Source organism: Leiobunum rupestre, chromosome 1 (genome assembly GCF_980474605.1).
Source record: "Leiobunum rupestre chromosome 1, qqLeiRupe1.1.hap1, whole genome shotgun sequence".
Lineage (NCBI taxonomy): Eukaryota > Metazoa > Arthropoda > Arachnida > Opiliones > Sclerosomatidae > Leiobunum > Leiobunum rupestre.
This window is the reverse complement of record NC_143384.1, coordinates 28,076,488-28,220,163: the sequence shown is the minus strand read 5'-3', so window position 1 is coordinate 28,220,163 and position 143,676 is coordinate 28,076,488. Positions and strand designations below refer to the sequence as shown.

Below are 143,676 nucleotides of genomic sequence, written 5' to 3'. Positions count from 1 at the left end.
CAACGTTTTAGAGTTGTGGCAGAAGCTGGACCTTTCCTCTTAGGGTTACACTCTTTTTAATATAGTGATCTATTGATATAGCTTTGCCGTCGAGTTCTTATATATAATGTGATAGATATTGTAATACTTAAACTATGCTATCAAAGTAATGCATTGACTTAATTGCCACAAGGGGGATAAGATGAAATGAAATTTCGGTCGTTAAGGCTTGATACGGTTCTTTTGTGTTTTACAATACTATAAAATTTTTAAATTAGCAAAATACTCCATAAAGACAAACCTTGTTTATTTTCTAATTGAGATATTGATTCAAGTTTATGAATCAAAGACAAAACAGTTTTTTTTATTTATTCTACCAAATTAACGTTTCAAATTCCTTGTTTCGGCTAACCATGGAACGTAGGAACAAGGGTAAACAGAGGGCAACGATCCTCCCAAATAGTTGACTTAGGGAATAATCACTTATATAAAACCACAAATTAACGGGATAAAGGTATTAAAGCTTAACGAAAAAAATTATTCCATAATGTAAAACCAAAGATAATAATTTATTGATCTTACGTACATGTACGTCTTTGGTTTGAAATTATTTTATTATTCAAATATGCTTCAAAATTATTAAATTGTATCCAATACTTTGGATATAGTTAATTTAAATATTTCCTACATAGCAAAAAATACTTAACCTTAACATTGTTAGTTTTTGTTAAAAAGGTTTCTAGAGTGATATCTAGTGTGGATTGTTGTTAGAACGTTTGTTCTATCGTACGAGAAAGTCTGTATAATTTATTACGAAAAGGTTCGGTTTAACACTTATTTAGGTCGGGCAACTCTAATACAATATTTTAATTAAATTAAGCATAAAAAGCTAAAATCTTGTTATATTTTTAATTAATACCGATACCGATTAATAACAGTACCGATATCTAACCGATAATTACCGATACTGATATCAAATCTAACAGAGTATTACCGAGGAATAATAGCGAACCTGCAGCCGAATCAACAAAGCAAAGGTCGATGCTAGCTCAGCCATCTGCCTTGTTTTCAGAAAAAAAAAGGTTTGAAAACATCGGGCAAAAATCGGTTAGTATGGCGCGATCGGATTAATCGGTTTAATCACGATATCGGTAACCGAAACCGATCTCATATCGTTTTGAGCCCCTCGCTAGTTCTACGTTTCGCGCTTTTTAAATATTCCCATTACAGGGATTTGGCGTAGAATGTAGAGGTCAATCCTTTTTATCCTAGGTGTCTCTTCCGTTTTAATGGCCCATGCCCATTGAGGGAATAATCGTAAGATAATTGCGTTTTTTATATACTTATATTATTTAGAGATAATTATCATAATAACTATTTTGGAAAATATGAATTAACATTACATTCGTTATACGTACTTAAATGATTTTACTACATTTATTTTTCCGGGCTAACTTAACACGCTTAAATTAAACGTACAAGTTAATTACGTGCCGAATGTCATTAGTTGTAGCAATAGCGGATAAAAATATAGAAATTTGCGAGTTTTTTCCTTTCGATCAAGTTAAAAGCTTTATTGTTTATTTTAATTAAAAAATGTTAACTCGGCAGACTTCATAAATATTTTGATTTTTTAAATTATTAAAAATAAATGAAAATGTCCAATTTTGGTCTAAGTATAGCCCTGCTAGGTAACGTCGAAATATCGAAGATGTACGTCTTCTGTTCTATATTTACTAAAATTTCAAATATCCTTTGCATATAATATCTAAATTTTATATTCAATAGAAACAAATACCTTAGGGATTGTATGTAAAAAACAATTAAGTTCCAGTGAAAACCAATTACCCCCGCATTTCTTTGGCGCAGAATTTAGTTGATATTGTAATTGGAGCGTTTGGTTTGCAAGCCCGCATACGAACGCGACACTTAATAGGACACTGCCTACACGTCACTTTGTATAGAGTTCAAAATGTACCTTCGTAAGGTTTCATATCCCCTTTTCCCCAAGGAAATAAGAGGTGTTTGTACTCCGAATAACAGCGGGTGGTCGTCCGCCACATCCTCAGCTCGACGGTGACCGTTGACGCCATCTTCATTGTTCACTCTTGTTTAGGTTCATCTCTCCATATGGGTAAATGTAAAAAACGTTGAAACCAGACATTTCAATTTTGTGGGCAACCTGCTAGACTTAACGTATTAGAATCGGAAAAACATATTGAATTAGGCTTTAAATAATTGTAAACGCCTTAAAATAAGTTATATTCTTTATTTCCAGAGGCGCCCCTTAGGGGAGGAGGGGGGGCTCCCCCTCAAAGTAAGATAAAATGAATCGATGAGTGTTGGGTTAAAACTCTGTATTATTAATAAAATATTTTTCTGAATTTAATAATAATAGGAATAATAATATTAAGTTCGCAAAACCAACTTTGCATAGCCTGTACATTTCGGTTGCCAGGACGAAACAAAGCTAATTAAATTGATCAATATAATTAAACAAATGAAATCTAAAAACAAAAATAAATTTGGTAAACTATGTGAAACTATAAAGTTAAGTAGTCTTGCCCAACCTATTAAAATACGAAATAAAAACCATGTGAGATTGCTAGGGTACGCGCATTTTTGCAGTCGTTCCCAGAATGAACAAGGACGAAAAGGAATTTTAGTGGTATGACTAGTGTAGCGTTGTGCATCAAGCAAAACGGGCCATTTAGTGCAAATTTCCCTTGTAGGAAAATATTTATAAATACTTAAGGCGAAAGCAGAAACTCACAACACTTTTATATTATTTATTAAAATGATCTCATACTAAGCCACTAACTTATGAAACCACACGCAGCGGCATACTAATGTTTTCGTTTATGCGAAGATATTATGCTTAAGTGGAGTTCACACGCAAAATGTATTCATAAACATTCAGTATACAACTGCACAAGCATGGTAATTGGGATCACAAATACACGCAAGTATTTCTTGTTAAGTTAACTTCATAAAATATTAGGAACCGTTAAATGACGCCACCTATAGAGCAAAATCGAAAGTGTTAATAAAGCAAAAAGGGGAAGGTTAAAATTATTAATTATGGATTTATTGATATAATGAATAATAAAAGACGCGGCTGATACTTAAAATTTAAAAATCAAATTTTCTAGCTTACGAGTCCAAGACGTTTTCTTCTGGTGCTTAGATGGCGCTACAGTCAGCGTAAAAAAATTCTTAATCTCTCAGCCGTTTCCTTTCCCCATTATCTTGCTATGCCGTATGCGCCGGTTAATTGGGGCACGCAGACTGACGGGAACACGAAAATACTGCACCTTTAGCCGTCCCCGGACAGACACGCACACACACACCCAGACCGACAGACACATTGATTGTATAAAACCTCCTAGGGAACATAGTCCCCTCAGAGAGGTTAAAACGGTTTAACCGGCTGTATATTTGGCAAGACCTTTTGTATATTGCTCGTAGGTTCAGTTTTAAATACATTCCGAAATAAAATAAAATATTTAGAAACAATTGAAATTTATGTCAATCTGGATAAAATATTCGACCTCTATTGTTACCACTTCTACTCCCTGAAAATACTTCTTTAGACACTTACTACATAATCCACAAACACACTTTATTCGTCCCCTAATTAAATTAAATAAAAAATGCTTTAATCAAAGCAGTTGAAAGGTTGATTTAAGGGGTCGTTGGGATCTATGAAGGCACAGATATTGGAAATGTTTTAGAATAGTTGATTTTATAAAATGTCTTTACGCTTGCCCAACTTGTTGAAATGTTGCCCTGGAATAGTTCAGCCAATGCCTAAGAATGAGTTCATAAGCTCTTTAGTGGGAGAGAAAACGGATTCACAGCTGAAGCGGGGAGGCAACATTTCAACAAGATGGCCAAGGTTATTTTATAAAAAGAACTATTAAAGAGTTATTTTTGGAATTATTTTAAAAAGCAAAATATATTTCTAAAATAATTTCCATCGATTTTCTTCACCTTTTATAGATTTTAAAACCCTTTCCTTAAATTTGAGCCTTGAAACTGTAACAGTAAACTGAGAAAATTTTAAATTGTAAAGGAGTACGCGTTTTTTGTTCAGAATTAAGTATATAAGTGGTCGGGATACTTCCGCCATGGGTGTCCCCACCCCTATCCCGCCGTTGGCGTGGCCGTTACACATATCTCACCCTGATTAATCACATATTGTGTGTGTGCTGGTGTGTAAGGCCTAGGGTCGACACCGATGTGTGCGAGTCTCAAACAAAAGATAAAGCCCTGTACAGACGTCTGCTATGCTGTCGTAACTGGATTCTGCAGTTTTGTGTTTCAACTTTCAAACTACTACTCGGAAAATATTATAACCTTAATTAACATGCTGTTTTATATGTTAAATTAAATTTTGGTATAAATACATAAGAAATTAAACGGTTAAAGGAGTTTGCAACTTTCTATGCAAGCTAATTCTCTTAATTAATTTATAAAACAGACATGTACTAAATTCTATCTATCCAAGTCTGCACTTATTATTTTAAACTTCTGGTTTAAAGTAGAATTATACATCAGTATTTAAATTTGGCAGGGGTAATGATCCTCACAAGTCAAGTAACCGCTGGTAGTAAAAAAGGGTAACATTTAGAGTTACATTAAAATTACCACATTTCTTTCTAGAAAGGCCTGATGAAATGTGTGCAGTTACACCTTGGAGTAGAGAAGACTGGAGGGGAAAAGACGGTGGGAAGTCTGTAAGCTCAACGTTACCCAGAATCCTTTGCTTCGCGGTAGGGGCGCCTTAGTGTCGCCCTCAATCGGGTTTTTATTGAAATAAAATTGTAAAATATTCGCCATGCTTTAGTTTTGAAGCTTGGAGTAGTTTAGATGATTTTTTTATTTCCGATGGTATTAGTTCTTTTTATTATGTCCTCTTTTAGTTTAAAGTTTGAATATCAACATCAGAAATACATGTATTTCTGTCAACATGATCACACTTATAGCAAATTTTCAAAAATTATTCAAAAAAATGAAGGTAAATTTTGTTCTATTATCTAATATTATAACTATAAATCAAGGCCTAACAAGTGGTTTTTCTCTTTTACAAATAAAATTATTAATAGCTGACAAGGCTGAGAAAAAGTCAACTGCTACAAAAAGGAAATCATCCAACACAACAGTCCCCATTGCTAAAAAATATTTAAAGGGAGCTTTTTTTCGGGAGCACATGGATTATTTATTGACTACCAGCGCAAAACAAATGGAATCTATAGGATCTGAGTATTTAGGAGAATCATTCAAAGTAAGTGTACAGTTTTAAACTTTGAAGTGTATTTTGTATATTAAAATTTCTTTCTTTATAGGAGTGCATTAGGGAAATTATTTTGGAACCCCAGAAAGTACGCTTCACGGAGGAAGTGTTTGACCATCTTGATGTATTCAAAGAAGCTTCGGAACAATCAAGCTTCATCTCGTGTATACATAAGTTAATGACTAATGAAAAATATACGGATGCGATGGAAAAAGTGTTCATTTCTCTTGAGAAATTTGCAACGTTAAACAATGAAGAGAAGTATCAGTTTGTGCAATGTTTTAATAGGCGATTCTTAAATGAAGCCTTAGTTAAGAGAGTACAGATTGAATGTTCAACAGTTACGAAAATGAATCAAAGTGTTAATTGCCCCTACCCATTAATGTCAATCCAACAGTCTTTAAAAAAAGAGGATAATGTTATTCATCACATTGGTGGATACATTGTTTACGAGTTAATCTTGATGTATGGATATGAATGCCGTACCCTAGTGAAGAATTCAGTAAACTTAGCCAGTGAAGAAAGTGAAGAATATGCAAGATGGACAGAAGAACTAAGTAATGGGGCCTTGATAATTTTGAAACCAAAGGCATTTGCATTTATAAAAAAGATGTACGCGCTTTCAAAACCATATTTTCAAAAAGGGAACTTGACCATAAAAAACAGGGTACAATCAGCTAAAAACAATTTGGAAACTAACGAAGATTTGATGAAGATTTGGTCAGATATTTGGGGTAACAGTGAAGATGATATAATTTGCAATGCTCCCTTTAGAAAAGCTTGCCAGATTTTGTTAAATTGTATGGGCAAAGGTTACTCTGGTAAAATGCAAACTGAAATTCAAGTCCTAAAGAGGGAAACTTTAAAATCAAACAGTTTACGAAAACAAATGAAAAGTCAGAAGTCATGTACAAAATGTAAAGAAAATAAATGTGAGCCAAAAGTTAAAGTTCCTAGGAAGGCTAGAAAAAGTAAACTTAACAAATTTCTATGTTGAAATATAAAAGGTTCCTGTTTTAATATTTTAATTAATGTGTCAAAACATTTTAGTCATGTTAAACGTTCCTATTTTTTTTAAGCAAATATTTTGATATTTTTAAAGCGCAAAGGTGATAAAAAATAAAAACCAATTCAATGTTCTTATTTAGCTTGGTTATTCACTACAATTTTCTAATAAAATTCGTCGTAGCCTTTTCACTTTCTTAGGTTTTGTTGAAATAATATTGCTTCTTTCCGCATCCGGAAAACATTTTTTCATGCTCTTTATGTTAGGAATACTTAGTTGAAAACTCATCATATTAGGGTTGTCATTGCTTCCGGTTGCTGCTCGGTGCTTGCCAAAGTATCTTTCCAAAGGGTCTTGGTTGAAATGTTCTGTTAGAACAAACGAAGCTCCATTTTTAAGTAGAAACTGCGTAGCTTCGATGATGGAATTCACAGTTATTTTTAGTCCTTCCCGTGTGTCTCTACTGAATAGCATTTTACTTTTGTCAAAGTCTTTAGGGACTTGCATCTTTTCTACTTCATATTCCCACTCCTCAAAATATCCAAGGAACGTTTCTTTAAGCCACTAAAGTGAATTACATACTGTAGCGTAAAATTTAATATAATAATCATAACAGAAAAACTTACTTTAAAACGCCAATCATTTGCACAACGGTACGGATCTTGAAAAGAATCTCTTTGATGTTTACCAGTTGTTAGATTTCTAACATTAACAGCATCGAAGAAATGATTTACTAGCTCAATGAACTTCACTGTTTCCGAAGCTTCTGGACCAACAAGCTGTTCAATTGTTTTCGCCATGGTTTTACTCAGTACCTGAACAGCGTAGTTCACTTTCATTCTTGAAAATTGGGTCAAATGGATGTGGTCATATTTTACTTTTGGAGCTAGTTTTAATCCAGTTTCTAATTCACTATCTTTCTCATAGGCTTCTTCAACGTGTCTCCACAGTAAATGCTTTCCATTTTTCTTCAAAAGTCTAGTGTTTTTTAAGCTCCCACTGCTTTCTAAACCATTGCGCAATGTTTTCAGCAGGTGCGGGACATCTGAAATAAAATAAATGTAGTCCCCTTTTGAAAAAAGGTTCTTGGTTTTATATCCAACAGTTTTCTCTTTATCGGAGTTTTGGTCATCAGTTGGTTCGCAGCACATTTTGATAAGTTTTTGGTTAATTCCTGCTTTGTCACAAACAACGGTCAAAACTTTAAACCCTCCTAACTGTAAATTTTCTACGGCTTCCCACAAAATACTGTAGAGTTCTTCGGCTCTCATTTTATCGCAAGGGAAATAAGCATAGGGAAATTTAAAATTTCCCGTTAAGCTCCTCACCATAATTTGCATAACGTGTGTAGCAAGTTCTGGAGGACTGTCAGTATTTTCCTTTACTTCTTTAATTAGGTTTTTAATTTTATTTTGACTTTCTATTGAGTTTGTCAGACCAACAATTTCTCCAGTGCTGACCCTATAAATTAGATCCATTTTGATACTCATTTCGTCAACATAATAGCTACATATTTTTGATGGTTTTTAAGTGTTTCAAATTGGCAATCTTCTTTCATTTCTTGTATAGTTTCTTTATGAAACCCATTCTCCGCTCTTAAATGTTTAGAATAATTATATAAGGTTCTTTTAGTTGGCAAGGTAAGCACTTGTCTGACAGCTTCAAAAGTAGTCGCAGATTTACTTTTAAGGTAAATACACCAGTGCAAAATTGCAGGATGCCACTTTTTCGGGCGTTTGCTCTTCGAGTTTGCTATCCTAATCTGCTCTTTCAGAAGAAAGCGTTGAAATTTGCTGGGTGTTTCAAAGGGATTTTCTTCAATAGTTTTTATTATGTCATTGCTCTCTTCCAATGTTAGTTCTACACCATCTTTTACAATAAGACTCCGTAATTTCTTCTGTAGATCTTTGTTTTGTCGTCTAAGGGCTTTGTTTTCTTTTTTTCGTGCAGTTAGTCTGATTTTAATATCATCAAGAGTTAAATTTCTAAGAGTTGTTTTCTTAGGGAAAATAACTGAATTTTTTTTACGATTAACTCGTTGAATTAAATTCTTACGGAGGAGTGTACACGTCCTGCAACAAATTTGGGATTTGGTTTTGATGTACGAACATTTATTGGAACGAAGGCTATTTGACTGAGGGCAGTAGCGGGCACTTTGATGTGCCATATGGTAGTATGGCTCAAATAAAAATCCTGAAACACCAAAGCATACTCCCCACTTGGTGTCAAAACTGCATAGTAACTGGACCAGTTGTTCAAAAGATTTTAACGTACATCCTGATTCAGAAAGTAGTGAGCACTGACTATCAATTTCTTTTCCAAAAATTCTGAAGTTCAAATACATTGAAGAGGAAATTTCAAATGTAGTAGTCAGTACATTTTGACTACGTTTAGAAAGAATCAATTTATCCCTTTCAATGGTTAAAGACCATGCAAATGTGGTTTTGTTTAACTTTTGATGGTTTAATACTTGTTCCTTAAGCTTCTCAAAATTAAAAACAGCAATATCTTTCCTTAGGACAGGTCTCTCTTCTAAAACTGCACTTTCTGAAGCTGAGTAGTTAGGCTGAATATCTGAGATGCCTTGAGTATTCATTATTGTAAAATCATTCTCATTATTTTGAACTTCATCTAGTATCACCTGCAGTAATTAAAAGTTATGTAACTATACTATCAGTCACCGTATGTAGTTTATCTTACCATAGTCTTCTCAAGTTCCAGTTGCTTTATTTCAATAACACTTTGTACATCATGTGCTACATTGGTTTTATCCTACAGGAAGCGCACGATTATTTACTTGGTATGTCATACGCCGGTTACAATTTAACTCTTACCATTGGTAAAATTGAATTCTTGGGTTGGACTTGAATAATTTCATTGAAACCATATGGCTGGTCTGGTTTATCCTGTAGTAAAGCTTCATGTTAGTTTATAAAAATATTAGTTATGGTATGTAATTTAAAATCTTACCATTGACGGCTCTGTTTCAACCGGATTTTTGGAATAATTTCTACAAGATTTGTTTACTCGAAGTTCAAATAGGGCTTCTCTAACAATGTTTTGGTGTAAATCCTCTGAGCTATCAGGAATCGGGTAAGGATTTTCTTTAGAAGGTCCTCGGTTGTCAACAAAATGCAGGCTGCATACGTAGTGGTGTTTTTTTAAAGTAGAAACACTGATTGTTTCTCGATTAATTGCAGTAATCCATTTACAACATTTTTCCAAAGTTTCATGGTTTTTACCAGGTTTTGGAACTGGGTGGAATGTTATATTTACATGGTATCTTGAATCACTTTTGCAATTTTTATAACAGCAGTACTTTTTCATTATGAACAATTCTAACTATGTCAATGGTTAAACTATATAGTACCGTTTTTAAAACATAATTTTGACGGTTACAAATTTGCTATTCTAACCTCTAAGTTCAAACCTTTAACGGTTTGTTCGGCCTTGGTTCTATAAAATCAACATCAAATATTCACAACACCCTTGGAAATAGCTCTCTTTTTCGCCGCAAGAGTAAGGTAAAACGTAGGCCCCTACCAAAAACGCAGTGCATGCTGGGAGGGCTTAGGCCGAATTGATGGGGGAAGAGACTCAATGCTACAGATATGGAAATTTCCCCTCCAGTCTTCTCTACTCCAAGGTTACACAGCAGTACCCTGTTTGAATTGTTAAAGGGACTTTCAAGAAAGACTTAGTCGAATTGAAATAAGTCATTCAGTCGTAACTTTGGGTTCACAATGTACGGAAACTGAATTACGTATTTTAAATTGACTAGAGGGTCTCTTGGAAGTCTATTTAATAAAAGAAAATTCATGACTTATCTTTTCTAAGCTAAAGGACAAGACACATGGCTCTCCTTGCACTTGCAGGCTCTCTCTATAGGAAGAGAATATCATCTGTTGCGCGTGAAAATAGAAGCTATAATTACATCCAAATTTCCTCTGTTAACTTGAACAGTCTTGATTAAATTTATTACAAATCTCTTTTATTGATGACTTTTTTACTAGTTTAGTTTCTATAATGAGTTTCAGCAATTTAAATGCTGTAATTTTACACGTAATCCTTTACAATTTAAAATTTTCTCAGTTTACTGTTACAGTTTCAAGGCTCAAATTTAAGGAAAGGGTTTTAAAATCTATAAAAGGTGAGGAAAATCGATGGAAATTATTTTAGAAATATATTTTGCTTTTTAAAATAATTCCAAAAAATAACTCTTTAATTCTAAAACCTTTCCAATATCTGTGCCTTCATAGATCCCAACTACCCCTTAAATCAACATTTCAACTGCTTTGATTAAAGCATTTTTTATTTAGTAGCTGTCCCTTTGCTCTGCCTGACAGGGCATATTATTCCTAAAATTAATAATTTAAAATAAAAGCCATAAGTTAGAACATAAATAGGTTTAATTTTAAATATATTTTGAACATAAATTGAGTTTTAATTTCCCATTAAGACTTAGATAACAAGATAATAGGTGTATAACTGGTTCTAGTAAGCAAGTCAAATATGCTAATTTTGGTAAAACTTTCATTAAAAAACAGACCTTTGATGAGATAGTGTTTATGGGTAGCATAGCAGGATTTGTGAAGAGCTTTTAATCGTTTACTTTTATCTCAATCATGTATCAATAGTTTCCAACTCTGCCTAGCTTTCAAATTAAAAACCAACCATGTGTAATTTATATTCACCGAGGCAAAGTGTAATTTATATTCACCGAGGCAAAGTGTAATTTATATTCACCGAGGCAAAGTGTAATTTATATTCACCGAGGCAAAGTGTAATTTATATTCACTAACTCTGCTAACGCAAACGTGTAATTTATATTCACTAACTCTGCTAACGCAAACGTGTAATTTATATTCACTAACTCTGCTAACGCAAACGTGTAATTTATATTCACTAACTCTGCTAACGCAAACGTGTAATTTATATTCACTAACTCTGCTAACGCAAACGTGTAATTTATATTCACTAACTCTGCTAACGCAAACGTGTAATTTATAGCCACAAAGGCAAACATTTATCAACAGTACTTGAATGGTGGGTCTCCAGCCGTGTTCAGGCTGTACTACCTTACAAGTTTTACAACGGCTCGTACACTACTGATGATAACTGATCCTCAAATAACAATAATTTCAGTCTACTCACTCGTTAAGCTTTTGAATAATTAAGACGCCTTTACATAGAGGATTAAGTGCCCAGAATGTTTATTGTTATGAAAAATTATTCAAATATTTTCCATACTTCATTATTGTAATTAAAATTCCCAAAATTATTTACACAATGCTAGATGGATACACCTAAATTAAAATTTAATGATTCATTTTTTTAATCAGCTTGTTAAAAAAACTTATGGAAGAGATAAAACAAAATTAACTTTAAACTAAATTTCACTTTCCACAAAATTCTTTCTGGTACTACTAAATTATCTAAATACTTTATTTTTTACCTATAATATATGATCGGGTAATTCGGGTTCTACGTGCTAATTTTCCCTACGAAGCAAAGGCTTAACGATTAAATGTTAATTACTATTACACTGCAATTAAATTAATTACGATATTGATAATTTTTAGTTAAAAAATACTTAATTAAGTATAAATAATGAGATTTAAATAAAGTTCCCATAAGAAATGGTTTATTATTCCTTGAGTAAATTGCGAAAAACAACGTTAACTCGAAGACGGACAAAATTTGATTTTTGCATTTTTCCGGGAAACTGGATTCGAGCTGATCAGTTGGCCTTCCATCATTTCCATGTCAAAAATGATACACTAACTCATTACAGTACGAAGGTTCTTATCTACAGTCGACTAACTTCCGTTAAATGACGGGATTAATTGTAGTACTGCCAGACAATAATTGTTGACAGTAAGTATAATCCCGCTAGGGATCCACAATACTGAATCTTGGGCATGAAAATCGCTTAAAATAAAGTTTTAAAATTTTTAGCGACCAGACTATTGATTCTCCTGCGCTTGGCTGTATTAATTTTAGCCATAGGAAATCGCGCTGACCCCTTAAATAAGAATGGCCTACCGGCCATTCTTAATTAGACCTGCAGTCTCTAAAAATAAATTAATTTTTATTTCACAAATGCACTGAACCAATAAGGCTTTCTTAGCCTTTGGTGGTCGTCCACTTTTGCGTTTTTAACAGAAATGCAGTGGCGTAAATAGCGCCCCCGCAGACCCCGTGGTGCTGGGGCCCCCCGAGGCCCCGAGGACCATTTTTTTGCATATATACTTCTACAGAATTAAGGCAATATGAACCAGATTTTTACGAATACACGTCTTTAAAAATACTGGGCTTGTGCATGTCCCCTCCTCCCAGTTGTCCGGAAGCATAGCTTAAGTATGTCATTGAAGCTACTTGAGAGTTGTTTGTACCGAATAAGAAATTAAACACAACGCTTTCTTAATAAACACCAAATGTAACAACTTAAAAGAGGTATGCGGCTCCAAGCTTTGACTTTCTATGGAACAAATAGTTAAAATACGCAGTAAACGCCAATAATAGCAAAATGACGTTAGAGATATAAGATTGATAAATCACGAAATTTGAGCTGTCCTGGATCGCAAAAATATTGCAGCAGCTTTTGCTAGACATTCCCGAACGATTGATGTAAAATTAACTGTTACAAAGTTATCGGTTGATGAGTTATTTGCAATATCACGATATACAAAAGCCATGGGGTCAAAACAAAAAGGAAACCGCACACGGCCTATGGAAAAAAAACTTTCGGCCAATTTTGTTGAAATTTAAAAATTATGTACTACCAACCACGGTGAACTAATATACGTTTGGATCATAGAACAAAAATTATTTGTTTTGCCGCTAGTTACCTTCGAAAAAACCGATTTTGCCATTGAAAAACATACTGTTAAGTTTCCACGATTAGTATCATCTTGTTTAAAAAATTATTTCGTCGCGAGTCTGACGTTACAATATATTGATTAAAACGTTACACAGCCTATGATATTAACTATTTTTCAAACAACTTTTGAATAACACATCCAAAATGAATTTTAAGGCTAAAGCTGGATACGTGACAATTGTGTAAATGAATAGACGTTAGTAAACAGTCTAACTGTAGTATTTCTTCTCGTTATTATATTAAATGATTTATAGCTAGAGAAATATTTAGAATGTTACCTTTGAAAAAGGGGTCCGCAAACTACATTACATTGGCGGAGCATTAATTAAAATTATCTAAGCGATAGCTATGACCATGGTTTATCTACGCAACTTAGAATTCAAAAGCGATGTATGGGGACCGTTACGAACTGCAAGCCCGCGACCCAAGATAATTATGGCGCTCGACGCGATATTTATCTATGAATTGTTGAATTTTTTTCTTAAAAATTCGCACTATTTGCGCCTTGGTAATAGATCCCATTAGTAGCGCCATCTGCATTCTAATTTTAAGTATTGATAATTAATATATAATTTTTAGTACGAAAATATTTTATAACAGCTTTAGTGATGATTAAATTATATTTACATTTAAAATAACAATAATAATTATTATAAATTAGTTATTTTAAGACTTTGTAACATTTAATTGAAACAAAACACGCGACGATGAAACTCTGACTAGAGTGAAGCCAGAAATCTCTCAGGGGGTGAACTGAACTGAAGCCAATGATTAGGGGGAAGAAAAGGGGGATGGCAGCTACTATTAAGTAAAAGACTAGATCTAAATAGGAAAATAATAATTAAAAGAAATACTACAGTTAAACTATTTACAAACGTCTAATCACTTAAACAATTGTCACGTACCGAGCTTTAGCTTTAAAATTCATTTTGGATGTGATATTCAAAATGGTCTGAAAAATAGTCAATATCATAGGCTGTGTAACGTTTTAATCATTATATTGTAACGTCGGACTCGCGAAGAAAGTTTTTTTTAAATTGGATGATACTAACCGCATATTTCCAATGGCAAAATCGTTTTTTTCGAAGTTACCTAGCTGAAAAACAATTAATTTTTGTTCAATAATCGAAAGGTATATTAGTCAGTAGTACGTTATTTGTAAATTTCAACAAAATTGGCCGAAAGTGTTTTTCCATAGGCCGTGTGCGGGGTCCTTGGTACTGTTCATGTTTGGGGTCCCCAATCGGACCTTTAATTTAATGTAGAACAAAGGGGAATTTCCTATTGATTGATGGATCACGTACCCTTCTAACCATATCCGTTTGCGAGTTAAGTAGAATATGGAAAATCACATATATGGGCTCAGCCAAAGCTCCCCCCACGCCAAAGAAATTAATATTAGGCTATCGAGGATCGGAAACGCACTATCGATTGGTGTAGCATTTCCCCATAAGCCTAAATACAAATTCAAGCTTAAGGACGCTCCTTTCAAAATACTTAAGCTAATGTTCTGTTGGTAAACTGACTGTTTTAAATTATTTATATCCATTTTACAGTATCAAAATGCCATTTTGTTTGTGAAATACACTTTTAAAGTAGAACATTCATTAAAAAAATGTAAGTCGTGAATATGCAAATTTATCGCCTTGGACATGTGTATATTACATTCCTCGTAGACGAAAAAATACCGTTTTAAATAATCGAAGTAATTTTCACAGAAATAAAATGAGTAAGCATACCCTTAAAAAAATAAGAAGCTACAATTTAAGTTGGAATATTTTTGGCTACTGGTCTGAAATTTACCTACAACTTGGTTGCACTGAACTGCAATGGATTTCAGTCATATTTCAGTCTAAAACATGAAAACTTCAATTTCACTGCCTTGAATTAATGGACTGCAAAGTTGATGAAGTTTGAGTGTAATAGCAACCTACATAAAATTTGTAAAATGACTGTAATGTAGCTGGAAAAAATGTAATTTTGATAAATCTGCAACTACAATTGTAACCTTAAATATTAGCTGTAAAGGTTTGATGCTATTGCAGTCCATTTTATCCTGAATTTTATTAACATTCAAAAATAGAGTTACAATTGCAGTCTATTGACTGTCATTAATTATTTCTGTAATTTGTTGGCCAATTGGATAAATTTGCAACCATTTCCCGTAATAAACAAGTGGTTTTTTCCTATCTTTGCGAAACACTCTAAAATTTAAAAGGGTTTAATCAAATTTGATGTTTCGGGTTAACTGGGTTTCAAATAACGTGGCGATCATGTTATTATATACACAAATGTAAAATATTATCACCGATGTTACGATTTCAAAATACCTGTAACACTTCATGTGACGAAATCGATATTTTTTCCTGTAGAATAAGCGATATCCTCAATTTAAAGTAAATAACAAATTGTTTCTTTATGGAGTCGATCCCATTGCAACTCTGTGTATCTCCTTGTAGGTCCAATTGGACTGTTGTTTTGCACAATAAACAAATCATTTCATTTCATTTCATAAGTTAATATGTTACATTAAGCTTGTCAATTACCAAAAATGGTGCTTATGATTTTGAATAATAATTTTAAATTAACTGATAGTTTTAAAACATTTTATCCATTGCACCGCACATATTGAGCCATTCATTGTTATAATTTCTACAATAAGGGAACATTCAGTTAATATTTAGCAGATTTCTTAAGCTTGGTCTTGAATGCTTTTACGGGGGGGGGGGTGCTCTAAGTAGTCTATGGGGGGTTTGAACGTACGTTTGGAAATATCTTAAGAACTCTTTGAAAAGTTAAAAGTTTTGAAAGAAATTGCTTTGGAATATATTGGGAAACTATTTCTTAAAATTTCTGACGAAAAGGAAATGGAAATTTTGAGAGAAAACTTTTAGGGAAATATTGGGAAAATAGGTCGGTGGAAAACATAACAAAAATGAAGGTTATTTTAGAGAAAAATTTGGTTTTACATGGAAATCTTAAAAACTCTTAGCATAAATAAAGGGAAGTTTTGGAAGAATGAAATTAGATTATATTACTATTTTTCGAAAGACAGGGGCCAATATTAATCTTATTGAGACATAGGAAAAAATGACTTGCGAAAATATAGTTAGATCTTGTTATATAAATAATATAAAATTTTATTGGGTTTAGATATTTAATAATAACTTAAAAATTAATCAAAACCATATAATAGAAAAATCAATAACAAGTTGATTGATTTTTATTATTTAAAATTATTACTAAAATTAAAACATGTCAAATCGAAATTGATTGTCAAATAGTTTAACATTCTGCAAAAAAATCAAAAAATATAATCATTATTCAGTATTTTTAATTTATATCTTAAATTCTTTTTAAATGTTTAGGAAATTATTTGGGATTTTTTTTAGAGAATGTTGTGGTATTTTTTAGAATATATGTTTTTAGAAAAACACATTCTTTGGGGTTTCTTAAGAATTTATTTCAAACATTTCTTAAGAAACTCTTATGAAAGTTCTTTGGGAAAATGGGACAATTTTAACCATTTTTCCCATGGGAATTTCTTAAGACATTCCAAAGATTACCGTAAAAAATTTCTTAATATTTCTTGAGACATTTTTTATAAGGGATATATTATTATAAAACCTTTTTTTTAGTGTACTTCTACAAGTTCCCGTACACGTTTTCGAGAGGTGGCATAACCAGTCAAATAACGATCTAGACGTCAATGGTCTTTAGTAGTGTAGTGTTAAGTTGACAGTAATGAAACAATAACAGTAATATCGCAGTCACCCTAAACTCAATTGATACTCCAGATTACACAAATAGGAAATTTGTAAATTCATTTTTTCTTACTTCCACTGATGAAACTGAGATTAAATTAATTATTAAATCATTAAATATTAAATCAGCGGCAGGGCATGATGGCTTAAGTGCATCTCGGTTAATTTCGATTAGCGATTTTATAAGTTACCCCTACAATATTTGGTGAACCTTAGCTTTATAAAGGGAATATTTCCTGACTATTGTAAAGTGGCTATAATTGTTCCGGTATTTAAATCCGGAAATAAGTCTATCCCGGGAAATTATCGACCAATATCAATGTTATGCCAACTCTCACAAATATTTGAAAATGTATAAAAAGCAGAATGCTCTCGTATCTAACTAAAAATTCTATTATATATATGGGCTCCAGCAGGAATTAAGCACTGTTGATGCACTCTATGAGTTCCCTCGTAATATTACCACGAACATTGATAATGGGAATAAGGTTATTGCGATCTTCATGGATCTAGCTAAGGCTTTTGACTCAATAAGTCATCAGAAACTATTATTGAAACTTGAAAAATTGGGTATTAGAAGTGTTACTTTGTCATGGTTTCGTAGCTACATGAATATGAGAAAATCTCGATTGAGAATTAATAAAATGTTGAGTGATGACGTAATAATTAGTTACGGAGTTCCACAAGGAACAATACTAGGCCCAATTTTATTTTTGTTGTACATTAATCCGTTGTGTGAACAAAATTGGTCCTGCTCTATCACGTCTTTTGCTGACGATACGGTTTTAGTGTTTTCTGACCCAGATTGGAATTCTGTATTTATACAGCTGAAAACTGTATTAATAAGGTTAAATCCTGGTTAGATAGTAATTTGTTGAGTCTGGATGTGAAAAAGACTAATTACATAACTTTTTCTATTCGCTCGAGTAATATACCATTAGACAAAACTATAATAATTCCCTCTCCAAGTTGCGTGTTGAGAAATTCTTGCGATTGCCCTAAATTAACCAATGTTAAATTCCAAAAGCATTTGGGTGTTTACATTGATGATAAATTACAGTGGAATATACATATTGAACATATTGTTAAAAAACTAAGATACGTGTGCTATAGTTTATAAGTTTTGAGGAATATTCTGCCATACGCAACACTAAGGAATGTTTATTTTGGATTGTTATACTGTTATATAAAATATGGCATTATCTGTTGTGGTAGTGCTTTTAAAACCAATTAACAGCCATTAGTTTGAATACAAAATCGTATTATCAGAATTTGTTTAAAAAAACCCTTTGGTTCCCCTATTTTCTTTCTGTATAAAGATTTTAAATCTTTGTCTGTTGACCAGGTATATGAATTTGTAAGCTTAATTTATGTATTTAAAAACCTGAATAAGTATAAAAAAGTAGCCGTGATTATCTAACAAGATTTATATATGAAAAAAAAAATTTCCACCAAAAACTTCCAGTTGTATCGCTCATAATCACGCGTTCACGTATGGTGTATATTTATATAACAATCTTCCAGGAATTATAAGAAATGAACCTTCGATCATTATATATAAAACACTTATTCGTAAATGGGTAACGGATGCTGATCTGTAGTGTGTCCGTGAGGCTATCATACTTTGTGAAAAATCTCATTTATTTTTGATTTGATGAAATATTTAAATTCCAATTACTATAGAAGTAGGAATAATAACACCCCACAAACAAGTAATCTTTTGCGGGGATATCTAAATCAAAGTATTTTTAGTGTGACATAATAAAACTAATAAAAAAATTAATGGAGGGGCGAAATTAACTATAGTCAAAGCTAAACCCACGGTGGGATTGTGTAATGTACCCGCACTTGTCAACGCCAGTGGTCGTATTTAAAAAAACTAACCATAGTGGGGCTGCAAAGTTATTGTGGTGGTGCTTTAATGAAGCTCTTACGCGACTATTTGTATTTTTAGATAGAGTGTGAACCAAGAAAATAGTATGATCAGCGAGTAAAAGAAAGGAGCTCTGACTCTGGTAGCTTTTAAGGAAGTCGACCCATTTATTTAGGGTGTGTGAAAGTGCTCTGACAGAAGAACTTTCTCAAAAACGTTGAATCAATAATTTTTTAAGGAATATGTTTTCATGTTTATTTTCGAATAATTAAAAACCAGTTCACGGTTTTGCGAAATATAATTTTAATCCAGTTAATGATGAAAAAACTTTTAATGAAAATTTATTCGGTTGAAAAAGAAATTTTTTACTTGATAAAGACTACCTTGAATAAAAACCAATTCGCCCTTAGCAAATAGGAAAATTAGCCATTGACAGTAATAACATGTAAAATAGTGCTACACTTTAGCCTTTTCAACCCAACCTCCAAAATCTGGCGTTCTTTAGGTCATATTTTCAAATCAAATTATGGACTTTACACGAAGCACCCCGTGAAGCGGCTGAAATCGGATAACTTCGAAGGTTAAGTAAGCCATTGTTAATTTCGATGATTACTGGGACAACAACATCGCAACTCAGATGGTTAAATAAAGTGTCGGGTAGATTGCTAAATATCGGATACTTCGCACGATGGTACAAACCTATTTGTTCAGATAACGTATCTCAATTACTATTAGATTTAGATTTCCAAAGTAGGTCATCACGCTATTTGCCAATTTAAGAACGAATGATTCCTTTATAATTAAGGGTTAAAATTTAGTATATATATCGACTTTAGCGACCAAATATTCCAGAAAGAAATATATTGTTTCTACGAACCAACTTCAACAATGAATTATCTGTGCATCGTCGTTGTTCTTGCCTTGGCTGTCGCAGTCACCGTTAATGCCGGCGGTAAAAAATGCAGCGAAAACTCTTCAAAGAAATTCTGTGGTCCTGAAGGTACGGTATATTCTTTATCATTTGTAGATGGGAAAAATAAACGAAAGTTAGGAAAACAAATTATTTAAACTTTGTTTCGTATCAAAAAGTGGTCCTATTGCCCCTTACTAAATCCACCTATCACTTAGCCGCGATTGCGGTTAAAGATTTTGTCAAATGCACCACATGGTAGTGGGGCGGCGGCGTGGTTTGCACTTTCACCTCGCAACAAGATGATCTGGGTTCGATCCCAAATTGTGGTACTGGGTGAAAACTCGGAACAATTTATCTGCGTTGAGTTTTTAAGGGCACGGTACGATAGCGGCGAATTGTTTAAAAACATATCAGTTAGAAGGGCCCACGATGATTTAATTTTCCCCCGGGGCCTGTTCACGGCCCTACAATGTTTTAATGGGTTTCACCCCGAGGTTTTAGGTTACCCCTTTTCATAAAAAAACTGTAGATATTAACGGTAATGCTAAAAAGGAGACATCCCGAGGTGTTTCTCCCCAATTTTTTCAAACTCGGAGGTTAAGTAGATCTTCACGTATCTTGAAAGCTCCTAAAGGGAAGAGTTTCAATGACCATTCGTTTTTATATGGCAACCAAAAATTTAACTTAAGTTAAAACTTATCTAAGTAAAATAGAATGGGGAAATCACAGATTGTAATGTTTTCAAAAATTTAAAAACTAAAATTATATTATTAATATTATTTTATATTATTATTATTATTATATTATATTGTTATTATTTAAAACTTATCTCGCTCCGTAATAAACGAATTAATATGTTATGTAAGAACGGAAAATTGCAGTTACTTTAAATAGCATCTGACCCTTACAGCCGAAGAAAAAGCCAAGAAGATGATGGATAAATTAAGTGACGAGTGCAAAACCGTAAGCGTTTATTATTAAAAAAACACTAATAATTTAAAGTTAACACAAAAAAACGTTTGCAGAAAGCTAAAGAAATGAAAGGCCCCCACGATGAATTATGCAAGGTAAATGTGAACTCGCCAATTCAAAACTTTATTTAGACACAAACGAAACTAACACTAAATCATTTTTGCCATAGAACAAGGATGACACGGATGCTGTGAGTTCTCTACATTTTTACTTATATGTTTCGAGTAGCATAAAACCAAAAGGTTGATGAATTTTCCTTCGACAACCCTTAATGCTAAGAAAGATTAAGCCAAGCCTGATAGATTTTTAATTATTATTTTAAGAATACTCTAGCAATCCTTTCAATTTGACATGGCAATACGTCTACCTAGACGCTCCCGGTCAAAACGTTGCGTGTTTGAATTATCTATTTCAAGTCTCCGTTATTAACGTAATGTTTTATTGATTTTAGTTCTGTAAAGCTCTTCCAGGGGTAAGTATTATTTTATTAGTAACTTAAGTTCGTGACTATGAGATAACATAAAATCTAGTCCCGAAAAAAACCTTGAGCAATTTCACTTAAACACTTCTAGTCACGGACTTAGGCACACGATTAAATAACATTACTTAACGTGATTTAAATATCACAAATTTCTTGGCAATTGCAATAGTTCTTTGGAAAGATAAAAGATACTATGGGCGTAAGTAATTTATATTATTTATATTATTCATGATAATAGAATGTGATTTTGAATTTATGATTTTTTACTTGTTTTGTAGATGGATTGTTTGAAGTCCATGAAAGAAGCTATGACTAGTTAAATAATTTTCAACTAATTTAAAAATCTCAAAAAAGATGTCAAAAACCTCGTAGAAATAAATAATTTTATTGAAAAAAAGACCCAATATTTTCCAATAATTATTAATTTTTTTGGTGAAGGGTCGCGAAAACTTACATCGTGCAGAAGAGATAAATGATAAGATTCAAAATTTTGCTATAAAATTAACTTTAATAAACCAATTTTTTTATTTGTTAAGGCGAAAACCTGTGAATATGACGATTTATGCCATTTTTAAATCAGTTTTCCTCCCTTCAGTTTCGGTAGATTATGTTTTGTATGTAGAAACTAAAATATATAAATTATCGAATTATAACTCTCAAACAATGGCGTAGAAACGGGGTTCTAAAGTTATTTGTTTCGAGTGAAAATCGGTATATTACAACGAAAAGTAAAAATTTCTTAACGATTCGGATTTTATTCTACAAATTCTTCCCAATTTTCTTACTGTTTAGTTAAGCAGTTTGCGCACCGTTAAGTGAGTTGAGTTTTGAGAGTAAAATATTGCTATGCTGAATTTGCTAATTAGAGTTGGTGATTAAATGATACATCTAATTTTGGCTGCGTTTGTTAGGGTTAAGATAAGGTTAGTTTTGATTACTATTAGCTTAGGTTATGTTAAGGTTAAAGCTAGGTTTGGTTACTATTAGCTTAAGTTATGTTACATTTAAGTAATTTTCGTTGTATAAAATAATCCCAACAACGAGAGCTAATTACTTTTTAAACTCCTTAGGTGTAAAAACGATTAAAAATATTATACATTTCCTATACGGGAGTGAAACATTTTAATTAAATTTATCATTCAATTAAAGATATAACATCCATTCGGATTTTAAAACGTCCAATTAAAAAAAACAAGCTGTTGATTTCGAATATTGGAAAATATAACCACACACGATATATTTATTTATCGCGCCCTAAATTTTTCTGCGATTAATACACTACTTATTTAGATTTATTAGTATTGTTTGTTGTTCTTGTTGTTTCAATTAATTTTAATATAAATTCTAGTTCAACGTCCACTCCGATGGACTCTACATGAGAGTGCTACTGACTTCGCCCTCGACCTCCTATTGTAAAATCAAACCCTTATTGACAACCAAATAAATAAATTTGAATTTGACAACTAATTTAGGTTATGTTAAGGTTAAAGCTAGGTATAGTAACTATAACCCTTACGAAAATGGTGGATCAAAATTTGAACCAAATTTCATCAAAAATTGGACATATCAAACGGGGATCCAATCACAGACTTCTCTGGATTAAAATTTGGATCCAATTGTTATCTATATGGGATCCAAGGGTCTTGATCCAATGAGAGTTGGATCCGTTCGGGATCCAGTCGGCATACAATGAGATTTGGATCCGGTTGGGATCCTGATCAGCTTTTGATCCAATGAGATTTGGATCCAGTCGGGATCCAGATCAGCTCTTGATCCAATGAGATCTGGATCCCGTCGGGATCAAAAGAGATTTGGATTCGCTCGGGATCCAATTAGATTTGGATCTAGTTGGGATCAAAAGAGATTTGGATCCGGTCTGAAATTTAAAAATCTATTCATAAGCGACGTTTGGTTCAAAATTCAAAGGATTAAAACTGGTTTTCTGGGTCAAATACCACCAAACTACAAATGCGCAAGATTATTACAGAAACTAATAGCGTTCAATTAACTTTGATAATAAATGCTGATTTTCAATTCAAAGCCGCAGTTTTAAATCAGAGTTTTGAAAATCACAATCTCTTGATTCTGCCACAAATGATTTGTACCAAAACTGAGCTTTGTATTCTATTAGCTAACCTGCAGCGGAGTTGTTGAAGAACACCAAGACAAATTATTACGTTAAAGAGCCCGTGGCAAGTTCATCATCTCTTCTGGAGCGATGCATCACGAATTGTCTAATCAATTATTTAAAAAAATCTGTTGATTTTGTTTGAAATTATGACACAGTTCTTTGATTAGCAAGTTAGCTAATGCAAGGCAAAAAAAAATAAAAATATAAATCCTTATCAAAAGGGGATCTAGTTGTTATTTATCAAAGCTTCAAAATCAAGAGAAATGTTTTCCCGAGGAAAGGTAAAACATTTACAAAAGAAAGTTCTGAAATATATATCCAGTAAATGTGAAAGACTTGACGAAACTGATGATACATGCATGAATAGTTGATTTTATAAAATAAAAAGTGGTCTTGCCCAACTTGTTAAAATGTTGCTCTTACGTAACAAGACCCAGCTTTATTAGTGTATTCCTCGTACGAGCGATTTGCACGCGCTCTAGAAAAAGCTATATTCCTCGCGACTGTAGCGCGCGCTCGTAGGCTTGTCAAAGTAAGAGACTGTGACGTAAGAGCAACATTTCAACAAGAAGGCCACGTTACTTTATAAAAAGAACTATTCAGACAAGAAGATCACTTCTTTGCTGCTCTTTTCCTTAAAACACAATTAAAAGTTAATAAACAAACTGATAAACATGTTCGTAGATGGCACCAATATCACAAGTCGCGAAGTACTTACAGAAGTGTGTCTGATTTCAAAATTTTATAAATACGATAATGCAGTACTCTGTTTCACCATAGTTCAAAAGACAAACGAACTTTTGGTGATATTAAATAAAATGAAAGAAGAAATTAGGCCAGAAACTTTTAAATTCATTTTAGGTTTTCTTCATTTGTTTAAAAAAACGTTTTTTTTTTAAATATTCCTGATTTTTGAAAGTTTTCAAAACATGCTACCACTTTTTAAACTCGGGTAACGATTTAGCTCCTAGAAGTAACCAACTGGAAGAATCAAAGATTTTAATTATTTTTGTAATATTGTGAATTTTTCAAACTCTAAACTTAAACTTCCCTTTGCATCTAAACTTTTATTACAAAAAACTATATTTGACTTAAGCTAAATAAAAGCTCAAAAGAAACTAATTTTTCATATGATAAAATGTTCTTATTAAGAAAACTAGTTTTGTAATAAATTTATTTTCATAAAAATCAAGAAGATATAACAACACACGTCGAGGAGATTTATCAGACCTAATGTAGTGCAATGCCACCCAGGGCTTAGGAAACCTATTAACTTTAATCTACGTCATTGGATAACTATTCCAAATTAAGGCCAGGAAAACAATTTTGCCAACCTTTTCTTCGATAGATCAACCCAACCATTTTGGGGGGTATCCATCCGACTGAAGGCTCGACATAAAAATGACTTGTTAGATAATACTGTAGGCCAATTTCGAATGATTAGGTGGGAAAACGAACTTTTTTCTAGGCCAATTAAAGATCTACTGGTGGTTAATTTGTACATTGACAAAAGGCCAACTAAAAAATTACCAGCTGATCGACCCACAAATTATTAGTCGGAAAAGAGGTCAATATGCTGTCGGCCAGTTTGTGACTTTTATTAGTCGGCCAGCTATGGCGTGATTTGGATATCCCAACTAATCGCCTAGTATTAGAAAGACACCACGCCCGACTTAGTCCTTACCAGTCGTCCTTACGAAAATCGTAGCGTTCGGGCCGACTGCTTTGTATAGGGTACGATAGAGAGAGACTACGATGTCATCTAATAAATAATTATAATAAGAATAAGCTAGGCTTATACCCAAGGCACCACCTTAGGCCTAAGTCACAGGCGATTTTTAAAGCCATCAGTTAAGTTGGCCTGGTTACAATGCGTAGGAGGGTGGTAGCAAGCCCTTCATGCCAAGCGAGCCAAAGGTTCCCTACACTCTTTGTTACCGCTAATCTTAAGTTTTTATGTCTGGGGAAACCGAAGAATTCGAGGGAAAACTAACAGAATGACCCTTCTACAAATAAGCGGAAGAAAGCGACCGTACATTCTAGGTCAATTACTCAACTTATCGAACAGCACCCGCCGTCGGTCATGAACCCCACGTGCAGAACCACTTTCCCAACTACGAGATTTACGAGTAAATTGCATTTATTAAAAACTAAATAATCAGGTGCTATTTATTTTTACGGATAACAAAGAACTGTTAAGCTTGAAATATAAATTATATAGCTTATTATTTATTACACCCAATAGGTGGTTAAATAAACCCCTCTCTGACTGTCTTGCCCCCCTGTTGAAAAATGCTGCCAGATCTATGCATAGAAAATTCGTAGCTTTGGCAGTATAAAGATAAACCTGTTATATGTCCAGTCGCAGAAGCACAAACTCTATAATCAACTATGTATGATCTTTTATTTAAAGGACTATTTCTTCCAATTTATTATTTTTTAGCGATATTACCTAACATAAATAAACTTTACCTATAGTGCTTGACATTTCTCAATTTGTACTTAAATATAAATAATTAAACGTGAATATTTCCAAATTAAATGAGTTTACCAAATTTTCCCAAAGTATTATCGATATAACACAACTTTCCTTAATTTTACCAAAATGCTTGAAATATTCAGAATTTAATTTAATTAAATTAGAAATCAGCACAAATATATGCAAACATTAATGACATTGCCGGATATAGTTGCTGGTTGCGCAGTTTGTGAGGCTGATCTAATGCAAAGTCAAAAATTAAGTTTTGTTCAAACCGTCGCCTTAAATTAGTTTTGAATCTTTGCGCTGGAAATATATTTTAAGTTATAAAAATATTTGGTTGAATGACGTTTATTTAGTTTTAACTTAACTTGTAAAACAGGTTTATTTCCAGCGTAAATTTAGGGTGACAGTTCTTCACATTCTTAGACATTTAATTTTTACTAATTGCAATAGATCTGCCTTGCGAACTGCCATATGGAGGTGCGATATTTGAATCAACTTTTCACTGAGTATATATTGTTTGAAAAGTTGTTGAATATGAATAGGCACAATTATCCGAGTAGAAATCTTTAATATTTAAGTAAAAAAAGTCACATCTAAACAGTTAATAGGATGTTTACTCAGCCAGAAGTTATAGGAAATTCCAGCTTCAACCTGTATTTATGAAGTTTGCAGAAAGTACACGTTTTTGACAAAAGGGACGATGGGATCGGATATTACATTTCGGTAATTTTGAAATCTAAATGAATTAGAATTAGAAATTGTACACGCTGCGGATTTGTAAGAGCAAACCATGAAAAACCGATTGGACCTGGACCAAGAATGGGGTCAAAATAATCTCCTCGTGAAAATAATTTTCAAAAATAGTGATCAGAATCAATTTTTAAATAAATAATTCACTGTATGCAAGACAGATTTCAATATATTTAGAGTTGATGTACCGAGAAACCCTATCAATACTGTCCAATGGCACCTACCATTAAGAAGTTATCTTAAAAAATATTAGATAATTATCTATTTTTAACGATATTAACCGTCTAAAAAGTACTTTACGTGTCGATGCATATGTACCAGAATAGCTTGATGGCCATAAAAATAAATACTTTTTAATGATACAAAAATATTCTAATTTTCGGATTAGTTATTGTAATCATGGCAAATTATCAAAAATACACAGTGCTGGATTTAGACTACAAGACGCCCTGAGCTTAAAAAACGTATGGAGGCCTCCCCATTACGGTCCAAGTTATATAGATCATCAAACGCCGTTAAAGCAAGTCTCGGCTTTTGGAAGGTGTTTCAATATTATATGTTAGAAACTTGTAATTTTGAGGTAAAATGGCTTATTTTAAAGGAAAAGTCCAGGTTGGGTAAAACTTGGATCTATTTGAAAGATCATGATTAAATATACTCAAAAATATCAGCCGTAAAATTGTATATTTTTTTAATGACGATAAATTAATTTTTAAACTAGCGAAATTTGCCCACTAAGCGATCTGCCATTTTCTTTCGCGGTGACGTTTTAGGACATTAATCACGCGCTGTTTGCGCTATAACAGCGCTCTGTTCCCTGCGCGCGCTTGCTCCGCGTGCGGTCTGCGGAGGGAAGACGGAAGCAAATGGCAGCTCGCTTGGCGGGTAGATTTCAGTCGTTTAAAAATTAATTTCTCGTCATTAAAAAAAGATACAATTTTACGACTGATATTTTTGAGTATATGTAAACATGATCTTTCAAATAGATCCAAGTTTTACCGAACCTGGACTTTTCCTTTAAATTTAAACAATTACCAAGACCGGTACTATTTCCTCGTAGTTAAAATTCCTCGAAAATAGTCGCGTGTTGCTTTAAATATTTCATCGCGTGATTTTATGCACGTGTAACGATGTGTGTAGGATCTGAGTACTAGTTTATGGTAATAACATCGAAATACTCAATTATATACGCCTACATTAAAAGTTGGATAAAAATGTCGACCCACTCTGCTTAATTTATATGAAAACGAATTTCCCGCCTTGCGTACTTTCGTAATTTCGGTTTAAAATCTACTCCGTTTCAGACGTCCTGCAACGAAATAGCAGTTTCTTATCGGTCTTTCACATCAATTCAAATTTTGCCCACCTTTTAATATAAGCGTATAGAAAGGAAGATCAGGGCCGTAGCTATCAATAATTGCGCCCAGTGCGAGTGAAAATTTGACGCCCCCCAATAAGCATAATTCCCTTATAGAAAAAGGATATTTTGGCGCCACTAGACCCTAATGCCCAAGTGGCGCATGAGGCAGCCGCCCCTGCCTAGCTACGGCCCTGAGGTTGAGACAAGTGTTATAAAACTTGTCCACAGTACTACTGTGGTTACTTTCGCAACGCCAATTTATGAGAAAAGACGTCGTTGCTTAAAACTAAGCACCGATTATTTAAAATGTAATTATTTGTTTAAAAAAATAATTATAATTATTTAAAAAAATTGAGATTTTTTAGCTTGGGTATCAATTAAGCAGTTTCAGGGGAATCAGTTATTTATTATTTGAACACTTACATTACAGCTACAATGCGCTAAACCGGTAACCCCCGGGAATAAGTCGAATAATCTACACAATGTCATATGTTATAAAATTTAGTATCGTCCTCCTTCTAAATGTATGAACTTATTAGTTCTTCTTCACAACGCGAGGTAGAATTGAACAAAAATTTTTTTTTATAAAAATGTTTGATACGGAGAGACTAATGCATAGAAATCGGTTAACAAACTATCACGCTTAATCGAATGGCTGGCAGCCCACCGATTAGATTCTTGGCTAAAACGACAGTAACACCATCTACGCCGAAGTTTATTTTATCAAGGGCTCACGTCTACTTTGTAAATAACGATAGGCACTGATGCAAATAACCACTAACAAGTGTTTTTGATTCATTAGTGGTCTTTTCCACTTTCTTTAACGGTTTTAGCTGTAAGTACAAAGCTAGAGAAGGCCGCAACTATCCAGAATATGGTTTTCGGATTCATATTTTTCAAAAGGTAAATACAGCATTTCTTTGTTATTTTACGAGATTATATAGATTATCTTTTGAATAATTTCTATAACTTCTCTTTACTATTCAAAAAAATAGTTTACTGTATTTAGGGCTAGTTGGGAACGCTGAGCCTTAGCCTTTGCTATCTGATCTACGAGCATTGGGGTCGGAATATTCCTACAAAAAACGGTTCTATGAACATTTTACATACGAGCAACCCTTGTTGCGTATTTGTGGTGTTAACGTTGTACCCGAAACGCGTCTTAGAATTTTGCGCCTTTGTTGACTTAAAACGCGATCCCACTGGAGTCTGGGTGTCGCGTTTTTGTCAATCGTTTAATAGAATAATACACAATGCATATACTAATTTAAAGTATTAAATATAATTTATTATACCTTTGATTCGCTCGCGTTCTACATGCAAACAGTCTCGTCAGTGTCGTGTTTTCTTTTCAAAGCATTGATACTGGTCTTGTGGATTAATCCTTACGGCAGTCAATATGAAGTGACCCATTATTCCGACTTTCCCATCACTTTCTCTCACACAACCTACACAATAGCTTCATTTTCAAGTGATTTATTGCAGAAATAACAAGAGTTAGCTGGGTGGTAAATTTTAAACGTGGTTACGTGAAGAGCGGCGGACGCGTTTTAAGTCAACGAAGGCGCAAAATTGTAAGACGCGTTTCGGGTACAACGTTAAAACCGCGAATACGACACACCGATTTATCCTATGTAAAATGTTCACTAACCTATGAAAGATATGTTTTATTTTGTGTATTTACTCTTACACGATTTAATAACGCAATTTTGAGCCATTCTTCTTCTTCTTAATTAAACGTAAATCGCTTTAAAGATGTCAAAAAAACCGCGTTATCAGCGAGCTAAAGTCGGCCATTTAATCTTAGACGAAATAGAGTGTTAGTTAACCAGTGTGGCGCCGATGGCGTAACTTTTGTTGCCAGCCAAACGAAAAGCATAGGCAAAGGCAGGGTTCGTTAAAAGTTCTAATCGGACCACGCGACAAAATTTCAAAAATGGTTCTAGTTTGTTAACCGATTTCTATGGACTAATGGCGACTAAAATGTTTTAACAGACTAATTAAAACTATGATTTAAATTTTTTTTAAATTATTATTTTTATTTAAATAATTTTTTTAATCGTGGCCGTGCGGCGTGAATGGTTTTTAAAAGCACCGTCACCAGCCTTAAATTGTAGTTGGGGTCAAGGTGCGGCACACATTTTAACTACATATTTTTCAAGGTAAAACTGATGTTGTAAAAGTAAATTAAGTTGCCATTTAAAACAATTATTTAAACTGACAATCATAATATGAAATACTTTTATATTTATACAAATACAAATTCCTTTTTATTGCATTCATTTAAACATAAAAAAACTTGTTAAAGGCTTGTTTAAAATGTTATTGGCATTTTTATGCAGATTGTAGATTTATCTCTTTATTATTCATGATTGTTTCAATGGTAATAAAATCTTATAGTCAATAATCTATTTAAAAAATTAACTGAATTTTGAACTCTGCACTCCAAGGGAAAATGGGAAAAACCGGGAAAGCAGTTCTTCACTCAGTGACTATTTTATTTGTGGGGCCGCTACAACGAAGACCAATATCTACGAGCCAGTCTTTGAACTAACTTCACCAAGCAGTCCCGGAAAAATTCTTCAAATTGCTATAAACATTTTGTAGACTCTATTATTGAATGTTATACCTTTTGGAGGGGAGTGGCAACCTGGCCCCGGCGAGGCCCTGTGCTGCAGCACACTTAGCACATACGTTAATCCGGCACTGAAAATACATTTCACAAAATTTTGAAAAACAATTGTACGCTTTTATATAACGGATGACCCTAAGACGTATAGCTTAAATTTTATTTAATAATTTAACATTTAACAATATTAATGGATTTATACAAACACTACATTTTCACTGTCAGTGTGTATGACGAATAGATTTTGAGGACATTTTTAAGCCATTGAAGCTTTCGTTCAGTTCATTCAGACCGTTCATTTACATGCAATTCGTAAGGACCCATACGGGCAGAAATAAGGACATTATGCCACCAATTCCCCAAATGCGTATTGCGTATATTAATTATGAAAAAAAAAACCATAGAAACACTAGCGGTTCACTGTAAGTGTACGAGGATTGATTGATCAAAAAAATTTATGCTTCAGTGAAAGCACTTTAGATAATTTTTTGAACAAATTGTTCTAAGTGTGTTGACATTATTTTCAGATAATGAATGATTTGGCGAAATCCGAAAGTGCGAATTTGAACGGCGTAAATCATCACTTTTGACGCCAGATTTCACTAAATCAAAATCACGTTTTTGGCGATTATAACTTTTTCAATGTAGTCTGGTTTTGACTTAGTGAAAAACAAACAATGTAAAGGAATGTTTTCACACCAGACGAAAATTAATTTTCAGAAAGTTGTTCTTCATCGCAAAATTGAATAATTGTCCAGCTATTCCATAACCAATTTACGTCGAGTGTGAAATCAATCTAACGTTATCGAAATGACATTAGATCTTCTGTGATGAAAATGGGAAAAGAAAAAACCAGAAAAAGTCAAACCGTCTGACCGATTTACGGATATGCCTAATCTTTGCAACCTTTCATGAAAATATCGACATTTGCGAGGAAATCGTGGAAAGGTTTTGTAAACGAGTGAATCATTCCCAATCTGATGGTAGGGTTTTTAAGCTTTAACTTGATTGATTCCTTAGTCATCTTCTAACAAGTTCACCGAGTCACGAAAGCAATTACGACTCGCCCATTTTATAATTATTAAATAAAATAGTCAGTTGTTTTTTGGTTCAAATTGATCAAAATGGGAGTCGCGGTTCTATCGGTACTTTCTTAGTTTTATTGATGTCGGGGGTGTTATTTTTTGTTAATTTCGCTGTCGGAAGCATTCAGCTTTCTATTCGTGTCTATTTTGTCTTAATTGGTTCGTTAGTTTTTTAATTAGTTCCCCTTTTTAAGTATTATTGTACCTCGGGCCTCGGCTCGTTTCCTTATTTGTCCACCACTGTAACATTCAGGTTGTCGCTGAACTCGCGACGTTTCAAGTAGTGTTTTGGTCGGACTCCACTATGTTTTTTGAGTTCGACGCGTTCACAGCCTTTGTAAAATATGTATATTTATTTCGTGTTTATCTTATAATATCCCCCTTTGTACATAATGTGTAAACTTCGTATTTTCATTTTGGCTATTCTGTTAATTTTCCTAGTCATATTATATGGCCCTTTCGTTCAGCTGCTGTTGTTTGTTCTATTTTTTCCTCGTAACCCTACGTCAGTTCTCAACGCAGACTCTCTGGTAAACCTTTTATCCAATTTCAAGTCCCATCGTCACGTCCTTCGGCGTATTCCGAAAGGCGCCAGAAACGCTGCTGCTAGTTGCCTTTCGAACATCATTACTAAGGTAGTCCGCGATAATTCAATTGCTTCCTGGAACGTGTTCTTTTGCTTTCCGGCAGCCTGCTTGCAAATTCCCGCTACGGTCGAGGAAAAATCGGTGTCGCTCGCTACGCGTGTCAAAAACAACGTCGGTCATTTTCGGGATGGCCTTGTTCTTCCTTCAGCCTCGCGTCCCTCTAAGCCAACTAAAAAGAAGTCGACGGTGCGTAACATCGGGAAAATTTGTCGAATTGAAACTTTTGGACGGGGATATTACCGGCGCTGTCCGTGTGTTATGCTCCGACGATACCTTTGCCCCGAAAGATGACGCCACCCTCGAATATCTCCGTAAAAAGCATCCTTCCGGGTCCGGCCATAACGATTTCTCCTTCGAGTCGGGTGCTGAGTGGTCTTCTACGCCACATCTAACTGTCAACCATTCAGATGTCCGAAAGGCCTTGTCTTCCTTCCCGGCCGGTTCCGCTGGCGGGTTCGACTGCCTATCTCCCCAACATCTTAAGGACCTTACTGGTCCTGGTTCGGGAGATGCCGGAGAGTGCTGGCTAAGATCGCTTACGAGCCTATGTAACCTCACGCTCGGTGGGGTCGTTCCTCTCGACGTCTGCCCGGTACTTTATGGTGCCTCCCTCTGCGCGCTCAAGAAGAAAGACGGCGGCATTCGGCCAATTGCTGTCGGCAATACTATTCGCCGCCAGGTCGCTAAGTTAGCATGCACACACATCGCACCAACTCTTGGTCCGCTTCTTCGTCCCACGCAGTTGGGTTTTGGCATCCATGGTGGAGCCGAAGCCGCCGCCCATGCCGCTCGCCGCTACGTCAACCATCCCCACGGCCACGCCAAAGTTTTGCTAAAATCGATTTCCTCAACGCCTTTAACATGATCCGCCGTGATCGTCTGCTCGAATGTATTCACAAAGAACTGCCAAACTTCGGAAATATTGCTTTATCTTCACTTGACTCTATTGAGCAATCAATCCAGTGATTTGGGCCAAAAAGTGCCCAAACTTCGGAAATATTGCTTTATCTTAATTTTACTCTATTGGCCAATTAATCCAGTGATTGGGACCGAAAGTGTCCTAACTTCGGAAATATTGCCTTATCTTTATTTTACTCTATTGCCCAATTAATCCAGTGATTTGGACCAAAAAGTGCCCAAACTTCAAAAATATTGCTTTATCTTTATTTTACTCTATTGGTCAATTAATCCAGTGATTGGCACCAAAAAGTACCCAAACTTCGGAAATATTGCCTTATCTTTATTTTACTCTATTGCCCAATTAATCCAGTGATTTGGACCAAAAATTGCCCAAACTTCAGAAATATTGCTTTATCTTCAATTTACTCTATTGGCCAATTAATCCAGTGATTGGCACCAAAAAGTGCCCAAACTTCAGAAATATTGCTCTATCTTCAATTTACTCTATTGCCCAATTAATCCAGTGATTTGGACCAAAAATTGCCCAAACTTCAGAAATATTGCTTTATCTTCAATTTACTCTATTGGCCAATTAATCCAGTGATTGGCACCAAAAAGTGCCCAAACTTCAGAAATATTGCTTTATCTTCAATTTACTCTATTGGCCAATTAATCCAGTGATTGGCACCAAAAAGTACCCAAACTTCGGAAATATTGCTTATCTTTATTTTACTCTATTGCCCAATTAATCCAGTGATTTGGACCAAAAATTGCCCAAACTTCAGAAATATTGCTTTATCTTCAATTTACTCTATTGGCCAATTAATTCAGTGATTGGCACCAAAAAGTGCCCAAACGTCAGAAATATTGCTTTATCTTCAATTTACTCTATTGGCCAATTAATCCAGTGATTGGCACCAAAAAGTACCCAAACTTCGGAAATATTGCCTTATCTTTATTTTACTCTATTGCCCAATCAATTCAGTGATTTGGACCAAAAATTGCCCAAACTTCAGAAATATTGCTTTATCTTCAATTTACTCTATTGGCCAATTAATCCAGTGATTGGCACCAAAAAGTGCCCAAACTTCAGAAATATTGCTTTATCTTCAATTTACCCTATTGGCCAATTAATCCAGTGATTGGCACCAAAAAGTACAAAAACTTCGGAAATATTGCCTTATCTATATTTTACTCTATTGGTCAATTAATCCAGTGATTTGGTCCAAAAAATGCCTAAACTTCGGAAATATTGCTTTATCCTAATTTTACTCTATTGGAAAATTAATCCCTTGATTTGGACCGAAAAGTGCCCAAACTCAATAAATATTTCGTTTTCTTCACTTTACGCTATTGGCTAATTAGTCCAGTGATTTGGACCAAAAATTGCCCATACTTCAGAAATATTGCCTTATCTTCTATTTCCGCTAATTGTCAGTTAGTCAAGTAACTTTTGCCCAAACTTCGGAAATATTTCCAACGGGCTGAAGATTTGCTTGCAACTTTATTTTAGACCTATTTACACAAGCCAACGTTTGTACCCATCTTTGTTGATTAGCGTTATTTTCGATTTCTGTTCGCCATTTACATAGCGTTTTCGTACACACAAAGTTGTTGAGATTTAAATTACTCTTAATTCTTAAGAAATACTTCTGCTACAAAATATGTCAATTTATATTAATACAGTTATTTAATTTTAATATTATCATTTAGTTTTGTGAAATTAAAAGGATATATTGTAAAAGAATTTTATTTAAATGTTTGGAACTAATTAAGCCTCTGTCATTAAAAAGATCTTTCTTCAAAACTTGCCCAAAACGTTGTGGCACCAATTAAATGCGTGACTTGGGTATAACAATCAATCTGAGATTGCGCAATGTCTTAATAAATATTTCATAAGACCTTTGATGTAGGAAAACGCCTAATTTTCAATTGTTTTATAATTATTTTATCTCTAAATTCAATTCATAGATATTAGTGTTGGTCGTATAAAAAAACTGTTCGTACGACAAAATGATGGGAACCGTGAGCTCTGCGTAACAGATAAATTAACTGACAAAATTTCGATTAATCGTAAATATTTTGGTTAACTGTTTATTTATGGATATTATCCATGGATAAACAATGATTTAACATGCAAAAAATAATTTATATTTTCGAGTAATTGTAGGCTATGTATAAAAATAAAATAAGTGGTTAGTTTTTATCCAAAAGCTGAGCTCTATGGGAATCTTTGGCATATTACGTTTTAAGACTAAATAAAGGTGTATTGGAAAAATTCAGAGAAATTGCAATTTTTCCGAACCCTAAATTTACTGGACTTAAGGGCCATTAAAATGACCTACACCTACTACGAATCCTCAAAAGCAATTAAGAGTAAATTTGGATTTGATCGCCTGTAAAGTCAAAGCTATAGTCGTCTGCTTAAAAATCGATTGGTTCTATTTCAGTGTCAGACGAATAGTTTAATTTCGTTTAAATAGTTTACGCTCTCAAACTGGAACAGGTTAAAAATATTTAGTATTAACTTATTCGTTTTTAGAAATCTTTCTTTCAAAGGGACTTTCAAGAGAACCTCTAGTCATTTTAAAATTATTCGGTCACCGTTCGTTACGACCGAATGACGTATTTAAAATTGACTAGGTCTTTCTTGAAATAGGGACTTGGCAGTGCTACGTCACAGTTTTTTTTCAATAGTTTTTATCCTGGGGAGAAAAAGTATACCAGAATGGCGGCAATGGCCAAAGGTACGGTGTGACGTCATGCTGCCAAGTCCATATTCCCTTTATCTCGGTTATATTACACTAACCCGAACTATTCGCAGGCACACTCACTATTAACGTTAACCTCAATTATTTTCTATGGAAGGGGAAACTGAAGACCTCGGGGGAAAACCCCTAAAACCAGTTTGGAGAGTACTTGCAAACTCAACGCAACAGGAGTAGTTTCGAGATTCCACCCAGTGCTGGAATCGAACCCGGCTCCTCTTGCTGCGAGGCCACCCCACCTACATCGAAAGCCTTAAAAATGCATCAAAGAATATAAATAATTGAAATGGTAATTATAAGTTAACACAGGTTACGAAGTAAAAACTAAAGCGCACATTCTTTATTTAAAAGAAATACTACAAATAACCATACTAGAAAAGAAATGTCACCTGAGATGATAAGCTTTGGAATACTCGAATTGTTTGGCTTTGATTTTTGTTGGTTTTTTGGGAACAAATTCGAAATAGCACGTCGCGTCGTCGCGCCGAAGAAACTGCGGCAGCGGCGAACAATTGACCTTTCGTCGGCAGCGCGCTGAAAATGAGGCAAAAAGCCGGCGTGGAGGCGTGAACAACGGCGTCCTTGGAATCTACAACATGTTCAGTTTACTTGAAATATACATTTTCAGAAATCTTCATGGTGTATTAAAAGTTATACACACAAAGGTTTTGGATCTGTGGTATTTTGTGCTAACACAACATTCTTCGAGTTTTTAAAACCAATTTAAATAGCAAAATTTAGTAATTCATTAAAAATTATTAAATTCGTAATGAAGTATTTTAAATATTAAAAAGTTGCTAATTTGAGGAAATTATTCAATTTTAAACTTACAGCTGTAAGAAATTAGTGATTAACCACTATTAGAAATTCAGACATTTACAACGGTTAGAAAAATAGTCATTTACAACTTTTATAAAAAATAGTATTTAACAACTATTAGAAATTTAGTCATTTACAACTATTAGAAAAATAGTAATTAACAATTATTAGAAATTTAGTCATTAACAACTATTAGAAATTTAGTCATTTACAACTGTTAGAAAAATAGTAATTAACAAATATTAGAAATTGGGTCATTAACAACTATAAGAAATTTAGTCATTTACAACTGTTAGAAAAATAGTCATTTATAACTTTTATCAAAATAGTAATTAACTACTATTATAAGGATACCAAAAAATTAAAGAAATGTATTAAAATTTGAAATGTAGTAGAAATATCCTTATTTTAAACAGAAGTTTATTAAATGCTTAAAACATCAGGAAAATAAATTTATACCGAAAATTTTATCAATTTAATTTATTTATAGTTCTATGATAAACTTTATGACTATTATTTAGTTCTTTAACTGCTATATGTAACTTTTTCGAACGTTACAATATCGGGTATTTTAAGTTAAGATATAACCTTAAAAGTCACCTTTATACTAAAATATTAGTTGAACTAAATTCATCCGCTTTTGTTAAAAGAAAAATATAAAATTAAAATGGGCCAATTCTTGGTCTTACAAAATTTAGGGAAAATATCGAAAAGTGGTCAGGAAAAACTAAGAAGGTCAGGTAATATTAATCTGTTTTTTAAACCATCGCCTAAATTAAATTTCCCGATATTATTAATATCTGGGAAACATGTATTAAGTACGAAATACTTGTAGTCTAATGTTGAGGCTGAAAATTACTTGGAAATTATTTCGTTTTCCAATTTATTCAGATTCCTTTTCTGTTCCTACATTTCGCTGACCTTTTTAACAACCCAATTAGACAATTTATATTTTAATTTTTGTACCAGAAGAGAATTAATTAAGTCAACTAATTTATTTATTGGTATAAAGATTAGGCCTACTCTACAGATTATGTTTTAACTTAAAATTCAAGGTTCAAAAATTACAGAATATACCATTAAACAATAGAGAAATTACCCTGATAAAATGTTTGATATAAATATTAATTCCATGATTTTTTAAGAATTCTTCCTGACTTTTAGGCCTATTTTCAAATTCACTAAATTTTCTCTGACTCTCCTTGATATTCCCTGACTTTTCCTAGATTTCCCTGACATGTGACAAAAGTAAATATTGAGATAAAGTCTAATAGTGCCATCAGATTTTACCTTCCACCATGCTTGACATCCTTTTTAAAGAGCTATTGATCACGTGGTTTTTCCACCAATAGAAAAGCACATTACTAGACATATTTTCCCGCGAAAAGTAGTGCATTCCGAGGAATTTTGGGACACATTGTTTCGGTCCGCTTCTGTTTCAGAAACGGCAGCCTAGTATTTTACTTCGCGCTCGGTTTTGTTTAGACTTCGTTTAAAGATTTTAATTAATAAAGTCTTCCATCCATCAACAACTACTCGCCAATAGCTTTATAGGTTACATCCAGTTCGAAAAAATAATCTTCATAATTCTTCAACAATGCTTCAATACTTAACCCTTGGCTAGTCATTTTTTATGAAACCAATTAATATGTTCCTTTTCTGGCTATAAAATTGAATGTCAACTAATTAAAAACCACGAAAAAGTTTAATTTTAATGTCATTTAAAATTCTTACCTTTTTAAGTTTTAAATCCGTCTAAATATTCGTTTTCTTGTAATATACTCCACATGAAATAAATTTGTGGCTAGCGCGATATCACGTCATATTAGGCTTACTTAAAGCACCGATTTAAGTTACAAGTGTATCTATTTGAAAAGTCGTATTATTGTTTTTAAAATGTCGTGTTTTAGGTTCAATCACATATCTACCTTATATACTTTATTTAGTTTAATATCCGCGTATATTAAAGCGAACTATTTTTACCGCGGCGGAGTACATCGATACACTTAATGTTCCTATCTTCATCTATCGGATTTAAACAGAAGTATTTGGTAATTAGATAATTTATGTACCTTTTACAAATATTAAAGAACCAAATCTCAAATACGGCAAGTACAATTAAAAAACAACGGCAATAACATCTTCAGGCACTCGTACAAAATTTCATTATGAAGCAGAAACCTAAAAGAAATACAATATTGTTAGTACAATTTTTACGAGATATTATTATCCAAATTTCCCGCACAAATTTTTCTGACAATGTATAGAGATTGTAGGGATTGAGAGAGGTCGTGTTACTTAATTATGTAATTGTTACAAGACTTTTCAAACCACATTTTGGCACTTGTATATGTTTTTTTATATGTACTTTCACTTTTAAATTGAGTTGTATGAAATACGAAAAAAAGTAGAATTATTTGACGAAAAGTTTAAAAGGGTTGTTTATTTCCTTTTTTTTTAACAAATCAAAAAAATATTTAATTTAAATCGGATTTCTATTGATTTTTGAGGTTTTTTTTGATAAATTCTTTAATTATTTGAGAGCAGTGGTAATGTAAATGGAAATGAATCTCCTTTTATTATTATTGATTAAAAATTTAAGTTTATTAAATTATTAACGTTGCTACAAAATCTGCTATTTCGATAATAGCAATATCAAATGTTTCAAAGGTACCGATTAAGTTTTATTTCAAATACTTGTTTGGGTTATTGATTTCTGGTTGAATTGAAGTATTATCTTCTAAGTAAATTGTCCACCCAAAAATTCGTTGGCCCCAGTGGCGTAGCTAGGAGGTAGGCGGCCCACACCGGGTGCCACGCATGCTAGCTACGCCACTGGTTGGACCAGCAATAAGTGAACCAACATTCGATGTTAACAATTTACTTTATTTGTGATTGTAATATTTCCGATGCCCTTTGTACTGTTTTTTAAAAGTTACAGAGTTACTGCTGCCTTTCAGACTAGTTTACACGAACAAAGAAGGCTCTGGAAGTATTGATTTTATTTTAAATAATGCGTGATAAAAAAACATGAGCTCGTGGCGCCGAGAAAAACATTTTTAATTTTTATCATTTTAACCTAATATTCCCCCTATCTATCGGAAACCAGATGTTTCGACTTAGCGGAAGTCTCACATATTTTAGACACTAGGGGGCTCTGTGCTGAGAAAACATCTTGATTACGCAATAACTATGAATATCAGTTTGCTTTTAAATCTCGTTAATTGTCATACTTATTGTTATTATGTTACTTATGGCTAAGCCCTACACAAATTTTAAGAAATTAAAAAACTTACTAATAACTCGTACCAATAGGTCTTCGAACAAATATAAAAACGTGAATCTCGGATCAAATAGATCTTCGAGAGAAAACCTAAATAAAATAAAATAGCCAGAAATTCCAACGGTAGACCGGTTTCGTCCTATTTGGGACTCGTCAGTGCCGTGCGGGAAGGCTGGCTCGCGACTATTAAACCGAAAAGAGAAAATAAGCCTAAGCATTAAAAAGTTATTCATGCGTATAAGTAGAGAAGTCCATCATGAAAAGGGAAAGAAAAGCTAAACCCTAAACCAATTTGAAGCAAATACAAAAATTAGAAATAACTCGTACCACTAGGTATTCGAGTCAAATAGTTTGAGGCTCTGCCCCGTAGCCAGTAGACCGCGCATTTTCAGAAAGACGTTTCAGAGCTGTATCAAACCTCATAAAAGCCAACGTGTTTTAAGTGGTCAACAAAATTCTAATCGAAAAGTGACTTTCTTCGATAAGCAAAAGCAATAATTATCCCCCAAAATAATAACTCGGATAAATGCAAGGAGGTTCTATACTTGATTTGGACATGGTAATTCGTATACTAACAAATTATTTGTTACTGTATTGTCTTTCCCCGAAAAATATTTTTGCAGGGATGCCGTTTAAACAAAAATTCAAAATTATTTTAAATCAATTTACACAATTTGTTTATGTATTAATTTTTAAATCAATAATTTTAATGTTACAGTTAATGTTAATTATATATTTTATCTAGGGTTAATTAAATTTAAATATGAAATATATCAAGTTCTTAACATGACCCTTGGTGAAAGCTTGGAAGAACTCCTTCCGCGCTGGATTTGCAAATGGACACAATTTTGAACAGAGCAAGAGTCGGTTTTCGTTGAAATTGTTTCTCGTTTTTATTTCCACTTGGGAGAACATGAAGCCTAGATTTGTAAAACTGAAATAGTTTTATATTTATTTTAACGTTACGATTTTCAAAAACACTTATCAGAGAAATAGGCCTGGCCATAGATAAGCAAGATTATAGAGCGATTTTATAGATAAGCAAAATTATAGATAAGGTCCTTTATCCATAATACCATTTTTTATAGATACCAAAATTATGGAGCGATTTTTATAGAGCCACTGTACTTAACCTCGCCTTTTTTTGCCTCCGGCGTTTTTACAGAGCCTCGTTCACCACCCGTCCTTTTATGGATACTTACAATGGGTCCCCCTCTTTTTTTCCGACAATAGCAAGCCAAGAATGCCACTCGCTCTTTTTTGTAGGAATAAGTCGACGCGCCAGAGCCTCGTTCACCACCCGTCCTTTTATGGATACTTACAATGACCGTTAAAGCCGCTGACTTCTACGCGCCAGGGGTCCCCCTCTTTTTTTTCCGACAATAGCAAGCCAAGAATGTTGCTCTTTTTTGTAGGAATAAGTCGACGCGCATTCAATTGCCTAATATTAGTTGAATAACAAGACATATATTTTTTTTATTTTTTATTTTGATAATACACCAGGCTAGGTAACTGAGTAAAACACAAGAAGAACAAGTTATACGCTTGAAGAGCAGATGACAGGTTACGCCTCTCAATTAGATTAGTATAATCGCTTATAATATTGAACGGACTCGAATAACAACCAAATTTACGCATTACGTCTGGAAATATATCAGAATCTCCTTGACCGAAATGGATCTCTTCAAAATCTTCGCTGTCAGGGTAGCCGGCAACTCGTTGAACGTGAAGTTTGAGAACTTCGAACATCGCTTCAATACAGGGCCTCTCCTTCTCAATTGCAGTCAAATGTTTGTCGACGGCGTGGATACATAAATTTAAAGCTAGGATACCCGCTTCCCCAAGTTGGAATTCCTCTTTTTTCCCGAAACTTTTATAAGCCAAAAGAGTAACGTTTCCTTTACTAGCTAAAAGTTCAAAAGTACGACCCCCAATTTTGGCAAGCTCAAGACTAAATTTATTTTTCTCAACTTCTCTAGTATGTGATTCAATGAGATACCAATTTTGATACATCTTATTAAAAGCTACAGGCGGGAGGCATATCGAGGATTGGAAAGTAACGTCGTTGAAAAAGAATATTTCCAGGTCCTCACCTTTTAAGCCAATTGATAGACACGAATTTTTTCCTAAACGCCAGCGAAAATTGATTTTCCGCTGAAAGTTAGCATCTTGTTTCCTGCTACCCAAATCGTAAGACATCTTAACGCTTCGAAACCCGAATACGAAATCACGCAAACCCGGGAGCTCCCCCCGGTATTAATATCTCTCGGATGACTCATGCACCCCGGGGAAAAAAAATATATCGCGCCCGGGCAAGATTTTTTATTAAGTAAATTCCGAAATATACTGCTGAAATTTCAAAAAAGAAGTTAGTATAAGTACTAAAGGGGTTTCTAACTATATTAGGGGGCTTCTTTTTTACCCTTCCATCACTGATTGTATCAAAAAAATTATAGGTGGAATAAGAACGAGTATTTGATTTTTTAAAAAATTTACCTGGAAAAAAGAAATAGGTTTTAATAAAATTTCCGGAGCACCGATTAAAAAGTAAGACATACTCAAGACATTAATGCGCCCTCTCGGCCAGCGCCGCGGCTAGAATGGCCTGGACCGCGTCGAGGACGACGTCGGGTAACTCCGCGGTAGGCTAAAGAAATATCATTTTCATTATTAATATTATTATTTTAGATTAGTTAAATTTCTTCTTACGCAACGACGATATTGAAAGATTCCCCGCCCAATGGGGAGTTGACACCCGCTAGCGATAAAAATATATTTAAAAAAATAACCGAAATTTTAAAAGGATAGTAACTTACGGGTCGGGGATGACGGGGCGGGCACGCCCGTACCCCGGCACGGGGCGACCATGCCCGTACCCCGGGACGGGGCGGCCACGTCCGTACCCTGGAATTCGCGGGGGTGGTACCGCGTCCAGGACCACCGGGGGTGGTATCGTGTCCACGACCACATCAGGTAACGCGGCGGTAGGCTAAAGAAATATTATTATTTTTTTTTATTTAGATTAGTTAAATTTCTTCTTACGCAACGAGGACGTTGTAGCATCCCCCGCCCGTACCCCGGAATTTGCGGGGGTGGTCTTGGGCTAATGAAAATCATATTTTTTAAGAAATGTAGAAAAATTAGACCAAATGCGACTCACGCTTCTGCGACGGGGGCATTAAAATGGCCACGCGCCACCCAACCTCGAATAATTTCAAGGCGTCCTCGACCTCCAGCGGGGCTATGATATTTACATATTTTTTAAAGAATTGTAAAAGAAATTTGACCAATTTCAACTTACACTGCCGCCGGAATGGGGGGAGGGGGGGTGACATTCCCCGCGGATTGCGCTCGGGCTTCTCTGGGGCTAACGAAAATCATTTTTTAAGAAATGTAAAATAAAAAATAGGCCAAATTTTAGCTTACATTGACTCTTGCTGCTCGTCGTCGGATGACATTTTTGGAAATGAAGCCAGAGAATTCTAGCACTCGCGGTCAAAAAAAGATGACAATGAGCAAGTCGAGAGAAGGGGGGTGCCCGCAGGGGTTGAATCACCCACACCTGCAAGTAGAAACTGCCGCGGGCCAAACGGCGAGGGGACAATACCCGACTTTTTTTCCATAGAAAGGAGTAAAATGGTGGAAATAGATGTCAAAAAATAAGCTTACTAGGAATTATTTAAAAAGACACTTTTTTCGAAAAAACATTTTTTATTGAAAACAATTTACAAAGAAAATATAAAGTTTTTTAAATCCAGGGAGGCGAAACAGGCGGTGAATTGAGGAGGTCAGAGCTGTAAAAAAACATTTAGTTTTTTAAAAAAATATACTTTTTCTAAAAAACGAACTTACGAAGGTATAATTGGGGGAGAAGGAACGGCGACTTCGGGGTCGATGAGAAAATTAGGGATGGGCGGCGGCGCGATTAAACTGATTTCGAAAAAAATGTTAGAACCCTTAATTTATATCTGAAAATTAAAATCAAATACCCCAAATCAGCCGCGAACGCTGTCTCGGCGAAATCGCCCGCTACCACCGAGGTGACATGGGCAATCGCGGCGTTCTGGGCCGCCCAGGCAAGATCGACCACCACCTGGAAGTCCAGAGCGGTGGCTTGAAGGGAAGGCGAATCATGGTGATCAACCGAAAAAAGCCTAAGAGAGTCGCCCATGTTACGTGTCGCATTAAATGCACCGCGTAACACGGCGGCCAAGGAGATTAAAGACGCCACATAACGGTGGTCGCCCGGAATAACGGCGGGGAGAGCAAGGAGTGCCGGTGGTGGTGAAAGAGCCAGCGGAGGCGATGAGGGAGATGATGAAAGCGGGCTTTAGAAAAACAAAATGATTTAGGATATTTTTTTAAAAAAGGGGTTAAAGATTTTTTAAAAAACCTACTCGGGAGAAATTATCACCACATCAAGTGACGAAGGAAGGAGAATGTTGTCGTTCCATTGAGAAAAACCCGGAACGGGGCTTGCAGGTGAATAACTAGGTAAAAAAAATTATAAATTACAATAACGAAAATATATAAAATATCAAAAAACTCACGAAATAGAGGTAAGAGCCTCCAGCTCTTCCATAGAGGAGGAATTGGAGGATGATGAAGAGAGTGAACGACTAGATAAAATTTAAAAAGTTAGAATTAAAATAACCAAGTGAAATAAAATTTGAAAAAAACTTACCAGCGTTTTCGGGAATTCCCGGAGGCCATATTTTTTTACTGGACTTGTTCTGACTATCGGTAAATTCGCGAGGCTAGATATACCGGTCATTTTAAGGGGCGGGGTTGAAACCCGGATGACCTCTAGGGGTAACCCTCTAAGGAGTTTCATTGGACCCACGCTTAATTTACCGCTAGAGATTGTCACGAAATCTAGACAGTTTTCCTCACCAAATAAAATCGCCTCCGAGTTATTGAATACAACCGGAGAGTTTACGACTTAAGGTTAACTTTCAATAAAAGGAGGAATTTTTATAGCGGACGGGGAAAAATACAAAAGACAGGAATGTTATTTTTTTTACAATGTCACGATTATTATTTCTAAAGCGAGATTTTACGAATCAGAAAAGCTGTCGATGAATTTAGGGTCGTAATACGAGCGGTTCAAATTGTGAGTAATGGCCTTGTTTTTCAAAAAACCGTGGGAAATATTATACCTGAATAATATTACGACTTGGATAGACACGATTCATTTTTCCACCCCCCTTCATGTCTGGAATACCATCCCCCGATGGGAAGGGGGGGTCTTAAAAGCGAGACCATAAATAGACCCGGGACCCGATTAAAAAGTCCCATTCGAAATTTTTTAACCGAAAAATATGGAACTAGATTTCCTTAACGCACTCCGCGATTTTAAATCTGATACACGCCCGGTAAGCATTGATTTCTTATACCGGTTCTTTTACTATTTGACTTCGTTAACCCTTTGCCCTCATGAATTACCGCGTGAATTACCTAAATGTTTGAAAGATTTGGAATTGGTACGCGTTTTTATTGAACTTATTGACTACCTTAAACTTATACCTCTAGCCCCGCGAAATTGTAATAATTTAAGAGAATTGGAATCGCTAATCGATAATGTCCCATCCGAGATTAAAACCCCGACCTTCTTAGCTGAATGCGAGAAACAACGCGACGTATTAAACGAATTCGAGGAATATGTCGACTTCGATTACAATTCTTCTAGCCAATCAAACGATCCAACGGTCACTCAACCACGTGAATTACCGGTTAACCCAGCCCCCGTTGATGACATTTCGTTAGACGCCGATTTCCCGTTCTCAAATAATTTATGGATGTCCCCGGTTGAAAAGATATCAGATAACGAGAGCTCTTCCGCTTCGAGTGACGAGATAAAATTCATAAAATGTTTTAACCCTTCGGAAAAATCACCCGGATTAAATACCCCTGAAAAAGAGATTACGAATTCCGAAACATTTACGGACGATTTTTCACTCCCAGCGGAATATTCACAATTTGAAAAAACTTTACTAATCAGGTCGAGTCCCGCGACGCCCCCTCTAGAAATTACTCGACTTTCCCCGGAAAAAAGCCCAGAATGGGGGCACTCCAGCCTATTCTCGCAATTTTCTCAGCTTGAAAAAGCAATACTAATTAACGGCAAAGCCGAAACCAGCGGACATTCGGTAGACCTCGAAAATATTATCCCTAGCGCACCCGATAAATGTCCTTCAAGGCGGGACCTTAAACCCTCAAAGACTTCCCTACTAGAAGATATTATTAGAGAAACAATCGGGGCTGAACTTGAAGGAACGAATATTTTTAAAAACAATGATGAAACGGGGGCCCCGGAAAACAATTTAGACTCGCTTAATGACGACTTACTTTTACCGTCTGAAGAAGAAAATTGGTTAGCGGAATTCCCTTTAAACGAGACGTCAAAACTCCCAGCTGACAGCCCCGCGACACGTGGCCTAGCTATATCGAGCGGTTCCCCGGAAGCCTCCGCGCGCGAGGAGAAGAGAGAGTCGCTCCTTGCCTCGCCAAATATAGGAGCGCTATCGCCATCTGGCGTCGACGGCGCTAACTATTTTAATAAGGAGGAAAATAAAATTTTAAATCCGGAAGTAGATACTTTTCTCGGCTTGAATAATATTACGGCGGAATTTCACGAGGGTTCAAGCGTTAATAACCTAATTCCTTCTAGAAAAAGGAGATCTTTTTCACAACTTCTAACCCATAATAACTCGGTTCCTGAAGCGGATTTAGGGTTAGATTCGCCCCGACCCGGGACTTTCCCTCAAACTAACGCGGTATTTCTTAGAGAGACTGTTTCTCGCGGCGATTCGCATACCCACGCCGTTACTCATAAAATTAGATGTCTGAATCCGGAAGTAGAAACCCCACCCCTCGATTTGAATATTACGCCAGAATTTCACGAGGGGCCAATCGTTAATAACCTAGTTCATTCTAGAAAAAGGAGATCTTCCTCGCAGCTTCTACCACTTAATTTAGCGGTTCCCGGGACTTCCACTAACGCGATATTGATTAGAGACGCTTTTTCTCGCGGCGATTCTCCATGCCCGGTGTTTTCGTCTTCACCGCGTAAGAACCCGGATCCTTTTCTAGATCAAGCGGGGCCATCACATAAAATCTTGAAGTGGGATAGCGAAAGCTCGATTTCATCATTTAACTGGTATTCGAGCGAAGATATTCCGCCTCTCCCCGCGGACGATTATGACGATGTTCCACCGCCTCAAGCATTTCAACTCGATGAACTAGAGATCGACCAACCACCCCCGATTCAAGTTGGAGGTAATCAACCGGATATCGCTCAGCCTCTTCAGGCACCCCAACCTGAAGACCTTCCTGCTCTTCAAGAAGAGGATCCTCTACAGCTCCCAGACATCCCGCTTCAAGTCATCGAGGATCCGCCCGTTCAACAAGATGGCCAGGGTCTTCAGCTGGAACTACCCGCGAATTTTGAAATTATTCAAGATGGAACGAAAGAATACCCGCTATTCAATCTCGTTGGAAGATACGTTGGAGTGCGCTTCACCGCGGATGTAGAGCTCGGGATTACGCAGTTCGTGACCTTTATTTTCGATCAACTTCTCGATGATGACAGAGTTCAAATTTCATGTACCTCGGAAGTTTTCCCGGCGCGTGTGCTCGAAATTTCTTTCCGCCAGAAATCGCAACTCCAGCCCGGTGATGTTTTCGATTTACTCGAAGGCGAGATCTATCTGGATGAGCGGGATGATTTCTGGAACTCGCCAATTTTATTCACGTTAAACGTGGTAAGATTACCTCACGGAGGATCTCTGAGGCGACGCGGACTTAAAAAGCATATCGATTACATACGCGATAAAAGAAGTTTTATCTCAGTCCAAAACAAAGACTCCTTGTGTCTCCCGCGAGCATTAATTATTGCTATCGCGTATTTAAAGAAAACGCGAAACCCCGGAAATAAAGAATATTTCCAGGAGTATAAGGCTTTGTACAAGGCCTCTTCGCGAAAACAAAGGGAAAAAGCCGAAGAGTTACGCGTCGAGGCGGGCGTTTCGAAACGCGAATGCGGGGCTTTCACGAGTTTAGTGCATTTCCAATTTATTCTCTCTGATTATCAAATAATCGTTTTTGAGGTTTATAACGACAGACCTAGGGTTTTATTCCAAGGGGAAGGCGGGAACTCCGAAAATAAACTTTATTTAATTTATAATCAGAAACATTATGATGTAATCGCGAAATTGACGTCGTTCTTCGCCACTAATTATGCATGCTCCATCTGCTTGGTCGGATACGATAAATTGGAACGCCACAAATGCGCGATTTTCTGCAAATCCTGTTTCAGACATCAGAAATGCTCCGGTGAGTTCGTCAAATGCGCCGATTGTTTTCGCTCCTTCCAGGGACTGGAATGCTTCCAAAGCCATCGCGAATCGGTTCCCTCCCTCTGTAGTCAGGTTAAAGTGTGCAAAGACTGTTACAAATACGTGGACTATCGCTCTAGGGAAACTATCCATTCTTGTTCGGAAGTTTTCTGTCGTATTTGTAAAAAGCACGCGCCGCATCCTCACCTTTGCTTCGTCCAGCGAATTAAAGACCACCCCGAGCCTGACATGACCAAACGAAGATTAGCGCTAGGGGGCGTCCCTTCGTATCTTTTTGTGTTTTATGACATCGAGTCGATTCAGAATAAACAACACGTAAATAAAAAGGGGGCATTCGAGCATGAGCCGTTCCTTCTAATATCTCAAATTGTATGCCCCGCGTGTATCGATGAGCGAGACTCCAACTTCGATTGCGGGGTCTGCATCCGCTTTAGCTCGCGACAAAAAATATTTTACGGAGGAAATGTGGTGGGAAAGTTCGTGGATTATATCAGAACTTTAGCGGATATTAAAAAAATTTACTTATTCGCTCACGCCGCGAAATGTTATGATCTCCAATTCGTTTTCAAAGCGGTTCTATCAATCGACGAGACCTTTGTGCCCTTCGTGATAGTAAACGGGACTAAAATTCTCTTCTTTAACTGTTTTAATTTCAATTTTCTCGATTCCTATTCGTTCATCCCCATGGGACTCGCCGCGTTTAGGAAGACGTTTGGACTAGGGCCTTCCATGGATAAGGGTAGATTCCCTCACCTTTTATTTAATTTTGTCGAAAATAATTTCGATCCCGCTGACCCCGTAACCACTAATTATTCGACCGAGAAGGGGGATAAATTCCCCCCCCTCGAAGCGTACGGGGCTAACTATCTAGGGGTAAAGGAAAGAGCGGCCCTTCTTAAATGGCACGGGGAGCAAATAGCCGCGGGCGGTCACTTTGACTTTCTAAAAGACGCGATTTCGTATTGCACGGCGGATGTCAATATACTCCGACTGGGATGCGCAACGTTTAGACGTGAATTCATGGAAATCTGCGACACTGACCCTTTCCGCGCTGCCATCACACTCCCTGGCGCCTGCAATTACGTCTTTAGGAAACACTTTCTCATTCCTGACACGATAGGGATACTCCCCCCCGGAGGTATGAGAAATAGGGATCGACAATCAACCGCGGCTTTTGAATGGCTCGCCTGGGAAGAAAAACGCAGGGGTATAAGAATAGTGTCAGCTATGCGGGGGCGGGAGGCTATGGTAGGTAAATTTAAAGTGGATGGTCTTGACGGAAATGACGTTTACATGTTCCAGGGCTGCTATTTTCATGGGTGTGTTCGCTGTCAAGTAGTCGGAAGAGACAGACCTCTATGGTCAGATCCCTCACAAACGTTCAACCTCAGGTACCAACAAACAGTCAGGGTCGTTGCTCAACTCCGGAAACTTAAGAAAAACGTTATAGAGATCTGGGAATGCGATTATTACATGCTTCGCCGTCAAGCGAAGGATAAGGCGTTTTTCGAAAAAGTACGCGCCATGATAATTTCACCCTTGAATCCTCGAGACGCGTTTTTCGGAGGAAGAGTTAACGCGACAGTCCTTTACTACAAGGCCAAAGGCGATGAACGCGCGTTTAACGTCGACATGCTTTCACTTTACCCGACTGTCAACCTTCTAGATAGAATACCCGTCGGTCACCCGAAAGTTTTACTAGACGCTGATGATTTAGGAGATCTCGATTCGCTGGACGGGTTAATTCAGTGCCGCGTTCTCGCCCCTCCTAGACTTTTTCACCCTATTCTACCCATGCACTGTAATTCGCGACTTCTTTTCGTTTTATGTGGTACATGTGCACGTCTAAGATTTCAAGGACGGTGTCCTCATTCCGATCCCGAGCGGGCATTCGTGGGGACATTCGTTTCCGACGAACTGAAACTAGCCGTTTCCAGAGGTTACAAAGTGCTTGAAATGTACGAAGCTTGGCATTATCAAACAACGCGGTATAACAAGGAGACCCAGGAGGGGGGCTTGTTTTCGGACTACATCAAGACCATGTACAAAATGAAGGCCGAGGCTTCGGGGTTTCCAGTGGGGATCACAACCCCCGACGAAAAAAACAAATACGTCTCGGATTTCGAGGACCACGAAGGCGTTAAACTCGATCCCGCGAAGATCGTGTTAAACCCCGGTAAACGTGCCGTCGCGAAGTTAATGTTAAATAGTTTTTACGGTAAGTGGGGACAACGGAATAACCTCGTAAAAACCGAGATCGTTAAGGATCGAGAACAATTCTTTAAACTATTCAACGACCCGAATATCGAAAGGAAAAGTGTCTTGGCGATATACGATAAGACGTTGCTTGTCAAATGGGAACACCTCAAGGAAATCGATCCGGCTTTGGCCCATGTAAACGTAGTTTTAGCCTGTTATACCACCGCTTTTGCCCGAATGAGGCTCTATACTCATCTAGAGGCTCTAGGGGATAGTATACTATACCACGACACTGATAGTTTAATATATAGATCACGCGATGGCAATAAACTAGTGCAGGAAGGAACATTCCTTGGGAATATGACGGATCAATTATCGGAATTTGGTCCAAATTGTCATATTACCGAATTTTGCTCGGGCGGCCCGAAAAATTACGCCTTCCGCGTACTCAACCGCGATACCGGTGAAATTAAGGAGGTCGTCAAGGCTAAAGGTCTCAGACAGAACTATTCCACTAGAAATTCCATCTCTATGGACTCGTTGAAAGGGATGCTCGGAATCGACGTAGACGCGCCCACTCTCGAGAAAGAAATCGAAATCCCCCATCATATTTGTCGGTTAAATGATCATACAGTGGTAACTGTAAAGCAAGTTAAAAAATATAGGCCAGTTGTCAATAAATTACGCGTTATCGATAATTTCGAAACATTACCGTTCGGATATAAAGAATAATATTTTAAAAAAATGACTAGTTCAGAATGAAAAAACATATCCTAATATTCGGGTATAACCCGTTTATAGAATGCCTGTAAAAGGAATTATTGGTTAATTACCCTTATACGCGAAGTTTCGGTATTAACTGTTTTTTATCCATCATATTCGAAAGATAAGTCGTTATGGCTTTAAAACTATTAACCTATAATGTAACCCGTATTAGACGATAAGTCCCATTTAAAATGGCAGCATCAGTATTAAGTAAAGAACACCGCTAAACTCATATTTTTATTTTTACCCGAACGGTTTGTTTCTTAAATATCGATGTAGTTTAACTTAGAGACCTCATTTAATAAAAGCATGTTACCACTGTATGGTCCTTTCTCCGCTCTTCTGAGCGGGCCGAGCGGTAGCGGGAAGTCCGTTTTGATGACGCGAATTATAAAAAATAAAGATGAAATGATTTCCCCCCCGCCGACAAAAATATTTTGGCATTATAGCGAGCGGCAAACACTTTATGACACTTTAGAAGACTCCGTAGTGTTCCGAGAAGGAGTCCCCAATCTCGATGATTACCCTGGTGAAGAAGGCGAACACATTCTCCTCATCGCCGACGATTTAATGAACGAGAACAATGGTCAAATCGGAGCTTTCTTCACGAAAGGCGTTCACCACCGTAATATAAGCTTCGTATTTATAACCCAGAACATTTTCCCAAAAACAAAGGATGCGCGCGAAATTTCGCTGAACGCGAATTACATTGTTTTGTTCAAGAACCCTCGTGACCAACTTCAACCCGCTATATTATTCCGTCAACTTAGAGGCGCCAATTACCGCTTCGCTATCGAGGCCTATCTCGACGCGACCAAACGCCCTAACGGCTATATTCTTATCGACAATAGGCAGGAGTGCCCCGATGACTTCCGTTTAAGAACGGATATTTTCCCCGACGAAACCGAAATGGTCTATATCCCTAAGAAAAAAAAGTAGGGAGTATAAAGTCAGCGGAGAGGAAGAAGTCCCTAACCAGTTCGAAAGTGCCGGCCCTGGTTGCCGGACACAAAGATTTTCTCTCGGCCCTAGGTAGATCAAATTTTAAACAACGACGCGCTATTCTCCATCACGCTAAAAAACCCTTAATTGATGCTATTGCTGAATGCTGCGATAATACTTTGAAAGGGAATTTAAAGTTAAACCCTTGTCAGAAACGAAAACTAGCTAAACAAAAGAAATTCATTAGACAGGTAGCCTGGCGTAAGAAGAAATTAATTTTAGTTCAAAAAGGTCACGGGATTCTAAGTATTCTCATCCCCACCGTTATTTCAGCCCTCAGTGGGATTTTAGGTCGTTCTTAAGGAAATAAAAAAATGTACGCTCAAAAGTTAGCCTTAGTCCCCCTCGACTCGTTAGGAAAAAATAATAATAATAATAATAATAATAATAATAATAAAAATGTTCTCATCCCCTCTCGAGATACCCCTCAATTTTCGTTTCCACATCCGTTAGGGTCCTCCGTGGATGAATTAAATAATAGCATGACCGACGTACTCAATTCCAATCTTGACATTAGGGATAAAGTTAAATTATTCGAGCAGATGTTCCATCGATATCAAAACATTAAGGATATAGCGACGAAGCCAAAAAATAGAAAATAAACCGGGCAGGACACGGCCTTCTTAAATCTCGTTCCGATTCAGTTTAGAGCGAGTGCGAAGGACTTAATTAGCCGATTGATTAGCTTAGGCGATAAAGTTTCGTGGTCGAGTGAAGGCGAGTTGTTTATAGATCAAACGCGCGTGCCCGGGTCAGATATCGCTACGCTCGTAAGTTACGCCGTTGGGGCTATAAATAGAAAACGAACGCCTCCCCCCACCGGTTGGAACGAGTTCGACGCCTTGTTCACGCCTACGGTATCATTCAAGAAAACCATCCCGCGAGTGAAGAAGAAGAAAAAAATTACATTTTCGGCGAAACCTAGAAAAGCATCAGTCGTTCGGACTCCGCTCCAATTTAAACCCCGGGACTTATCGAAAGGGGTTATCAATAGAGGCGCGAAAAAAAGGAAAACGGAACAACCAATATGGGAAGAGTTTCTAACCCCGAGGCAGTCTTGAAAAAACTTTATTACGATCCAAAACATCCCGCGAGTTTCGACGGATTGGAAAAACTTTATCAGGCCGTGAAAGACAGAGGTATTCCCCGGGAAACGGTAGAAAAATGGTTAACGAAGCAAGAATCGTACACGTTACATAAGACCGCCTATCGGAAATTTAAAAGAAGCAAGGTTTTTGTCACTAATATTGGCGACCAGTTTCAAATGGACTTGGCGGACATGAGAGACATTTCCGAACACAATTCCGGCTTTAATTACCTACTAGTATGTATCGATACATTCTCGCGACGCGCGTGGGCAGTCCCTTTAAAAAGTAAGAAAGCCGAAGACGTAATCGCCGCGACCGAGAAAATATTCGAGGATCTCACCCCTCTTAAAGTTCAAACCGATAAAGGGGGGGAGTTCACGGGGAAAAATATCAGGATTTCCTTAAAAGTAAAAAAGTTATATTCTTTACTAGCGAAAACGATACAATCAAAGCGTGTATGGTCGAGCGACTAAATCGTACGCTAAAGGCTAAAATGTATAAATATTTCACTGCTAATAACACCTATCGATACTTGGACGTCCTCCCTGATTTAATTCATAGCTACAATACCACTAAACATTCCACTATAAAAATGTCACCTCTAGACGTGAAACCGGATAATATTCTGAAAGTATTTAAAACAATTTACAAGGAAATCCCCGTGAAAAGCCGACGTCAACCTAAACTTAAAGTCGGTGACTTTTGTCGTATCAGCAAATACAGGGGGGTCTTTGATAAAGCCTATCCCGGTACCTGGTCAAAGGAAGTCTTTAAAATCACCCGCCTCGTAAATTTAGACCCGCCCCTTTACACGATCGAAGATTTAACGGGGGAGGGAATAAAGGGACGTTACTATCAGGAAGAACTGCAATTAGTCGCTAAACCTCGACTATACAAGATCGATAAAATTCTCAAGTCTCGGAAACGCAAAAATCAGGTCGAATACTTTGTCAGTTTCGTAGGATATCCGTCGAACGCGAACTCGTGGGTCAAGAAAAAAGATGTATCTGACATTACCTTCAAACGCTAGCATGCGGGTTTACGCCGACAATACGATGGCGTCCTATACCTCAGCGTTACCGAAACCTGTCGAATTGGCGGGGTCTTGGGAGTGCGGGCTAGCTGAGATAAATTACACTAGCGCGTTCTTCAACGTCCTCGAGGGACAAAACACTATCGTTTTCATGGTTGTCGACGAAATCCCTCCTGTCGAATGTAACCCGTCTCCAATCGAAGTCAAGCAAAATGAACCGGAGACTAGCATCGAAAAAAACCTAGAGCCGCCTCAAGCCGATCAACCTACTTTGGGAATAACATTTAAAATTACCACGCCGGGGAAAAAAAATCCGAAAGGGAAAAAAACTGAGCAGATTTTCGATGTCGCCAAAAACGGAGAAACTCTTACGGGTGAAGCTCAGATCGCCGAATGCGCGGCTCAGCCTAGAAGACCCAGGGGGACCTCCCACGTTTATAGGGTACCCATAGGGTACTATTCTTCCATCGAACATTTAATTAAGATAATAAACGAAATTATTAAAGATATGAAGACGTCTCTTCAATATAACGAGATCACTCGCCGAGTTCGAATAAGCCCCTTTCGTCATAACGTACTAGTGCAATTTCATTTTGGTCTAGCCATGACATTGGGCTTCGATCCCGGGATTTAATCTTTGGAAAGGGGTTACCGGGGCGCTAGGCCGGCCCTTATAGGCTTTCAAATCCCCCCTCAACTTTACGTTTATACTAATATCGTCGAAGATCAAATGGTGGGTGACACTCTCGTTCCTCTCGTTAGGATTGTCCCCGTAGAAGGCTCGTTCGGAGATAACGTCGGGAAAATTTATGACGTGCCTCATTACGTGCGAGTCTCCAAACGCTATTTCGACACGATCCAAGTACATATAATGAACCCTCAGGGGAAACCGGCGCCATTTGCCTTCGGGTCTCTGACGGTTAAACTACATCTACGGAAACAAGATGCCTAAGCCGGATGTCCTCGACGCGCGGGGGTCCTGTCCCTATAGAAATTATTATCTTAATCAAGCGCAAACTGGGGGGTCTAATTTCTATCAAGGAGCGGCTTATCAGAAAGGGCACGGTCTCGGAAGTCTGTTCTCGGGGCTCTTCCGCTGGGCCTCCCCTCTTTTAGTTAGAGGGGCGAAGTATATAGGAAAACAAGCGTTGGGGGTCGGCAGTAAAATTCTCAATGACGCCGTTGCGGGGGAAAATATAAAATCTTCGGCGAGGAAACGTTTCGGTGAAGCTCTAGAAGGGATAACCGGACAAAGCGGTTCGGGGCGGAAAAAGCGTAGGAGAACTAAAACGAGAAGCAAGAAGAAGAAAACAACGAGCAGGAGGAAAACTAGAAAAAGGACCGTTAAACGCAGAATCGGGACAGTAGCTCGTCGGAAGTCCACGAAACACGTTCGTGACATTTTTTCCCTCAACTAAAAAGAACCAAAATGTACAAAGTTGAAGCCTTGAAATCGGAATTGGACCTGTTCTCGGTCACCCCCGTGCAAACTAGCGTCGAAAGCGCGACTCCAACTTTCTATCGACCGATCTCTACGCTACGAGATGATTCCCAGATTGAATTTTGTATCCCTAAAAGCCCCGAGTATACGGATCTCGCGATGAGTCTCCTTCACGTTAAGTGTAAAGTAACGCGTGAGAATGGGGCTAATTTAGACCCCGACGTTAAATTATCAACTTGTAATAACCTAATGCATAGTCTCTTCGATCAAATTGAAATCTACTTGAACGACAATTTAATCACGCCCTCGGCAAGTCGATATTCATACCGAGCCTATTTAGAATCGCTCTTGAACTATTCTGGCGAGGCTAAAACTTCTCACCTGACTTCGTGTCTCTACGCCAAAGACGCTGCCGGAAAGTTTGACGATATAATTACCAACTCGGGGAGCAAGATTCGTCAAGCAGCTATTAAGGATTCAAAGGAAATTTCCTTAGTAGGGGCAATATACGCCGACCTTTTCAACATTCCGAAATACCTTCTAAGCGGGGTGGAAATTAAAGTTCGACTTTCTAGGAGTAAAACGGCCTTTGTCCTTATGGGAGACCCCTCCTTAAACGTGGGGAATTTTAAGATCGTTATAACGGACGCCACTTTGGAAATACGGAAATGCAAGATAAGTCCTCAAATCATTCTGGCTCACGAAAACGCTCTCTTAGGCGCCACCGCGAAGTACCCCTTTACCCGAACCGAAGTGAAAAGCCACGTACTGCTCACCGGCGTTTCAAATACGAGTCTCGACAATGTGTGGCTGGGACCGCTCCCTCAACGCGTTATTATCGGCCTAGTCTCGCATACGGCTTGCGCGGGCGATTTTCATAAAAATCCTTATAACTTTCAACCATTCGGGTTAAATTTCTTATCTCTCTACGTTGATTCGGACGCGGTTCCGAGCAAACCTCTCCAGCCCAAGTTTTCCCAGAATCAATTTGCCCGTGAATATTACACCTTGTTTACGGGGACGAATATACATTTTAAAGATGATGGGAATAGTATATCGCACTCAGAATATCCGAGGGGGTATACTCTATATGCCTTTGATATCACGCCTGATCTTTCCGCGAGTGACAACTCTCATTGGAACCCCGTAAGACGGGGACAGTTACGTATCGAGTTGGGATTCGAAACCCCGCTCACTGAATCGGTTTCGGTCGTTATTTACGGGGAATTCCATAGTTTAATGCAGATAGACAAAGACCACAACGTGGTGATTGATTATTAAAATGAACACGTTAGAAATAAACGAGATCCTCGGGCATTTACCCGGGTATCAAGGTGCCTTTGCTTCCGATAGACTCCCCGAATATATCCCTTCCTTCCCCGCCTCCCTGGTCGTTAACCTCGATCCTCACGATGGGCCCGGGACTCATTGGGTAGCTATTTACCTAGATGCTTTCAGGAGGGCCGGGTACTTTGACTCGGCGGGTCGTCCGGTGACCCTCCCCACGATAAAAAAGTTCCTGAGAAAACATTCCTCGAAAATACTCTACAATAGACGTCGTCTACAGGCCGTGGGAAGCAAAGTTTGCGGACAATACTGCGTGCTCTATCTGGAACATCGCTATAGGGGGCGGAGTTTGACCTCCTTCGCTGATAGGTTCACGAGGAACCAATGGAGTAATGACAATCGCGTGGAGACCCTATTTAAGAAGCGGATTTAACTTACCTTGAGTCAGAGGGGGTATCAGCCAACAGAAACATCATGGAAAGACCGCTGGTAGTTGTCGATTTTGAATTCTTACTCGGCACGAAATACGAACCGGTCGTTAAAGAAGTTGCCGTCGCGTTCGTCGGGGAGTTTCCCCTAGTTAAAAGTTTATTCGTTAAACCTCCGTACCACGGTAGCGGTCTTTCTCACCACGTAGCCCGGCAAAATCAATGGGTCTTTACCCATATCAACGGTTACCTCTGGAACCACGGCGATACCCCTTACATCGAGCTACAACATCGGCTCAAGGCCTTAACCGAGGACTCCGAATTCGTTTACTGCAAGGGAGAGGAGAAATGTCAGGTCCTCAGGAAACTCATCCCCCAAGAGGTGATCGAACTCGGGGAAATCGGTTGCCCCAAGGCCAAGGACATCAGCATCGACCAGAACTATCGGTGTCGGTTTCATCGACGAGGGAGCCCGACGCTTCTCTGTGCGCGGGAGAAGGCCTGCCGCTTCGCCAAGTGGTTGGAGACCCATCACCAGACGGCTCCCTCGCCGCTCTTCGAGGAAGACGAAGGATTCTTTTAAAACTTTTCTTTATAAAAAACAATTAATTATTTTTCGAACTCTTATGTTTTTAAAAAACCATTACGTAATTTTCTCAATTCGCGCGCGTATTTTCATTTCGTATCATTTTTCTTATATTCAGTGTTATCATTTTTTGTAATATCTTCCTTTGCGTTAATAAATGTTTCGTTCGAATTTATGTTTTATTTTTTCAACATACACGTCTAAACTCGTAAGGGGGGATGGGGGGAAAGAGAAAGTCGAGGTTTTTTAGTCGTCTAGTACCGGATCATTCCCCGGGTCATTCCCGAAGTCGGAGAAGTAAGAGGTAGACGCTTTTTTTCTTAAGATGAATTTTGAGAAAAACAGAATCGCTAGTTTCAAGAGTTTTCCCTGTAAGTTTTTAAACGTGAGGGAGCTAGCGAAAGCGGGTTTTTTCTACGTCGGTCACCGGGACAGCGTAATGTGTTTCTCCTGTCAGCGTGTCGTCAAGGACTGGACGGCCGACGACGTCCCGTTACTAAGACACGAAAAAGAGTGTAACTTTTGTCCGTTCATAAGAAATGATTTTTCGGGGGATGTCCCAACCCTGTCGATGGAGCTTGAAGGGTCAAAGCCGATGCGATACGAGATCGCGCGAATTCGTTCCTTTACTAGAGGATTTAATAATAATTATATTAAGAATAATATTAATAATAAGGAAGGTTTGCCGATTGATCCTTTAAGGGAAGCTAGGCATTTATCCAAAGCTGGTTTTTTTTTTACGAATTTCAAAGATTGCGTAAAATGCTTTTCCTGTTCTGGGGAACTAATGAACTGGGATAAGGAAGATAGTCCGTTCGAGGAACATTGGGAAAATTTTCCTCATTGTAAATTTCTTATTTCGAGGGCAAGAAGTGGAAATGTAAAGCATTTAATAGCCGCTGAGGATATCGTAGAAAAGGACAACCAGTTGAATTATTCGACTTACCCCGAATCACGATTAATATACGATTCTTTAAACGAAATAGTCGAAGTCTTAGATGAAGGACGAGGTCTAGACATGCCCGGGGAATAATAGATTTATCCCGAGGAATTCGAGAGGGGCCGCGTGATAATAGACTATTTTTAGGGGGGGCCGTTCACCCCTCAGCGAGAGATGGAAAGAGGGATTTACCCTCCCGCCTCGGTTCTAAGGATCATTCGATCGGTCGCGGACGAAGGTGATAGACACCATTTTTACTCGGCTTCCGTTAAAAAAGATGCATTTTGAGAAAAATAGAATCGCTAGTTTCAGAGGGTTTCCATGTAAGTTTCTAAACGCGAGGGAGCTAGCGAAAGCTGGTTTTTTCTACACCGGGCACACTGATAACGTCATGTGCTTCTCTTGCGAGAGGGTCGTCAAGGGGTGGATGACTAATGACGTCCCGTTGCTGAAACATATCGAGCAGAATCGCTTATGTAAATTCGTAAATGACGAGAATACGGGGAATGTCCCCGTCCTAACACTGCCGATAGACGATAAAGAGCAGACGGATGAGACGGAGCTAAATCCTATGCGCCATGAGCTTGAGAGAATTCGTTCGTTTAACAAGGGATTCCCTGTTAATATCATAGATGGTAGAGCCTTATCCCGGGCCGGGTTTTATTATTTAAATTATAAAGATTCCGTTAAATGCTTCGCGTGTGAGGGTGAACTTATGGCTTGGGAAAAAGGCGATAGTCCTTTCGGTGAGCATAGGAAATATTTCCCCCATTGTAAATTTCTATTAGGGGAAGAATGTGGAAACGTAGCTCATTTTATAGCTGACGAGGATATTGTAGAAACTAACCAGCCACCTTATTCTTCGACTGCCGAGAAAGCCATAGTATACTGTTTTTTAAAAGAGGTGGTTGACATTTTAGAGGGTGAAAAACGGAAACGACTGGAAACCAAACATTTTTGCACAATTGGATAATAGGTTTTGGAGGCCGTGTGAATCTCTCTTTTCCCCAACTTTCTCACGGTTTGAGAAATTCCTTCATTCGGGTACTCTCTCCCCCTAGTTAGAGATTTCTCCCTGGATTTTAGTTCGGTAGGAATCATTCGATCGCTAGTTTACGAAGGTGTCAGACTAAATTTTTAACTTCCTCTAAAAAAAATGAATACCCTCGCTAGTTTTAAAAAGTTCCCGGTGGAATATATGGACACTCTCGAACTGGCTCAGGCGGGCTTCTTCTTCGTAGGGCATAAGGATATCACTATCTGCTTCTGGTGCGACGGTCTGGTGCGGGATTGGGAGCTGGGATCAAACCCCTTACATTGCCACACCGCCTTGTTCCCCGAGTGCGAGTACGCCAAGCTCGAGTTCGCGAAGCTACAGGAGACCTACGATGCCCAACTAGGCCCTATGAGGTATGCGGACGAGCGGTTGAAGACTTTCACCAGTTTCCCGCTAGAGAAGCCGTGCCACATGGAACTCACCAACGCGGGTTTTTTCTACACAAACTTTACGGACTACGTGAAGTGTTTTTTCTGCGGTGGTGAGATCGGAGATTGGGGTGCGGAAGACGATGCCTTTCTGGAACACGGGAGACTATTTCCCGATTGCAAATTTGCAAAAAACTATTATTGCGGGAACGTCTTTTTAAAATCATTCATGCTCAACATCGCGTAAAATTTGACCTCGTTCCCGTAACTTTCTTTTTCCTCGATGTAGAAGATCGAACTAACTATTCCTTATTAAATAATTTCCATTTTAAAAGAAGAATCTCCCTACTTAATAATATTTTACAGCCTATTTTATTAAAACATGTACAGAAAAGTGTAATAAAAAATGATTTAGTATAATATTCGTCTCGTTATTTTTTTCCAATACATTTTAGGTAAAAAAAGATAGGTAAGTGGAGGTATCCATATAGATAGGTAAGTGGAGGTATCCATAAAATGAGGTGAAGTTAGAGGGCTCCATAATTTTGGATCTATAAATTCGGTGAGTCTATGAAAATCGCTCCATAATTTTGGATCTATAAATTCGGTGGCTCTATAAAAATCGCTCCATAATTTTGCTTATCTATAAAAAAGGTGAAACCTTATCTATAATTTTGCTTATCTATAAAATCGCTCTATAATCTTGCTTATCTATGGCCAGGCCTATTTCTCTCTTATCTTGGAGATTTTATTTTTATTTACTATTTTAAGACATTTCGAAATAGCTTTTAATATGTGCTTCAATTTGATTTAGAAAAATATTTACTTAAAGTGTTTTGATCTGATGCATTTCCTATAACATTTTCAAAAATAAAAGGAAATATTTTACCAAGGCAATTCAGGAAGCTCTACACAGATCAAAATACCTTTCCGAAATAGGTTATTTCAGAAATGGGGAAATGAATTGTTTATTACTTTACAATTTTTTAACAAAATAAAAATTTCAAAATAACTAGAAATTGTGACATATTTACACGGAAAATTTGCTTCAGAATTTAAATGTACCACAATTAGAACAAATGATAAGGCAATTTACCAGTGATCAGCTAAAGGACATTTTCCAAAATTTTCATATTTATTTTTTGTTTCTTAACATTCTCAAAACTCTTTCAAAACATAATTTATTTTGCTAGGGTAATTTTTGTGCAAAACTGCCTTAGTTATCAATTTTCCTAAAAATCAGCGTTTTGCAATTCTTAGTTGGTTTTTGTAATTTCACGAAAATTGAAAAGCTGCTTTTTAATCCCTTCAAACCACTTAAGGCATATAATGTTGTACACTAAATTAAAGCTCATATTTAAAAACGTAATTTCCATTTCCGTGACGGAAAACGAGTCATCTATGAGAAACGGAAGTTAGAGAAGTGGAATCTCAAAAGGCTCAGAGTTACTCGAGTGTTTCTGGCTTTGTTGTTTCCATCTCAAAAGCACAAAGAGTAAACGAATTTGCCGTTTACGGTCCCCTTATGGATTGTTTAGTGCGAAACAAGATCTCAATGAATTTCTCTATGGAAATTATTAATTGAGAAGCACACTTCAAAGTGGATATATTACAAATGGTAGGAGCTATAATGCTAGAAGATATTCCAGGTTTGGGGATAATTAAACTTTAATCATGCTTTAAACGATAAATCTCAAAGTTTGTGTATAATTTTAATATTTTAAAATAATTTGTAGCTCTCATTTTAAATCGATATTCTTTTCGCTTCGAGCAAAACTTAAACCACGAAATAAATTAACTATACGCTTTATTACGCTACAGTAGACATTTTCCATTTAATGATATTTTCTGCCTTTTAAATTGTACGGTTGAGTGTTTAAGCGTGTGTATTTCATCGTATATAAAAACAATAATTAGGAAATAAAAGATAATAGTTTATGAAGTATTCATTTTTGTTATAAAAGTTGAAGTTCTGCAGTGTAGAGCAAATTACAGAACTGCGATTAAGGTTTTTAATAAAAATTTTAATAATGTAAAAAAGGATTTAGAGTTTCGTGTACAATCGCATTAATTCTGGAGATGCCAGAGCGAGACGCAACCAAAGTTGCGGATACATTTGAAAATGTCTAGGTACTTTAAGACATTCAAATTGTGAAGGGAAAATGATTTAACTGTTATAAAGAGTTTTCTGACTTACTCTATGTGTAACCAACGTGTATTTTTTGGAATCGAGACATGAACGCATCTCCTAAAATTGTTATTAGACACGATAGTTACTATTTAGATGAAAAGGTAAGCTCGTCGGTTTCTAAAAATAAATACCACTATTTCAACATAATTTTGCATATTTCGTGATTTTACAGGAGAGATTTGGAATTCTCAATCTCTATCAATTTTATCCAGAGGACTCATTAATGCCATTCGTTTTTTGGAATCTACCCAACGTGACGTAATATTTCTATTATAATATATTAAATGCTTTGAACGTTTTGTGATACCACACCGATCCCACTTAAAAATATGTTTTCTTTTATGAGGCCTTTCACTTAAAATTGTTAGTGTTGAGCAATGCGTTTAAGGGTGGAGCTTTTTATTAAGCTGGATATTATTCAATACATTTTTTTCACGGCAGAATGAGGCCGCCACCATTGCCCCTAACAATGTCCGCCATTCTTCATTACCTAACAGCGAATGTACAAGTGAAATATAATCAAATTACTTTTGCATTTCAGACTAGTTTACGATGATAATAGCGTAAGTACTGGTATTAATGTCAGTGAAGACCTAATCAAAAGGACATTTGGTGTATATATTTTGTATTTGCCTTGTATGCAGACGGTAGACGTCTACGTAGGAACACCACTGATGTATTCCAGAAAAGAAAAAATTCGGGTCACGCAACCTTTCGATTGGCGTGGAATTCATATCTTCAGCTGCCCGAGCGAACAAACAGATGAAAACGAGAAGGTTCTGCTTCCTCATGAAGCCTTGGGTCGAACCAACTGGAATCTGTTGCTGCTCTGCTTCTTCTCGATGGCCACCATCGCCGCCTTCCTCTTCCGCGGAGGAACCTCGAGAACCAACTGGATCCGGTCCATCGCCGAGAGCACCTTCTTCTTCTACTCACACCTACTCTACAATCCTGCCACTGGTATCTTTTCAAACAAAACTTTACTAAAGAGTTTTCCACTAGCAATAGCTTGATTTGAAAAAAAATTGTCAGTTCATAAACTGTGTTTTCTTAGTAATAGCTCACGCGGTGACTAACCTGTTCAGTTTCACGGAACATTCAGTGCATACTCTACTCTATTTCCTCCAGTGAAAATCACTTCTAGTTTTGAGAGACAACAATAGGTGTTGTAAAGTTCACCACAAAAGAGAAATGAGAGTGGTTTGGTTTTACTTACAGATGTCATCGGAGCAGAGCGTCGTCGCAGAGTGTCCTGGAGACTGTTCCTGGCAGGGTGGATTTTGGGCGCCACTCTCGTTTTGCAGAAATGTTACCTCTGTAATATGAAGGGCGAAATTATGACGGCGAAAGTAAAGAACATCGAGACCTTACAAGATTTATTCGACAGACCCGATATCGAAGAATACTATTCATCCGAATTTATAATGTTTCATTTGTTGGTAATCTACTCTTTCAAAAAATTAGGGAGCAGCGTTGGGAAAACAGTTGGTATTCTGGTCAAAAATTAGATTATTGGCCGAAATTTCCCACTGATTTTAATAATGAAAATTAAACGGTAGTTTATTTAGGCTTGCACAATGGACCTCTGGTCGAAGTGCGCGAACGGGCATATCCCTAGCCCTTCATCCCTTTCACTACTAATAGGCTTGCATTCATCGCGACTTTGGATTATTTAAGTTTTATCTTTTTCGTTTGACTTTACTACTTCTTCCAGTATTGTAACATTTTCCCAATCTAGAAATATTTTTGCAAATTAAAATATGATTTAACCGTTTTATAGGGATCGACCAGTCCGGAATGGAGAAAGTTCATGGTCAAATCAAAGATGGTATATCGTGATGATATAGTTAATATGTTAATAGATCGGAAAACGGTACTGTTGGGAGATTTTCTTATATTTTTCCATCTCATCATGAGAAACGCCGATATCAACAGTGTCTACCGAAACAAAAATGAATTAATGCAGATAACGATGCATCTGTTCTTATTTTTGAAGTTACCGCAATTGATCCAGGAGACAATACAATATCGGTGAGTATCGCAAATTTTTAGGTTTGATGTTGATTGTGCCTGTGTTCGATTCGAGATGATTTCAGGAGCTTAAATCATTGATGTCCCCCATAAGTGTTTAGCATCGCGACTACAATCAAATTTATTTGAATCGGACAACCCTGATAGAAAAAAAGTTTAGCACATCAATTAATCGGAGGGTTACAGAAATATATAGGCGGGTTAGAAATATAGGCAGAAAAGCAATAAATTTGAAAAGTTTAAATTTAAAATTTGAATTATATTTACTGTGGGGGAGATAATTTTGAAGACTGGAGAGAGAACGCTTGCCATGGGGCAGGGGCGTAGCTAAGGGGGGGTTGGGGGTAGCTATCCCCACCAACTTGCAGGGCAGTGGACATATTGCAATTGACTTGGCCTTCAGCTTCGAACTCCGAAACCCTTCGGAGGCTCTCTCCTTGATTTTTCGACAACGAAAGCTTCTTGCCTTGAGTCGGCAAACGTTCATTTCCTTAACTTCAACCGGAGACCTTTTTTATCTTTCCGGGGGGGGGGGCAGGGGCTGTCGCTTCGCCACTGCTACGGACACTCTAAAGCAAAATACAAAAATATCGAGGTGAGGTGTCTTACCATCTCAAAAGAATCTTTCGGTAGAAATTGATGTAGATACTTGATCGTAGCTTTTAAGTCTAGATTAACACATAAATTTTATTTTTGTTTAATTGTGTTTTAGAGTTTGTTTGTACGTGGAGACCCGGCAGATTCAGCTATTCTATTCAATCGAAGAATTTAGAATTCGGACGTTTGTAGAGATATACTCGCACATTCCACCGAAACCGATCTCGATGTCTTTCTTAAAGCCCATACTCCGGGTGTGGTTTTACGGAACGGTATTTTCAATCATCGCCATATGCCTTGAAGTGACCCTCGGACATTTAACCCGAAAGAAGAGAAACCAATCTAAGATAAGGTTAATGTTAAGCGTCAATTTGCCGCAAAATCTGAGTATGAAGTTATGAAGTTTTTTCAGAAATTCATCTATCGATGCTCAGTCTGCTTTTTTAACTCATGAGCGTTTCAACATTAGTATAATATAATACCTTTCATAATATTCTTATCGCCATCTATTGACTTTAAAACGAACGTTTAAAAACAAACAGCAAAAACAGAACTTTTCAGGCACCCGTAAAAAAATCTCATTATGAAGCAGAAGCCTAACATTGCACAAAAAAATCTAAGTACATTTATTGTTACCCACAGTTCCCACAAAGGCTTTTATGCTGTTGGATTAAGACTGTTGGATTGAGACTGTTGGAATTGGAAGCTGTTAGGTTAATGAAGTATGTAATCGTTACAAGTACAGTCGATTCCGCTTAATTTTGACAGCTGCTTATTCCGGCTAAATCTTGAATCTAAACAATATAAATAATGTTAAATAACTTCGTGTTTTTGGGAAAAATTTCGTTTAATCGGGAGAAAAGGTTTTCGGCCAAAGTAAAATTTTTAATAATTTATTTTTTACCACTTGTTGATAACACACCACCATTATGGACAACCTAAAAAACCTAGAGCTCCCAACACCACATCGTTGTGAAAGCCAATAGACATGGGTATAATATAAAATTTAAAGAATTTCTATAGAGGAAAGATATTTAATTGAGTACTTGAACAAATCGATCAAAATTTATACGCAGATAAGCAACGATGAAAGGCCAACTTTCACCTTAAACACATGTGCTGACTTTGTTAGTTTGAAGGGGAAAAAAAATTTATACTTTGGTTTTTACAACTTCGAATAATTGGGCCAAATGGTCTTGTCCTGATGTATCCCAATTAAGCGGAATCGTCTGTATCTAAAACTACACGTTTCCACTTCTCTTTATATATTTACTTATTCTTTTTCAATATAAGTATATATAGAGATTTATGAAATTCAAAAACCAACGAATTAGCTGAATAAAATCCTATTGAATGTCAGGGCTGTTGTACAAAATATCAAACATCCAAGAACACCTAAAACACTTTAAGAACACTTAAAAACAAACAGTACTAACAAACCTCACTATGAAGCTGAAGCTTAAGATTGCACAAAAATAATCTTGGAACAATGGTTAAGAAAAACACACGCCTAAGTCCACTAGTGTCTTTCGAAGCCAAAGTTCCCAGCACAGAGTTTTATGGAGTTGAATTGAGCCTGTTGGGATTTGGAGTTGTCGTGTTACTGAACTATGTAATCATTATAAGTGCTTTCAAACTATATTTTTGAACTAGTGCATATATACTTATTCTTTTTCAATATTAGTATATATAGAATAATAAAAATTGCGAAACAGCCGAATAAAACTCTAATGAATGTCTAATTTTTATTTAAAATTTGAAATAATCAATTTATTTGGTTTAAATCGAATTTTTGTTGTATTTATTTTAATTGATATTTTAAGGTTTTATATCTGGTTTTCTTGACAAATTCATTAATAAATTTATTGCGGAGGTAATATTAAATTAATATCTCTCTAATTTAATTATTTATTGAAATTGAATTTTAATTGAGTTTATTCTGAATTTACCTTGCTACAGAATCTACGTTCGAACATTTTCATCAATACATAGCAGTAAAATACGTGATTTAAATAAATGATTTTAAAAACTATATTTGGTTTACGTAAAATTGATTTAAGCAGACAAAACTGATAAATGTAACCGCAACGAAACCAATATGTAAAGCAAAGAAATCTAATAAAAATTATTAGACATGAAAACATTTGTTTTTCAATTCTTCATTTACAATTGAGAGCTATTCGTGGTCATTATCTAAAGCCGGCTTCGCTACCTCCCAGCAAAAGTCAAGCAAGTTTAAAAACCATAATTTGAGAAAAACTCGCTTTTTTCTTTTATATTAATGTGATCGCAATACTAAACTATTCACCGAAACATACTATTAAAAGCTTTTAAAAAGTATATAAAATTATGTAATGAAAAAGGTTAAATTTAAAACCAGTTGAACATATAAACGCTCTAATAAAAGCTCACAAAGTTGATTATAGGGTTTCTTGATCAATCTTTTTATCTCTCAATTAATGAAAATAAAATCTTGAGAGTAGTAAAAGTATAATTCTTATACTTTTGTTGTGGATAGTTTTCATGATACTCATTTTCTATATTGCAAGATAATGTCGTCACATCTCTGTTACATATAAATTTCAATTTATTACGAAATTTTGAAAAGCCTTTTTAAACAATATTTTAACGTTAAACTCGGACCAAATAGATCCTCCAGTCAAAACCAATTGAAATTGAATTAAAATAGCCAGAATTTCAAGTTTCAATTTTGAAAGTGGTTATGTTACATATGAACTGAGCTATAGCGTTACAAGAAATCTGTAGATTGTCTCAGTTTTATAAAAATATGTGCATGAAATAAATTCAATATTTAACTATTTAACATTAGCTCAACCGAGTCACTAAATTCATATTGTGACAGTTTATATTGAAGCTTTTCTTGGACATGAATTCTCAAAGTTTGTGTGTGTTTTTTTTTAGTATTTGACGTCTTTGTTTGAATCAACAAAAATTGAAAAAAGGTTAAAGTTTTCATTTTAAGTCGATTTGGTTTGCACTTTCACCAAAACGTAGACCACGAAATAAATTAACTAAACTCTTTATCGCGCATCGGAAAAAGTTTTCTATTTCACTAACAACTAAGACTGTGACTAATGGTTTTAAGGTAATTTAATTATATTTTCGGCCATTTCAATTATGTTGAGTGCTTAAGGAAAGCCTTCTTCAACTCGTACTTTCTCTAACTACAATATATTAGAAAATTAAAGTTAATAGCTTATGGTGTTTAATTTTTATTTGAAAAGTTACGGAGCGTACAGCTTATTAGAGGAATAAGTTATTTTTACACATTTAAGCGCTATTATACAAGTTATCAAAGTAGATTAGGGTTACGGAAGTATTTTATTTAATATAATAATGGTAATATTCTGTGGAGCGTAGCGAAAGTATTATACACTTTCGTCTAAGATCCCATTAGTTTGGTAAATGCTAGAACCAATAGATATCCAAATTAGGAAATAAAATTGAACGGTTGTAAGGTGTTTTTCTGTTTTCTTATATCCTCTTCGGGAAACCAACTAGTCCAAGAGCCCATGACAAAATAAGCATGTGATAAGCTACACGATGGATCAAGGTATTTTTTAATTAGGTTAGTGATTTGAAACTGTTTGTCTTACGGGCCAAAGTGGGGGCTTTCCGGAAATACGAACCACGTGACGTCACTTGAAAATTGATATGACCTGATATTGGTATCATTCGATTGGTCTCAACGTGCTCTTACCAAATATCGCTAAATTAACCTTCAAATCTGAACCAAACGATGTATAAGATTAGAAAACTAATTTCGAGCCCCTCCCAAATTTACATGTATAAGACAAAATTATTTTTTTAGTCTTATAAATCACTAACCCAATTAAAAAATACCTTGGCCCATCGTGTACCTTATCACATGCTAAACGTTTCTTTTTCGGTTCGAGACAGGATCGCATCTGATGAAATTGTAATTATACAATACAGGGAATTTCTAGATGGCAAGGTCAGCTCGTCGCTTCTCTGTTACGTATAAACTTGAATATATTTTGGATAATTAAACGGCTAATATTTAAACAACATTTTGGACAAATCGTGATTTTACAGGAGAGATAGAGGTTTTTCGATTTCGATAAAAATGATGGAAATTACCCAACGTTGCGTAATATTAGTAATATAACATTTTAAATGCTTTCAATTTGTTTTATTTCCCACTTCACAATAAGGTTCTTTTTTTTAGGTCTGTTTCATGGTGCTATTAATGAATTGAAGTATGGTGCTTTTTATGGGACTCTAAACCTTTTAACTTACTAGGTACAGGATGTTCAAAATAAGCGTGTCGTAAACTCTAAGGCGTGTTCTTTAAGTCCTACATGTAATTAGTCAAAAATATCTAATGCACATGGGTAATATAGTGCTTCGTTCCAGAGATATACCCCCAAAAAGTTTAATTTAAAACAAAAAAATACCTTTATTGTACCGTACGATATCTGCCTGGAGACAAATTGTTTATATTAAATCATCATATTTTAATTGGTGAAACTATAAAGTTATTAATAAGTACTTAAAGTTGAATAGTCGACTGTTATTTGCACGAGTTTAAATATGGAGATCGGGGCGGCCACGAAACTGCTCCAGCCCGTCTTATACACCTCACGGGGTATTGCGTCTCCAATTAAAGTCATCTTTTGTCGATTTCATTTGGCGTTTATGTTGCTTTACAAGTATGAATTAAAATCAGATTAGTGTTAATAAAAATCACGCTTTTAATACAACTTTATAATAAATATGGTTATTTAACTAACCTCCAATGAATTTAGTGGAGCTACAAAAACGCAGACTAAAGCATTCAGTATTTGGAAATTATAACATCACAGTGCTGTTTTTAAACAGTCAAATGTTTACTTATATGCGGATATGCACCTGGTGTAAAGTCGGTCTGCGGGAGATGGCGCAGAAGCTCAAAGATTGTACACGCCAATCTTCTCACCTTTCCTACGGAGAATCTCTTTTGTCTTCGGACAGGGGTGTTCAACAAGGCGACCCGTTAGGTCCAGTGCTCTTCTGCCTCATCGCGAATAATGTGGCCTCCCGTATGAGATCGGAATTGAACATTTGGTATCTAGACGACTCGTCGCTAGGCGATGGTCCTGATAAAGTCCTCCGCGACCTCGAACTTATCCAGGAACTTTCGGCAGATAATGGTCTAGAACTAAATCCATCCAAATGCGAACTTCTGATCCTAAATTCGGGTGGCTTCGATGACGCACATTTTCAATCTCTATTTAGCACGGCGGCCCCGGGTATTACTATTATTGATCGCCAAAATTACATCCTCCTTGGCGCTCCTCTTTCCGACGAAGCTACTTCGGCGTGCCTTTCTACAAAAATGAAATCACTACAAACAATGGCCGGGAACCTTGGCCAACTATCAGCGCATCATGGCTTTTTCCTTTTAAAGAATTCCCTGGCCGTCCCCAAGCTTTCCTACCTCCGCAGTGCCCCTGTGTGGAAGGACAAAGATTGTCTCCAAATGTTCGACGATACCCTCCGCTTGTCGCTTCAGGAAGTTACGAATACCTTAATGGAGGACACTCCTTGGGTCCAATCGTCGCTTCCGGTAGCCGCGGGTGGCCTCGGAATCAGACATGCCTCAACTCTAGCACTACCAGCCTTTCTGGCTTCGGCTTCCAGCGTGGCTGACCTGGTCCGTGAAATTCTCCCCTCTTCTATCAACGACTCTCCGACCACCGTTTAACGCGACGCTATTACCGAGTGGGAACTTCACTCGGAAGGCAGTTTACCGTCACCGGATCTTTGGTGTCACCAACGCGCGTGGGAGCACCCACTCGTCGAAGATTCAGATGAAATATAAACAAATTAAGTGTTTAAAAGATATCATTTTATTAAAAAAATTAGTTTTTGATTTTGTTGAAGAAAATAAATTTCCAAATGTGATATATAAAATGGTTTTTGTTATTTCTGTTTTTCAACTTTAAGATAACTAGCTCATAAGACTATCCAGTAGCCATAGGAGCGTTCGACCTTGGGTCAGGTGAGGCCAACTTATTGGTTTTACACCCTTAATCATCTCGGCCCCTATAATTACTATATTCAAACCTGATAACACGGGCAACTTGTTAGTTGCATTTTCAATGTATAAGTAAAATTTTAAATATTTTCACCTCTTTTCCTATAATATCACCGTTTTCCATTCTTATTATGATTTTCAATTTTATAACCGCCGAAAAGCGAATATACATATATATATATCAATTCAAGGACCAATCACAGATGGAACCACCAACAATAAAATGCATGGTTTATAAGGGTATATTAGCCCTCAGCTAGTTGTGTGTTTCGAGGCACTCCACCCCGGTAGGGCCCCCATGCCCCTTTTCCCCATTCCAGATTTACCGGGGTACCCTTTTTTCCCCGCCAAAATAACCAAAAACTCGCCTTTCTCTCTCGTCGCAAACCCCTGTAAGCCCCCTGTACCCAATGACATATTTGCTCACCCCTCATGACGAACATAAACAAATATGGCCGTCCCTTAAATTTTGAAGAGACCGACAGACCGCCTCGCCTCGCAGAACGGCGGAAAGGCCGGGAGACAGTGTCAAAAAGCTTGCCGCATTCCTACTCCCAGCTTTGACAATGTAACATACTGCTGCCCTGACTGAGTATTCAGACTCCGAGAAACCGAGATAACAGGTTTTCTCGACCACAGAATAGCGTGGAAAAAGAGGAGCTACTACCCATTCCCGCAGATTTAACCATTCGGCTGATTTAACAGGGTAAGGCAGTCCCGATTTCCTTAGTTACTAATCCAAAGCCCGAACGTCGGTGGTTCAAGGTCAACTATAATTACTTCAGCGTGGGAGGTGGAGGGGGGGGGTGTAGAAGCGCCAGAGGCACCTCGCTATCTCTGCCTATAGGGAAGTCGAAGCACCACCAGTAACAAAGCGAAAGGCAGTCCCGTTTTCAGTCTGTCCCGTGCCGCCTGTGTCTTCGCCCGGTTCGCCGCCCCGCCTTTGGTACCTTACTGAATAAGGAAAAACACAAAAAGGCTATAATTGAGCCACTAACAAAGCGAAAGACAGCAGCTTCTCTTTCCGTCCCGCGCTGTCTTTCTCTCCGCCACCCCGCCTTTGGCTTCATGACATCAGATTGTTGTATTTTTATACCCCGTGCACCGCCAAAGCATTACAGGGGTTACTCATCATCTGTCCCGGCCGAGCCGTCGACCTGTATACAAAGATAGGAAATGCTTCCTAAATCACATACACACAACGGTATACACCCGTATACCTGCATCTCCTACTCACGACTCACTCGTGAGTTCGTCAAAATTCACAACGATATAACGCATTACGCGTTCAAGATCGTTGATCGTTTCGTTATCCAGATTGTGGAGACCATTCTCGCGGATTGGTCTCCTTAACAAATGGTTCGTTCTAGGACATTACGAACATAGTGCTCCGAGTCTGCTTCCAGAGCACCGCATATGCACTTGGGCGATGCAATATGACCCAAGTTGAACAGGTAGAGTGGGAACTTACCATGTCCACTTAGGATTTGCGTCAAATAGTAATTCGTGTTGAAGCTACCATTGACCTTAGGAAAGTACCTCTTAGTTACCTTTCTCTTCTCACTCTCATCCCATGACTCCTGCCACCTTTGAGTCGTCACCTCATTGAGCCACCTTTTAATCACCAACTTAGTTGGCTTCATCTCCTTCTCCTCGGGAAGATCGGTTGCTGATTTTGCAAGAAAGTCAGCCCTTTCATTCCCTGCACACCCAGTGTGCGACTTTATCCAAGTAAAGTTGACTTGAGTCTCCATCCGTTTTAACACCTTACGGATATCATGGCATAAACCATGATTGTTTTTATGATTGCTTAATGCGTTAATAGCAAAAAGACAATCTGTAAAAACCGTTGCACCATCACCAGGACGTTGACCATGCGTCCTTAACCAGCAAATACCCTCGTGTACCATTAATGCGAGTGACCTCATTGTACACTTCCACACCATCTCTGTACACAGCAAATGCCACTCCGGCACCCCGACCGGATAACGAACCGTCAGTAAACACCTCTATCCCATTGCCATTGGGTAGTTGCTCTGTGATGTTTATACTGCTACTGACCGCTGGGTGGTCCTCCCATGGGTCGCCTGGGTAGAGGTAGTTACCACCACGTAACTCCACCCCACAGTGCTTACTATCTTCTCTCATGAGAGACTAAGCGAACATTATAGAAAGCTCGGACGTACGTCGACCAACGTACCAAGCACTCCTTATAATATAGACTAGCCGAGAAGCCCGCCTTACAGGCCGCTCCTCAGCTAGTTGTGTGTTTCGAGACACTCCACCCCAGTACACCCCCAACCCCTTTTTCCCATGGGATAATTTCCGTGCCACCCTTTTTCTCATAGTCGAACCACCGCAGTAAGGCCCCCCTCCTTTTTTTCCATGTGATAATTACCGGGGTACCCCCTTAAGGCGCTTCCTCCCCCTTTTCCCCATGTGATAATTACCGGGGTACCCCCTCTCCGCTTTTCCCATGTGGTAATTACCGTGGTACCCTCTCCCCCTTTTCTCCATGCAAGAATTACCGTGGTACCCTCTCCCCCTTTTCTCCATGCAAGAATTTCCGTAGTACTGCCCTTCCTTTCCGATGCGAGAATTTCCGTGGTACCCTTTTCCCAGCAAAAATAACTCAACCCTGTATCCAATGGCTGATGCATAAAGGCCACGGGACTAACGTACCGAACGACTCCGAACCCCCCCCCCCCCGCTCCCCGTTTCCGAAACTACCCCATACCATCCCACCCCCTCCGAAATTCACGGCGGAAACAGAGATAAAATTTCGGGTGTACTGCATGTTGGGACAAACACGGCCCAACTCTCAGGGGCGACAGATTTTGAGAAAATAGATAGTCGAACCACCTCAGTAACGCTGCGAAAGGTAGTCTCGGTTTCCCTCCTCAGCTGTGCGAGGGTGGGAATTAGGGCAGCCCATGGTGTCGCCTTTTGTTGGGCCATGATGAGGGCATTTGTTTGCCGTATGTGAGCCTGTCTTTATGGCTGTCTCACTGGTCGAACGTTTGTTTCGCAAAGTGCATTTTTGTCCCGGCATGACTCTTTGTCTTGTGTGCCGCCGTAGTGCCCAGCGGAACGGCCGGGTTCAAATACATAACCTTATGTGCCGTGGGTCACTTTTTCCTCGCCGCCCCGCCTTTGGCTTCGTGACCGACTAAGCAAACATTCCTGAAAGCTGGGACGTACGACGACGACGACGACCGACGTACCAAGCGCTCCTTATAATATAGACTAGCTGAGAAGCCCGCCTTACAGGCGGGCCCTCATCTAGTGGTGTGTTTCGAGGCACCCTTTTCCCCATAGTCGAACCACCGCAGTAAGGCCTCCTCCCCGTTTTTCCCAGGGGATAATTTCCATGGTACTCTTTTCCCCATAGTAGAACCACCCCAGAAGGCCCTTCCGCCCCTTTTCTTCATGTGATAATTACCGTGGTACCCCCTCCCTCTTTGTCCCATGTGATAATAACCGCGGTACCCAATCCCTCTTTGTCCCATGCGATAATTACCATGGTACCCCCTCCCCCCTTTTACCATGTGATAGTTACCGTGGTACCTCCTCCCCCCTTTTACCATGTGATAGTTACCGTGGTACCCCCCCTTTTCCCCATGTAATAATTACCGTGGTACCCCCTCCCCCCTTTCCCATGTGATAGTTACCGTGGTACTCCCCTCTCCTTTGCCCATGCGAGAATTTCCGTGGTACCCTTTTTCCCGCAAATATAACTCAAAAATCGAAGACGTCCCAAACCGCTCTGTATTCCTTTAAACCCCCTGTGTCCAATGACTGATTTACTCTCATGACGAACAAATAAATATACACTCGTCCTTGAGTCCCGATTTACAGAGCAGAGATGGGCAAAAATTGTGAGCGAATTCTGAAATGAACGCTCAGACCTTTTTAATTTGAGTGATCAAGTAAGCTAGTGCTCAATACTGGCGATACTATTTTCTCTCTCTTAAACTGAACCAGCTCAGGCCGAGCGCCGTGAAATTATCTCAGTCACTGATCGTTCACGGTGCGTTGAGCGAAATCGGCTAATCGACACGCTAGCCTGCTCAATTTGAAGCGCCACGTCCTCCAGCGGTGGGATAGTTCGTTCACTAGAAAGCGCTGACGGCGGGCCGAGAAAAGCGGTAGTTTTTTAACATTGGAATTTCTCAACGCACTGAGTAATTTTTACGGAATTCGCTCACAGCGCGGTGAGAAAAAATTATACAAATAATATTTTATTTTCAATTTTTTATTCAATGCACTTTTTTATGAAATAATTTATAAGAAATGAAACTTTTTTCTCACAGCGCTTTGAGTGAATTCCGGGAAACAGTCAACCCCGTCGTTCAGTGGGATGAGAAATTCCATTGTTAAAAAACTAGCTCTTATCTCGGCGCGATCTCACTCAGCCCGCCGTCAGCGCTTTCTAGTGAACGAATTATCCCGCCGCTAGGGGAAGCGGCGCTTAACATTGAGCAGGGCTCAGCAGGCTAGCGCGTCGATTGGCGGATCTCGCTCACCGCGCCGTGAAAAATCACTGACTGAGCGAACTAATCGGCGATCACCCTGAGCTGGCTCAATTTCTCTTTCTCGCTTAACAAGACCAACCGACCTTCGTTTTTGAAGTGCTCACTCGTGTCAAAAATGAACGCTCACAATGTTTGCCCACCTCTGTTACAGAGTGAAATTCGAGCCAGTGCGAAATCCGATCCGAAATTCCAAAAACAAACCCAATGACAAAAATATACTCAATGACCTAGTATTAAGGCGAAGCGCAACGACCACGGGTTATACACAGAGAAATTACCTTTGGCGATATCACGTTAGACCCGATTTCTGAAATATACTCAATGACCTAGTATTAAGGCGAAGCGCTAGGCATACCTTCGGTGTGTACCTCCGGGTACCTACGGCGATGCCACGTTAGAGTCGCGAATGAAAGTCAGAAAAAAATGCGACGTTGACCTAGTATTAAGGCGAAGCGCTAGACATACCTTCGGTGTGTACCTCCGGGTACTTACGGCGATGCCACGTTTAGGGTTCGGCAAACGGGTAAGAGTTATTTAACGTATAAATATTTTTAATTTTTCGAAATTAATTTATTCAATACCACAATGTATCATCGTTAATTTATGGACTGTTAATTTTTTACACCCGTTATCGGTTAACGGCTAATTTTAACAACATGTATCTACACTGTGTTTAAATAAATGTATAATACAACAATGGATTAACGTTAAAATTTTGAACTCTACCTTAAAAAATGAAATAAAAATAACCAATTATTTTGTTATCATAATTCAATAATTTAAGGGAAGCAAAATTTCATCAGAAAAAAACTACCAAATATATTTTAGATAAAAAACATCCCAGTTTCTTTACAATCGTTAAAATGTACAGATGTATAGGTAGCTAAAAAGTTTATTTATCGGTTATTTTTATTTTTTTGTGATATACAAATTTAGACTTTGAGTAATGGTATATTACATCGATTATTTACGAAAATTTGGAACTAGTTTATGTTAACCGAATCTATCGCGTACATTAGTTAGTTAGTCGGTTGTCGAAGAGGTTTTCATTTACAAGCTAGCGTTGATAGTTAATAAATTTAAAGAGTAATATGATGGCGCAAGGTCCAGCTCCAGGACTCGTTGCGAAAAAAACCCGCAGCTTTGTGTGGGATCATTTCAAGATTGAAGGAGGGATGGCTATTTGTAATAATTGTGAAAAGTAGGTAAACCCAATTCCATTATTATAGTCATTACAACAGACTTAATTGAACCATATAAGGTCGATATTTCCTATAGACATTTCTCCGCGTTACGTCGCGTCGTTGTCCATGCTAGCCTACGTTCTGTTTTCGGCCTTTACCAACTCGCCGCTCAGTGGCATTCGCTTAGCGAATAAATTTCGCTTTTTACTTGACGTGCATATTTGGGTTTATGTCTATATGCAAGCTTGCTTTTATACCAATTACGAAAATCCTCGCGACCTCAGTGTGCTTTCATCCTTTTTGATAAACAAGTAGACCAAAAAAAAGGTGAAACATAGTTTGGAAATATTGATTTTGTTTAAGCGAATGTGTTTAGTTTTCGACATGCGCAGTAAAATTTTATATATTTTCTACCTTTGATAGATTTTTAAGTTACAGAATAAGATCCCTGACCGTGACACACTGTGGGCCTGTTGCAAAAGCCCTAGCCAAAGGGCTAGCCCATTGAATTTAGCATGCGCGATTCTAGCAGAGCACACTTCAGCCACGGCCCCTAAAGCCGCATCCACCCGTACCTTCGGGGACATTACGAGCGCTCCTTCAACATTTGGAGCGGTGACCGTGACCGTTTGAAGAGAGCGGGTTGACATCGTGGCCTGACTGGCCTAAGAGTATCACGTGACCATCAAATCACATTCAAAACCGAACGAGTGAGCCACGCCATTTTCAATTGGTGCATATCCATGTAAAGCTTGTTTCCCACTAAGTAATTTTCTTTACGCGCGTAATAAGCTTTGTACGTCTCAAAGCTGAGAAACGCGTCGTTGCGCGCGCTAGTGGAAAACAAGCATAAAAGGCGCGTTTATAAGCGAGCGAGAATCTGAAGATGATTGCTGAAACTGAATATTTTTGGCCGGCGTCGGCTCTCGCGCGACCGTTTAAAAATGAGCGAGAGCCGAATTCCTACATGCGGAGACAGACCGATGTAGCTGAAAGCCGAAACTTGCCGCTTCTAAGTTCGATTGATATTCTCACTCGTATCTGGCAGGATTGCGCGCTCCCCATAAGTCACGTGTTTACATTCAGCTAATAAATGTATTTTTAAATTGTGACGAAATATATTTAGTCTGCTAAATTTGTAATAGTGTTTAAAACATGTCTCTCAAACAATTAAAACAGCAACAAAAAGCCCTTAAAGAAAACGAAAGAAAAAGGGATTATGAAATTAAAGATAATTTAATAAACATTATTCGTGATTTTCCACAAATATGGGGTAAAAATGACCCAAATCATAGAGACCGGGAAGCAACAGATGCCGCCTGGGAAAAGGTGGCTTCTATGGCTTCACTTCCAAGTAAGTTTAATCACATGTTAATTTAGGATGATTTCAGTACATTTAAATTAATATCGTAATAAATGGAACCACAATCCAAAAAGATGTGGAAGTATTTGAGGGACCAGTTTGCCACAAATTTCCATGCTGTGAGCCAAAAAAAATCTGGCCAAGAGTATGTGGCCGAAGAAGACGTACTTTTAGTAAAATGGCCCTTTTTCAAACATTTAATGTTTCTAAAAGACGTTATTGCAAGAAGGGAGTATGTATATTAATTTTGGTATTACGAAGTTTTCTAGTATTTGTTTTTCTTAGCACCACATCAAACGTTAGCTTATTTGAAGATATTGAAGCGAGTAAGGTATTTCATTATCTTGTATGGTACACATCTGCATTTCAAAAGTTCAAATTATAGATATATACGATATGCAAGTTATTATAAGATTTAATAAAACTTCTTATTTGTAATTGAGTCCCTATAATAGTGTCATGACTTGGCAACGGCAGTCAGCTTGTGGGTATTGAAAAAATTATTAAGACAGGGCTCAAACCAAAAGCTTCTTGGTTTTCTTCAGGGTCCCTAAACTAAACCTGGGTTTGGTTCTTAAAGTACCCTATTTTCCATAAATGTCCAGGCTACTTTAAAAAAGTCAAAGTGAAGGTTTATTGACAGGGGTTAAATTATTTTACACTACTTGTATTACAAAATACCCTTGTTCCCCTAATTCTTTTTTAAAAAAATTGGAACTTTAATAACAAAACTTGCAATTAATGAATTTGAATTTTTGAAAATAGTATCTATAATTGTATTCTATATTTCAAAAATAATATTTAAAGATTTTATCCACTATGGCTGAGAGTCATTTCGAAAATGAAGAGGATGATCTATATGGAAGTGGACCTATTGAAGCAATACCATCAACTTCAAAATCTACTTCCTGCATACCACCTGAAAACACAAATTCATGTCCTTCAATTATCTCAAAAAAAACGTCAATTTCAAAAAAACAAAAAGTTCAAAAGGAAAAGGAGTCGATTGATGAAGAGCTGGAGAATGTTGATGAGTAATTTACCTTTGAATCAATTAAAGACCGGAAGGCTAATTTAAGGCTAGTCGAATAACCGAATTAATTTGGTCGAATATCGAGACGAAATTCACTTCACGCCTCTTTTGGTATTTTAGCGAATATCGAATAACAATTATATTATTCGGTAGAGATATGCAAATACCATGTTTTTGGGGATCAAATCAAATGTCAAATAAACAAATATCATCAAATACCAAATCAAATATTTGAAAAGTCAAATAATTTGGTCAAATATTATTTGATTAAAAATATTTTATCAAATACCAAATAGTATTAAAATATCAAATATAAATAGCGTAAACTAATTTGACTACTTGGTTCTCGAATATGGCAAAAGAGCGCCAGCTTTAAAATTTTTAGTGGTAAAACCCAGACAACTTCTAGGGGTTAATTGATTATTTGACCAATTAATCAAATATTTGACGACACCACATTATATAGATTTTGGAACTATTTGACCATATACCAAATTATTTGGTATTATCAAATACTTTTTATAACTATTTTCAAATATCAAATTATTTGTTCAAGGAATCAAATATTTGACAAATAGAGTTTAAGCACTATTTGATTTGGCAAAACGGTTATTTGATTTGATCCAAATAATTTATTAGTACAAAATATTTTGCACACTCTCTATTATTGTAAATATTTGGCGAGAATTCAGGAAATATTTGGCGAGTATTCAGGAAATATTTGGCGTGTATTTGGCAAATATTCAGTAAATAGTCGGTTATTCCTGCCTGTGCCACCCCATAGCTTTCTATGGGGTCAGGGAGGGTTAACTAATATTTGAGGCTATTATTCGATAAGCAAATATTTGATATAAGCTCAACTATGCGGTATTGGGTTCAAAAACTATTCGTCTAGGTATTTGATTAAAAGTTTTTTGGGTATTTGATACTCGTCTCAATAGGCGAAAAGTGCTATTCGCCCACCCTAAAATTTATAAACTGATCTAATAAATTTCTAAAGGACTCTGGGATTAGTGGCTACGGCTTTGATGAAATCGTCTAAAGAAGCAAAAGAAGATGATAAAGAAGAAAAGTTTTCCAAATATTTAGCTGAACTTTTGAGAGAGGTGGCTCCAAAAAGAAATAACTTGTGAAATGGAACTTTTACAAGTTGTAAACCGCTATATTGACGATTCAGAATTTTTTAATGATTTCATTACGTTTCTTAATTATTTTACCTTTTACGTTTGTACCTTGAAATAAAAATGTTTAACGCCATATTGTTGGTTTTAAATCGTCATTTTTTCAATATTGAATGAATAATAGTCAATTAGGTAAAAATTAAAAATTTAAATTTATTTGAACTTTTTTTTTAAAAAAAGCAAGTCTGTTAACGTTCAACACCTGGCATTTCCCACTGCCATGGAACTTCTCCTTCATCACTTCAAAAGTAATCAGCAAATTTGTTTCTAATACATTTGGTGTCTTCTGTAAAATTTCTTGACGCTGATAAATTTAAGGGACGAAAAGCATTTTCATCTTCATGGCATGCTCCATAGTAATAATTTCCCAAGCTGTCTGTAAAATCTGCGTAACCTGGAGGGCAATAAATCTTCTTCCGTTGCTTTTTCTCTTTAGATAATAAGAAGTTGTGCAAAACAACTGCTGTTTTTATAATTCTGTCAATATTTTCAGGAGCCAAAGGAATTGGCTTTTGAAATATCCTCCATCTAGCTCCGAGAATACCGAAGGCATTCTCACTGCACCGTCTATTAAACAAAATAGTATATTAGCGTAGCAACAGTTCATACCTTCTAGTATGCAAGTAAGGGCTCCCTTAACCCCCATTGAAAAGGGCCAATGAGGGGGCTGAAAGGGGCCCATAGAGAAAGCATGAGGAGAGGAGGGGGGGCATATCGAAGACAGTGAAAAAGTTGTGAAACTCAAGGGGGAGGGTGCAACTCAAGATAACTAGTGGAACATTTTCTGGGCTTGAGGGGGAGGGTGCACATTGCAGGGTCAGCTAGACACAGGTCCAGATTCACTGTGCACAGCCCTGCCCCATTAAATGTTATTTCAGGGTATATATTCAATATTGCTCGCCCCCAACCACTGACAATGGTGTAGCTAGAAACATTTCAATGAGGTTGGAACTATGTGAATGCTAAAGGGTCAACATGGACGTTAAAACTAAGGTCTAAGTAGGCCCCAGGGGGACGGGGGGAGTGGTTAAACCCAGAAATTCTTTTGACTACACGACTGAAAACCTTGGCAAATTGTAAGGAAAAGGCCTACTACACATCAGTTCCCCCCCCCCCCCGCGTACACATTAATTAAACCAATTTTTTAAACAATATATAAATAGTACCTTGCTCTACTTAGACGGTAATTAAAAACTCTGGTTTTTGAATTTAAATCTTTCGAGGAGTATGGACGCATAAAATCTGGGCGGAGCTGAAAAGCCTCATCTCCAAGTAAAACATGAGGCATAGTTTTCCTAGTTCTTGGTAGATTACACGGTGGTGGCAAGCCTAGTTTTTCATTTACCAACGCCTGGCCAATGGGTGAAGCTTTAAAAATCCCGCCATCGGAATTGGATCCATATCCTCCAATATCAACTGCCAAGAATTTGTACTCAGCATCTACGACAGCCATTAAAACTACCGAGTTTGTGCCCTATTATGATTTAGATAAAAACTTTTAAGTCTGAATTTCGATACTTTGTCCATAAGTACTCACTTTATAATTGTAATACATGGAACCACTCTTCGCTGGTTGCTGGATGACTACGTGTTTTCCATCAACAGCACCACAACAGTTTGGATACTGCCATTGACGGCCAAATTCATAAGCTGCAGTTTTCCACATATTTTTTGATGTACAAATAAATTACTAAGGAGCGATTGAAATAATTAGAAAAATTTTACCGTTAAATAGAGTGGCTGAAGGCGTTTCCACAAAGCATCGCAAGTTTCTTTCATTACAACATGAACTGTTGATTTGTGAACCCTGAACCCGAAAGCCGTACTTGTTACAGAGTCACAACTGGCCATAAATCTGCGAAAAAAATCAGGATGAAGAAAATATAAAACTTACAGAAGAAATTTACCTCAATGTTATGCTAAGCGGTGAGCTGGAGAAAGGGGTTCTCTTGATGGAGGATATTTTTTCAAGTCATCATAAATTAAACTAACTAATTCATCAAAATTTTCCGGTGACATCCTAGTAAAACTGCTGAAATAATCATGATCAATTTCTCTCATCTTGGATAACTTAAGGCAAAATAAACATTTAGTACACAATTTTTAAAATAAAATCCAAGGCTTATGAACAGGAAGCTTACCAAGGTATGAAAGAAGCCTTCACTTTCACGGTTTTCCCAGATTGGATGCGTTCCCCATCTTCGTTGGGCTCTTTCCTTTTTCTTCTCTAAAATTTTCTTTTTCTTTTTGAGTAGCAATTTTTTTTTACGCAATAATAAAATGGTAATTGTATTCAGTAGCATTGTACGTTTCCCTTTCGTCGGCGCCATTTTACAAGTGAAATTATGATCACGTGACAGAAATTTGAGAGATCGGTTTAGCCACCGCCTGCGCGTTTGTAAACACGAACGTACCGAGTAGATGCTGACGTCGGAAGCTTTTTCCTATCGTGAAGATCAGCTTTCGGCTTCATACCCCAGCCGTCGTGCGATTTCTCGCTCGCTTATAAACGCGCCTTAAGGTCGAAGCGGTGCGAAACGTTTCTGAGGCTTAAATTATTTCACTCTCTGTAAGCGATAAATATAAGTTTCGAACGGGACGAAGACGGATGTTATAGTTGCGCTTGAATATTCACAGTTAACGTTAATTCATTCTTGCGATAAATCATATTTGTCATTTTCCCGTATCTAGGGGTAAATACAAGATGCATGAAAATAAAAAACAGCAGGGTACTACTCAGTTAAAATACCACCTTGAAAAAAAACACCCAAAACTTTTAACTCAATTGGGAAATTCGGAGGTAAATTTAAAACCAGAACCTAATTACCTTAAGGCGCGTAGGAACGTTTTGAATTAAGGGGGTACAACTTGGATATTGAATTTGGCGCCCCCCTTATCGACCGGCTTATGGCACCCTGTCGAGTTTCAAGGGGGCACATTGTGCCCCTGTACCCCCCCCCCCGTTCCTACGCCACTGATTGCCGTAATAATATATATAGCGAACATATAAATAACCATTTTATACTTTACACATAATAAAATATCTGCCATTGCACGGGCAAATAACTGTCTAAAGCACTGGGTCGCCGAAACCGATCAACCATTCACAGTTGTCGAGCATCCACAATTTAGAGAGCCTATGAAGTCTCTAAATCCAACGAACACGACCATCGCTGAAAGCTTACCACAATCTGCTAAAAAACTAAAATCAAGTCTTCTGGATTGTTACGAAAATGAAACCGAAAAGCTTTTAAACATGTGTAAGGTGTGTATCGATTATGAAAGAGGTTTAGCAATTTAAAACTTCTCAGTCGCCATAGGTTCGCCAAGTTACGCAAAGAAAACAAACGGTTTCCTTGAGGTCTGATACTTAGGTCGAATTTAAAATTTGTGAACTGGTTTTATTTCCGTTAACTTCCGCCTGGATAGACAGTCCTAATTTTTCCTAACGGTAACTAGAGAGCCAGAGCATGTTCAATTTAAATTTCGATACTTTGTCCATAAGTACTCACTTTATAATTGTAATACATGGAACCACTCTTCGCTGGTTGCTGGATGACTACGTGTTTTCCATCAACAGCACCACAACAGTTTGGATACTGCCATTGACGGCCAAATTCATAAGCTGCAGTTTTCCACATATTTTTTGATGTACAAATAAATTACTAAGGAGCGATTGAAATAATTAGAAAAATTTTACCGTTAAATAGAGTGGCTGAAGGCGTTTCCACAAAGCATCGCAAGTTTCTTTCATTACAACATGAACTGTTGATTTGTGAACCCTGAACCCGAAAGCCGTACTTGTTACAGAGTCACAACTGGCCATAAATCTGCGAAAAAAATCAGGATGAAGAAAATATAAAACTTACAGAAGAAATTTACCTCAATGTTATGCTAAGCGGTGAGCTGGAGAAAGGGGTTCTCTTGATGGAGGATATTTTTTCAAGTCATCATAAATTAAACTAACTAATTCATCAAAATTTTCCGGTGACATCCTAGTAAAACTGCTGAAATAATCATGATCAATTTCTCTCATCTTGGATAACTTAAGGCAAAATAAACATTTAGTACACAATTTTTAAAATAAAATCCAAGGCTTATGAACAGGAAGCTTACCAAGGTATGAAAGAAGCCTTCACTTTCACGGTTTTCCCAGATTGGATGCGTTCCCCATCTTCGTTGGGCTCTTTCCTTTTTCTTCTCTAAAATTTTCTTTTTCTTTTTGAGTAGCAATTTTTTTTTACGCAATAATAAAATGGTAATTGTATTCAGTAGCATTGTACGTTTCCCTTTCGTCGGCGCCATTTTACAAGTGAAATTATGATCACGTGACAGAAATTTGAGAGATCGGTTTAGCCACCGCCTGCGCGTTTGTAAACACGAACGTACCGAGTAGATGCTGACGTCGGAAGCTTTTTCCTATCGTGAAGATCAGCTTTCGGCTTCATACCCCAGCCGTCGTGCGATTTCTCGCTCGCTTATAAACGCGCCTTAAGGTCGAAGCGGTGCGAAACGTTTCTGAGGCTTAAATTATTTCACTCTCTGTAAGCGATAAATATAAGTTTCGAACGGGACGAAGACGGATGTTATAGTTGCGCTTGAATATTCACAGTTAACGTTAATTCATTCTTGCGATAAATCATATTTGTCATTTTCCCGTATCTAGGGGTAAATACAAGATGCATGAAAATAAAAAACAGCAGGGTACTACTCAGTTAAAATACCACCTTGAAAAAAAACACCCAAAACTTTTAACTCAATTGGGAAATTCGGAGGTAAATTTAAAACCAGAACCTAATTACCTTAAGGCGCGTAGGAACGTTTTGAATTAAGGGGGTACAACTTGGATATTGAATTTGGCGCCCCCCTTATCGACCGGCTTATGGCACCCTGTCGAGTTTCAAGGGGGCACATTGTGCCCCTGTACCCCCCCCCCGTTCCTACGCCACTGATTGCCGTAATAATATATATAGCGAACATATAAATAACCATTTTATACTTTACACATAATAAAATATCTGCCATTGCACGGGCAAATAACTGTCTAAAGCACTGGGTCGCCGAAACCGATCAACCATTCACAGTTGTCGAGCATCCACAATTTAGAGAGCCTATGAAGTCTCTAAATCCAACGAACACGACCATCGCTGAAAGCTTACCACAATCTGCTAAAAAACTAAAATCAAGTCTTCTGGATTGTTACGAAAATGAAACCGAAAAGCTTTTAAACATGTGTAAGGTGTGTATCGATTATGAAAGAGGTTTAGCAATTTAAAACTTCTCAGTCGCCATAGGTTCGCCAAGTTACGCAAAGAAAACAAACGGTTTCCTTGAGGTCTGATACTTAGGTCGAATTTAAAATTTGTGAACTGGTTTTATTTCCGTTAACTTCCGCCTGGATAGACAGTCCTAATTTTTCCTAACGGTAACTAGAGAGCCAGAGCATGTTCAATTTAAATTATAAATGAACATTTGTTTTGAGAAATGACATTAGCAGGATATTATCAGACGAAATACAACAATTTCGGCGAAGTTCTGGAGTGGCTTTTCTATGATAAATAATGACAATGAATTTAAAATTGAGTATATTTTAGTCTATTCCGGGTGAAGTTTCCTTCACTATTGATGGGTGGACATCTACAAACCGTATTCCATTTTTGGCCGTTACGGGGCACTGGATTGATGATGATTGGAATCTACAAAACAAATTAATAGGGTTTACTCACTTTCCTGCGAGGCACACCGGAATAAATATTTGCGACTCATTTACTTCTCTTGTGCGGAAGTTTGATTGCAAAGTTAATGGTTCACGTTTTTAAAGATAGAATAGTTGTCCTATTGGTATATCTGTAACTTTTAGGTTCTGGCGATTACTATGGACAATGCGTCAAATAATGACACTCTCAGTCAAGAGCTCGAAATGAGAAGTGGCGATAACGGTTTTCGTTATAGTTCGCAAAATCGCATACGTTGCTTTGCCCACATATTAAACTTGGCTGTACAAGACTTACTGGCGCACCTAAAGGCTCGCCCAAAGCACGAAAGGGAAGACAATTACGTAGAAACTAACAATGATAACTATAATAACAGTGATAGCAACGTTGGCAATACAGTTGCAAAGATATGTAAAATAAAGCGGATACGCTAAACTTAATTTAATACGAAACTGTACACTTATGAGCGTAATGTAATAAGAGCTAAAGCTCAAAATCTACGGGAAAACTACTAACAAAAACCATACTTGGGTTATAAATACAGGGTCTTTTTTTGCTCGGAAAAGCGATTGTTGTCAAAAACTATGATTTGAAAGTTGGAAATTTCAGTGTAAGTTATCCATACCGGGGGACAATCGGTAACAAAATTTCATCGAAATCGTAAAACATTTTCAGGTTTTTTGAAAATGTAATTTTTTACCGCTAGGTGTTACGTGAAAATAGTCAATGAGATACTTTGAGAGCGTCATCGAAAATGTAGAAATATCGTTGCCACGAAAACAAAACAAATTGTTCACCGAAAAAACACGAGTTGAAAAAGTGACAAGTTGGGCTAGCTAAAAGGTGTTTTCTCAATTTCCAGAAGTAAAGTTGGATAACTTTATGAAAGTCACAAGGTGGCAAACTTTGGTTCATTTCAATAAACAGCGCAGTAATATCGAGGAGACATGATTGTTCGCGCCGAAGCCGGCATCGCAGTCGTTGGTGGAGTATTCAAAACGCACCTTTTAAATTATGTTAGTAAATGGTTTAGAATAATTTGTGGTTGTCCTAAAAAATGGAATATTTTTCCAACATACGTAATTTGCATGATGTAAGCTTAATACCTTCTTTCGCCCTTGTCTCATCGATATTACTGTGCTTTTTATTGAAATGAACAAATGTTTGCCACCTCGTGACTTCCATTAAGGTAACCAACTTTACTTCTGGAAATGAGAAATCATCTTTTAGCTTGCCCAACTTGTCATTTCTTCAAGTCGTGTTTCGTAGCAACGATATTTCTAAGCTTTCAATGACGCTCTAAAAGTTTCTCATTGACTATTTTCATTGGACACCTAGCGGTGAACAATTACATCTTCAAAAAACATGAGCAAAAATAAAACCCTGCATAATGTTTTCGTAGTGTTAATTGAAAATATTTTATTAATTTAAATTATGGTTATCAAAATTAAAGAGAAAGTATCAACTAGGAACAAATTTGTTTTAATTTATTGTTTATCGTTAGATAGTTTTACGCGCTGAGCCCGAAAATATAATAAGTTTAATAAGATGTTGTGTAACGTTCGCTTTCCCCCAAATCAGCCTACTCTCTACGTTATACTTTCTCGAGAAGCCTGCCACTCGCGTGCGATAGATGAGAAAAAGATGTCAGAGCAGCTTAAGGGGAATCCTAACACAATTATCATCAACGCATACTCATATTTTATGTTAAAATATAACGAATACCTTAATTATTTCAGATCAGACAAGTAGTCACAAAAATTCGATTATCCGTTCAACGCGAAAAACAGCTTTCTGAACTAAATATTTCATTCGGTTTGATCGACCTGAAAGTGATTCTCGACGTGAAAACACGTTGGAATTCGACTTATGCCATGCTGGACAGAGCTATATATTTGAAAAAGGTTGTCCATTCGTAATCGCCCCCAAACAAATTATGTTACGAATATAAATACTGATTATTTTCGTCAACCCTCTGCCCTCGTAATGAAGAGTAGCTATGGGAGAGTCACATACTTCTTAATTACGTACAGATTGTATGACCCCTTAAATATTTTTAAGTAAATAATAAACTTCATACAAAAGGTATACTTAGTAATATTTGTTGAAAATAGACATATGTAATATAATATATTGTTTTTTATGGGAATATTTCATTTACTTGTTGCCCATATATAAGCTATAATTTCCTTAAAATAATCGACAATTTGATCGATTTTTCAATAAAGTATTTGTTACGTAACATTTTATTTAATAGTTAAAGTATTTAGTCTTTAGAATCAATGATGGAGACGGAAAAAGATTTCAGAAAGATTGTCTTATCCGAAGTGGAATGGGACACCTTGAGTGGGCTCTTAAATCTTTTGAAGGTTGTTTAAGTCATTTTAGCTCCTTGAATATGAAAACGTCACTCTCCTGAAACTTTAATATTTTTAGGAATTTGACGTCGCCACAAAAATGTTTTCGTCAACTAGGTACCCTACCATTTCCAAGGTAATGCCAGCTTACCTGTGGCTCCTGGACAGGTTAGAAAAAGGGCCGTATGATTCGGCCTTAGAAGATGCCTGCTGTATTGCGAGGAATAAGTTGAAACAATATCAAGATGCGTCAAATATCGAAGCATTTTTCATAGCAATTGGTAGGAACATTTAACCTTTTCAGGGAAAGGGCCAAGCGTTCCAAAATATCGGCTTATTTGTGGTTTAAAAGTTTACCAAGTCCTTAATTTATATTTAAAAGAGGTACATTAAGCTATGAAAGGGTCTAAAAGCTCCATAATAGTTATTTCCGTTTCGGTGTCAATTTCAATACCTAACGTCAATAGACAGTTCCAGAAAACCCATTTCTAGTGGTTTATGCGAATGCCTGCAATGTTCTGGAGATTGGTACACGCCTAGAAATGGGTTTGCTAAAACTGTAATACTACGCGACCGCCGACCGCACAGCCCCCCCCCCCCCGGAGCCGCCCCTGCATGGTAACGCAAAGCGAAATCATTAGTCTTAAAATTATAAGAGTGCTTCGCAGTTGTTCAGAAGTGAAATGAACAAAACTTTGCATGATAATTAATAAATAAAACAGCCGCTCAATATTTAAGAAGTTTTTCGCCATATAAATTACTTTTTCATCGCCCATTCGCTCATATTTCTGATTAAAGCTTAAGACTTGGCGCTTCCCCTTTAATTATTCGTTCTTTTTACCAAGAGGTTTTTAGGTTTTACCTACACTAGGCAACTATTAGTTATTACGAAAGCGCGTCGAGCAAAAGGCGGGGTACGACGTAACACGAATTTCAAAATCATTGGCTCGAGGTTGGTCGCGAAAAGAATGTGTCGCCATGGTAACAAATAGGTGATCTTACTACGCAAAGATGGCTTATCAGAAACCTAATTTTAAAAACCTCAACGTAGCTCGCGAAGGCTGTGTGCATTAGCCTTTATACATTCCAAGCGCATACCTATGTAGTTTCCTGCCTTTGCTTGTTTTGAAACGCCATAATAGAATGACAGCGGTAGTCATACCTTTTTGTTCGAAACTTAATGCCTCGTAGGCTTGTTTAGCTGGTTGACTTTTAATCCGATGTACCATTTGTCGCTGGGAAATTTCATAAAGTGAAGGACAACGGGGTCGTTTATAAAGAACCCTTTACAAACCACCCGGCAAAACAACTGTTTTTGCCATTTTATACGCATTTTAATGACTGTAAACTGTAAAGTAGTTAAGTTTCTGAAACAATTTGAACGGGGCCTGAGGTTTCACAGTAAACAGATTTTTATATCACGGACAACCTTGCGAGAAATCAGCCAAAGATAGAAGGTTGCAATTTGTTTTATTTTGGTCAATAGAGATTAGACCAGGTCTCAGAGTACTTTGATTTTGAAATTACGGCGTTATGTATTGTTATCTTTTTCGAAAATATGCTGATTTAGAATGATTTTGACTAAATGGGTTTTTGGTAATCTATTTTTGGAACATGGCGTTGGGAAAGTAGTGTTTGAGAACTAATAATACAATATTAATTGAAATTCTATAGCCGTGGACCCTACATTGAAGGTAGACTTTCTACAAAATAATTATTCAAAAGCTACGGTCAAATCTTTCAAGGCCAAGATTTTGAACATTTTCAATACCTTTTATGAAGGCAAATCCGCTAAAGCTTCAAGTGCTCAAACTTCGACAGCTGAAACGTCAACAGCTCAAAATTCCAATACCCAACCTGTAGTCGTTGGCGACAGTCTCGACATCTATGCATTTTTCCCTAAGCGGCCGGCTCGGATAGTCTGTAGATCGGAGCTTTTAAGATTTTTAAAAGATGACATTCAACCACCCACAACTAACGTTTTACAATGGTGGAAGGTCAGTATAGAAACTAAGTACTAAATCTGACCAGGGCACCGAAAAATAACTTAGAAACGGGTCTAATGTAGAAGAGATCCGAAAATGAGATTGTTAGTGTCACACCTACACACAAAGCGCCAACCCCATTTTAGTTGCAGACTTATTACTTCGTTGCCGCCATTGTGGGCGGAAATTCTTTTATAAGAAAAAGCATGGGTGACGTGTTGTCACGTTATATATAAACTAAAGTTTAATGGGTCATTCCACGTCAAATCGACAAGTCATTCAACCATGGGTTTGCCGATTCTTATGAAATTTTAAAAACACACTAGGAACAAAAACATCAACAAGTATGACCTTTTCATTTATTTTAAAAGGCGTACTTTGTTAGTCTTTTTTTTACCCCCGCGTAATTTCGCGAGGGCTCCCGCGTAATTTCATAGTGTTTTATCTTCAAATTACAAACACGTAAAGTGATATTACGTATGTCGTACAATTAAATTCTATATTACAGGATAATGAAAAGCATTACCCATCAGTGGCCAAAATGGCTCGTGATTATTTAGCAATACCCGCGACTTCAGTTCCATCAGAACGTGTGTTTTCTGCGGGAGCAACCCTAATTACACCAACAAGAGGAAGCCTAAACGCAGAAACAATATCTGCTATGATGTGGAAAGACACATTGATGGAACATTGATGTAACATTGATATATTAAGAACCAAAATAAAACTGAATGCAAATTACTTATTATGGTGCTACCTCAATTTAAATTACCGTTCTATCGGCCTAACGCTTTACATAATTAAAAAAATAAAAATTCTGTACCTATGTAAAGACTTATTATTCTTATCTAGCCGTTAACCGATCGCATAGTCCTTATATTTTCACAAAAAAACGATTAACAGAAAATCATAATATTTATTAACGGCAGTGTAGTATAATATTAATAATATTTTAAAAAAATCTATAAGAAATATTATTGTTATAAATGGGTAAAACAATTAAATGTTCATAAATTTAAACGTTCTAATACCTATTGATAAAGTTAAAAAACCTTTGCTATAAGGTGTAAAGTTATGGTCTTAAAATATATATTTCAAAAAAATAACCTCCAAAACATTATCTTTTGTATATTAAAAGCAAAAATAACCGATGAAAATTAACCTTTTTTTCGGTTAATCACAATTAACCTCTCATTTTACTGTTGATTTTAACGGTTTGCCAAGCCCTAGCCACGTTACAGTCGCGAATGAAAGTCAGAAAAAAATGCGACGAAAGGGGCTTAGAGTTTTATTATGTAGATTGTTTTTGTTATCAGTAGCCATAGGAGCGTGCCGACCTTTGGTCAGGTCAGGCCAACTTATTGGTTTTACACCCTAAATCATCTCGCCCCTTATACTTACAATATTCAAAACTAATAAATTGTTAGTTACATGTTCAATTGTTAAGTATAACTTTAAATATTTTCACCTATTTTACTATAATATCACAGTTTTCCATTCTTATTATGATTTGCAATTTTTACTTTATTTACTGCCGAAAAGCGAAAAAATATATATCATTTCAAGGACCAGTCACAGATGGAACCACCAGCAATAAAATGCATTGTTCATTAGGGTATATTAGGTCCGACTAACAACGCGAGTGAGCTTAAAGTTTTGCTGGCCTGCTGACGTCCCATTCCATTGAATTGTGAATAAATCACATAAAACCAAGAATGCTTAAGGGTTCGAAGAATGTGGGGTAAAAGCGTTAACCTATAGTAGTGGTATCGCACTTGCATACATGTACTTCGTATCGACCGTTTATCTGCTTTTAAATTACACCACGTAATTATAGAAGGCGCTTCGCTACAGATAATGATTTGTGTTGAGACATCTGTCGTCCCATAAAAGTCAATTCCGAAAGTCAGTGGGGGAAAATTTGTATACTGCTATGAAGGGAAGAGTTACCTCTCTTACGTCATGAAGACATCTGTTCCGTCATTTCCCTTTACGTTTAAGAGAATGACGGTAAAACTACGAATCAGAAAACGCTATGAGGTAGGGGACAAGGGCGTCTTAAGGGTTTTGCTTAGGCCCTTTTTATGGCGTGATTTGACAGACAAAGGACGCCGCACAGCGCCTATGTATGTTGTACTTCTGACCATGGTGAACAATTGTCTTGCTGGGCACAACAAAATCTTGGCCACTAGGGCCCAGCAAAGATCGGCAATTTACAGTAGTAACATGTTTAAAATCCTATTTCTGCTCCGACGTATTCCCACTACACCCAACTTTTGAATTTTTTTAATCCGTCTGATAAAGATTAGCACTAACATCGTATTCCCATTAGTGTTCGAACGGGACCCTGACCCCGACTGTCGCAAACTAAGTCGGGGTTTTCCTTTTTTTCGGGGTTATGTTTTCGTAGTGTAACTTTAAATTTTCGCGCCGACGCAACCCGCTAAAATCCTAAAAATATAAAATAGATAGGTTCCTTCTCTCTCTTTTTTTTCGTGGGTGACAATAGAATGTTCCGAATGACCTTCGCCTGATGCCGCTGACGTTGTTCTCGCCTGACGCTTGACTCCGATTTGAGCAGAGGTGGGCAACATTGTGAGCGAATTCCGAAATGAACGCTCCGACATTTTTAATTGAGTAATCAAGTGAGCGAGTGCTCAATAAAGATGACGCTATTTACTCTTTCTTCAACTGAGCCAGCTCAGGTCGAGCGCCAAAAAGATATCTCAGTCACTGATCGTTCACGGCGCGTTGAGCGAGATTGGCTGATCGATGCGCTAGCATGATCACTTTTGAGCGCCCCGTCCTCTGGTGGCCAAATATCTCGTTCACTAGAAAGCGCTGCCGCAGAGCCGAGAAAGATCAACCCGAGCGATTGAATTCATTTTTAAAGGCTGACGGATCTCATTCACGGTGAGCGACCGGATCCTCTGTTCGATCACAACCGGTCGCTCGGTGGAGAGCCTATATTTCAAAATACTTCATTTTTTATCATCAGTTGTTATAAATAAATAAATCAGCTAGGCTAATACCCAAGGCACCACCTTAGGCCTAAGTCATCATGCGACTTTTGAAGCCCTTAATTCAGGTGGCCGGGTTACAATGCGTAGGAGGGTGGTGGCAAGCCCTGCATGCCACGAGATCGAGCCAACAGCTCCCTACACTAACTATTACCGTTAACCTAGACAAGTTTTTTATGGAAGGGGAAACCGAAGAACTCGGGGGAAAACCCCTTAACCCAGTGGGGAGAGAACTTGCAAACTCAACGCAGAAGGAGTTGTTCCGAGTTTTCACCCAGTGCCACAAGCTGGGATCGAACTCGGCTCCTCTTGCTGCGAGGCGAAAGTGCTAACCACTCCGCCACCCCACCTCTTCAGTGACGGGATGAATATTTTTCTTATCGATTTGTGTTATATTATTTAAATTAAAAGAGGTAAATATAAAATTAATTAATAAAAAACAAATGGATAAAAATAACAGCAAACCAAGAAAAGTACCTATTTATTTAGACTTTCATATATGTATGGGACTATGTTATTATGGAAATGTATCATTCGTCGAGATATGAAAACTCTTTCAGGTTCAATGTTACCACTGTTGGTAACAGGTGCATCAAAATCGGGGGGACTTGATTGCTGCAAACATTTTTCTCTCGATAATAATTAATCCTGGTTTTAAGTATCGTTTTATACTGGAAAAATAATTAGTTTTTATTCATTCCGCCTGATACGTCACATATCCCTTTAAGAAACTAAAACCGTATTTTATTGCCTACGGATGTAATCAGTGGCGTACAGAATGGATCTGACGCTTCTGGAAATAATGATTATAATATAATAACTTATTTTAAGGCGTTAACAATGATTAGAAGCCTTCAATATGTTTTTCAAAATCTAATATGTAGCAGGCTGCCCACAAAGTTGAAATGTCTGGTTTCAGCGTTTTTTATATCAGCCTTTATGGAGAGATAACCCAAAAGATTTGAAAGATGGCGTCAACGGTCACCGTCGAGCTGAGGATGTGGCGGACGACCACCCTCTGGGTAGTTAAAGTACAAACACCTCTTATTTTCCTTGGGGAAAAGGGGGATATAAGACCTTAAGCCGCGTTCACAAAGACCTTAAAAATGGTAAATAGCTTAAGTTGAAAGCGAAAGGTAGAAAACTTCTCAAGATGAAAGGGAAATCGGCGGTCAACCCGTATCTACTCCAGTTTGATATTTCGACCTTCGGCTTAAAATCACGTGCCAGTTTTGGCCAATAGAGAAGCGGCTATGACGTTGTGTCGCTCATGTGATACACAAACACCGGTTTTCTCGAGAGAGAGAGTGGAGTCCGAGGCCCGAGGGAATGAAAGACTTTGTTTACCTCTTGGTTTCGGTGCGCTATGGCTGCCACAAATAAAACTGTGTTAGCGCGAGTAAAGGAAGTCTTTGTGAACTGCTGACCTTGTGCAGAAGGAGAAAGAGAAAGGCTGAAGTCGGATCACCCCGCCGAAAGCGGAATGCTCTTCCCCCTTATACTTTAGAGTTATCCTCAACAAAATATCTTTGTGAACTTTTGGAACTATATACGATCCAATTAGGATATCAACTTAATTATGCTCCATAAAAATGCTACATTTAATTTTGCGAGGATAATTGGTTTTCACTGCAACTAAATGGTTTTTTTACATACAATCCCTAATGTATTTGTTTCTACTGAATATGAAATGACTGTTTTCGGGTTAATAATATGATGTACAAAATTTAGAATAATCTGATGTCTGAAATAGATATTTGCGGTTTTTAAAAGTATATGGATTGAGTTTTCCTTACAAATGACCTAATCGCCTTTACAGCATTATTTACTTTTTAATTTTGTATTATTACGCACACTTTTTATAAAGTGTTCATTGATGTTTTATAAGCGGTTAGTTGAGGTATTTTTAGTAGGCAGTTAATTATTTACTTTTCAGAATGCTAACAACGCTTTTTTTAACCGTTGATTGGCGAATTTTTAGCAATGCTTATACTGTAGGCTGCTGTTTTAAATTCTTCTTTTCTCTATGGTTATTGGTTAAAGTACCGAGCTATCAAACGTGAGTTTTGATCACAATCGAAAACATCGTGTGTTCCGTCTTCTTACATTAAGCTTGCTTATCATTTAAACCATTGCAATAATTTACACTGTTTTTAACCGTATGCTTTTAGAGTGTAAATAATTGTGAAACACGTAAATGATCGAAATGTAATCGTAAAAAATAATAGGTATAATAAAATGTATTTTTGAGTTTTCCACCGATTAACTCTCGCTTACATTTAGATCTTAACTATGTAGTTTCACTCGTCTTGGGAAAAAGTGTAAATCACATTTCGGAAGAACACGTTTATTAGTAATAATTTATTTTGATAAATATTTCTACCCTCTTGTCGCAAGTACTAGCAGGGCCGGCTCAAGAAATATTTTTCACCCGGGCAAGGGGGATTTTTGGCGCCCCTCTTATTTTGAGACTAAATAAATTATAAATTTACCGTTTTCCTAATAATAAATAATCCCTTTAATCCCTTTCTAAATACTTTGTGTAAACGTATTTAATACCTTCTTTATGGTACAGGGTCATTTTACATGGAGCTTGAAACACTAGGTAAGGTGGCAAGACTAGTATACCTTAAGTACATTAATTATAATGTCCATACTGAATAGTATCACGGTTAATATGTGAAATAAAAAAATTAAGTTTACGAAGAACCCGTGAGTTAAAGATAAAAATAATCCCTGGATATTTTTATTTTTAACTCACGGGTTGTTCTTAGTAAACTTAATTCTTTTATTCATTACATTAATTGCTTTAACAACTTAATTAAGAAACTTTTTACGGGTTTTTTTAAGGCCTACACTTATGAACTTTTTAAAAGCTGTCGCTTGCTTTTCTGCTTTTTACGGGTTTTTTTAAGGCCTATACTTATGAACTTTTTAAAAGCTGTCGCTTGCTTTTCTGCTTTTTACTGGTTTTTTTAAGGCCTATACTTATGGACTTTTTAAAAGCTGTCGCTTGCTTTTCTGCTTATTACTCATCTGTAACAATTTTAAAGTTTTGGGTTGCCTGTGTACTCATCGTAATCATTATCTTCTCTTCATAATCATTCTGTACTCATCGTAATCATCTGAACTCATTAATGATTACGTAATCGGTGTACAGGCAAATTCTTACTGGCTAGCCCCAAGCTACTACCCATGCTGGATTTGTCACCTGTCCGGACTTGGGGACGCTGGCGTAGGGAACTATGATGATAGGCATCCGGTGGTATGCCCCCTGTTGCTAGGTACACCGGGCTAAAAATTCTGACACACTTCTATTCTTGTAGTATCGCCCAACCACTTTTTCTTCTTAATATTATATACAATGGTTTATAATGAAAATACCAGGATAATGCTTCATCTGTCAGAACTATATGCACCGTAATTTTATGGTTTATTTGATATTGTAAAATATATAGTCGCAAAAAAACGTTCATCGACGATGTTGGACATTTTGGTTGGGAAAACGATTTGTATTTCTAATTAGCTAAAGATTTTTCAAATTATGTTATGCTTTCATTAAAATTTTTATAAACAAATCCAATTCTTGGTAAACCAAAAAGGCGCACAACTCAATTTCGGCGCCCCTCTCAAACCCGCGCCCTGGGCAGTTGCCCGGGTTGCCCGGCCCTTGAGCCGACCCTGAGTACTAGAGGTCGGGGATGGTTAACTTTTATTCAATAGATAAAGCTCTCAAAATTATTCGTAAAACGTTTTGATCAAGTAATTCATATTTCGGTATTATCCGATTAATTGTTTGATAAATTTGTAAAATTAATCGGGAAAACGACGCTTTTTTCGATAAAAAGCTCAAATTATACGAATAATACATATTTTTTAATCATTTTCCGAAATATTAACCGGTAAATTTCTTTGTTTACACTTTTTTCCCAAAAAAAATCAATTTAATCATGGATAATGATTAACCGTTACCGACCTCTAGCAAGTACATTAGTTAGAACGCGATAGATTAAGCCCTCCTGGGTAGAAGATAACTAAATTTGAACATGTAAATCCAAGATGGCCGCCAAGATGGCTGCCAAAAATAACCCCCCCAAAACAACCCCAAATTTTTTTCCAAAAACCAGTTTTTGACATTGGAAAAAGTCAACAAAAAAATTGTAGAAGATAACTAAATTTGAACATGTAAATCCAAGATGGCCGCCAAGATGGCTGCCAAAAATAACCCCCCAAAACAACCCCGAAATTTTTTCCAAAAAACAGTTTTTGACATTGGAAAAAGTCAACAAAAAAATTGTAGAAGATAACTAAATTTGAACATGTAAATCCAAGATGGCCGCCAAGATGGCTGCCAAAAATACCCCCCCCCCCAAAACAACCCCAAATTTTTTTTCCAAAAACCAGTTTTTAACATTGGAAAAAGTCAACAAAAAAATTGTAGAAGATAACTAAATTTGAACATGTAAATCCAAGATGGCCGCCAAGATGGCTGCCAAAAATAACCCCCCCAAAACAACCCCAATTTTTTTTCCAAAAACCAGTTTTTGACATTGGAAAAAGTCAACAAAAAAATTGTAGAAGATAACTAAATTTGAACATGTAAATCCAAGGTGGCCGCCAAGATGGCTGCCAAAAATAACCCCCCCAAAACAACCCCAAATTTTTTTCCAAAAACCAGTTTTTGACATTGGAAAAAGTCAACAAAAAAATTGTAGAAGATAACTAAATTTGAACATGTAAATCCAAGATGGCCGCCAAGATGGCCGCCAAAAATAACCTCCCCCAAAACAACCCCAAAATTGTTTCCAAAAACCAGTTTTTGACATTGGAAAAAGTCAACAAAAAAATTGTAGAAGATAACTAAATTTGAACATGTAAATCCAAGATGGCCGCCAAGATGGCCGCCAAAAATAACCCCCCCCCCGAAAACAACCCCAAATTTTTTTCCAAAAACCAGTTTTTAACATTGGAAAAAGTCAACAAAAAAATTGTAGAAGATAACTAAATTTGAACATGTATATCCAAGATGGCCGCCAAGATGGCTGCCAAAAATAACCCCCCCCAAAACAACCCCAAATGTTTTTCCAAAAACCAGTTTTTGACATTGGAAAAAGTCAACAAAATATTTTTGTTTTCAATCTCAAATTTCACCTTGAAGATGGTCTTTGACCTCGACGCTTGACCCCTGACTACCACCCCTAAGCTTCGGTCTATCACCCCAACAAGTTTGGACACGATCGGACAAGCTCGGCCCGAGATATCGGTGGTAATATGTGACCCCCCGATTACTACGTTAATTAACTTTTGATATTGTTTTTTTATTTTTTTCGTTTTTTAGCCGTTTAAAATGCTAATTAGTTAATTACGAGATGGGGAAACGAATTCGCGACCTTCGTTTTATAGCCTTGACAAGTTTGTCTGTCACGTGCTATCTAACTTACCCCTGTCGAAATAAAATACATATTTTAAAACACAACAAATTCCAATAGGCCTGATTCGTTTTACCCCTGTTGAAATGAAACTTTATTTACTTTTTAGAAATAAATAAATAAACAATCAATACACATTTTAAAACAAATTACAATGGTGCTGGTCAATATCCGCCCGAGATATAGCCCCTTATGTATAACCCCGGTCAAAATAAAATACAATTTATTTACTTTTGAAGATACAAAGTTTTTACATTTGTAATACAAAGGTGTAATTTTATCAGGGAAATTGGTTTTCAATAGTACACTAATACATTCAATAATATAATCAAATAAAAACTCCGAAAAACAATTATTTTAAAATAAACATTTTAAAACATTATAATGAACTTAATAGGGCGATATCTGCCAGAGATATAGTCACTAATGTATTATGAAAAAATTCAATTTATTTACTTTTTAAGCAATTCAAAAGTATAATGTTATCCACCTACAATAAAACGTATTACTTTACCAATATAAAAATAATTCTTACATTTTTCAAGATACAATGTTGTTTTTACCTCTCCGAGGGGACAAAGTCCCCTAGGAGGGGTTATACAACGACCGTGTCTGTCTGTGGGTGGGTCTGTGGGTCTGTCAGGCCTGCGAACGCGTTCGCATTTTCGGTGCAAAGTGTAATCATTGCGTACGCAGTTTCTCGAGATCTCTGCGTTCGCAGTTGCTAGTAATTAAGGAACAAAGTCGAAAATCCGTGTTTGCAAAACCACCGTGGGACGGTCAGCGTTAACGGATTAATTTGCAGTCGGGGTTGGTTTGGTGGTTTTTTTTTCGTCAACGCTCGCCGTCACGACAGGTTTAATTCAGTAGTTTGGATATTTCGCTATTGTAATGTTTATGTGTAGGGTGGTAATGTTGTGTTATTGTTCTGACGTTTGTGGGTGTTGAGTTTGTGGTGTGTATGTACGGGTGGTATCTCTCCAACTCTTTCTTATTGACTTTTGGGACGGACCGAGTGCTGAGTGTAATGCTACCTCTCAACATCCAATGGCAGGGTTTCCACCAATTGTTCACGGTATTCGTCTTAGTATCAATTTGCGATCGCATCGGGCGGGTTTCGAACCCGAGACCGCCTGTTTGACAGGCGGACGTTCTACCACAGAACCACCGACACTTATTACGTTTCATTGAAAATTAGACCTTCAGCTTTATCAAAAGCGTATTTAATAGAGCATGAAATTTTGGTTTAATTGAAATAGAGCAAGATTTCGTGGAAGATTTAAATTATTGCATCGAAGAAATTCTAATTTTGCGATTTCTCATTTGATTAAAAACAAATGCGTCACCCAGGTTTCGAACCCGGGCCGTTCAGTTAGGCAGTCGAGCGCTCTACCACAGAACCAACGATAACTTCAAGCTATACTGCAAATAAGACACTCATTGTAAGCATAATAGTTAACAAAGTCTTGAATTTTTTTACGAATGAAATTGTGAAGGCCTAATGTGGTTTTTTTACGAAAAAATTATAAAGACTTAATCTTGTTTAATATAATAAGTTGCTTTATTTCAATTTGGTACTTTTGTTTAGTGTTTTTTAATGAATGGAGTTAAAGATTTTTTTCTTCTATTATTTGACGTTTTATTTTTGCGGTTGTATATTTGTTTTATCTTTTATTCTTTTAAAATTATTTACTTCTTCCGCAAAATGGTTCATTTTTTGGAGGAACCTTTTTACTTATTTTTTGTGTATTAATGTTTTGAGAACCTTTACGTTTGGGAAAGGATAATTTTTGACGGAACCTTCAAAGTGTATACGTCGCATTTTCAAAAAATTTAATGGTCAAATCTTGTTTTAGCGCAGTCAGCAGATAAGATAAAGGGTAGAACCCGTTAGTTTTTTGTAATTTATTTAGTTTTTTCAGTCGTATATTCTTATCTATTAGGTTTAGCGTATTGGTTTTCAAGCTTAATAATTCATTTATTAACAACATATCGAGTTGGTCTGGTTTTCAACTCGGTCGTAATTTTAAACGTTTTCTCGGCTGATTAAGATGTTTAATGCAGTTCATCAATTGGGTTCGTTTGTGTTTATTTATAAAGAACCCTAACTATTCCCTCTACGGTCATTTATTGATATACGTTTAGTCAAGTGGCTTTCTGTGCTTTGTGAATGGCAAGTTTTTCGCTTCTTGTTAATAAGTTTTTTGGTGGTGTGGATATTTGGATATCTACGATTCCTAATGCAGTCATTGATATCCTGGGTGTGCGAGTCATTATATGATATTGGAAATTGGACGGTTTTGGTCTTTTTCATGCGGTATGTGTCACAACGTCAACAGGATGGTTCCGACAGTCTACGAGTCGTCCACTACCAGATATCTACGGTATCTTGATCGGGCGAACGTTGAAATAAAATGAGCGTTAACTATGCGGCAAGTATTTCGTAAGCGACAAAAATACAAATACCCTCTGTAGATATTTCTTTTATTAAAATTGGCTTCGTATTATATTTAACTAATAAAATTATTCTGTAAATAGGGTTAAATTCAATTGTGCGTTGTTCTAGTTCGTCTAACTCACTGTTGTAACTACTTAATTTATAATATTCTGAACAAATTAATCTCGGTTGTTCCATTTCAATTATTTTAATTCAAATTAAAATTTTATACCGGGCGGGATTGAACCGGGATTACGTTATTAGTAAATAACTCTGAATTGGGGAGATATAACTTAGAGGGTCATCTCGAGAAATTAATACCACTAGGGACAATGCTTCCGAGGAGAGGTATATTTTGGCTTGCCAACTTGTTATTGATACTTTTGCTAGTGTTCGCAAATGTTTATTCATTATCCACAAATTTTCCGATTTCTTTTAAAAAAGAATGGGAAAAAGAATATAATTTTAACTTATTTAACTATGTTTTTACGCAACCATGCATTTATTTGAATAAAAGCGGTATTTATTTAAGTAATTGTTTGTTTTTATTTAAATAATAGGATTATTCACTTTCAATTATTTAAACATTTTGCAATTTTTATTAAACTATTGGTTATTTAAATAAATATTGAAATATAGCCGAGCTTATTTTATTCATGGATAAATATTAATCGACTGCCGAGCACTAACTTTTGCAACTCGAAAGACTATAATTTTATCCAAATGGATGTCTGGTTAATTTTTAATAGTAAAATAATATATTCTAAAGTTGGAAAAACATTTTTAAGTTACGTAATCAATAAAAATTCCAAAACCCATTTATTAAAAATAAATAAAAAATAATTAACTTTTTTAAATCAAAAATAGCAACATTGTGAATACACGTAGATAGAATTTTCTCTGACTATACACAGTAAATGAACGGGTATTTATTGGTGGCTAAATTTAAACAAAATTAAGTTTAATAATTTTAATTATTTTCAAAATTAAACATTACTTACTTTGATTGATAATTTTAACTTTCTGTTGAACAGCGTTACCAGAAGCACGCTCTATGAAATTCTGCCGGATTGCGAGCGATATCTTTAAATTCATAAATAAAAACTACCTCTAGGATAGAACTCGTTCAACATTCTATTGCATTAGCCTTGTAGAAGTAATTTGATACCCACCCCTTAATTATTTTCACGTGTAGAGTTTATCCACTCATTATAACCTTATAAAACTAGTTTGGATTTTTCAACAATTTTCTAACAAACGATAAAATTATAAACGCCGATCCCGTTTCACAAGGAAACATTCAACAGAGCCAGTGAGAAGAAAAAACTGGTTTTTACAAACAAATGCTAGATATTAATAAAATATCAATTTATAAATACTCTAATTTGAAAAAAATTGTAAATAAAAACGAATTGTTTTAAAAACAAAGCTTATTAACAATTTACTTTTTGAAGAAACAATTGTTTATAATACTTAACAACTATTAGTAATAATAATAAAAATAATACTTCTTTTGCAAAAGACTAAATGTATTGGCTACCAGGATATTTCAATAAATTAAATTAAATTATTAAAAACGTAAAAATAAATAAAAAACAGTATCATTTTTGTGTTTTTATATTGTAAGCGTAGTTTCGATAAATCAATTATCTGTAAAAGCTTTAATTATAAATTAAGATAAAAAATATAAGAATCATTATTAAAAATAGCAAGATTTCACTAGAATAAAGTGAATTTTATATTAATAAATAATAAGTGTAACCTTGTACACTATCGAATGTTAATTATAAAAACATAATTAACTTTTCATTATTAATTCTGTTTAATTTAAAAGGTGCGTCTGATTTGATTTGTTTGTATTTAAAATTTAAATATTCCGATTTTTATGTTTGCAAAGCAAATTTTGCCAAATAAAATTAAAAAAATACTGGTAGAGATAAAAATATTAAATTACAATTGATAAAAAAGTAAATCAAATCTTATAAAGAATCTGGAGACTTAAGTTGATTGAAGAGTAGGTTGGTTTCTTCGTAATACACATCAGACAGGTGGTTCGAAAATTTCTACAGATGGTGGTAGGATAATAATAGAGCTAATACGAGATTAGTAAAATATCAGTTTGAATTTTCTGAAATTACATGTAAAGCCTGCAAATAAATTGACAACAAATATAAATCTAAAAGTAAATTAAACTTTTAATCAGGTAAGAGAATATCGTATGGTACTAGACTTTACGTACGTCTTTTCACTTGTTATTATCTGTAACTTTTAGGTATATTAAGTACTATAAGCGTATTAAAACTTAATTTCATGTATTTGTCTGCGTGAAAAATTTGCATTCGTGAACTTTTACTCTTCGTGTATTGAATAAACGTAACAAATTAAGAATAAATCGTTCTTATCTTATTTTAGTCTGTTTATTTTATTTGTACATTTTCCGGTTCAATAGGCTACAACAAGTTTTGAAGATGACATATGGGGTATAAGATATTTGAACCGTGTTGTATTTAATAACATTTTTTTGATAATTTAACCGCTAGAATTAATTATGGATTCATCTTTTACCTGATTAATGTTTTATTGCATTTATCAGAATTAAGTTAACATAACATGAAATATTTGACTTGATTTCATATTGTCTCGGATATATTTTAGAATAAAATGTTTTAATTTTTATTAATTTTGTGTAAAACATTTGAAGTTACACTTTCTGTTAAAATTAAAGTGAACCTATATTTAGCTCCCGTCTTTTAATGTAAAAAGCCTATATAAATATAATTAATCTTAATTGTTTTTAAATTTAATTATAAAAGGAAAAAAAATGTCAATAAAAACGGTTTTTAATTTTGTATTTTTTATATTGTTTCGCGGGGTTTCTATACATCCTTAATTATAATACAATATTTTCGTAAATACCTATTCCTCTTTGAATATAAAAAAGTTGTTTCCAAAATAATTTTGCTCAGTTTTTAAAAAAAATATAAAATTATAACTGTATACTTGTATCTAAAATACCGAGCGTTAATTATAGTAGAAATTTTTATATTCCAATATTTATAATACGTATAGATTTATACATGCATTGAAAATCCAATTAAAAATCTAAGAATTTTCTGATTTAAAATTTATTCAGAACTTAAAAAATAGAATGTAAATCATTCGGGAAAAAAAACGAATATTAAACCTAACCACGTTTAAATTTTAAACTATACATACAATTTCCGTGAAGATATTTTTGACAGGAGATTAATAGAGCGGAGTCTGTAAGGTTTTTTTCACAATATGCATCCCTTTTTATAATGAATAGATATCCCGAGGGGTTCTGGATTTAACAAGTGGGTTCTATAATACTATGTAAATAACGGGAAAAACTCCGTCTGTATTGATAGAGTTTAAAGTACAGGTTTGTTATATTTAATTTTTTTAAATTATGTTTACTATTAAATCTAGAAGTGACATACAACAAGGTATCATTTTGATCAGTGTTTACCTTATGGTTAATTTAAATTATTTGAGTAAACTCAATTTAAAACTTTATTTTTAGCTTTATTTTTTACCAAACATAATACGCACCAAATAATAAAAAAAGCAATTATCTAATTTAAAAAAATATATAATATAAGAAAGGAGAAACACGAGAGTTTTGTTTTATATTTTATATTTTTGGGAGGTTGAACGTGTAATTTATGTAGGTAAAGTAACATCTTCCAAGTACGAGGGAAAATTTCAAGGTGATTGCCCTTAAATGCAGCAACTTGTCTCGATTTTCATAATAACAAATGTTTATTCTAATTAACAGATTCGCTAAATGATATTCAAAAATAGTACGAATGAAATATGTCAACCAACCTCCTTTACATTGTATTAACCCGTTTTTTTCCTTTATATAACTACTTAAGATTCCCTATGATAGAAAAACAACATAAAAATTAATTATTTACAGAGTAAAAACAACCAGCAACGTATTTAAATAAATTTGTAATTGAAATTTTAAAAAACTAAGTGTATAAACCATCAAATCGCGGAAATTGTTTATTAATTGAAATTTGCAGAAGCGCTCCCGAATAACAAAAAAATTAAGAAGCGTTGGAAGAATGATGAGCCACTGATGCACAATTATTAAAACACATTTTGTAGTTTGCCATCTGTTACTGATTAGATTATAATTATTTTTTAGCGATAGTTATAGATGTACAAACCTTAGAATTGGCGACACAGATAATGGAGTTCAATATATTCAGAACTTAATTTGAAGAAAACCGTAGCAGTGGTTGTTGATTTTAAAAGTGTTTCTCAAAAATAGCAAAAAGTAATTAAACTGTTACATAAAAAATATTGCTTTTAGTTTTTAGTGATTAATATATACACACATAATAAAAAACAAATTTATTTAGTTATTAATATATACACACATAATAAAACAAATTTATTTAGTGATTAATTTTTTGAATTGTAATTCATTTTCCTACACAGTACCTGTTTATTTATTAGTTCGGCTTTAAAATACAAACTGTCTGATTATTATAAGACAAGAAGATTTACACTTAGTATTTACTAGAAAATCATGTGTTGATGTATTATGCAGTAACCGTATGATTAAATCTTATAAGAATTAATCTCGTTGTCGTGATGTTTAGGGTTATTTAAAACTTTAAATACTTGAATTCGTAAAATATTTCGAATTTAACAACAAAAATAAGTACCAGTTACCGGGGAGAAGTGTATATGAATCACATAAGCGCATTCTAGCCTTGGGCGGTACTATTAAGGGATAGGTAATTGACTTCTAGTCGTTTTACCTGTGAGTAAAAAGTGATGAAAATGGAGCCAATCAAGCCTATGATAATATTGTGAGGTTAGTGGGTTGACAATTCTGTCAACCTTGGTATTAGGAGATTATTAATGTATTTGCCATATACACTCTATAGCGTTAAGGTTTTAAAATTTATTTAAAAATGGTGTTCTATGTAATATATTTCTAGGTCAAAAAGCTTTATTAGATAAATGGCCAAAGTTTAAAGATAACATTTTAAAAAATTTTAAAATATAAAATTTATCATAACATATTTCACATACTATAAAAAACATCGTGGCGCGTAGATAGTTTTTAAAAGATGTAATAATTATTTTTCGTGTTATTTTATGAAAATTATAGTAAAATATCGCATTAAGAAACATTTTCATAGAAGAAGTTTTTAATGGAATATGCAATTGTCATTATAAAAGTAGTAATTTATAAATTTGATATTATAGATGTAAGAAGTAGATGTAACATAAAAAAACCAAAGGGAAAAGCTACGCTGGGCTTCCGTTTTGTCATGTAAACATTTGTAAACAACTTACAAATGAAAGGTTAAACATAAAATAACATGAGAAAAGGACTACATTTTATTATATGACCAGGTAAATCAGTCCGATTTCTTATAAAAAAATCTTGCATCGTTTTACAAACTAGCGCGTATAAATGTATTCCTTTGTGCGATAAATTCAATATTATCATTGTTATTAAGAAAATTATGTCAAATTCATATAAATGGTTAAATTTGAATACATTTCGGCTAATTCAAATAAAATTGGGTAAGTCCTTATAATATTAGATTAATTGAAATAATTATGCTTGAATTCATAATCAATTGAAAACTTTCAAATACATTTTGGTATCTTGGTTAATTGAAATAAATTATTTTAGTTGAAACGACATTGTCTACATTCATATAAATTTGAAGAAATTCAAATGATATTTTTTATTTGAATAATATTTGGTAAATTCCAATGATATTGTGCAATTAATATCATTTTGTTTACAGTCTATTAGTTTTGACTAAGTTCAATTTACAAGGTGTAAATTCATTTACCACTGGGTACATAGGAAAAATGTGGGAAAGATTATATATTATCTGGTTAAAATAAATATTGGATAAATTTGTGTTATATTTTTGTAAATAAATGAGTACTTGCAACTAACAAAATGACAAAATTGTTGTAGAATAATTACGGATTTTATCGGAACATGATATATTTTGCAACGTTTTTGTGTCAAGTGTTTTGAAACCAGTTTGGTATAATTTACCACTAGGTCGAAAATAGGTAGCTGTTTTAAATTACCCTATAATATTACACATCTCTGTAAAACTTTGGCATCAAGTGACACTAGTGACCCAAACATAAACGTTTTCTTGACTTTTTATTATTGTCCAGCATTCTTCAACAAATATTTTCCGGTATTATTAGTTGAAAATAATCCAGTTTTTTTACAAAATCTGTGGAATATTTTATTAATACGTGCTCCACATTTTTAATGATTTAAAAAAAATTTGTGTGGAAATATAAATTTAGATTGAGGTTGATCAATTGTTAATAAAAACTTTTGCGTTAGTGACTTGTTATCACTAAATGATTGATTAAAACAATACCAACTGTGCTTCCCTGTATGGTGTTTTTAGCATTTCGATAAAAGATCTGAATTCCACGACGAGTATGGTTAATATATAGGCCATTATTCAACTCTGAAAATTCGTTTTTAACGAACGGCATTATTTTTTATATAGAACAATAAAAACAAATAGTATTAACCGGCTGCTTTTTAAACGAAATACCAACAAATACCTAGCGTTATATTTTGACCAACGTTTGAACAGCTCTAAAACCCAAAATGGGCGTAAGACAAAAACTTCGCAACCAGGTTTTAAATAGTAAATTATCAAATTGTGTACAGGAACTGTACCGAGTGTCTATATTTTACTTAAAGGAATACGGCATATAATTGTAAGTTGTTCAAAACTTAATTAAATTTTTTTTCTATCAAGCAAGGATAATTTCAGAAACAAAAGAAGGGCATTAGAAGACTCACGAATCGAGCCGAATCGTAACGTTTAAGGGTAAAATTAGTTCACATTGTTCGTGAGTCGGTAATTTAGTATGTTCAATTGCTTTTTAGGTCTTCAACTTTTTGTAATGGCCCGAAATTGTGGGATCCTAAACATTTCAACCTTGGCAGTAGTTTGAAGAACGTTTATAGTTTTAGAAAATGACGTCTTATCGGAGACGCTTCCTATCATTATATCGATTAACACAATTTTATGGGATTTTAATCAAAATATAAAAAAACAATATTTGAATTGTTCTAATATTATTGGAATTCACACAATATTATTCGAATTTACAAATAAAAATTCAAATAACCCAATATAATTGGAATCTAATAAAAATATAAATATAATCAACGTTTTATTTACTTATCTTTATATCAATTGACACAATACTATTGGAATTTACTCAAAAATGTTTAAATGTTAACTAGAATATTTGAATCGACCTAGTATTATTTGAATTTATTCAATATTAATCAAATATACAAAATATTTTTATATTTAGCCAAGATACAAGAATTTACCTAAATGTATTCGAAATTTCCCAATTTAATACGAATTCAAGTAAAAAATATTTAAGTTAATTCAATAATATAAGAAGTTACCCAAAATTATTTTAATTTGCCCAAATGTATTCAAATTTACTCGTTTAATATGAATTTGACATAATTTTTAATAACAATGATAATATCGAATTTATCACAAAAAGAGATACATTAATATGCGCTTATTTGCAAAACGAAACAAGATTTCTTTCCAAATAAATAGGATTTTTTTACTCGGTCAGATAATTAAACATTGTTTATTTTCCCATGTTATTTTACGTTGAACTTTTCTTTTTAAGTTGTCAGAAGCATTTTTTGGTTTCCATAACAAAACGGAAGCGTAGCGTAATTTTCCCTTTATTCCCCAACTTTGAAGAAAATCAATGAGAACCACCTCGGGTTGTCTCGTTGTATGTGAAAAAATATTATTTACAAAAATATTATTAAACTGGGACTAAAAGCAATAGATTTTTAATAAAACCAGTAAAACCTGGAAGATTTAGAAAATAGTCTATATTCCAAACATTATTTAAAATAAACAAAGTTGTGTTAGTGTTAAAGTAGTTGTAATAACTAAAAAATGATTTCACGTGGAATAACAATAATCACATTTGCACCAACATAACCTATAATATCAAATTGATAGTTTTATATTGATAATTGCATATTCCATTAAAAACTCACTCTATTAAAATGTTTCTTAATGCGATATTTTATTATAATTTTCATTAAATAACACTAAAAATAATTATATCATCTTTCAAAGATTTCAACTCTATGTAATATATAGTATGTCAAATCTGTTATAATAAAGTTTATATTTTTAAATTAAATAAAATATTTAAACTTTGACCATTTATCTAAGGGTGTTTTTTGACTTAGAAACATTTTACCTAGGTCACCATTTTTAATAAAATTTAAAGTCTTAATAATAAACAGCTACTGTATAAGAAAAAATGTGTTACAATGCAAAAAATAGTATCCCGAAACCACAAGAAATTTTTTAAATGTTTGCGTAATATTAGAAACGTTTGCCCCCAAGATAGATACAATATTTTATTTTTTTGCTTAAAATGTAGATGTTTCATTTCTTAATATTTTATATTTTTTTTTTAAAATTTCGTGACGAAGATTTTGCGGTTTGATAAAATCTCATTACGAGATTAGCGGAGGTAAAATATTATTTAAAGGTTTTATTGCATTGTTTTGGATATTTTTTCTTTATAATAAATATCATGAAAAATGTATATTTAATTTTTAAATACAATACAAAACTTATTTTATAGAAATTTAAAAATGCAGTCGATACATTTAAGCGATCATACAAATTACTAAGAGAACAATTTAACTACCCGAAACACCTTTATTTTGTCTGATTTATAATATATTTTAAATCAATCGATTTTATGACTTTTTTTACTGTCTGATAAGTTTTGCATTCTGTGAGGTTAATATGTTAATTTTTGGGTTTTAGTTCTTTAACAATTAATCTAGTTTACATCTAAAAACACTAACTTATACCGTCAATGTGTTGCTTATTTGAATAAAATTGATAATAGAATTTTTTTGCAAAACTTTATTTTTAACATAAAACTCAAAAATGAATAATACAATGTTATAAAATAATTTTCAACTCTGAACCTGAAATTAAATAAGTTTGTAAAAAATTGTTATAATTTGTTTTTAAATTATCTTACATCCTTCTAGCTATCACACTCTTAAATAAAAACTCTGATTTAAAATTTAAAACTTTATTAATATTTTACAACATTTTTTGTTGACACAAAGGAACTATCGTTAATAACATTTAACACGCTATCAATAAAAACCACTAAATCGCCTTTAAGAACCCAGTTTTTGGGGCTCCTTCCAAAAGCATTTCGTGAGAATTATGCTCTTTATGAAAATATATCATTCTTTGTGCAATCAAATCCATTTCAAGTTTTCGATTCAGTTTTTTCAATTCTTTATTTATATGTTTAATCAGTTCATAGTCCTTAAACGGTTCCTTATTTTCTTTATAAGTCATTATTCGCCAACAAAAATCAAAGCGAAACTAGTTTGTATAGAAAGCGATGTGGTTTGTTTTTTCTAACAGACCTGTTACAGCGAGAACGCGAAATTAAATATAAAACTGAATTTATCTAAAAAAGGGGTGAAACAACCGGGAAGGGTTCGTACAATTAGTAGCCGCGATTGATTTCTACAATAAACGATCGAAAATAGTTGGTTACAATGGGCGGAGACAGGCACCAAATTAAATAACATTCTACTCTCCTTCACAATAAAAATGCAACTGACTCTTTATTTAATTTCAAAATAAAATCGTTCGCGGTTTACATGGCGCGCGTTATTTTTTCCTTGCAGCTCGCGTCCCATATTTTATGTGAATTCGCGCGCTCAATTTCGAATATACAAACGCGTAAAGGGTAATTATTTGAATTAGTAAAATAACAAAAATTATATATGTTGAAATGAGATGTGATTTAACATTCTCCCCGCGATTGAACTATTTTTTTTGTTGAATAATTTTAAAAAGGTCCATGTTAAAGTTCTAAATGGTAGAGAAGCTGGATCGGTCTGCGTAGCTTAGTTCTGTCCGGTAATCTCACCATGCAAGATCTGATATGTCCGTCGCGACCTTTAAAAGTCTCGTCTATGATGCCTAGTTTCCAGCTGAGGCGTGGCATTTTCTCTTCTCCGATGAGCACGAGGTCTCCGGCTTGAAGAGGGGTTGTAGATTGGTTTGCGGTTCGATGGTGAGCGGACCTGAGTTGTAGGAGATACTCAGACCTCCAACGTTTCCAGAAACTCTCGATGAGGGTTTGGCGGTACTTCAACCGGCGAGTGAGTTTCACTTGGTTGACGGGAAGATTTATGAGCTTGGGGTAGGTTCTAGACGGTAAACTGGCTGTTCGGTCCCCGATGAGAAAGTGATTTGAAGTTAATGGCGCTGGCTCGTTGGGATCCTCGGAGACGAAGGTGATTGGACGCGAGTTGATCGCCGCTTCTGCTTCCGCGAGTATAGTGGAAATTTCTTCGAAAGAGAGTTTGGCGGTTCCGATTGTTTTGCGAAGAGCGTTTTTAACGGAGCCCACTAGTCGCTCCCAAAAGCCACCCCACCAGGCGGCGCGATCCGCGATGTAAGTCCAAGAGATTTGGAGGTTTCCAAAATAACGCCTGACTTCTGGGCTATCTACGTTTTGCAAAAGTTCACTGAGGTCGGTTTTGGCGCGTTTGAAAGTTTTTGCGTTGTCGGAATAGATGCGTTTGACCATACCGCGACGACTTATAAATCTCCGAAGTGCAAGGAGAAATTTGTCTGTCGACTGGTCTGAGACCAGCTCAAGATGAACTGCTCTCGTGACAGCACACGTGAATAAAGCAACGTAACTTTTGCTTCCGTCTCTCGCGTAGAGAGGTCCTGCAAAATCAAATCCGTAGCTTTCGAAAACTGGGGTTTGGGTTGTCCGGAACTCTGGGAGGGGTGCCATCACCGCGTCCGAAGGTTTGGCACGAAAATATTTGCAAACGTTGCAACCTTTCAAAACCGATTTTACGAAATTACGTGACTTGATGATCCAAAATTTATCGCGTAACGAAACGGTCGTAATAACGACTAGAAGGTCGGTGTAAGGATGATTTGGCGCAAGAATCCAAAGATGTCTTTCTGAGTGTGAGAGTCCGCTTCCTCTCAGTCGTCCTCCTAAGCGCAGAAGTCCGTCCGAGTCGAGGTGTGGGTGAAGAGTCAGGATTTTAGAATTGGTCTTGGGCTAAATTTAACACATGGCATCCGCGTGTCGGAAGATCGGCGGGATTTTCGGTACCTTTGCAGTGGTTCCAAAACATAGGATTGGAAATAGATTGGATTTCTCTTACTCGGTTCGCGATGAAGGGTTTCCAACGATCAGCTGTTCCTTTGATCCATCCTAGGGTTACATTTGAATCGCTCCACATGAAAATTTTCTTTGGTTTTAGCTCCAGTTTCGCCAGCAGGTGTTTTACGAGTCTGGCAGCTAAGAGCGCTCCCATCAGCTCGAGTCTGGGTAGAGTTAGCTTTTTGAGCGGAGCCACTCTCGATTTAGAGGTAATGAGATTGGTTGCAATGTTTCCTCCTTTGCTTCGGAACCGGATATACGCTACAGCGGCATAGGCTTTTTGGCTGGCGTCTGAAAAGCAGTGGACTTCGAGGCTTTCCTCGTCCAGTTTGTTGGTTCCTTGAAAGTAAAACCGAGGAATGACGACCTTTCTCAGATCTCGTAGTTCACAGCACCATGATTCGAATATTTCGGCTAAATCCGCTGGAAGTGGCTCGTCCCAAGGTAAGCCATTTTCCCAAAGTCGCTGGAAAAGTAGCTTGGCTCGAATGGTGAAAGGTGAAAGAAATCCCAAGGGGTCGAAAATCTTCGCGACAGATTTTAGGACCCATCTCTTGGTACTTTCTCGGCTCTGAACGAATTGTAGTAAATCCTTGATCTCAAAAGTCAGAATGTCTCTCGAACTGTCCCATGTGAGACCAAGAACTTTAGTTGTGGCGAAGTCTGTTTGGGTAATTGTGGGCTTCCCATCTTGATTTTTGGTGGCCAATACGTGTCTCAGCCGGGGCGAGTTACTTTGCCATTTGGCGAGCGTCATGCCTGCGTTTCGCATGATTTCGTTCACTTCGGAGATTATCTCCAGTGCTTCTTCGTCTGAATCGGCGCCGGAGATTAAATCGTCGACGTAAAACGAGTCGTTGATCAGTTTGCTCACTCTGGGTTTGACCTCTTGATACTTCTTGGAATGAAGGCGGATCGTAGCGGCCAGTAGAAAAGGGCTGGAAGTGGCGCCGAATGGAACACGTGTCATCCGGTAGGTTTGGAGTGTGTGACTTCCGTAGGGCTTATCAACGTCTAACCAGAGGAATCTCAAAGCGTCCCGATCTTCCTCGTGGATTCCGATTTGCAAAAACGCTTTGGTAATATCACCGGTGAAAGCGATTTTCCTTTCTCGAAAACGAAGCAATATATCAAATAGTTCGGGGTTAAGTTTAGGACCTGTTTCCAGGCAGGAGTTGAGGCTTGACACTCCGGTTGCGTGTGAAGACGCGTCATAAACGATACGAGTTCGCGTAGACGTGCTGGATTCTCGTATCACGGCGCGATGCGGTAAATAGTAGAGTACTTTTCCAGTTTTCCGAGCAAGATCAACCTTTTCGACGATGCCCGTGGTGACTTGATCTTTGATGATGTCATTGTATTCGTTGAAAATAGCCGGATCTTTGCGAAGTTTGAAAACCAGGTTTGATGTGCGTTTGGCTGCGACAGCGTAGTTGTCCCCCAAATTAAAATTGCTCGTCTTGAACGGTAAACCGACGGTGTAGCGACCGCCTTCAAACACAGTTGTTTGCGCGAATTTATCTAAAATTCGGTTACCAGATTCGGTGTCTTGATCATTGTCGTACACTCCGATAGATTCCAAATTCCAGAAGCTGCGTAGTTGGGTTGAGAGGTCTTCATCGTCTTGAAAAACGCGTGAACCGGTGTGTATTAGTGAGACGGCGAGTGTACCAACGTTACGTGATGTCGTTGTAACGGGGCCTTGAAGTGTCCATCCGAAGATTGTTTCCACGGCGGTAAGGGTCGGACTGAAGCGTTCAGTTTTTCCACTCAAGGTATCGGCCCATAGATAATCGGCGCCGATGAGTATGTCAACTGCTCTCGAATCTCGATTTGCGATTTCAAATTCGGGACAATCGGCCATTGGAAGTTTCCGTTTCTCGAATTCCTTGGCGAGGTCGGCGCCCGGTACAGCGAATACCGAACCGCAGATTTCGGGGGTTTCGTAGGCGTCAATGACTACGTTCTTTTCGGGTTTATGGCGACTTCTAAGTTCGACGCGAACTTTTCGTCTTAGCATTCGTTCCGGTTTTGAATTTCCGAAACTATTGGTTTCTAGGACCTCTTCGTATAACACTTGTAGACCAAGTTCTCGTGATAACTTTTCTTTGATAAACGTCACGTGACTCCCGTTGTCGAGGAGACACCGGACTGGTTTTGGTTGTTGGCCCACGGGACGTTGGGCTACCGCTAAGGCGGTCTGGAGGTAAACGGCCCCCGTTTGGTTCCTCGGAACCCCGGCTGCCATTTGAGCGACTCCGTTCGAGTTTTCCGCAGCCCCTTTGTCGTTTCGGTTTCCAAGTTGATCGCAAATGCTGGTGTGATGTCGGTTGTTACAATTTTTACAGGTACGATATTTTGAAGTACAATCACGCGCTTGATGGCGATCTCTCAAACAGATGAAGCAACGTTTTTTTCGAATAAGTAGGGCTTTTTTCTCGTCTACCGTAAGTTGTCTGCACTGCGTGGTAGTGTGGTCATTCTTCTCGCAATATAGGCAAGACCTAGCGTCGGCATTAACGGTGAGTGCGGCGGCTCCATAAGGCGGTTTAGATCCGCGATTATTGTGACGAGAATCCCGCGATTGCGACTGTCTCTCCGATGTTCCGCGATCTTGATCGGCGTCTCTGCGGTCCGAGTTCGTAGCCCTTCCTAAGACGGAAGCACGTTCTCGGCTAGCGATTTCTTTTTGAAGAAAAAACATTAAATCTGTAATTTTCAATTCTTGTACCGCGGCATATTCTCGGCTGAAAGCTAGCGTGATGTCTTCCGGGAGGCGTTGCGTGATGATTGGACAAAGGAGACTTCCATAGGTTTGATCAATTACGTTTAAGCCTTCTAAACTTCTGAGTTGCGTCATACAGGAATCGTGCAATCTTCTGAGGCCTACTACGTCGCTTGATTTTCTCACGGCGAGAAGGCAGAGTAGGTTGTTCATATGTTCACTAATTATGATTTCTTTACGTCCAAATCTTGTAGTTAGCGTACTGATGGCGGAGTCGTAATTAGCGTCTGACATCGGTAATCCGTCTATGGCCTTTAGTGCGGCGCCGTCTATGTATGATAACAAATAACTGTACTTATCGGTTTTGCTGAGGTTAGGATTATCGTGAATAGCTGTTGCGAAGCGTGCCCAAAAATTCTGCCATTCACTGATTTTTCCGGTAAAGCGGTGGATTTCCAATTTTGGTAACCTTACGCTCGGTGCTACGCCGGTGACCGATTGCGATGGTGGGATGGGTCCCGAGTTAGGGACTCCCGTCTGTGTGTGAACAGGCTGGCTTAAATTGTTAAGCGTGGAAGAGTTCCCAAGTGGCCTAGAATTTGCGACTAAACCTTGTGACATTGAAATCGCCGTGGATGAAGCGAGATTTGCCGCTAGCGATGCGGCTTGCGTAGCGAGCTCGAAAGCTTTCTTCCCTCGAAATATAGAGACAATAAGATCGTCGATATAATCTTGAGCGATTTGCTGATCATCCTCTAATTCTTTTTCCGTGGTGAAAAGGGGTTCAATAGATTCGTTTAAACTGACCAGTAGATTTTCCTTGGCTTGAAGGATTTTTACGTAGCCCTCGATGGCGGCGAAGTCTGGCGAAGGTTTCATCAGCTCCAATTCCAAGTTATTCTTCGTCCGTGTAGCGGATTTTTTCGTAGCGGTTCTCTTAGACTTTAAGCGAGTAAATTCATCCATTGTGAAGTTTTATGGGTTCTTACTCGTAAATCGTAGAGCTCGTTCGATGTAGTAAAAAAAAGCGTTACCAACTCTCCCGGGTTTCGGCACCACAATGTTACAGCGAGAACGCGAAATTAAATATAAAACTGAATTTATCTAAAAAAGGGGTGAAACAACCGGGAAGGGTTCGTACAATTAGTAGCCGCGATTAATTTCTACAATAAACGATCGAAAATAGTTGGTTACAATGGGCGGAGACAGGCACCAAATTAAATAACATTCTACTCTCCTTCACAATAAAAATGCAACTGACTCTTTATTTAATTTCAAAATAAAATCGTTCGCGGTTTACATGGCGCGCGTTATTTTTTCCTTGCAGCTCGCGTCCCATATTTTATGTGAATTCGCGCGCTCAATTTCGAATATACAAACGCGTAAAGGGTAATTATTTGAATTAGTAAAATAACAAAAATTATATATGTTGAAATGAGATGTGATTTAACAAGACCACGTAATATAAACTACATTAACAACCCGATTTTAAACAGGTTACACAAAAATATTTTATCGTTACACCTTGAAATAAAAATTATAAATAAAATTTTCTTAAAACTTTTTTGTGATATTATTTTACATTTCCAATTTGGCAAGAATAAATGGACACAAATGAATCTGATTACTGCGAACTATTAATGGTACATCACAATATTTCCGTCTTTCAACAATTAAACCGTAGAAAGGGCATTTAACAATTAACACTCGAGCCGCTGTCGCGCGAAAAAAGCCCCAGGTGGATAATTCATCTTAACTCAATAATCTTTCTTCTTCCGAAAACCTTTGCAAATATTCGTAAGATAGTTCCTTTCGTATGAAAGGTAACAAACTTTCAAGGAGTATTTTCTCTGCTATATATTCCGCTTGAAGTTTTCGTTTCTGTTTTTTCAATTCTATAATTGTATGCTGTAGTGACAACAATTCATTCTCCTTACACAATTCTTTATTTAGTTCAGCACTCATTTTTTCGACTGTCGTCATTAGATTTAATTCTGTTATGTGTCAAAAGTAATGAAATAGGCAAAATCCATAAAAATCAAAATTTTTGGTATTTGTTCATAGAGTGCCGGTTTTAAATAAAATTCTTCTTTCAATTTCGTTTTCCATGAAACCTAACGATCGTTTTGTCGTTATAAAATACCAACGAGATTGTGAAAATGATAAATTGACTAATCTAAGTTATATATATTATTTGCTGTTGAAAATAACTAAGTCTTTAAACCAATCTTGTGACGTATACGCTAAAATGTAAAATAATAATAGATGGCTGTATGTATTAAAAATGCAATATACCTACATACATACATTTTTGTAACGAAATTTTCCATTATTTAATATTTGTACCCAATTAAATTAATTATAAATATAATTAAAATAAACCATAAGCAAGCGACAATAAAAACCATTGACTGTACGCTTAATAAAGAAACCATTCAAATTAAAAATACAGCCTTCTAGAAATTATAATAGTGGTAATAATAAATGTAATTATAAATGTATTTCATAGTTTACAGATAATATAGGTTTTCTACATTAAAAGACGGGAGATAAATAACTCCATATGTCATCTTCAAAACTTATTGTAGCCTATTGAACCAGAAAATGTACAAATACAATAAACAGACTAAGATAAGATAAGAACGATTTATTCTTAATTTGTTACGTTTATTCAATACACGAAGAGAAAAGTTCACTAATGCAAATTTTTTCACGCAGACAAATACATGAAATTAAGTTTCAATACACTTATAGTAGTTAAGATGCCTAAAAATTCCAGAGAATAAGACGTACGTAAACTCTGGTACCTTACAATATTCATTTACCTAATTTTAAGTTTAATTTACGCTTAGATTTATCTTTGTTGTCAATTTATTTCAGAGAATTCAAACTGATCCCAGTTTTTTACAAACTCAGTGAAATATTTCATGCTTCACATTTATAATTTTTAAAGCTTTTAAATAATTTTGTGTGGCAATATACATTTAGTTTGAGGTCGGTGCTATCAATTGTTAATAAAAATTATGCGTTATTGAGTTTTTATTACTAAACTTGGAGAGACTTCTCTTATTTTATCAATAATTATATTCATCAAACAATCATAGAAGGGATGATCTGATTTAGAAAGAATTGGTCATATATACCCAGTTAATTTTTTAATCGGAATTGTATTTATACATTGTTGTTTTCTTGTAATAAAATTATATTAACTCTATTTTAACAAATTCTATATATAATCATATATACCAATAATTGTTTATATAAAAATTAAAAAAATAAAACATTTTTTAACTGTTGGTTAAATATTTATTTAATTATTTTACATAAATTAAATTATAAACATTAAGTTGTGTTAGTTGGTTGAATCGAACCCATGACATCCTCTTTCCGTTTCTTTAAATTTCTGTTTAATAACAAGAAATAGTATATTATGTCAAAACTTTAGGTAAAGTCTTGGTTAAACATACTTCACACTCTACTATTGATGGATAAAATATTCTCTCACAAATCAATTGCGCTATTTTATAACCTCTTAAAATTTTATAATCAACTTTCCCATGATTGATTAAAACAATACCAATTGGTCCAGTATAGTCTATGTCAATAACTCCGGCTAAAACATCAATTCCGTAATGAAGGGCCAAACCACTGAGAGGAGCTTTTTAAACATGGTAAATTAAGAACTGATTTCTTAAATTTTTACAACATTATGAAAAATTTTACCAATACGACCATAGGTGTTTTCGGGAAGTAAAATTTTTAAATCTGATTCTATTAACAATCTGGCTCCAGAAACCAATATATAATCATATGCAGATTTTAAATCTAAGCCTGCTGAAAATTTGGTTGCGCGAACAGGATCGAAAGCATTCTTTGATATTTTTACAAATTTTATTTCCATTTAAATCTAGTTCACTTTTATGTAAGAAATATGTTCAAACACTTGTCTTATTTGAACTACGTCCCCGGAACGAAACAAATTTGTCAGTCAGTGTGCTTTCCTACCATGGAAAATTTCACCTTTTTATACAGAATGTGACTGTATGTGTAATACTATTAACCGTAATTTTTTTAATCTGACAACGCCCTATTTTTATAGAAAAGAATACGCATATCTAAAAAAGATAATTAACATTTAACTATACTTAATGTATAATATATCCAAGGTTAGGTTTATAATTTAAAAAATAAGTATAGTTCATTTTTGTTTTAAATTTGAAATCACCCTTTTAATATGTTTAAAGGATATGTATTTACGAGAATGATGTATTATAATTTACGTTTGATATTAAGTTAGAAGGTTACACCTATTATTTATAATTATAAGAAATTAATTATTTTTGAGACATAGTTATTTGATTAATCATTTCTAGAAATGTTTTTTAAATATGTGACAGTATTAAAAAACTGCACCTTGACACAAATTTGATCAATATTTTTAACTCTCAGCATTCTAATTTAAATTCTTTACTAATTTATATATTTATATTTATCTCACAAAATAAATAAAAACTTGGGAATTTATCTTCAATAAGTTAATAGCAAGATATTTTTGGTTAAAACAGTTATAAGTAAATAGATATATTACCTCATTTTTTAGTTAAGAAGAAAAACTTCTACGAAATAATGTAATTATAAATATTTTTAATTATATCGTTATAATATTTCTAGTTTTTTACAACCATTATTTTTTCATATTCCTAATAATATCTTTATTGGATGGTTTATTTTGTACATATTTTTGGAATTGATTTATTTTTTTAAATCTTTATAAATTGTATAATTTATTTTGTAATTCTTCGCAAAAAATGATTTTATTCGAGTAAAATTTTATTTATTTTAATCTTATTAAGTGGTTTGTACTAGGATGGTATTCGTTACATATAGACTTTCTGTGGTCGCCTACAAATTTTGTCTTTGGCAAAATAAATATTATTAAATATTATAAAAAATTGTATCTTCAAAAGTAAAATGTTATTGAATTTTGTTTGAAAGAAATCTAACGTAGGAAAATAATAACAGTGGATTTTATAGAAAAAAGATTTATTTACATGTTTTAAATCATTTTACAAGTTTTTTCAAGATTTTGCAATACTTCAATAGAAGTTTCCATTTTGTTGTTGGGGAATAAATAAGTGCTTCCAGCTGATTATCGCTCGGCATTTTCAAATCGTTTGTAAGTACAGGGTTAGACTCCATTAAAGAATTCAACGTTTCTTCAGCCATGTTAAGAATATTCGAATCTATACTTTCTTCTTTACTAGTTGGTTCAACATTTGAGTTCGAAGGTTGAATCTTACCGTCGATTACTAAATCATCGTACCATTCTTGATGTTTTACGTTAAACTCGTTCAAATAATCAATAATTTGATCGTCTAATAGTTCATCTTCGAGTATGTATTTCTGGTGTTTTGAATTTAAACAATCACACACTCTTTTATTAGTGAGTGTTTTATTCGAAAAACTACATGTTAAATGGTTCATTAAATGTTGCTTAAAGATTCTCCTGTCTAGAAATAGATCTTGACAAATCCAACATTTTTCCTTAAAGGTAAATCCCTCCATACTTTTAAACGCGTGTTTTCGACATGGCATGTCAAAATAACACGAATTATCAAAGAGTGAATCGCATTTAAATTCTGGTTTCCCCATAAATAACTTCATTTTTTTAACTTTTAAAGGGGGCGATTTTTGAGACATCTTGCGTTTTCCCATTTCAACTGTGATATAATAAAAAAATTTACTCGCAATTAGGTTATTACAGTGATATTATACAACTCAACAAATAACTTAAATTTTGAAAAATATTAAATTCCTCAAGGTTAGCAGGTTTGTGTATTGATGGGGGAAAGCGCATTCCAACGATACGAACACCCTTTTTAATATATAAAAAGTACATGTATTTACGATAAATTTGTATTAAAATTAACGTTTGATAAGGTCGAAAATAATTACAAAATATAAATTATTTTTGAGACATAATTATTTGATTAACTATTTCTAAAGGTGATTTTAAATATACTATATTATGAAAAAAGATTTAACCTTGACTTATTTTTATATAACTTAAAATCTTCGGGGTTTTAATTTATGATAATACTAATATCTACACATACAGCATTTGTATAAAAACTTGAATTTTACCTTTAATCATTAGAAATATATTCGCCGTGTAAACGAGCGAGTTGAATATTAAGAAATACAGTTTTTCTTCAATTTTGGAGATAAAAGTATGTTATTTAGTAATTTTAATATTCTTTAATTATATTTTTTTAATTATTTCTTCATTTTATATAGTGGACGAGACTTCTTGCAAAATTTTGTTGGAAAGAGGTTCTGTTAAAGTACAAAAAGATGGTTTTATTTGTTGTCCTTATTGTTTTCGATATACTGAGTCGTTAGAAACCTATGGTGGACTCCTATATTATTGTTGGAATAAACAATGTCGATTTTACTACCGACCTGTTGTTTTTAGACAAGGCAATTGTTTATCAATGAGAATTCCATCGGATGCATTATTAATCTTTCCTCAACATTTAATTTGTATAATATGTGGTGTAAGAGGAAATAGAAGACGTTCGAGAGATACAGATTATATAGAATCCGAATATAGCTCGGTATGTATTTATCCTCAATCTAAAAAAAAACCGTGTATAAAATGAAATAAATATTTTTATTTTATAAATATTTCTTGTATTATATAGAGAAAAGTTACATAAACCACAGAGCAATACAAAATAAAATTTAATTTTATTTTGTAAAAAATCAGTTTTTTAATTCACATTAAATATATACAACGTTTATTAGAGCAACCAGTTTTTTTTCTCTTTAAAACGGGGCTCTGTGGAATGTTTTGGGCAAAACGTGATCTGCGTTTATAATTTTATTGATTAATTCAATCTGGCGCGGAGATGCGAAAGTTGGGTAAAAAATAGAGTAGGATCAATGATGCCAGATGATAATAAACATTTTGCGTTTGAAAGTGTGACAGTCAATGGTTATAAAATCCAAACTAGTTTTACAAGGCTGTAATTGTAGTCGATAACGTTTAGACGTGACGATAATTAAGGGGTGGGTATCAAATTACTTCTACAAGGCTAATGCAATTGAATGTTGAACCAGTTATATCCTAGAGGTAATTTTAATTTATGAATTTAAAGATATATAGATATTTTTTATAGTTCACAATGTGGCAGAGATTCATAGAGCTTGCTTCTGGTAACGCTGATCAACAGAAAGTTAAAAAATTATAAATCAAATAAAGTGAGTTATATTTAATTTAAAAATAATTAAAATTATTAAACTTAATTTTGTTTTACTTTAGCCACAAATAAATACCCGTTGGTTTACTGTGTATAATCATCAACCAATCAAGCCCATTGTAAGGTTTTAACATCTTTATTAATTGTGTATTGATTGATTTTTGATTGTTTATTATGTAATTAGTTTAATATTAAAAAAAAATAGTTTTATTTGATTATGTTACTTTAGAATGTATTGGAGTACTATTGAAAACCAATTTCCCTGATAAAATTATACCTTTGTATTGCAAATGTTAAAAACAATGTATCTCCAAAAGTAAATACATTTTATTTTATTTATTATAAACAAAATTGGCTATATCTCAGGCGGATATTGACCAATCAGCGCCATTGTAATTTGTTGTGTTTTTAAAATATGTATTGATTGTTTATTATGTCGTTATTGTATTATTTATTTATCTCCAAAAGTAAATAAAGTTTCATTTCAACAGGGGTAAAACATAAGTTACTGGGCGAATATTGACGAATCAGACCTATTGCAATTTGTTGTGTTTTAAAATATGTATTTTATTTCGACAGGGGTAAGTTAGATAGCACGTGACAGACAAACTTGCCAAGGCTATAAAACAAAGGTCGCGAATTCGTTTCCCCATCTCGTAATTAACTAATTAGCATTTTAAACGGCTAAAAAACGAAAAAAATAAAAAAACGATATCAAAAGTTAATTAACGAAAGTAATCGGGGGGGGTCACATATTACCGCCGATATCTCGGGCCGAGCTTGTCCGATCGTGTCCAAACTTATTGGGGTGATAGACCAAGGCTTAGGGGTGGTGGAGCATAGAGGTCAAAGATTATCTTCAAGGTGAAATTTAGGGTTAAAATTAAAATATGTTTTTTTTTACTTTTCCAAGGTCAAAAATTGGTTTTTGGAAAATATTTTGGGGTTGTTTTGGCGGCCATCTTGGCGGCCATCTTGGATTTACATGTTCATATTTAGTTATCCTCTACATAGTTTTTGTTGACTTTTTCCAAGGTCAAAAACTGGTTTTTGGAAAAAAATTTGGGGTTGTTTGGGGGGGGGGGGTTATTTTAGGCGGCCATCTTGGCGGCCATCTTGGATTTACATGTTCAAATTTAGTTATCTTCTACAATTTTTTTGTTGACTTTTTCCAAGGTCAAAAACTGGTTTTTGGGAAAAATGTTGGGGTTGTTTTGGGGGGGTTATTTTTGGCGGCCATCTTGGCGGCCATCTTGGATTTACATGTTCATATTTAGTTATCCTCTACATAGTTTTTGTTGACTTTTTCCAAGGTCAAAAACTGTTTTTTGGAAAAAAAATTGGGGTTGTTTGGGGGGGGGGGTTATTTTTGGCGGCCATCTTGGCGGCCATCTTGGATTTACATGTTCATATTTAGTTATCCTCTACTCTCCTGTAGTGTTTATACCGTATTTCTAGCCGGCAGATACACTTTACCCATTAAAACCTGTAGGTAAATAAGGTTTTGATAATGACTTAGAAGCTTAAACGGCAGGGCTGGTGAATTTAGCGATGGAATATTAAGAATTTAAAATCAAAAATAAATATCAAATTTCTAAACAAGCAATAGCGTGATTAACTGTTACGGGATTCGAGCTTTCAGATATTTGGAATCTTTATTTTCTTTACTAATTCCAGTTTAAGAGGCTAATATCGTGATTGTTAATTAAAATAGGCTTAGATTAAATGATAAAAGTGGTGAGTTCTAAATGCTTCCAATAAAAAGAGCCTTTTAAAAGCCATTAGAAATAATTATTCATAGTGTTTCATAAATTGTTTGTACATAAATATAGATAACTATTTAAACGTGAAATAAATAGATAAACTTGGTTGATTTTGTTTGTGAATAGAGAGATGAAAAGCGAATGGTTCTGTTTTAGTTTGTCTAACGACACACAAGTATCTGTAAAACCCAATCGAGAATATTTGTGTTATTAAACAGAAGCTACAATAACAGTATAAGCACTACTAAAGAAGAACCTCAACTGACCGTATACAAATCATCATTTAAAACTTTACAAAGAGTGGGCATAAAATTACAAAATCCGTCAGTCGACTGTTCCTTAATCAAGTAAATAGTGCCGTTAAGGCAATTAGTTCATTTGTTAGAAAAACTTCATCAAAATACTTTTAAAAATGCAAATATCTAATTTAACATGAGATTATGCCAGATTTTTCAGATCATATTATTTTCCGGAAAATAATATGATCTGAAATAGAAACAAGTACCTTAGGGATTGTATGTAAAAAATAATTTATTTCCAGTGAAAACCAATTACATCTTTAATGTTGCATTTCTATGGCGAAAAATTTAGTTGATATCGGAATTGAAACGTTTAGTTAGCAAGCCCGCGTACGAACGCGGCACTTGAGCGGACGCTGCCTACCAGCAGTTTTCAAATATGACCAAACGTACCTTCGCAAGTTTTTATATCCACTTTTCCCCAAGGACTAATCAACGCGTGGCCGTCCTCCACATCCTCAGCTCGACGGTGACCGTTTACGCCATCTTCATTATGAACACTTTTTAGGGTCATCTCTCCATATAGGCTAATATAAAAACGTTGAAACCAGACATTTGAACTCTGCGGGTAACCTGCTAGATAGGGGTGTGCGAGTATCAAATTTTTACTAGAGTCTAGTTAGTGTTCAAAAATATTCTTATCGAGGGCGAGTTAGAGTTTGAAAAACCTAGCGAGTTTACGAGTTTTAAAATAACTTCTTTCATAAGCTTCGAGATTTAAGCTTTTAACGAGTTTCCATTGGACCATTACTTTTTTGAGTTTCAGAATATAAAACAAGTTTATAAAATAACTTTCATCCATGATTTATTATTCCTAATTAAAACTAATTATTTAGTAAAAGTTGGCAAGTTGGAAGAAATATTAACGAAATTTATCGGAAAGGATGAAATGGCAATCCGTGGAGTTCGCAACTTCGCATATTATTTTATTTTGTTTCTGATAAGAAAAGTAAAACTTAAACAGACGCAGCCAATGCTTGCTGTTTTAAACATCTCGTGACAATTGAAAATTCGCAATCTGTCACATGATCCAATGAAAATCAGTAGCGGATCAAGTATGACGACGAATGTTTTTTTGGGCCCTATTGGTGGAGTTATTGAATTGAAGGTTACGCGATTATTTGAATTGTCACGTGGTGTTTTGACAATTGAATCTGAACGTTGCAAAAAAATGTGACGGCGGACGTTGGCTGAAAACTATTCGCCAGTGCCGAACAGTACACAGAACTGTCCAAAATCGAGAAGTGACGTCCCTAAAAATTCGGAGCAGTTCGGGATTTGACACGCGAATAGTCTGGTCACCAAGAGTTCTGCACAGTTCCGGATTTTATTTTCTAATAGTTTGGTCAAGAACCCATAGACGTACCAGTAGCACGTCAGGCGCGCTAGTAGTACGTCTATGGGTTCTTGGTTTGGTCAAGAGCTAATAAAAATGGTTCCTGGTGAAAACTATTTGCCATTCCCAAACTCATCGAACGGTTTCGGCGAATAGCTTTCACAATGGCTTAAGGGGTACGCAGACCGATATACAGATGAATTTTAGAGAGTTCGACAATGAGATCCCAGCCACTTGCTCTCGAGCAGGTCCCGCTAGAACGGTTCATGATGTTAGTTTTTGCGCTCGAAGACCGAAGGCGCCTCCAAGCTAAAAGTTCTTTCCCCGTTTAATTTTCTGGATCCAATTCAAATAGGCATACGTCACGTCCACTTTAGCTAATGAGAACTCTTAACCACCCGTTCAGCTTAACCACGACTAATCGGGCCTGCAGGTGGTGACTGCTTCTGGTCTTTCAAAGATACAAGTAAAGGAATCAAAGAAAGACTTAATTCGGATATTGCTTCTGTCATTTTTGGAAATCTTAATAATGCAGATCTCTTCTCTTTGGGGCAATCTTTCGGAACCCTCTCAAATGTTTCTGATTGGGACAAAAGAATCGAAATATCATGACTTTTGTTCAAAATTTAATGGTCTGATATTTGCAAGTGTTCCACAAATATATGAACCGAGGGGTTCAACATTGCTACATATCCCAAACACTCTAGAGAAAAATGATTCTAAAAATCCTAAAATCTATTCTGAAACCTCAAAATCATTGTAAGAAATGAGGAATCAACATTAAACCCATAAACTCATGCTCTCAAATCTTAAAATCAGTTTGTTTTCTGAAATCACTGAGATTCAAAATTCCGCACGCCAAATTTGCAGATGTCAGACCCCTCGGCATGAACCCTGTTTAAAGGGTCATTGTCACCAGCCCTCTCCTCTAATAAAATGTATTGTCCTTTTTCAAAGAAGAAACAGCAACTTATTTAATTGTCAAGGGTCACATCATATATTATTTTCAGCATAGCTCTGACCATATCCAGCAACCTCTTGATCCATCAGCCAGAAGCATGTTTATCTTTGGTCTAATCTGCTACTGCTAGTCCTTTCTCACGCTTCCTCCCAACTATTATAAGTCTTCAATATTGTTGGATATGTACATGTATCACACAATTTTATTATACAATACTCCACAGCCTTTTGACCGTTCCTCAATAAGAGTAATTGTTTGGTCTTTGATGACGTCATAAAAAGCACACCCATAACATGTCAAACTGAAACAATTATTTTACTAAAAATTTTATCATCCACTTGCAGTAGCAATTTGCATAAGAATAGATAAACATTTCTTGTCGCAAGTACAGATATCAGCTTTTAAAGATTTAATTTATCAAGAAAAATACACATTTAAAATGTCAAGCAATTTTTATTCAAGAAACTCACACTTAAGATATATAAAAAAATCTTTTATACAAAGTAAACTTAAAATTTTAAAATGAAATGTATTAAAGTTAAAATTGGATATATTGGAAGTACAAATTATTATTTAACTAGCGCTGAATTCTTGTGTTAATTAAAAGGTGACCTTTTTTAAGGTTTACTAAGATAAAAAAATGTATATATTAAAAATGGCTCAATTTTGTTGAAGTCTAAAAACTGTGGACAATCAAAATCTAAATTCCAAGGTCTTTCAATAAAAGTTACGTCCACCTTCCATCCCGCCCGCCGCGTAAAACCGGAAATATGTTATTTAATTTCTCTTACACGGCTACCAGATTTTATCGGGTAGTACAGCCATCCCTCTTTGAAACAGCCAACTTCAATCCAAGATTTCGCTTTAAACTGTAAGCATCGGCACACGCGTTAGCGGCGTTACCGTTCTCAGTGGTCCTTCGTTAAGATATTTAACGTTGGGTAAGTTAAAATTTTAATTAAATGAAATAAATCTCATGTAAATACCTTAATAATTTCAAGTTTTCAGTTAAATAGAGAAGATATGGAGCCACTAGACGGTAATAAAACCCCAAAACCAGGAAAAGTACGGTTAATGCTCAAATCTCCGAATATATTGAAGGAAAATTAAAAACGAGAAAAACTGATCCCATTGGAACTCAACGTATAACTTTCACAATCCGGAATGCAACAAGTGTTTCCTTTAACCCACGTAGCTTCTAAAATAAAAATTAAAAAAATTTAGAAAATTACCAGAACAAAATCAAACACCTTTAAAATAGAAAATATCTTATTGAAAATTGGTTCAAAATATGGTGGATGCAAACTTTTAAAGGAAACAATATGCAGTTAAACATTGGTCAGGAATTTTGTGCAAAAAGGGGAAAGAAAGAAGGGGAAGAGATTCGCAAATACCTAAAAAATATATTTTTGATGTTCTCGCTATTTCCTACAATAGAGCCATACGAATAATTTTTTTTCCGATATTTTTTCATGGAAAATTTACGATGCAAAAAATTTATAAGCGTCAAAAATTTTGGACGTAAACAAATAGTTATTTCGGTATAATTTTTCAAATATTATTGGAGAAAGCTGGTTTTCAAGGGAACTTGAACATTTTTGATACTTACGTGGGTCCGTTTATATCAGAAATACATCGATTTTCGCGTTTGATGCCAACTCGGACAGGGCTATTCTTCAAAATTGCAGTTGTTCTGTACAAAAAAGTATATATTAAATCAATTTCTAATTAGGACTGATTTTTTAAGCCTTTAATACATTGATTTACGATTCCAGTTCATTGGAATATATATTAAGGTCAAAAATTAAATTAAATTAATTTAGATGAGATAACCCTGAAAAGTCCTTAAGACTTTCCAGCCACTAGCAATTTTGATGTATCGGAAACCCTTCAAATTTTTTTAATTCAAAATAGGAAATTCAGTGTCTTTTTAAAGGAAATTAAAGGAGTAATTTTAGCTCGATCTAAGAAATTATAGGAACGTTCAGGTAAATTAACAGAACATTATAGGAATAATTTTAAGAAAGATAAAACAAATGTTTTTGAAGCAAATTTGGTTTATTAGTAATATTTTAGTTAATATGAAAACATCACAGACTTTGTGACTAGATATACAGGGTGTTTCAGAGAAGTTTGGGACAAATTGTAGGAGTGAAAAAGGTCCCAAGAACGTTTCCCTAAATTGTATTATTATTATTCCTTGGACCCAATTGTTTCCTTTTACAAAGCATTTGGTTTTTTATCGAACACGATACGAAAATGATCACAAGTTTAAAAAGTTCATTTAGAATTGGAAGAAGTATTATTCTTGTCGAAATAAACAAAAACAAGGTGTTTCATAGTGACCACGTCAATTGAAAGAAAGTTACTTATTGAATTTCGTACAACCGAATTTCAAAATGATCATCTGGGGCACACGAAAATCATTCTGGAACTCGTTCGAAGATTCGAGGCGTATTACGAATTCGTGACAGAAAACTGTAGCTGTGCTCCCGGACGGCGGCGGGTGGAACTACTCGTCAGAGGTCCAATTTAATGCACTGTTGAAGCTAGCAAGTTAGAAACTTAAGCAGACGCTTGACGTTATTAGACATCTTATACCGCTGTGAGCGAATTCCGGAAAAAAAGACTATCCCGTCGCTCAGTGCGTTGAGAAATTCCAATGTTAAAAAACTACCGCTTCTCTCGGCGCGATCTCACTCAGCCCGCCGTCAGCGCTTTCTAGTGAACGAATTATCCCACCGCTGGAGGACGTGGCGCTTCAAATTGAGCAGGCTAGCGTGTCGATTAGCCGATTTCGCTCAACGCACCGTGAACGATCAGTGACTGAGAGAATTTCACAGCGCTCGGCCTGGGCTGGTTCAGTTTAAGAGAGAGAAAATAGCAGTATTGAGGACTAGCTTACTTGGTCACTCAAATTAAAAAGGTCTGAGCGTTCATTTTAGAATTCACTCTCAATTTTTGCCCACCTCTGCGCAGGCGTCAGTTATACGTTGACGTAGGTCTTCAACGTCTCGAACTTTAGTCTTGTATACCAAGTCCTTGATATGGCCCCAAAGATAGATATCACATTGCTACATATCAAGGGATCTGGCTGACCATGCAACAGTTCCACCTTGACCTATCCACCCCTGAGGAAACCCGGCATCAAGATGAGCTCTAAAACAAATGCTTAAATAAGAGGGTGCTACACGTCATGCATAAACCACATTCGTTGTCTTACTGCTAGTGGTAGGTTTTAGAGTAGCTCTGGTAAAGGTGCTTTTACGACGGTTAAGTACGATTCATCAGTCTTAGTGGAAGAAAAATAGGTCCAATTAAATGGTCCCCAACAATTCTGCACCAGACATGAGACTAAACTGCACTTGATTTAGCCTAACGGTTATTTCGTGTGGATTTTCTTGCTGCCACTCTTGACGATTTTGTAAATTGAAGAATCCGTCACGGGAAAAATTAGCCTCATCAGAACCTAGGAGCATACTTAACCAATTGACGTCGTTAGTCTGCTCCTGAAACCATTGACAAAATTTGACTTGTCTTTGATATTCGGCTTCATTTTATGATTAAGCCTTTTGTAAATGGAATGGCTGGTACTGGTGTCCTCGAAAGATAGGCCAGACAAGTACATGGTCGACTCGCAATTGACGTCCAACTTGCCTCGCACTTGTCGTAGGGTCATCCTCGAAGATAGTAAGTACTTGTTTCTCCACGTCTTATAGAACGTTTCCTTCCGCAGTAGCAGGTGCCGTAGGTTGTATTTTTTCAATTTATCTCAAGCGTCTGTCAACCGCCGTGAACGTTTGTCGATTTGGAAGCTGTCTTTGAAGAAAGTGCTCATTATACAAACGCCGGACTTCCACCGCATTTCCCTGAGCGAGTATCTTCATAAGATGCAAATCGGCATATTCTGCATTCGTGAAGTACGCTATAGCATAGCCGGATTAAGATACCAAATGTGAATATAACTATTGAGACCGCTCACTTTTTTGCAAATTCGAGCCTTCATCCGTTAAAAAACTACTAAAACATGTGTTTCAGACTAAACCTGTAGACTTAAAATATTTTTATAGCCTTAGACGAATAAAAAAAAACGAAATAAAAAAAAACCTTTTTTAATTGGTGTATAGTCACTTAGAAACACCTTGTTATTGTTAAAACGTATTTCTACACCGTACCTTACTTCTTTCATAATAACAACGCACTTTTGATACTAGTTTTGTTTTTAATTGACAAAGAAACCAATGCTTAGTAAAGGAAAAGAATTGAGTCCAATTAATAATAGAACTTGCAGATTTGAACGTTTTTCGACGTTTGGGAGGCCCATTTTTGACGGTCAATTACTCGGATGCATTTCAATTTAAGGACACGTTTCTTGGGACCTTTTTCACTACATTTTCACTCCCCCCCCCCCCGCCCACACGCCTGTAAATTTACGCCAGACTTCTCTAATACAGCAACCACCTTTAAAAGCCAATACTTTAGTTTAAGGCTGGCTGTTTGAAGCGATTTCAATCAAAGTTTTAAACTATATAAAAAGCAAATATATTGAAAATAGGAAAATGGTCAAATTATAGAAAGATAATCAAAATATAGTTAACATTATTGAATATAGGAAGTGTGGTCACCCTGATGTTTGTATTTATTCTTTGGGATAATGATTAGGTAGAGACAATCCAGGTACGTCATGGCCATGAGAGTGACGAAGAATTTAAGCAACGAGCATGATCTTCCAGCGCATCGGAAGGGTATCAATGAGATACTGGCCTGATTTGATTTTTAAAGGGAAAAGGAGTTCCATTTTGGAGAATGAGCAGGATCCCAAACATCGACAAAATGGGTTTCAACATGGTCAAACTATTCGCCAATCTCTAACAGTCTTTGCGCAGTGTATTCGCCAGACACAATATTCTGGAAATGTTCGGACACAGACTATTGGCTACCGAGAACCATTCTCGGATCGTTCGGTACTGTCCGAGCAGTACTAACTCAAAAGCAGGTACCATCAAAAACCCAAGGCTGAGCTCTCTTAATTCGTCTGCCATAGACTTTTTGGACGAGCTAATACGTCCTTTCGTGATGGAATTTCAGACTATTCGTGCAAAAAGTTGTGAACTGTCCGGGACGTTTTGCTATCGTCATAGCTTGGTCCGAATCAGTTCTTTGGGTGGTTCTGGACTTACGAATAGTTTTCCCTGAAAATTTTTAAACTTACACCAACCATTACTTTTCCTACAGAGGGTAAAACAAACAAAAAAACTTTTGAACTGATAACCGACCAACAGATTAAATATTTTTTGATTTGAAAACCTGTACTAATCGATAATTAAGTGCCGCAGTTCACCCCGTTGTTCCAGCCTGATAAGATTAGCCTGGGATTATTAAGTCAGGTTTTTACCATGATTGAGTGAACGAAAATTCTATTGAGTTCTACATCCCCAAAGTTAGATTATATTATCAGAAGTTACAGCAACTCGAGCTATAGTTATAATGTAAGAAGCACATTGTGAGAACCCCAAGTTCTTTCTGCACACAGCTGTAAGTAATTTCTTATCTCTGAAGGTCAATAATACGATTAATCAATAATAATCAGCTAAGCTAATACCAAATGAACCACATAGGCGTACGGCTACAATTATAGTATGATGAATCAGACATTCAAATCACTAAAGGCCAACAATTTTTTATTGGATGTTAGAGTATCTTATTTTGTTCAATATAAACCAGCGCTTTTGAAGAAAAAAGATGACTGTGGTTAAATTGCTCAAGGGGAGATTTGTTTGAACTTTACTAAAAGGATAGTTTGTTACCTTTAATGCGCTTGGCAGTGCCGTCTTTCCCATTGGGCAAAAAGGGCACTGCCCTAGGGCCCCGAGATTCTGGAGGGCCCCATTTTTCAAATTGTGAAATGCAAAAGAAATTTTAATCACAAAAAATGTTTTTAACATTGCTTGAAAGTCCTAAACTTCGTATTTAGTCTCGTGTAAATCTAAAACGAATAAAGACTTTTGGTTGTTGGTTTTTTAAATTCCGAATAAGCTTCTTCTTCAGTAACCATTAGTAGGACAAGTGAATCTATTGGAACCGATAGTTGTAGATTAGAGCGACGATGGACTTCGCACTGGAGGTTAGAAACTTGGGGGGAGTTACAGAGGATCGCCCAAAGCTTTGCCCAGGGGCCTCCAATTAGGTAAAGACGGCCCTGGCGCTTGGTACTAAAATACATTATTGTACGAGAGAAGAGTTTGTTTTTATCCCAACATATTAAAGTTAGGTTAGCACTTTTACACCATGATGCGTTAGATTAAAAATTATGTTTCGGTTAATCAATTAATATTTCAACAAGAGCGGCGCGGCGTTTTATTTTGAGCAATAGATACTGTAACGTTCAGTTAAAAATAATTGGCATTTAGTGATTATAATACCGGATACATTGTACTATAATTCTACTGGCCTAAGTGACTTGTGACGCCAATTACCGGTCGCCGGGTCAAAAGGAAGGTGGTGGAAAGCCATTCAAGCCCAACACTTACTATTACAGTTTACCTTGACAGCAAGTCTTAATTTACCTCCCCCTCCAACACAATTGGGCATCCTATGTTGAAAATGATCAACATTGCCAGAGTTATTACAGGCTGGAAGATTTCTATAAACCTGTGGTAACTAACCATTATTATTTCCAAACCTCATCGTCACTGGCGACAGAGGCCTTCATAGCTGCTTTGCGAAGATTCACGTCCAGACGGGGTAGGCCTAGCGACAAAATTCGTTCCGCAATCACTATAGATGTCGCTAGGCCAACCCCGTCTGGGCGTGAATCTTCGCAAAGCAGCTATGAAGGCCTCTGTCGCCAGTGACGATACGATCTCCAGATGTAGCGCCTTCGTGACAAATCTGACGAACAGTGCTATATAGGCCTTGTATGTGGTTCTACTCCTCGGATTTATCGGACGTAACTGGAATGGTCCTGCATAGTCCACGCCAGTTCTGGTGAACGCACGGCAGTAGTGGAGTCTCGCTTTTGATAAGTTTATTCAACATCTTGAGCCTAAATCCGGAATTGGACGGCGCAGGAATCATGCGCGTGGGAGGAAGACTGAGGCAGGCAGAGTTCAGTACTGGCGTAAAGCATCGCATCTTGCTACCGAGGCATCATCGCTTCACGGAAATGGTGATTCAGGAAGCGCATGTACAAAATTTACACGCCAGGGCTCAGTTAGTGCATGGTGTCATTTCACTAAAATACTGGATCCTACGAGCAAGGGACGCAATCCGGCATCAGATTCGCAAATGCGTTATTTGCACTCGTCAGCGAGCCGAAACCGTAAAGCAGATGATGGGCAACTTACCACAAGCGAGACTCCACTACTGCCTAGCGTTCACCAGAACTGGCGTGAACTATGCAGGACCATTCCAGTTACGTCCGATAAATCCGAGGAGTAGAACCACATACAAGGCCTATATAGCACTGTTCGTCTGCTTTGTCACGAAGGCGCTACATCTGGAGATCGTATCGTCACTGGCGACAGAGGCCTTCATAGCTGCTCTGCGAAGATTCACGTCCAGACGGGGTTGGCCTAGCGACATCTATAGTGATTGCGGAACGAATTTTGTCGGCGTGGCCAAAGAGCTTAAGGAGTTGGCAACCCTAATTCAATTCGGTCTACATAACGAAAGCGTCACCAATCATCTTTCGAGCCTGGGGATAGCATGGCACTTCAACCCTGCTGGGGCGCCGCATTTCGGTGGCTTATGGGAGGCCGGGGTAAAGTCAGTCAAGCATCACCTCCATCGAGTCGTCGGTCCAACCCGTCTTACATATGAAGAGTTCGCCACCATAACGACACAAATTGAGGGCTGTCTCAATGACAGACCATTGACGCCATTATCATCTGACCCAACGGATCTTCGAGTCCTGACTCCTGTACATTTTCTGATCGGGGAATCTCTGCAAACCATTCGTGATCCGGATCTTTCGCATCTCGCCATGCCCAAATTAAACAGATGGCAGTTCTTTCAAAGGCTTCAACAGGACGTACAGAAACGCTGGTTGCGTGAATACATTACAAGATTGCAACAGCGCCCGAAATAGATGACGCCGCAACGGAATATAAAGATCGGGGATATGGTCTTGGTCAAATCTGACGCAACGTCCGCCTCGAGCTAGCCACTCGCGAGAGTGGTGCAAATTCATTCTGGCTTCGACAGCCAAACCAAAGTCGTCAGTCTCCGTACCAGCAAGGGAGAAATAAAACGTCCAATCGTTAAGCTGTCTTCTGGCGTTCGACAGTGAAGAAGAAACCGAAGCACTTACTACAGGGAATCAAGATGTTGAATAAACTTGTCAAAGGACGGGAGGATGTTTCGCTTATGCACTTTTGATGTTACAATCAGGGGAAAATTCATTTTTTCACGTTATCGCTTTTATCTACTTTGTAAATAATGTTTGTTTAATTTATATTTTTTTATTTGGTTTATTATTCGATATATAATGAGGAGAAATTAAAGAATGTTCGTTGTTGATCTACTAAACTGGGTGTCATTCTTTCGTTCAGAGTTATTCTGAATACCATTAGCTTTCATTGGACATGGAGTACGTGATTAGACACGACACTCATCCTGTAACGACTAAAGCTACGGAATAATCATTATAATATACCAAATTATTTTTCAGAAACACTCGAGTAAGGATCAACCTTTATCCAATGTTTGTTAAATTACATTTTATGTTCAGTAACATTTATGGGTTCGGCATTGTTGGTGGACACCCTGCCTTATGGACGTTGAGACGTTTATCGTAACCCTCAGCATACGGTCTGTCCGAAAAGTCAACACAGACGTTGGCGAGTAGATCGCAAACGAAACACAAACATCACAGAAACACAACACGTCACAAGTGCACAATACACATCCACATTACAATCGTAACATCTCGGAAAATAAACTACCAAGTCACAACTGTCGTGACAGTGAGCGTTGACTAACAAAACACCAAAAACCCCCACACGCAAATATTATCCGTTAACCCTCACCATCACATGAGTTACATGAACTTCCTCATTTGGGCTATGGTAGATTCCATTTACCACCACCACCTCTCCTGATTCAAGTTTAAAGCAACTATCCGCACTATTTACACCGATAACAGATTGAGGCGTATGGACGTTCTTGTAAGAAATGGCATTGGCGGGAATATGGGCCTCATTGGATTTAAATGGTTTTTTTAAACTCATTTGGGAACTCTTTTTTACGCTTAAAAGAAGCAGATTCACCAAGTCGTTTTATTAACTGCTGTAGTGGTTTGTTTGGGGTCCTAAGTATTTTTTTCATGAATTGTAGATGATTTTCGAATGGGTAGGCGCTGTAAGCGTCTAAAGGCCCAAAACTCTCTACGTCTTTCACCATAACCATAAATTTATTTCCATAAAAATCTTAAGAAGTTAATAAAAACATTTTTAGGAGTTGGTCTGCAGAGTGGGTTCTATGGTAAACTGGGTGAGCTAAGATGTAATTGGCACAATGGAGAAGTCTGAAATGGCTTAGCACATCTGGCCTCTGAATATCATTTAGAACAATTGGACCCGTATACAGTAAGAATTGCCTTAGTTCGGTGGCCTTCCATCGGTCAATATGCTTCACCGACCGAGGTTTTCGGGAAAATTCACAAGGAATATTTTTTCGAATTTTTTCTAAGTTTATAGAGAGGGTATTTACTAAGTGAGAGCTTAACCTTACAGCTAGTTTTCCACTTAACCAGGACTTTACCATCTTCTTAGTTACCCCTAGACTTATCAAGTGTATGTAGTCCAAGGGGAACTGCTGAACCATGTCAGTGTTCAATCTGCATAAAGGAGACAAATCACCCTCTAGGTGGTGTTCATCATCATCCTGATTTCTGAATGGCTCGTTAGTTCTTAGAAAAATTTCTTCAACCTCATCACCTTCCCAGAATAGAGTTGTATGTTTATACCTTTTCCCGCTAATTGTACATTTGTCACACGAATGATAACCGGTGTGCCCTTTGGTATGTTTTACATAAGCACGCGCTGTAGTGTCAAGTATAAAAGGACCTTGGACATTGCAATTATATTTATTTCCCTCAAAAATATGACCTTTGTCTTCAAGGTTTTGTAAGTCTTGGATAGTTGGACCCAAAAACTCTTCTAGGTTGCTTGGTTTAGTGTCCCCGCAGAATACGCCAACCACAAAGGTGCCCCAATCATTCCTTTTTGAAAACTAAACACGCATGCTAAAATAGGTCAAAAATCAGTTACCGAACTATGGTACAGCGGTAAGCCATCGATATTAATCGCAAAAGATATTTCTTCGAGATAATCTGGGTTATCAATCAAAAGGTCTTCTAAGCCATTTCCAAACCCTACGTGCCAGTATTCACCATTTTTAATTTTAGTCACTTCGGTAGTCCTGGAGGTAGAGCATAGCGCCGAACCAATTTTCAACGGCGGCGGCGGGAACGATAATTAGTTCGGCGGCGGCGTGGCGCGCCGATTTTCAGAAAATAATCGGCGGCGTTGAAAAAAATCGGCGGCGGCGGCGCCTAAGGGGAAAAACTGCCCCCCCCCTCAGAAATAGCGCCAGCCTTTTAATAGACCGCTAGAACTTAAATTGTTAAACACATTTAAAAAATATATGTTTATTAGAATGTATTTTATTAAAATAGGAACCACTTGTTTCCAAAACAAATAAGAGGTAACTTTGGTTACCTACTATCAGATGTAACTTATTTAATCATAAGTGTGCCTGAATGAATTTTTTCATAATGATACCTTGTTGCAAGGATATGACGTTATTGACGTCACTTCCCAGTCGATGACGGTTTTATCGTCATCAAAACTAGTTCTCGCGTAGGGGGGAAGGAAGTTAAACCAGTTTTACGCGACGTTAGTGCTGTATTTTCTTTGGTGGCTGTCAAAGACTATATAAAGTTACGCGTAGCTTTATATAGTCTTTGGCGGCTGTGAAACAAGGCCTCATTTAAATTTTTAATACAGATATGTTAAACAGAGGCACACTTATGAGTAACTATGTCACATATGATACTATTAAACTAAAACATTTACGCTAGTAATAACAATACTGTACTAATTTACTACCATTTCACTAGTATTACTATCTATACACTCTTTTTAGAAACTTTTGATGGGCGCCGCCATTATCGTACAGACAACCAACGAGCCAGCCCTCTGCCGCATAAATTTCATCCCCCCAAATCCGGTTTTTCCCCGCGCATTTAAGTCTATTATCACAAATTATTTTACCTTTGTATCAAAGGAATTTTTAAAATGTAATAGAATAGTTATTGCTGAATGCAGCCAATGCAGCTGATACGTTTCTGTACTTATTACAAAATACGAGGCGAGGCAACTCCAAAGCCGTTTTCATTTCTCTCTCTCCTATCCAAGCTATCTGCTGCAGAAAATCTTGGTGCGCGCGGTGCAGTGGTGCCAGATCTTTTGGAAATTATTAATTATTTTTAATTTTATAACGCTAGTACGGTGCACCCAACAGCCTAGGAATCGTAGCACTACCAAAAGAAAAATCTATGTAGTTTAGATCTCAAAACTTAATTATTATACTTTAATAATGGAAATTAATTCGGCGGCGAAATGAAAATGTTTCGGCGGCGGCGGCGGCGGCGCCACCGAAATTAAATTTATCGGCGGCGGCGTTTCGGCGTTATCTAAATAATCGGCGGCGGCGGCGTTTGATCGGCGGCGCTATCCTCTACCTGGAGGTTCTTAGTAATGTCCTAGAATCTTTCGGTAAATCGTGCCCATTTTCACGAAGTACAACAAATAAACTATTTAGGGTAATTGCATTAATACGGTATTCAATTGCCCATTGTCGAATATCTGAAGCGAAATTAGGGTGCCTCTTATCAGGTTCCGAAGAACTTGAACTAAATAAACTGACATTGCTATCACTGTCGTAACCTATATCAGAGCAACGCCTTGGAGGAAAATTGCCCTCTACATCAGAAGGTGAATTATCGTTTATATCAGAAGGTGAACTCGATACTATATCGAAAGGTGGTGGAGGTTCTAAGGAATCATTAGATTCTCTATTTTCACCACTTGTGGGTTCGTTACAAATATTTGAGGCTGGCTCTAAATTTAAATTATCAGTAAGCAGATCTATGGCGGCGTTTTTGCCTTTTACTAACATCTTCATCATCAGATTTATTATCCATCTTGAAAAATATTTTTTTTCAATTCAAAATTTGTTATTTATAAATGCCATAAATTGTCCAGGGAGCGTAGCGTTGAAATACTCGATCACTACAAAACTGAATAAATATGAATTATTATTTTAATCATATCCCAAAAATATTAATATTATAATATATGATTATTTGATAAAGCAGATGTCTTAAGGCAAAACCTACTAAACCATTATTTTTATCCTTTAGAAAATTGGGGTTTTAAATTCTTATTTTTTTAAAATAATCGTTTATAAGTTTTTGTCAAATAACAGCTGAGAACATAATAGCCAGAGCAAAGGATTAAATTACGTGAACATTGCCAAAACAAATGGAACCCTAAAAGGTGCTTTTGTGAAAAATTTTATTTGGCATCGTTTGGAAGTGAATTAATTAGTACACCTATCCGAGAAGGTGCTCTAGAGCAGAGCACCTTTAGTTTGAAATTTTCACCAATTTCAACCGAAATCACTATATCTCATAGTAGACCACCAAAATACATGTATATGGACTTAAAGAAAGAAAAAGACTACCATACTAACACTGGCTATATCGTGAAATCCCAAATACCTAATTTCAACTGGAAAATATATATCCAGGAAGAACTCAGATTTGAGTTGGAAATTTATACCAATTTACAATAGCGTTGTTATACCTCACCATAGCCCACATAAATATATGGGCATGTAAGAAATAAAAAAACTACCATTAACACTGGCTATCTTCTCAACTCCCAAATACCTAATTTCAACTGGAAAATATATATCCAGGAAGATCTCAGATTTGAGTTTGAAATTTATACCAATTTACAATAGTGTTGTTATACCTCACCATAGCCCACATAAATATATGGACATGTAAGAAATAAAAAGACTACCATTAACACTGGCTATCTTCTCAACTCCTAAATACCTAATTTCAACTGGAAAATATATATCCAGGAAGATCTCAGATTTGAGTTTGAAATTTATACCAATTTACAATAGTGTTGTTATACCTCACCATAGCCCACATAAATATATGGACATGTAAGAAATAAAAAGACTACCATTAACACTGGCTATCTTCTCAACTCCTAAATAGTAAATTTCAACTAGAAAATATATATACAGGAAGATATCTCAGATTTGAGTTTCTAATTTATCCCAATTTACAATAGCGTTGTTATACCTCACCATAGCCCACATAAATATGGATTTTTTTTAAATAAAAGACTACCATATGAACACTGGGTATCTTGTACTTAGGTAATTTAATAATACAATTTTTCCATCGACAGATACTTAAGGTACCATTTTTATTTTTAAAAACCAATAGTACCAAGTATCTGTCGATGGAAAATTTTTAGAATTAAATTAGTTAGTAACCATGGTAAAAAATTAAACAAACGATTAAATACGATTGTACTTAGGTATTTATCCATTTACAACTGCCATATTTATAGATATATCCAGGAAGATATGTTAGTTTTGAGTTTGAAATTTAACTAATTTACATTAGCATTTTAAATCATAGACCACAAAAATGTTGATTTCTTTAATTTGAAATATTACCATATCTGCTACTGGCTATCTTGTCAACTTCTAAATACTTAGAACTGTTACATAAACTTAAGAAAGCTAGGTTAGTTTTTACCTCTCCGAGGGGACTTTGTACCCTAGGAGGGGTTATACAACCACCGTGTCTGTCTGTCTGTGGGTCTGTCTGTCAGGCCTGCGAACGCGTTCGCATTTTCGGGGCAAAGGGTAATCACTGCGTACCCAGTTTCTTAGAATCAGGGAAAAGGTTTTTCCAAAAGTGCCCTCCTTTTGTCATTGGGTGTAGTATAATTTCTTAATCGGCCGGGATTCGAACCCGAGCCCTCTTGCACGACAGGTGAGCGTTCTACCGCAGAACCACGGATACAGTTACGCTTCCGAGGAGAGGTATGTTTTGGCTTGCCAACTTGTTAATTTGAAAATTTCACTAATAAAGATCCTTTTGTTCTTGCAATTAATTAATGCACTATTACGACGTGCACCACTTTACGAGCAGGCCGTGGGCTGAAAAGTGGGAAATCTAGAGGGACGAGTCCCGAGCGCTAAATTCCAGGGAGAATAAAGGACGAAATAATTCCCTGCGTCACAATTTCTGCTTTATTTGTTCGGATCCTAGGACCCCATGGGTTATCCCAATGCAAGATTATGAAAGAGAGAGGTTCAAATTCGTATCAAAAAATAGTAAAGATTTATTATAACATTGATTAATCTTTTCATCGTTAATTAATATATACACAATTACTGGCACCTTGCCTTACGGTCTGATAACAATGGTGGGTGAGATTATAAGATTAAAACCAGAAATTATTTAAGGGACTGTATTTAGAGAGAACGGGACTTAGAGGAACTGGATGGTCTCTAAGGCCTAACGGTTAACGATTAGACTTAAGGGCGCTGGATGGCTGCTATAAAAACTGGGAGAATCTGCATGGGCAAAAAATGTAACTCAACGTATTGTCTGTCTTGGGGGATAGATTAAACAAAAAGGAGTGGATATAAGGTACACTGGTAAATAAATAATACAACACTAAAAAAATAATGAACACTTGAATCGATAAAAGAAAAAAGTACTTAAGTTCTTGTAGATGGGGTTTTTCTTCTTGACTACTCTTGCCACACACGAAGAACTACGATAGTTCTTTATAACACACAAAAAGACCTTTTATACCGCACTAATAACTGACGGCGCGCTCGAAATTACCGCACCAAATACTTGAAAAACAATGGACTCGCAGAACAATTACTTTAGCCGATTCACTATAACTCCAATAACTTCGAAACCATAACTTTTAAGCAATACAAACTTTAAACTAACTAACAAGCTCAATACTTGAATCCGATTAAAACTACATACTAAGGGCCCGGTGCAGAGACATTTTTAAGAATCGCCAAATTGCGATTCATCGCCAAATTAACAGAAAACGCGCGTGCTATCGAACTTCGCGCCGAATCGGTGTGCAGAGACATCTCGCTCGCAAAAATAACAGGAAGTCGCTCTGTTTATTTTGCGAGTGGTCTTGGGCAGTCGCTAGCCGCCGAAAAGCTCGCAAAAATAATGGCAGATTGTGTTACATAAAGAGCTCGGGAAATAAATTGAGAAGTAAACGCTTTTTACCTACTTTAATAAGATAAATTTTACAACACGATAGGTCAGAATCTTTTAAATTATTAAAATTTGAGTTTCTAGCTCATTATCGCTTCCCGAAAAATGTTTTTGTCGAATTATTGTCTGAGCCAAGGCCTAACCACAATCACGATTTACGAAATACTAAAATAAGCCAGCCACTCTTACAAATTTTACAGGTAAGAATAAATTATAATAGGGAATCTTATACACTACTACTTTGGGTGTATTCAAAGCCTTGGTTTATTTATAGATCCTTATTTGCTGGTACTGTATGCAGTGGGTTTTAACTAATGAGTCGGTAATGACATGGTGAATTGGTTCAGTGTATCAAGGATCTTAAGCTATCAACCAGCGTTTATACCAATTCATCTACCGAGAAGAAACCTTTCCTCAGGTAGACTAGGGAGTTGCGATAAAAGATGTATTGGAATATTCAAGTTTATTTGGCATGCATCAAGAGCTTACCGAGCCAATAATTTGATGTATTACCTTAAAAGTGTTCGTCAGTTAATTCTACACGCTTATATCATTTGTTACAATTTATACCTGGATTAGGCTATGTAAATGCCAGATAATTAGGTAGAACAACAACTTTTATCAAATACTAGGACCATTGTTTTACGTGTGATCAATATAGGATATTTCGCTAGAAATTGCTTTAGACAATTACCATTTTTTGTAACCTCGTGAAATTGCTGTTTTTTTATTTATTGATTTATGTTATAACTAGTTTTATTTTAATTGCTATCAGCTAAGTTTTTAAATAAATATTTTCCTAAAAACCAAATGATACGGCTCATTTTCTAACAGAGAATCATTTTCGGAAAATGTTGGCTTATAATAGTAATTAATCTTTTTTTTAATTCGTTATTTTATTGATGTACCAACCATATTTTAAAAATATATCTTTAAAATAACAAAACCATTAAACTGTGTAATAAATGCAACCAATCTAATAAATAA

The 143,676-nt window shown here is 36.3% G+C and overlaps 10 protein-coding genes across 10 annotated transcripts; 6 read left to right on the top strand and 4 right to left on the bottom strand.

Annotated features, from left to right (window-relative positions):
• Positions 1-43,772: 43,772 nt before the first annotated feature.
• Positions 43,773-44,324, bottom strand: LOC149962044 (uncharacterized). Its single transcript, XM_090164379.1, has 3 exons — positions 44,014-44,324; positions 43,877-43,954; positions 43,773-43,818 (listed from the first exon to the last, which is right to left on the bottom strand). The coding sequence occupies exons 1-3, from the start codon at positions 44,193-44,195 to the stop codon at positions 43,773-43,775; spliced, it is 306 nt and encodes a 101-aa protein (XP_090020505.1). The 5' UTR covers positions 44,196-44,324.
• A 9,604-nt stretch (positions 44,325-53,928) lies between these two features.
• Positions 53,929-54,465, top strand: LOC149962043 (uncharacterized). The gene has a single exon (XM_090164378.1). It carries the CDS (start codon positions 53,929-53,931, stop codon positions 54,463-54,465), a length of 537 nt encoding a protein of 178 aa, XP_090020504.1.
• A 1,432-nt stretch (positions 54,466-55,897) lies between these two features.
• LOC149962042 (uncharacterized protein F54H12.2-like) lies at positions 55,898-57,190 on the top strand. Its single transcript, XM_090164377.1, has one exon. It carries the CDS (start codon positions 55,898-55,900, stop codon positions 57,188-57,190), a length of 1,293 nt encoding a protein of 430 aa, XP_090020503.1.
• A 1,459-nt stretch (positions 57,191-58,649) lies between these two features.
• On the top strand, positions 58,650-59,243 carry LOC149962041 (baculoviral IAP repeat-containing protein 7-B-like). Its single transcript, XM_090164376.1, has one exon. The coding sequence runs from the start codon at positions 58,650-58,652 to the stop codon at positions 59,241-59,243; it is 594 nt and encodes a 197-aa protein (XP_090020502.1).
• Positions 59,244-59,427: 184 nt separating this feature from the next.
• LOC149962040 (baculoviral IAP repeat-containing protein 3-like) lies at positions 59,428-60,123 on the top strand. Its single transcript, XM_090164375.1, has one exon. It carries the CDS (start codon positions 59,428-59,430, stop codon positions 60,121-60,123), a length of 696 nt encoding a protein of 231 aa, XP_090020501.1.
• Positions 60,124-80,993: 20,870 nt separating this feature from the next.
• LOC149962039 (uncharacterized) lies at positions 80,994-84,392 on the bottom strand. Its single transcript, XM_090164374.1, has 7 exons — positions 84,264-84,392; positions 82,893-82,994; positions 82,744-82,821; positions 82,477-82,558; positions 82,289-82,401; positions 81,918-82,225; positions 80,994-81,318 (listed from the first exon to the last, which is right to left on the bottom strand). The coding sequence occupies exons 1-7, from the start codon at positions 84,390-84,392 to the stop codon at positions 80,994-80,996; spliced, it is 1,137 nt and encodes a 378-aa protein (XP_090020500.1).
• A 4,358-nt stretch (positions 84,393-88,750) lies between these two features.
• LOC149962038 (E3 SUMO-protein ligase ZBED1-like) lies at positions 88,751-91,501 on the top strand. The gene is made up of 4 exons (XM_090164373.1): positions 88,751-88,834; positions 88,902-89,103; positions 90,605-90,819; positions 91,316-91,501. The coding sequence occupies exons 1-4, from the start codon at positions 88,751-88,753 to the stop codon at positions 91,499-91,501; spliced, it is 687 nt and encodes a 228-aa protein (XP_090020499.1).
• A 20,152-nt stretch (positions 91,502-111,653) lies between these two features.
• Positions 111,654-112,601, bottom strand: LOC149962037 (uncharacterized). Its single transcript, XM_090164372.1, has one exon. The coding sequence runs from the start codon at positions 112,599-112,601 to the stop codon at positions 111,654-111,656; it is 948 nt and encodes a 315-aa protein (XP_090020498.1).
• Positions 112,602-112,863: 262 nt separating this feature from the next.
• LOC149962036 (uncharacterized) lies at positions 112,864-116,676 on the bottom strand. Its single transcript, XM_090164371.1, has one exon. The coding sequence runs from the start codon at positions 116,674-116,676 to the stop codon at positions 112,864-112,866; it is 3,813 nt and encodes a 1,270-aa protein (XP_090020497.1).
• A 17,730-nt stretch (positions 116,677-134,406) lies between these two features.
• LOC149962035 (uncharacterized) lies at positions 134,407-135,420 on the top strand. The gene has a single exon (XM_090164370.1). It carries the CDS (start codon positions 134,407-134,409, stop codon positions 135,418-135,420), a length of 1,014 nt encoding a protein of 337 aa, XP_090020496.1.
• Positions 135,421-143,676: the final 8,256 nt, after the last annotated feature.

Coding starts and splice junctions, on each gene's coding strand:
- LOC149962039 (XM_090164374.1), bottom strand. CDS start 84,392: ATGTGGAAAACTGCAGCTTATGAATTTGGCCGTCAATGGCAGTATCCA. Junction 82,559..82,743: donor CGGAAAATTTTGATGAATTA/GTTAGTTTAATT, acceptor TTTCGGGTTCAG/GGTTCACAAATCAACAGTTC. Junction 82,402..82,476: donor TTCAGCCACTCTATTTAACG/GTAAAATTTTTC, acceptor GGAAAACTGCAG/CTTATGAATTTGGCCGTCAA.
- LOC149962040 (XM_090164375.1), top strand. CDS start 59,428: ATGCATTTTGAGAAAAATAGAATCGCTAGTTTCAGAGGGTTTCCATGT.
- LOC149962036 (XM_090164371.1), bottom strand. CDS start 116,676: ATGGATGAATTTACTCGCTTAAAGTCTAAGAGAACCGCTACGAAAAAA.
- LOC149962035 (XM_090164370.1), top strand. CDS start 134,407: ATGCGCGTGGGAGGAAGACTGAGGCAGGCAGAGTTCAGTACTGGCGTA.
- LOC149962043 (XM_090164378.1), top strand. CDS start 53,929: ATGTATAAATATTTCACTGCTAATAACACCTATCGATACTTGGACGTC.
- LOC149962044 (XM_090164379.1), bottom strand. CDS start 44,195: ATGGGCGACTCTCTTAGGCTTTTTTCGGTTGATCACCATGATTCGCCT. Junction 43,955..44,013: donor GCGTTCGCGGCTGATTTGGG/GTATTTGATTTT, acceptor TTTCGAAATCAG/TTTAATCGCGCCGCCGCCCA. Junction 43,819..43,876: donor TCTCCCCCAATTATACCTTC/GTAAGTTCGTTT, acceptor GTTTTTTTACAG/CTCTGACCTCCTCAATTCAC.
- LOC149962041 (XM_090164376.1), top strand. CDS start 58,650: ATGTGTTTCTCCTGTCAGCGTGTCGTCAAGGACTGGACGGCCGACGAC.
- LOC149962038 (XM_090164373.1), top strand. CDS start 88,751: ATGGAGACGGAAAAAGATTTCAGAAAGATTGTCTTATCCGAAGTGGAA. Junction 88,835..88,901: donor GGCTCTTAAATCTTTTGAAG/GTTGTTTAAGTC, acceptor TAATATTTTTAG/GAATTTGACGTCGCCACAAA. Junction 90,820..91,315: donor ACGTTTTACAATGGTGGAAG/GTCAGTATAGAA, acceptor TCTATATTACAG/GATAATGAAAAGCATTACCC.
- LOC149962042 (XM_090164377.1), top strand. CDS start 55,898: ATGTACAAAGTTGAAGCCTTGAAATCGGAATTGGACCTGTTCTCGGTC.
- LOC149962037 (XM_090164372.1), bottom strand. CDS start 112,601: ATGGCACCCCTCCCAGAGTTCCGGACAACCCAAACCCCAGTTTTCGAA.